The sequence below is a fragment of the Falco rusticolus genome, chromosome 10 (genome assembly GCF_015220075.1).
Source record: "Falco rusticolus isolate bFalRus1 chromosome 10, bFalRus1.pri, whole genome shotgun sequence".
Classification (NCBI taxonomy): domain Eukaryota; kingdom Metazoa; phylum Chordata; class Aves; order Falconiformes; family Falconidae; genus Falco; species Falco rusticolus.
The window spans coordinates 24262632-24405687 of record NC_051196.1 but is presented as its reverse complement, the minus strand read 5'-3'; the positions used below and the strand labels follow the sequence as shown (position 1 = coordinate 24405687).

Below are 143056 nucleotides of genomic sequence, written 5' to 3'. Positions count from 1 at the left end.
TTTTACTTAGTGCTCACTAAAATTATGCTGCATTGAAGCACTTCATTGAGAAGGGCTGTGGACTGCAGGACCAGACATCCTTCTTTAGAGCTCAGCCTTGCAGCAGATGAAGGCTACTGGTCAGAGGCTGAAGAGATGCAGAATAACTAGAGAGGTTGCTGCTATAAGAAAAATCCACAGGAACCAATAGTTACCCTCCTGCAGTAGCTGAGATGCTGCAGCTGCTGCTCAAGGTCTGGTTTAGTGAATCCCTGTTATCCTGTCCTCACAGAGAGCAAGCAGGATGATCAAGGTTTGCCCTGTTCCAAAAACCAGCATGGGATAACTGCGGGTACAGAAGTGCTCACTGAAAGTATCAGCAGCTCCTGTGCTGAAGGTGCTGATGAAGGTCACAAACAACTGAGCAAAGTGCTGATTTCTGCCTGTGGAGAAGCATTTAAGTGCCATTATTTTACCCGGGTTCCCTTGTAAAAGCTTCATTAGCCTCCTGTGTTTGCCCTGGCTCATTGCCTGCACCCTTTCCTTTGGGAACTGCTTTTTCCAGGCCAGTTTGTTGCCCCTGGTGCCACAGCCCTCCCCATGCCCACCAGCACGCACTCTTCCAGCAAGGACCATGACTTGAACAGGCTGCGGAATGCCGCACAGGTGGAGATTGCTTTCCCGAGAAAGCGCTGATGTTCAGGATTGGCCTGGGATGGGGAAAGGAAGTGAGAATTGCCAGTTACGTGCATCTGTAGCATCTCCAGCAGGAGAGAGTATGACCAGTTTTCAGCTCTCAGAAGCTAAAATAGATCTGGTGTATAACAGTCCACTTTTAGTTTCATTCTAATTTGTGTCTCTGTTGCCTTGCAAAATCCTTGGAGGCTTTTGTGTGATGGCAGCAGTGCTGGTGCCTCCTGGAGCAGGGGAAAAATGGGAGCTCCAGGCTCTCTCTGTAGGCTGCACTCAGAAATGGGAATGAAGGGAACTGCTCCTGTCTGGGCAGGGCTGGAGTGGGTGGGCAGTGCTGCCTGCAAGCATTGACTCCTGCTTGGCCTCCTCTGCTGGCATTTCACAGGTCTCTGGGCAATTGCCTTCTCACCCATCCTCCTGCCCCTCCTCACAGGCAGGAGCCTGGCAGAACTGACTGATGGGTGTTTGTACAGGCTTTTGAATTTATCCTGTTAAGTAGGTGTTAAATATTAGTATTATTTCCATCATAACCACAGTGATGAGCGTTCCCTTGTGCATGTATTTAAGCTACCTAATGTGGGCCACTTTGTTCTTCATTTTGATTATTTTAAGAAGTCCTTTAGCACATCAAACAGACTCCATAGATGAAGATTTATAAGAAGGTCTTGAGAGCTGTCAGAGTAATGTTTTTCCAGCGGCAAAAACTTAACACCCTCTTAGATCTTTATTTCTGCTTTGTCCCGGGTTTGACGAAGAGATGGTGTAGCTGTGGCAAGTGCTCGGTTACAGCTATCAGGATGAAGGAGATGTGTTGTCGGTTGTTTTATTTTTGATCCTATTTGAATGTGTCAGTCAACTGTCTCAAATCAAAGAAAGTGAGAAGGAGTCTTTAATAGTTGTGATTGGAAACTTCAAACTTACCCTTTTATTATTTTTTTTTAGACACTAAGTAAATGGTTGGCGGGCTCTTGTAAATCATAACATTTCTAAATATATCAGAGAGGATCTCTGCCAAGCTGCTGGCGAAGACTGCGTCTATTCCTATTGACTTCTTTTCCCCTTTCAGATTACTTTTGCACTGAATAGCTTCAAATCATAATGCAAAAAAATCAGGGACTCTTAATGAGACTAGCTAACGCTGTGATTAATGAAAGTGCAGTGCAAGCTACTGTACAGCCATTAGAAACCAGTTAGCTAATTAGTGTAATCACAGAGGTGGAAATAATTAAAAGACCATAAAATAGAGGTAGACTAATAACATCTTCCTCTGACCCAGAACTGGTGACAAGAGGATGGTTTGCTGGGTTAGGAGCAGAAAGAAGCGGAGGCTGAAGGGTCTGGGAGTAATCACCATCAACAAGGTCTCTGGGCTGGATCAGACAAGTAGAAATAGAGCAGATTTTACAGCAATGTAATCCAGATTGCAGCAGAGTCCTCTGGCAACAGCCCTTCACGTGATGGCACCCCTCTTCCATCTTTATCCATTGACACAAGTTTAGTGGCAAACTAATCAAAATATGGGTACTTGTGGTGGGGCAGGATGCGGCTGGCTCTTTTTCTAACTTTTTTGTTCCCTTTCTTCTTTCCCAGGTTATTAGCAAATACAGTAGTAAAACTTCACTCACCTTGCAGTCCCTGAACACTCCAGGTTTGGTTTCAGGAAAGGGAGAAATCAGTGTCTTAAGGTGCTTAAGAAGAAAATCCTGTTAGAGGATTCCCTACATTTATATAGCTTATCGTGTATCTATGCATGTTATTCACCGTAAGTTACACAGGATTCTAACAGCTGTTGAAGAACCTCTTACTAAGAGGCAAAAGTCCTTCTGGGTAGAGAAGAGGGGTGCAGTGACTGGCAAGAGTAGCAGTCATTGCCAGAGCTGCTCCGAGAGCTGGGTGCCAAGCAGACCTGCCACGCCACCCAGTCCTCACCCACAGCCTGTGCAAACAGCCCCCAGTCCTTTGGGCGATACCAGCATATTATGTGAATCCTAAACAGGCCGCAGAATGTGTGCCCGGTGCTTCTCCGAGGGGTCTCCCAAGCAGGACTGCTCAGATTCATCTTACTAATGAGAGACACAGGACGGTGTGATGAGCTGGATCTCACCCATGGCGATTAGGAGTGACCTACCTCTTGCTGCTAGATAAATAACTCCATGTAACAGGCCATAAAAAATCCAAACTGGTAATTTTCTAGTTGGGATGGGTCACCACTATGGCCATCTCCATCACGCCTTATCATTTCTGCCACGGTTTTGTGTGTGTTTCATTTGACCTGGGTATAATGAGCAAAGAAGACTAAAGCAGCTGCAGACACACAATCAACGATCATCTGCTGAAGCTGATGAATATGCCGAGACTGCTAAGTGGGTCTTCATTAGCTATTCACACGCTAAGAGCAGTCCTTATTTATTCTTCTTTCCTAGGTGAATCTATTTTTGAATCTCTTTTGTACTGATTTTGTCTGGGGGGGTGGGATATTGGATAGAAGGTGCCACCACTGCCAGATAACCAGATTATTTTCATGAAAAAATACTGTGACACCAAGTTGGCAGCAAGCTGCAAAGAAGAAACAATGTGATACCATTTAGAGAAGGAAGGAATAATTTTCCCCAGTGACACCTCTAGTGGGAGGCAGAACTTTATCTTCTCTTTGCAGCTCAAATGAAGCATCACAGCAGTAGCATTAACTGTGCTTCCACGTTTCCAGCTTGTCTTTTCATTAACCTTTTTTTTTATTGCTGTAGCAGGGAACAGTTTTCCAGGGAGGGTTTTTGGGGCCATCACTGGAGGTACAAGCCCAGGATATCCCACCCGGGTCCCCAGGCTGTGGCACATGTAATGCTATTGCAGCCGAATGGATGGGCCTGGTGGTCTGTGCTGCATGTAGATGGGCTTGCAGTGAAGAAGGGAAACCTGACATATATCTACAAGTCTGCTGGAGAGGGGATTTGGGAGCAACAGGTTGTGGTGAGCCTTGATCCCAGGGCCCCTTCATCCCACCAGCTTGGCTGTGTGAATCACATCCCAGGACATCCTCGAGGGTGCAGACAGGATAGTGCTCAACCCCTGGCAGCAGCAGTGTCTTCATGAGAGAAAGGTGCCTTTTTCATCACACAATCCCCTTTACCACACTGGGCATCACCTAAACTTTCTCACTTAAGCTTTCCTTAAAAGCCAGGGCTCCTGCTGTGCTGGGGCCGGTTGGTGACAGATGCCTCTCGCCCTCCTGGCCGCATCCGTCTGCGGTGAAGGCTGCCCTCTCCCGACACGTGGAATAGTGGAATACGTGAGGGTTACAGTGGCTGAGCTGGGGCCCAGCACCCTCAGCCAGCATCCAGCCTGGTCCCAGGTTCGCCGTGCACAGCCCACCGATGTCCCATCCCAGTGACCACAAACCAACAGGGCCTCATGCATCCCCCATGGTGGCCTGTCCCCATCACTGGCTGCTCTCAGTGCTGGATCCCAGCTGCATCCCCGCGCCGGCAGCCTGTGGGTGCTGCCTGAGAAACCACCTGGAGCACTGCGCGCCTTCTGCAGAGGATTGCCATTTTACCCGACGGATTCATGCCCCTCCCAGACCTGCCCAGCACCTTTTGTTTTTATAATCTGACAGTGTGGGAGGGAGTACCGTACCCATCTGAGCTGTTTTTTTCCAGCTGAGTCTATTCACCCCACAGACCACGTGTGTGACGTGTGTGACGCACGGGGACAGCCACAGTTAGCAGCATGTTGCTGCAGACAGGTGGTTTTGTATGAACAGCGATGCGAGCCAAGCACTTGCACCTCTGTAAACAGCTGATCTATGAGAGATTACTCCCCCGCCCCTTGTGCTTTTGACCTTATTTGCTGAAAATGAAATATCATCTAACCTTCCAGGAAATACCACCATTCTTTGATCTGACATGAGCACATAAATCTTCTGTAAGAGTGCATCCATTCTGCATCTCAGGTCTCTGGAACTGAGTTCTGGGCACTGGAGTAGGAATTGCAGCATCCTGAATCTGGGACAGCAGGACCTGAGCCCCCATCTCTCCAGACTGGGGAGCGACATCACCAGGGGACTAGTCACTGAGCTGTTTCTGCACCAGTGCCTCATGGAAAAATTGGGATTTCTTGGGTCTGAATCACTTTGAGCATCTTAAAGTTTTGTGGAAGAGGTGAAATCCTTCCCAACCAGCTTTGTGGGTCTGGCAGAAATAAAACACAGCTTTACAGCATAAAGCAACCCAGCTCGCCCTGCTGCAGCCTCCCCAGTCACGTCCTAGAAGAGATCTCAAAGGCTGTTGCATTGCTGAAATCTGGGGCTCTGCGTGTCATGCTCAGCCAGTGCCGCTCTCAGCTCGTTTCACGCCTGTGGGTACCTAATCTTGTCTGTACAATCAGCCTTCATGGGTTGTGTTTCCCCTGCTATTTCAGGGGACCGCAGAGACCTTTCCAGGAAGGCGGGGGGTGGGGGGTGGGGGGGTGGGGAGCTGGGGGGCTCACGGGAGGTGGCTAGGGGGAGCTGCAAAGCTGTGGCCATATCGGGGCCAGAAGAGCAGAAGGGGTTATTTGAAGGTAAGAGGTTATTTGTGGGAAGATGCGGTTCTCGTGCTGCTCTACAGCCTTCTGCCTCCCACCCAGTGCGGGTGGTTTAGAAGTCATTCTTTTCCTTGAGAAGTATGTGCTTCTAGATCCAGACTGCTTTACGTGGGGTGTATCTACCAGCGTGCAGATCCTTCTCCATCGTGGCTTATTCCCAGAGCAGGGCCCCCCCAAACCCTGCTGGACACGGGGAGGGATGCAAAGCCACCTTTGCGTTTTGCCTTGTTTTCCCTCTGGATCAGGTCGGTGGCACTCACAATCCACAGCATGCTGGGGAAGACAGGGTTAACTGAACCCACCATGATACCCCCTCCAAAAGCCCCAGAAAGCTAAAATTCCTTTTTTTGCCTGGACCACCTTTCCTTGTCTTACCACTAGATGGGAGAGTGAGACTGGGATAACTCAGCTGCTCACGGTAGGAATTCGGAGGGGAGATGAGAACCGAGAAATGCCCGCAGGTCATCCTGCAAATCCTCCCAGCTCGGGAAGGGAGTGGGTAACCCCCAAAATGCCCAGTTATCGCCTAACCCCAAAAGTGCATGGCTGAGGGGGGGCTAACGCTTGCCTGGTGCTTCCCCTCAACACCAGTATCCACTCTGCCCTCATGCAAGGGGAATTCACTTACACAAAGGTAAGATATATTCTTGGGGAGAAATACTTACTTTTTTTTTTTTGTATCCACCTGTCGTAGCAAAGAGGGAGGTGGGGGAAAGCACTTGCAACTCACTCCTCTCATCCACACCCCAATCCCGCTTCCCAGGAAGCTGGGTGACCCCAATAATTGCTTTTGGAGTTAAAGAATAAAGCAGTGTTTTCTCCTCCTTTCCTTCTACATCTTTCTCCTGTAGGATTCTTGTATAAAAATACCCCCAGAGATACCATGTTCCTGCACAGATCAAAAATGGGCTGGTGCCATGGCTGCACGTGTAGGAGGAGAATTTGTGCCCTGGCCTGACACCACATGTCTTGGGCGCTGCTGCAGGCATGGGAGAGGAGGGTGCCTGTTTCATTAATGTCTTAATAAATTTACTTTCACTGCAGCACTTCCCATCTCCCGAGACAATGCCCAAGGTTTTGCTGGGACTGGGTAGCTTCCTCAACCAAATCAGATCTGCCAGTTTGACTATTTTTATTATTATAAGTTTTGGGGCTTATAAAAATTAACATCTCTTCTTCCTGCCTGAGATTTCACAGGTTCTAGAAGATATCTCATAGTAGCCAAATTCTCCAACTGCCTGTGTGACTATGGCAGAATATGTATTCCCCAAAACTAGGAAATTAGCTTTTTGGGGGTTTTTTGCTGCCTGCCCAACCTTCCTAATTTGCAAGCTTTTTGGAGAAGTGACTCAAGTTATTTGTTTAATGCCTGGCACAGTTGGGCAATGAGATGAAATAATCCTAACAAATGCCTTAGCTGCAACAAATGCCCTTGTTGCCTCTGTTGGGGTCTCCTGGCTTTGCCTCCACCTGTAAGAAATATGTAACAGCTTCTTTGGAAGAGCTCGTGCACCTCACCAGGGAAGACCCAAAATCCCCTCCAAAGAAGAGACATCTTTCTTCAGTTGGTTATTACAGAAGAAAAAATGTTGCCTGGAAGCAATAAAAAAATAGACATTCCAGACTTGGCAGGTCCAGGGCATGTTTGTTTGTGCAAATGCAGCTTCCAGCTGCTGGGGACAGCCTGGGGTGACAGCAGCAAAGAGGACGGTTGTGGTGGGAGCATCTCCTGCTGCAGCAGGGGCCAGGGCTGGGGTTCACCCCACTCCATCCGTGGGCAGATCTGGGACATGTGGGGATGGAGGACAAAGCAGCCATAGGGTGCCTCTAATAGATGGTCCATGCCATGTCTGCTTCTGGCCATGGACACCTGTGGGACAAATTGCTGTCCTCAGCCAACAGCCTGCTGCTCCCTGTCCTCCTCAGATGTCAAACATTAGGTAAGCAAGTGGGAAAAAAATCCCAAATACTCAAGACCACTGCAGTAACTCTGATCTGCTTTGCTATGCTCCCTGTCTTTATATCCCTGTCTTATCTACTCTGCACCATCTTAGAAAAGCATTAAACACGAGAGAAAGCACTAACAGGGAGAGGAGCTACAAAGTGACCTGTGGCACAGTGCACCCTTGCAATGACACAGGACCAGAGGGATGAGGACATGACTTCTGGCCTCTTCTGACGGCAGGAGATGCTGCAGCTTGTCGCAGTCTTCAGCTTTCAGCACCCCAAATGCAAAGTCAGGCCTGCTTCAGCAAGGAGAAGCCGAGCTGATTGAGTTTTTCCTTATTAATAAACAAGGGGATGGCACATAAAAGTGTCACTTCAGATGAGAAACATGTGACAGTCACCAAGTTAAAGCTGTATCCTGCAAACATTTCCAGTATATGAGGCTGAGCCTTGAATTCCCGCTGCTGCAGGGCAGGGGGAAGGAGAGGCAAAAGGATCTGAGCGTGGCCCTAGCTGTGGTCCATGGGCTTGTTTAAGGAGAGCTCAGCCACCCATGAAATGTGAGTCCTGAGGAAAGGTTGGGGCAGAGTCTGGTGCAACGCGTGTGGACGCACAGCATTCGCTGCACTAGTGGGCAGCTCTGGCAGTGAGGTAGAGTGTGAAGTTTAAACTTAGGAAGCATCGATGCAGAGACCAGGACGGAGCAGCAGACTAGCAAAATGCAGCCTTGCTGGGAAACGTCTCGCTGCAGGTTGCAGCCAGAGCCCTTTGGTAGCTGGCTCACAGCATTGTTGCATCCATGCAGACCCTCGTGATGGTGATTAAAAGTAGCTCCATGAGTCTGGAAAGGGGGCAGAGGAGTCTGCCTCCTCCTCCTCCTCCTCAGGGGCATGTTGAGCTCTCAGCTGAGTGCGGAGGGGTGCATGTACTCATGAAGTACGTGGGATGTGCTCCACGGGGCTGTGACCTCTTCGGAGGGGCAAGAGGCAGTTGTGTGAGGGTAAGCACAGTGCACAAATTCAAACTATTAAAAGAGTGAACATCAGGCCTGACACACCGGGGCATCCTCGGATGGAAGGCTCTGTGCCACGGGGGATGGCTGATGCTTGCTCTGGTCCTGAACTCCACAGGCAGCTTCCAGCCAGGATGCAATCCAGCCTCACAGATGCAGAGTCCAATCTCTCCTGTAGAGTCTGACCTGCAAGAGGAACTATAGAGATGGATTTTCAAAATCAGCCAGAACAAGTGGGATTCAGGCCTTATCTGAGACAGCAACAGAGTTAGCCACATGATATTTTCTCCATGTTTACAGGGGCAATATTTTTCCAAAGTTCAAAGCCTTTCTCTGCAGGAAGCATGTGACGTGCTTCGCAGTCACACCATCATTTTGGTGCTATGAACAATTAAAAAAATCAATTTCTGGAGCAATATTTTCTATGTTTGTAATCTCTGAACTAATTACAGGACTGGAAAATCAATAGCTATCTGGAAATCTTTCCAATACCGCTAAGTATGCTACATATCATGCTGGAATATATTCTTCACAAACACGTGCTGCTTATGACCATCTCCCACATCATATGGGCAGATAATATCACTGCAAATAAGCACCTGTGCTTCATTACACTGCAATGGCAACATTCACCAAAAGCTTCAGGTGGGATTGGGCAGAGCAAGTAGCACAGTACCTGAGATCTGGAGCAACATTTGTGCCATCATCTTACGCCAACAATGAAAAGCATTGGAAGGCTCAGTTAGTTCAACAGGAATTTTCGAAAAGATTATGCAATAAAGTCATCAAAAGTTCACGCCTCAGTTGTAATGGTTTTTCATCAGGTTTTGTTAAGAAAAAAAAGTAATACCTTTGGTGAATGAAAATAACCTCTCTCTAGTCTCCTGGCCAGAGAGAAGGGGTGTTAAATGGGTGATTCAGTGGCATTTACACTTCAAAAACACACGTAAAGAGGAAGGGTGTTGCTCTGATGAATATGATCTCCTCTTGCTGTACAAACACGCTGTGTTGACCATGGCAACCCTGTTCCAGCCAAAGCCCGAACCTTTGTGCTGGTGCTACGCATCACTTCCTGCACACCACAGGCTCCACTGGGATCTAATTTGAGATGCTGCTGCTTCACTTGTGCCCTGCGAGAGCTCAGCATGCTTTTCCTTGGTATGATGGAGTCTGTGCTGCTGCTAAATCAAGAGTAAATATGCCCATCAGACACAGTGCCAAAAGCACAGCAAGCGGCTAAGAAGGAAAGACCACAGCACAGGTGATTTTCCCCATGCTCCCGTTTGCACAACCGCTTGGTAGAACACAGCGATGAACTCTGAGCTATCATGACACCACAAAAGATTTGCTCTCATCGGATATGTTTCTCTCTCATTATTTTTCATAGCTTTTTGACACCCACCCCCCCTCCCCCCAGTGAATCAAGCAGAGGAGAAGTGGGATTGGGGTACATCCCTGCCCTCGCTCCCTCCCCAAGCTGGGGGACTTCCACAGCTGCACCCACACCCACAGCTCTCCGAGGTGGTGATCCTTATCCCAGAGCAGAGCTTTGGGTCTAGCAACCATGAAGGTAAGGTGCAGTGTGCCTTGTTCTAGCCCTCATCTCAGGAGACCGGCCACGATTTATAGTTCCTCCTAAATAAAAACTTAGCAGATGAGTTATGCTCCAAGAATTTAAACTTTGGAGCTGGGCATAACCCATATAGCAATCTGGATTGTAATTATTGTTATTCCTAATTACTGTTTGCATTTCTGTAGGACTCCAGCATCCAGCTCAGGAGCTCCTGTGCCCAATACAGCACACGGCACAGAGAAAGGAGCCCCTTGTGCTGCTGAGAGCCTGCCTGGAGCAGCAGAGCCAACCCCGAGCGTGGCCAGGGGTGTGTATGGTGACACCCCTGCCTCGCCTGTACCAGAACATGCAGTCCCATGGCGTGGCTTTCCTAATCTGGGCCGCTTTCTGCCAAAAAGCAACAGTTACAAAAATACTGTGCTTCCCATTATCGCAGTCAAAATTTCCCTTTTAACTCCTAAGGCTGAAATGACCTTGATGCTAACTCTGAGTTGCCGGGTGCCACGTACTGTTTGGACTCTATGGGAACATACCTACAGCTGCTACACTGAGCTTCAGTATGTTTTCTCTTTGGACAATGCCATCTATGGACTTTCCCATCATTCTTGCCAATGTAATGTCATATTTTGTTCAAAGAAAACTCAACTAGAGTGCAAAAAATCACTTCTATCTTAGGAAAGAAAGGCTGCAGTGTCTGTGCATCACATAAGGGAAAAGACCTGAGGAAAAAGAGCTCAGACTCTTCAGAAATCTTTCAAAGAGAAGCTACATCTTTCCCTTACCTCTTTTAAAATTAACACATCATACTTTATACATGCTCAGCAGCAAAGTTCTTCACATTGGTTCCCAATACCCCCGAAGTACAGTACTGCCGTGCTGCTGCTGGCTGCTCTACGAAGACAGTGAGAGCTGGACAAGCAGCGAGGTATCACTGCCCCTCACAACTCTGTCTGCCAGCGACCAGCACCTCAGGGACATCCCAAACCAGAGGTCTGCATGGAGATTATTGGGTTTAACAGCCGCCAGAGCATGTGTCACCTGTGAACGTGTCTAATCCTTCCATGAACACAGTTACACTTCTGGCTCTGCAATGCCCTCTGGCAGCGGTTGCCACTGTTTCATCAGGAGCTGGGCATGAGTTTGCTTTAAACCTCCTGCCTCATACTTTCATTTACAGGATCCTTTGCTCTCATAATAATAAATGCAGCTCACAGTGCTGAGCAGGATGGATTCTGATGCTCCAGTTAGCAAAACCAATAGGGTCTTACAGAGGTAGGATAACACAAAGTCTGCTAAATATCCCAGGGGAGGATTTTCAGAAGTGCATTTCCCACCATAAGCCAGCACTAGCCACTGCTCTTGAAAAATCCCATCTTTATGTGTTATTTATTATGTGTTTCCTGTGAATGAATTTCTGGCTCAAATTAGAGTTATAATAAAACTCTAAAAAAAGATCTTCTTTTAGAAAAAAATCCAGCTCTGCACTTCCTTCCCGGAGATTTGTTGCTTGTTCTGCAACAGGAGTTGTGAATCATGGAAGTATTTATAACAGTGGTATCAGGAAATGATCATTCAGGCATGAGAAATCTGTATTAGACATTATGTCTTTAAATAAAATGTTTATTATTATGTTAACCTAATCTTGTAAATACATGCATACTTAACTATATTAAAAATGTGAATGTTCCCAGAACCAGACTTTACATGATGAATATACAACAATTTCCCTTCTTTACCAGTCAGCTGTGTGGATCTTGGAAAAATGAGGGTAGTTTCATTTGATGGGCACTAATAAGGTTCATGTCTGCACAGATTTAGCCCGAAGACTGTCAGATCATCTCAGGTCCCATGTGGCTCACAGGACCGAACTTGAAGAAACATCTTTCAACAGCCGCTGGTGACGGAGTGATTCCAGCTCTGTGAGCGCCTCCAGCCAACTGACTTCCCTTCTGTGGCACTAAATTTGCATTCATTAAAACCAGAGTTTTAATGATTTATGGAGATTTATAAAAAATGGCAGCCCAGAGCTCCTGACACTCCCAAAGCTTCTGACAGAGGTACAACACATCATAAATCCATCCCGGTGTGAAATACTGAATGAAAATCACTGCAGGTGTATCTGCAAGCATTAACATGACCCATAAAATCAGGGTTTCAGTCAAATTAAAATGATCAGAGCCTCCCAAACCCAAGGAGACAGTAACCCATATAATAACAATAATATAATTGCCATAATGTTAGTAATAATACTACTAATACAATTACCAGTCTCCTTGTCATTGTTTATTACCATCACTGCCCTGGTAATTCTCAGCTGTAACGATGGACAGGGGCAGAGATGGCCCCATCCTTTCAGAAGCAGCTTTTGTGCCCATCACCAAGCCCCAGCCAAGCAAAAAACTTGTCCCCTTCAATTTGAAAACAAAAGCCACCACCAGCAGCTGCCACTAGTAGAGCTCCATATCCAGTCCGGCTGAGCTTGACAGGCAAGGGAGCGAAAGGAGATGGTCCTGAGACAAGAGACTAGTGGAGGTGAGGAAGATTTAGGCCAGATGCTGCCAAGGAAAGCTGATGTGCTTCCCCAGCAGTGCAGGGGACAGGGCTGTGCCTCCCCATCGCCCTTCCCACCTCCCTTGCTGGAGGCGTCTGTGGCTTGCAGCAGGATGAGGACTACCCTCTGGTGAGTACTTTTCTAATTATTTTGCAAACCACCTTACCCTTTGCTCCCGTTGCACCCTCTCCCTTTGCAGATTTGCAGAGCCAGGAGAGAGGCACGCCCGAGTTCATGCCAAGCCCCCAGCACCCTCGCACGTGGGTCCCTGCCACGCTGCCTGTGCTCCACTCTGTGCTCATCTAGGCTCTGCAAACCTTGCCCATCCTTTCCACGCCCTGCTTCCTCCAGTTTTCATTGCATCACACACATTTCATGCTTTTCTATAGCTTTGAAAAGTGAATTCCAGCTTCTCCTATCCCTTAAAGCAGCCTCAAAGATCCTTAGGATAAGCCCAATCCTGGGAAGACTCCGGGCTGTGGAGGGGCCTTCTGCCACTCACATAGCAGATTGTACATACATTAGCTCATGCTGAGCCCTGGGGGCGTTAAAACTGGAGTTTAAAACAAAGTTGCCCCTGAGTCAGACTCATTTTCATTCACAAGCAAATCAGCAGAGATGGCAAGACTGATTTGCCATGCCACTGCCCAGCATCTTTTAAAGATTTTTGCAAGAGACAGATTTTTTCCAGGTGACCTCTGTCCTTGCCACATCTTCTCCCTTGGACACGTTATCATAGTTACTATTAGCTCATGCAAATCCGTAGAACAAGCTCCCTCTCTTTACCTCTCCCTCACCCAAGAGGTAATGTATTTTGACATGCTGTGCAGAAAATCATCAAAAATTAAAAGAATTACTCTGCACCTCTGAGGACAAGCTCACCAAAGGCAGGATGGACCAAAAGGTACATGGAAAAGTGAGCAGAGCTGAGGAACAGGGATGCATCACCCTGAAGCTGGAGCCAGCAATGAATGCAGCTTGGCATGGTTGAACAGGAAATGTTGGGGGTTTCCCCAGCTCGGATGCCTTTGACGCATTGCTTCACCTTTGCACATCTGTTGTCCTTTCCACCCTATTTATTTAAAATACAAACTGATTGAAACAGGGCCTTACTCATCAGCGATTGGATAGGATCAGCCAAAACAATGTTGTAGCTTCAGTGTGCAGGAAACGATTCATATATAATAAAGCAACAGTGTGCGGCCACGGAGCTAATGCTTCCTGGTTTTCTTGACCACAGCATGTCACAAACAGCAGGCTCACCCACATTCAATTTTGCTTTAAAAGCTTGCTTGGCAGCTCCCAATTTAGCCTAGGAATTGAAAGGAATATCTGCAAGAAGCCCATCCACTTCTAACAGCAAGGATGGGACAAAAAGCAGCACCTTCCAGCTCCATCCCAGAGCTGCTGCTTCAGAGGAGGAGGAGGCAGCGATGGTTGCCACAGCCCAGGATAAGCCTTGGCGAGCTGCAGGGGCTGCTTCTGCCTCGGCTCCTGCCCCAGCTCTCCGTTACCTGTGGGCGCTGAGCTCCGGCAGCAGCCGCAGGAAGGATACAGCACCGCTGCCCCTGCACCCAGCAGAGGTGGGTACCGCAGGGCTCAGTGTTGGGGCTGCATGTTGCACCTCTGGCCGTGTCTTTGGCCTCCTCGCTGCCTTGCACAGCGTTAGCTGGGGTTTTCCATTACCCAGGTTATCCGGTGCACTCTGGATAATGGAGAACTGATTGCACTTTATGGAGCTAAACATACTGTGCCTGAATTATTTATCTTGGAACATGCAGAAACAGGCCAAATTCCCAAGTGATGTGAGACAGCTCTTATAAGAAATGCAAGGGGGGCTGCAGAAGCTGCACTGGCAGGCACGCAAGAGCCGCACGGTTAGACCCTCACACATGCACATGTCACACGTGCTGAGATTCCTCCTGCCCAGGTGATTTATGTCCTGGAGGGTGTGGAGTGCTCAGGTGTGGGTGCTGGTCTGGAGCCTCATTTGTGTAACTGCACGAGGGCCCCTTCTGTGCCTATAAACCAAACCACTGTGACAGCACGTCCCCGAACGGCAGAGAAGGCAGCCCAAACTGACGGGTTAATGCAAATCAGGGGGTTCAGTGGGTTCCCACAGTTTTTCTCCTTCAGCTCTGGCCTCTGCAACCATCAACCCAGCTGTGCCCAGCCTGACAGCACCAGGCCTATATTGCACCAATAAAGCTGTGTCTATGCCCCAGATCAAATACACCCATGCATCTATCTGCTCTTGTACTTTTATTTTACGTGCAGCCACTTCGTTGCAATGGCTGGAGGTAAAGATTAAATTCCTGCCATTGCTTTCTTCCACCACAGCCACAGATGCAGCTCCTTCCAGCGCCGTTTCCCCCTCGGTCTGGTGCATGGATGTATCCCAGAATTTCTCCCTGAGCATTCCGGGGGTGCAGGGAGGCTGGGACACCCCGGGGATGATGGTGGTATTGGGGGGGGGGGGGGGGGGATAGCCCCAACCCTGACTGGGGGCCGCCAGGCCCCAGGTGCGCAGTGGGGGGGGAAATTGGGCGTTTTTCATAAGATGCACCTGCCGCTGCCCCTGCCCCTCCTTACCCCGTTGCTTCTCACTCCCCCATCCCTCTCCCCATCCCTCTCCCCATCCCTCTCCCCATCCCTCTCCCCATCCTCCCCTTGCCGCCCCTCTCTCCGTTTTCTTACCACCCCCCCACCCCCCCCAAAACGGGATGCGTTCCCTGCCCTTCCACTCCCACCTTCCCCCCCCCATCTCCCATCTCCCCCGTCCCTCGCCCCCCGCCCCCGGCCGTCCCTCTCCCCCCGCACCGCCTGCCTTACCCGCACTTTCGCTTTGCCCTCCGTTTCCCCGCCATTGGCCGGTTGCCCGCCGGCGTCCGCTGCCGATTGGAGGAAGCGCCCGTCCGTCAGGACAGGGTGCCCGCCCCGCGGCGCGGCGCGGGGAGCGCGGGGGCGGCGGCGAGCGGGCGGCGGCGGCGCGGGGCGCAGGTACCGCTACGGTGCGGGATGCGGGGGGCGCGGAGCGGGCACGCCGGGGGGAAGGGGGGGCTGCTCGGCCGAGCCCCCCCTCCCGCACACCCCCACGGCGGGACCTACCGGGCGGTGCCGCACGTGTCTGCGGGAGCGACGCGGGGAGCTCCGGGGAGGCGGGGATGGGCGCGGGGGGTGTTAAAGCCCCGGGATGGGGCTGGCGGCGAGGGTCGCGGCCGGGGTGAGCGGTGCGGGGCCCGGCGGCAGGCAGCGCTCCGGCCCCGGCGTGCGGGCTGTGGGGTGGGCTCGGGGGGCTGGTGGCAGGAGCGGGGGGTCCGTGCCGGGAAGAGCCCGTCTGGTGCCAAGTGGGGGAGGCGGGGAGAGGCACCAAAACAGTCACACTCCTTCAGATTTTCCATTTGCAAGACATCGCTGGTGATGCTTCACGACCGGTATTACTGTCTTGTAACTGAAATTGGTTAGGGCTGAATCACCGTGGTTTGGTTTTTTTTCCGGGTTTTTTTTTTTTTTTCCTTTTATCAAGACCTTGCCTTTCTATGGGGAATTAAAAAGATGCAGGGAAAAGGTGGGAAATAAGAAAAGCTAGTAAAGTGGCAGGGCAAAGTGATCCTTACAACAATTAGAAAGGATGCTGATGGTAAAATGGTCCCTGACTTGAGAGGGTGGGTAGGAACTGAAGTTGGAGAAGGAAGAGCTGGGATCACAGCACTTTCAGCACCTGACCTATATTCCTTTTACTAACCTATTTGTTCAGATGATACAAATCAAAACCAACGTTCTAATAAAAACGTGGTTTTTTGATTCTGAGAGCTCAAAAGGCACAAGCAGGCATTAATGACATGAGTTTCTTGTGTGAACATTTTATAGGCTGGTCGGTTTTACCAGGCAACACACTGCAAACATGAAGTTATCCCATTCTGGCACCTTTTTTTTTTTTTTTTTTTTTTGACTTCTGGGCTCCCACTTTCTGTCGTGCCACTTAGCTGTAAAAACACATATTAAATTAATATTTGAGGGGGGATGAACACAGAGGAGATCTTTAGAGAGGTATGCCGTGAGCGGTTGTAAACGTGAGAAAAAGAATGAAGAAATGATGAGACGGGGGGAGAGGGTTAGTCAAATAATGACAGGAAAAAAAATATTGTAGCTATTTATATGCAAAGAGGTCTAGTTTGCAGGCTACCGAAAATGATCGGAAGTGAAGCAGCAGCCCTGTGTAGCGGGCGAGTTGGGGGGACAGACCACAGCCACCTGCCCTGCTGTGACGTGCCAGAGCCACAATGGGCCACACCAGCCGGCCACAAGCCTGTCCAGGCGTGACAGTGTCCCCTGAAGCTCTGTGAAATAGCCACACCACTAATTCACCTTAACTTGCTCTACACGTGGGGAAAACCCACCAAGTGACAGTGGCGAAAAAGTTAAGCCTGACCCTGGGATGGTAAATGAGGTGGGAAGCAGCGATTCCTGCGAGGGCTAAATATCTTGGCCAGCAAAACCGGGAACTACCTGAGCAAGTGCTTACTAGGAATCCTTACGGAGATTAGAGATTTGCAGGCAAGTGGGAAGATGGGATCAGCCACTAACAAAAGAAATATCCACCGGCTTAGGGAGATCAGCATCCAGCTGCTCAGTGCCTCATGATTTCCAACCGTGAACTCCTCGAGGCAGCTTGAAGCTGGTTTTGAGTCTGTCTTTTGCAGCACGGACTGTGCTGGGGAGGATCCTGCTCTCCAGTTCGGGGCTTTATACCCCGCAGTAGCACAAAAAGGGAATCATGGCTCCGCTTTACTCTGCTTGTTTTGCTCAGTCCACCCCAAAAAGCATCACTGAGCACTTGTTTTGCTTTCCTTTATTTTAACTGAGCGTATCAAGCCCCACAACCTGCCTTTGCCTACGGGCTTGCTCCCAACCCACAGGAGAAGGTGCTCACGTGCCAAATTGCCAAATGTTCTGCTTTGCCATTTGGGTAAACCTCCCCTGGCCCCTTGAGCTGCTGCCTGTAAGTTGGTGACTCGGAGCCTGGGATATTCGCGTCTTGCAGAATCCCATTAATGCAACAGTGGACGGTGGAAAAGCTTTGCAAGACCCTGCAACTTCTTAGCAGAGCTGACAGCCTGTTGCTGGTGGGTTAGTGAGATGCTGAGCGGGATTTCAAGGGAAAGGCTGCCCCTTTGGATTTTATGCTTAATAACCCAAGGTCACTGTGTTAAAGCAGCGTGCAGGAGTTGTTCAGCGTGCGCAGGCTGTCTCGGCTGTGGGCTGCCCTGAAATGGGTCAGCGTTCTGGTCTTGGTTTCAATGGCTACCCTGAACTGTGTTGTGCTTCCCTTGCACGTTTGAAAAACATGTTATCTTGGCTGAGTGAGGGGCTGATCCTTGTGCAGAGAAGCAGAATCTGGGGGCGGTGACAGCCCAGAGCACGCTGGCAGGATCCGGGGCTGTGCCCGAAGGGTCGGTGGCAGCACGGCTCTCCCTGCCCCCAGGTTTCGGCAGGTTCCCCAGCTACCCCAACCCTCTCGAGATGCAAGAGCTGCTCCTACCCTGGAGCCACTCTCCTTTCCCTTTTCAAAACTGATTTATTGCTAGACCTCCCTACAATATAATTAGTTTTGTTCCGTCTTGGCCTTGAGTGACCTCCTGGTGCACGAGTGGTGATGCTGAACTGGAGGATTTGAGAACAAAGAGTTTCTGCAAACACTTTCTGGGAAAAATTCTCTGGGAGAGGTCAAGGACTTCATCTGGTTTATGAATCCCAGACAAAAGCATCCACCCTACTTTGGTAGCTGTGATGAGTGATTGTAGACAAGTGGGCCACTAACTTGAATAGATTTTGCATCAGACCCCTCATTGGTGCAGCAGAAAGCATGAGATGAGGCAGTGGAGTGTTTAATATTAATAGAGTAATGTTATTCTAACCTTAAATCTCTCTTCAGGCAGAAGTGCCCCTAAATCTAGGGTACTACTTACTGTGTTGCTGCTGTCAAAAATAATGTCATTCCACTTCTTAGACTGTAAATGAGCTTGAGCAATGGGAATATGTTAGTGGTGGGAAATACTCTATTGTTCGCCTCGTTTGGCAAAGTGCTGAGCCTTTCCAGAAGTTTTAGAAATTCTTGGAGCAGTGAAGGCACTAGTCCCATTTCTTCTCTTGTGCTGTTGCACTGACACGTGTATAGTTCCACTAAAACTGAATTTGATTGCTGTTGTTAATGGATAAAGTGTATTGCTGTATGGCATCAAAAATCTCTAGTCATTTGAATTCTCACAGCTTGGCTTGGTTGCTTCAAGAAGAAAATGCAATGCTGACAAGCTTTGTTTAACTGTCGTCCAGGGGTTTGAAGGAGTTAGGGACTCATTTTCATATTGAGAAAGCAAGACCAACCACTTTTCTCCATCCCCCCCCTCCCCCACCCCCCAAAAATACCTTGACTTTGCAATGTTCCTGGCTGGAAAAAATCCAAGAAAAAGTACTTTTTGGCACTTTTATAGCTATGGTTTCATATTTGTGAATTCAAGTGCCTTGGGTATGCTATGAGATAGGAGTTTGTTTTTCTAGATGGCATTAAGATATTAAAAAACAAAAAAGATTCTAGAGTTCCTAATAAATGATACCAACCCACAACACAAATAAAAAGTCCCCAAAACATCTGAAGGACATGGACTCTTTCAGATTTTCTGTTCTTTCATATCCTCTCCTTGGAAAACTGCATCAATCTTTGTAGCTTATCATATAAATCAGATTTGAAAATGTAATTCAAGATTTGTTTTGCTTTAAAAGCCCCGTAGAAAACAGAAGCTCAGCCCTTGTCCTGGCTGCAAGCTGGAGCAGCTGCAAGGCTGCTCTGCTTTGCCTTAGCTGGAAGGGCTTGCTAACGCCTTCCCCCATGACTGATCTGATCCTGCGCCACTTCAGCATAATCCAGGATGGGGAAGATGCCATGGAGCTTTATGTTAGCATAAGAATTCCCCCAGAAAAGGGATTTCCTCACAGTGCTTTCAAAGCAACTTTATGGTTGTCTTTGTATTGCTGGGTGGATTCAGTCTCGTGGAGGATTTAGATCCTTCGAGCCAGATGTGGGTCTTGTTTACAACTGAATTAGCCTTTTCTGGAGTCCGCCATAACCTTGCTTGACCTGTGATCCCTTTGGTGTTGCGTATTTTCCTCTTACTTGGCAGCAAACCTTTGAAAGAGTTTTTTAAGATGCTGAAGAAACTGGATTAGAAGTGAAAAGTGGGCATCCAGCCTGTGGTCTACACTGACTACGTCTCCCATCTTCTTGTTTTAAAATAATTTAAAATTTAAAATACTGCCTTTTTTCAATAAAAAAAAAAAAAAAAGATTTCTTCGCCTACCACCACAAGCCAGCTGATTTTTATTGCCTTGAATTACCTTTTACTTTCTGTGAGCAACCTCAAGAACCCCGCTTGAATGCCTTGTGTGAGCAAACCCTGCTCACGAGTAAGCTGCAGTGGGTGGGATCAGGCCCATCATTTCTTAGAGTACCTTGATCACAAATCCACCCTCAGTGACCACGTTCAAGCTGATAACCAAGAGGGAGGTTATCCTGCCGTGCCCGTTTCTCCTGGCACCTTGCTGGGGGCTGTGGGATGCAGGCAAGTCCTCACCAAGGACAATTAAAAAGTTTCTGAGGCAGAAATGGAAACCCCGCTGTGCTGGTGGGTGGAAGCAGGGATCCCTTGAAGGCAGTTTGCAGATTTTTCAGGTGAATCTATCCTCTAGTGGCAGCTGTCTAAGGCCATGATTCCTTGCATGCGGGAAAAGGGGAGGTGGGGGTGGGTACAGAGTAGAAGCCATCACCCCATCGCACATGGACAGCGATCCCCTCTGAGTCGCAGCAGATGTTCTGCGTTGGCAACGGGCACGTTATCAGCCTGTTTATTCGTTTATCTCAGGAAGAAACACCATTTGGCAGCAATTTGCTGCCTGGCAGTAAGAACGAATGGCTGGTGAGAGGCGTGCGCGGCTTGCAAACCATGCGGTGCCTGTGCGTGCCCCTTCTCCATGCGTTAGCCTGTGCGTTGATGTGTGCGTATGGGGCTGCTGTTTCACACCGAGCTGGGTTTCTTACAGGGGCCTGTTAATGCAGAACGGTATTGCTCTAGCGTGCCAGCATCTCTCAAAGGAGTCGGTGGAGTCTCACCTCTTTCGGTCAGGGGGGATTTTTATTTACTTGGGTGCAGCCAGCCCTGGAAGGAGCGGGCAGCCGAGGACAGCACAGCCGAGGTATACCTGCCCATTGGCAGCCGGTTGTGCCTTGAGATTTTCAGTCCTTTCTAGACGAGCTGTTTGCTGTAACCGCTGGAGGAACCTGCAGCACAAGGGCTCGCTGCTGAAATATATCTGAGGTTTCTAAGGAAGGTGTTGTTTCAGCTTGGCTTCTCCTGCCCATCCTTGGTGGCAGTGGTCAGCAGCCCTGCATACTGCCAGCGTGCTGATCTCATCCCTTCTGGGTTTGGGTTCCTACCCTTGCTGTCACTGTAGCTTGTGATTATGGTACTGGTTTGGGATTTTTGTGTTCAACAGTGAAGAGAAGTCACCCCTTTGAAAGCGCCCATCGTTTCCCCTTGATTACACAATAGGGACATGCCTTCTTCAAAGAAATCCCAAAATATACGATGATGTTTCAAGATCTAGGGTGTTGCGTGATCACATGCAAATTAACGGCAAGCTGATGTGTTTTTTCTAAGTGGATGAAATGCGATGAAGGATGGGGCTTTTGTTTAGCTCCTCTTTGCAGGGCAGGTGGGGGAGTACTTGGTGTTGGGAAACTTAGAGGCTGCAAGCACCATCAGACATCCTACAGCTGCATGAGCCGGGGCACTGATCTTGTCCGAACTCCCTTGTACCACGTCAGGTTTGTGCTGAAAGGGTTAATTTTTGCACCATCTGGCTTTGTGCTAGATCAAATAGTGTTTGTGTTGTGGTAGCCAATGTGAGGCCAGAATAAGCTCGGGGTAATATGCTTGGCTAATCCAACAGAAATATGATTATGTGCCTGTTCTTGCTACAGATCATATCTGCAGTAATGTGTGATTTAGTGACACACCAAATAGTGATTGTGGAGACATGGGAGAGGGCTTGAGGGCTGCAACACCTCCCCTGTGCAGACAGGCGGAGAGAGCTGGTGGGGCTCAGCCTGGAGAAGGCTCTGGGGAGACCTTACAGCACCTGCCAGTACCTAAAGGGGCTGACAAGAAGCTGGAGAGGGGCATCTACGAGGGCCTGTAGCGACAGGACAAGGGGGAACGGCATTAAACTGAAAGGGTAGGTTTGGATGAGGTATAAGGAAGAAATTCTTCCCTGTGAGGGCGGCGAGGCGCTGGCACAGGCTGCCCAGAGCAGCTGGGGGTGCCCCGTCCCTGGCAGGGTTCAGGGCCGGGCTGGACGGGGCTGGGGGCAACCTGGGCTGGTGGGAGGGGTCCCTGCTCAGGGCAGAGGGGTGGGACTGGATGGTCTTTACAATTCTTTCCGACCCAAACCATTCTAGGATTCTATGGCTTGAGGGCTGTAGATAACCTGAATGTGATGATCTCCTTGCAGCGGGCAACAGAGACACAATAGGAATGTCTAACTCAAATTAGGTACTTAACTTTAAACAAGTAATTAAGAGAGAGAAATCCCAGTCTTAATGCAGGATGACTTCCTAGGGAGTCACCTGTGACGTAGAAATCAGGGTCATTTAACTTTGCATTTTGCATGCTGTAGTGACTTCCTAGGTGCTAATCTGAGGTTAAGTGAAAATGAACAGCTGGAGTTGTACCGTATTTTGCAAAATGTCCTGTTTCAAGCAGCAAGTTCATTGAAGTGCTGTCTGGGAGGCTGCGCTGTTCCTGTGCTTGGCAGGAATCTCAAGACTAATACCTAAGAGGATTAGAGGGCATCGCTGAACGTTAAACAAGATCCAGGCTAAGCGGTCTGCACCATTGAGTTTGTGCTCCAGGGGCTGTGCAGGGAAGCTGTTACTTGCTGATCTGGAAAAAGAGTGGGCTTGTGTGGGAAACGCTCTTCCCTCAGCTGAATCCTTCCTGTAGTTTCTGTGTCCCTCAGGCCTGACGCAGTGTTTCCACCCTCTGCCCATCTCACGGGCTCATGTGCCCTTGTGCTCGCTGAGGATGCCAACTGTTGCAGGGGATGCTGATGATCAGCAAGTTTCTTCTTCTGTGATGCATTTAGCTCTTCTCATGTGCTCCCTTCAGCTCTGTGTTGTCTGGTTGGAGAGGGAAAGGGGTGGGCATCCAGCCCACCAACGTAGGGTTGAGCTGGAGAATTTGTCATAGAAACCTCAAGCTAAAGGCTGTTGTTGGCTGCTGGAGCAGTATGACCTTGTGGTACGTGATTTCCCCCTGAAAATCCACTTACTGTGCAGAAGAGGGGTTGGAAGGCAACCTTGTCTCAGGAAAAAGTGAAGTACTAGGTAATTTGGATGTTGATCTCCAACCCCCTTTGTGGAAAGGATACATGGAGGCTGTGCCCCCTGCAACATCCCTCCCTTTGCAGCATGGCAGCGTGCCCCAGGGTTTCGTATAGATTTCTTCCCATGCTATGGCAGGAATCAGGGTTTTAAGGTTTGTATTTCATCTCCAAATATTGATCTATTTGATTGATTTGAAAGGAAAAAGGCATTAAGACCCCCTGAGGGAATGGTGCCTCGCAGTCTGCACTAGCACAGGCATGGCAGGTGTTCTAAGGAAAAAGAATGAGTGTGGAAATGTGCGCGTTTCTTTAGGTGTGTGGAATGGTTGACAGTAGAAAGGAGGGTAGTGGTCCGAGTTAGGGTATAAATAGTCCTGACTCCAAGCACAATTGTGTTTCTGCTTTTGCTCTTATGATCAAGCCAAAAGTGGATTCCTGATACCCTGCAAGAGGAGTGCAGCTTGGTGTACTGCATGAATCGGTCATTCAGTGGAAGTTAAAAAAAAAAAAAAAAAAAAAAAGCCAGATGAAGGAGGTATCTCAATGAAAAGGCTGTTATCCAGCAGTGATGCAAGAGAAAAGCCTGTGAAAAGGCTTTGCTGCTCCAGCAATGACTGTTGCCCTCTGTTTAGGAGAAGGATGCAGAAATTTTATCAGCACACCACCTACAGTGGAAGGGCCTCATGTTATTTGTGCCAAATCCATCTTTTTGTGGTAAGGCTTCCACAGAGTTTCATGGTATCATTTCCTCTGGATTTCCCTTTTTTGTTTTTGCCTTCATAGTGATGAAACCAGGGGTATGAAAAAGACTAAGTTCTCTTTTGAGAAGAAATGATGAAGAGATAGAAAAAGTGAACCATGGTAGATGACAGCATTATTCTGTTATATTTACCCTGTAGTCAGCATCCTTGCATTGTGTAACACAGGATGTTGCATTTTTTGGCATTTTTATTGCTTCTATCTTTAGAAGCAGCAAAGAATTGTGTCTTGTATTCTTCATTTGGGTTTTGCTCACTTTGTTTTATATATCATAGAGGTTTTGCCTGAATCTGTATCTTCTGCATGGCAACAAAGAAGGGATAGCTATAGGAACTAACTGGTAATTGGGAAAAGCTGACTAATGGCTCATGCAGAAACGTTATCCTGAATATTGAATGCCCTTAAACAGGTTGTAAGAATCTAAATGATGGAAAATAACGCCATGCTGTGGGCAAGACTAGATGTTGGGAAAGTGCTGGTGGTGTGTCCGCGTTGGAAGAGGCACAGAGACACCAGCTCTGTGGGCAGTAACAGTGGCTGGAGAGCACGGTGCTGTGCCAGCGCGAAAGCCTTCTCACTGTTCATCAAACTTATGGGTAGGAAAAAGATGTTAAAGCAAGAGTGACATGAGGGAGAGGGAGCTGGGTATTATAGCATAAAAGAACCTTTTGTCTTGTTAATCTTTTGCTATGACAAAATATAGCAGTCCAGTTAAATCTGCTTTGTGCGTTGGAGCTGCAGGTTTTTAAAGATGGTCTAAGGCAGCTGCAGCCAATTGTATTTGCACAGATAAGCTGGAACAAATAAGTAAGCACAGAAAATCTGGGTAGATTTATCTTCAAAGCATTTTCAAACAGCTAATTGAAAATTATCCAAGCCACCTTCCTGATTTCTCGCATATTATTGCATTAATTTGCTGGCGAATGGGAAGTGCTTGGAAAACACAGAAAGGATTTGTGAGTGCTAAGCTTTACTACTTGGAATTTATTTAATTATAAATGTGTACTTGCTCATGTGATAATTTAAAGCCAATTTCTACTGCTGCCTTCCATGCTTCAGACTCCAGTGGGACTAAGCACACAAACCCACGTCTCCAACATGAGGGGTGGGCCAGGGCATTGCCGCTGCCCCCTGCACTTCAGCTGGCCCTGCAGCACTGCTGGCGAGCACAGGAGCACAGTGTTGGGTGCATGGCCAGCTGCCTGCTCCTTAGGTGTGTTTCTCATTCCTGAAACGTTTCCATGTGTGCAGGACAATGGCGTTCCTGTAGGAATTGCTTACAAAAGGCTCCAGGCTGGTCCCGAGGCTGCTCCTGGCAACAGCAGCATCCTCTGTATTGCTGAACCAAAGGGATGCTTTTTAAAAGCATGCTAAAAAATGCAAGGTTCACACTTTGTGTGAGATGGCTAAAGTTCCTCAGCTGCCAGGAAAACAACTCAATGTTGCACATGAACAACCTGATCACCCCATGCTTTATCTCCCTTTAACTGAACCAGCACCCTGAGGACAAGCCCTGTTCACAGGACTGGGACGTGGGTTTATCTCACTTCTGGGAGACTTCCTCACTCCTAAACCAGCAAGTGGATTACACTTGATCCATAGGGTGTTTATCAGCCATGACAGAAGTAATACTGATAATCCACTGATGCCAAACTACCCAAGAAAAATTTAGAATGAGAAATTAAATGTACAAACCTAGATGAATTTGTCCCTTTCTGGAGTAACATGATCTTGCTACTGGGATGTGGACTTTCCCAAATTCAACATTATTTGTTTGGCGAGGTTGGGCTGACTCACGTGTCAAGGAGAATAACTGAGGCTGCCCCGCGCAGCCACCAAGCATTGCCGGGGGCTGCTCCTCCCTGGTTTGCAGTACACTTTCTCATCATTTTTAATCCCTCATTCCTTTTCCTTAGCAAATATCTCCATGTGTGCCATAGAATTGAAAAAATGATTAAGTCTGCTCATAAACCGTAAACCGTGCTCAGCTATGGAAAGCAGAAGTTATGAATAGATGTTATTTGCCACAATAATGCCCTATAAAAGTCAAGAACCATAGAATAAAAGGGAAGATTAACTATTATTGGGCATGCTTCAGCAAATAGGATTATTTTGCATGTCAGTTATGAGTTAATTTGTAACATTAATCTAATCACAGTCCTTGGCGGAGACACTGTGACTGGTCCTGTGACTTTTTAAATGATCACCTGATGAAAAGCTTGTAAGTTTTACTATTGATTTAATGCTAAGTATTGGGGAGGGGGGTAGTCTACAGATTTCATCACGAAATACAAATCATACACTTCCATTGCCTTGCTACTTTTGTTGTGTTGACGTGGTGATGTTGGCAGTCTGGAAGCAGCTGCACAGTGAGAAAAAAAAAAGAGTTAAAATCTTGCAGCAAAATGAGTAAATCTATAGCTGTGAGATAATAGCATTGGGACTGATTCAATGTAAGCAAGAAATCACCAGCTGAGTCATTAAAAAGAGAGATGAATGGGAAGCAATAAATGGATGGCTTAGATGAATAAGAATGATTAGGAAATGCGTGAAGTTGGTTGGGTTTTTTTCCCTAAAGATTGTATTTTGTCCTCTGAAGTGCCATATGGCTCCTCTGAAAGTGAACATTCCCAGTGGATGTGTCACTGCCAGTTTATAAATACTTTGGGGTGAGAAGAGCCTGGTGGACAGCAGCGAGCAGGGGTGGGCTTCCAGCCCACAGCACATGGGCACAAGTCGTTAGCCCAGGGCCATCGGGGAGGTGGCCAGGACGTGGGCTCTGGGGGCAGAGAAGGCTTCTGTGTGTGGGGAAACATCTGCTGCTTGGGGGAGAGGCTGGCTGATTTCTTGGAAATGTTTCACCCTGTGTTTGCTGTTAAGTAGAGCTTGGAGGTGACCAAAGCTGAAGGGGAGGATGGTGTGACCACCTGGTTTTCAAGGAGTTTTCTTCTGCTTCAAGGAGAAAAAAACTTTAATGAAAAGATGTAGTCTCTTTCCTGACCCATGAAATAGCAAAATATCAATATATGTTCATGAAGTGTCAAGGGAGATATCCCAGTGCTGGTAAAGAGGCAGTAGGATTGTTTCCTCCAGGGTCAAGGTGTGCCACTTTGGGAGCCTTTGGCTCCTGCTCTCAGCAGCTAACTCACAGAGGTGGGCTTTTTCGGTCTGCAGAAATCCGTGATAGCAAACTCAGTCCCCAGCCAAGCAACCTTCTTTACAGGCTCAGTCAAATGTAATGTCAGGCTTATGTTTGATACGGAAAGCGTGCAGCTGAAGTCACCCAGCTGCTGTGCAGGAGGCACGGTTGATTTACACGAACGTGAACATTTCCACCCCTTAGAGCCTGATCCAGTACTTGATAATCACTTCTGACCTTAATAAAGTTGGAGTGCTAAACCAGTCTTATTTATTGTTTCCAATATTGCATCCAAAGACAAGGAAACAGATTTAAAGCTCTAAGAGTCATAAGAACATTGGAGGGACAAAAAAGTGGAAAAAATACAGCCTTGCTTCCAAGGCATTAACTTTTTTGTGCCAACACATTGCAACAGTCTGTCTCTGCAGCAAAATTTCAATCCCTGCAGTTAGTGTTTTGCATTTACACATCAAAGTTACCCTGTGCTGCATTCGGCCAGCTAAAGTAGAAGTTACCTGAAGGAGTCTAGGGTGGACCTGGCAAGCAGTGCCCCTCTGGCTGCCAGCTCCCCCTGCCCCTGCGCTGTCATCAAATTCCTACTAAAATCTGGACCCTGGAATATTCTGCACACTCCGTTCCCCAGACAGGGTAATTGAGATGGAATTATTTGCCAACAAAAGGTGGGTCCTATTTGTTTAACTTGCCTTAAGGACCAGACCTGGCTGTTTAAAATTTGCTTACGTGTGTGGTCAGCCCTCTGCCCTTCTGGGGTGGGAGCAGGACCTTAGTGCTGCTCTGAGCATCACGTTCTGCCAAGTCCTCCTGCCCTGGCACCAGCAAGAGCTGCCAGTACAGGGCAGCGCACTGGTGCTCGTGCACGTGATTACCTACCAGCCAAATGTCAGTAAGTTTTTCCAGAAACACACAGGTGAGTATTCACTTCTTCACCAAAGGCTGCAATATTCCCCGGTTACAACCATCTGAACACAGTTCACTTTATTGGGGAAACAAATGCCCTTTTGTCCTGTTCCCTGCTGATGAGGCTGATCGATCTCTCAAAAGTTTTTATAGGAACGTCTTGAACTGATAGTGGCAAAAAAATACTGGGAAATACAGGATGCTTTGAGGCTGCTCTCTAAGAAAACAGTGCTTGCCGCGCATTTGTTGTGAATTGAAGACCTCTGTTCAAGGGAGAACCTTACTGTTTTCATCATTTGTATTTCAGCCAAGGCATTTGAGAAAACATACCCTCGGTTGCTGGCACGATCAGGTGCTGCAGTACACCGGAGCCGGTTGGGAGAAGGCAGTCTGCATCAGTAATCAGGTTAGAGTCAGCTGCCTCTGCCCTCCAGCTCGCTCTGAAATGGCACGTAGTCTAATTAGTTGTAGAAAGGATTTTACTGAATAGCTGTAAACAGATCCGAGGGCTTGGAATAAAATCAATCTGACTGTGGAAACTTTTCAGGATAATTATAAACTATTATTGGCAGAGTGTGAAAGAGAGACCAAAGGACTTTTAGCAGTGGGAAACTTGTAGCTGTGCACGGTGTTCTCTGCGGGGGGAAGGAGAGGGACGGAGGTGAGGGTCTTGCTGTCGAACCAGGGGCTTCTTGAGAGGAGGGCTAAGGGGCTTCAGATGGCAGGGAGACTGCCTTTAGAGGTGGTTGTTTGGGGTTTTTTTTAGTGCTCTGGAATGTTTTGTTCTTTTCTATAATGTTCATGTTGCCCCGATAACCGAGGTACCAAGGTACCCCATGGTGGAGGGTATGCAGCCAGCTGAACTGCACAGCGGCGTGCTAATACTTCATGAAAAAAGCAAACAGAAAAAGAAAGGAGCAGGTTTTGAGCATGGTTCTATAAAAGGCACATGTGAAAATTCTCTCTTTACAGATCAGAGCGGTCCTGGCTCAGACCTTCACCATCTCCCTACGGATGTGAGCGCCGAAAATTGCATCTCCCGGATCAGCAGGTCCTCACCGCCCCACAAAGCCATCCTGGCCACCAGCCCCACCTCGACCTGCCAAGGCTCCGTGTTCCCCTTCATGGCAATGCCACAGAATTCAACTGCAGAGAATGGCTTTTGTTTTGCTCAGACACTCGACTTCTCCTGCCCATCCCCTCCTCCCTGCAAGCCCGGCCGGACCTTCGATGCCTCAAGCGGGCGGGAGCCCCGCGGCACTGCACTGAGCAACGGCACCGCATCCTCCGGCGCACGCAGCCCTGCCGACTCGTGCGCCGAGCCCCTCTGCTCCGCCACCCCAGGGGACGAGGAGACCCAGTTCAACGAAGGGATTAAATATGTGTCGGCCGAAGGGGAGGAACTGGCGTGTGGCTGGGGGGGGTTCACCCCCAGATGCTTGCAGCTCTGTAACACCTCTAAGGGCGTCTTGTTCTTCCTCTGTGTGGCCTCCTTCCTGCAAGGCATGACAGTGAACGGCTTCATCAACACGGTCATCACTTCCATCGAGCGACGCTTCGACCTCCGTAGCTACCAGAGCGGGCTGATCGCCAGCTCCTACGACATCGCGGCATGCGTCTGCTTGACCTTCGTCAGCTATTTTGGAGGAAACGGCCACAAACCGCGATGGCTGGGCTGGGGCGTGCTGGTCATGGGCTTGGGCTCCCTACTCTTCGCCTTGCCCCACTTCACCACGGGACAGTACGAGGCACATTCGGCGGCGGAGGTGGGCGTCTGTGGGGGAAACCAGAGCCTGCCCTGTGCCCAGGCTGCCTCCAGCCTCTCCAGCTACAGGTTCGTCTTCATGCTGGGGCAGTTCCTGCACGGGATGGGAGCCACGCCACTCTACACACTCGGCGTCACCTATTTAGATGAAAACGTCAAGACTAACTACTCCCCTGTGTACATTGGTGAGTTGAGCTGGAGGGGCAGCTGGAGCCCGTGAGCCGGGCGATGGGCAGGAGAGCTGCTCCGTCTGCCTCGGCACCGGACAGGGCACACTGAGCAGCTGTAGGAGAGGTGCTCCCAGTCTTTTGTTCCTGATAATGGACAAGGTGGTAATCAGAGGGAAGAGGCAGCTGTTGGGGAGGTTTTGATTATTTACAGGCAGGAGCTGTTAAGTGCAGCTGGGTGTTTTCCCCCCCCACAAGCCATGCCTCGCAGATCAGGGGGTGCCTCCGGCTCCCAGCACGGGGCCAGCTGGAGAGAGCCCCACAGCCTGCCCCAGTGCATGGCATTAGCATCTCTGGCAAACAGCCATGAGGCCATACTCAGTCCATGCAAGGGGGCATCACCCCTTAGTGCCACAGCACAGCAGGGACAGTCGCTGGGCTGCTCAGGTGCTGCTGGTGCAAAGCACAGCTAAGAGGCTGGGCTCGCTCCTCTGCTCTCTGTCGCTGATCGCTTAGCAATTGCCAAATGCTTGCAGTCCTATTTGGTGAAAATACTAAAAGGGACAACCTTTTAGCAATTCCAAAATTTAGCAGTCTGCCCATGCTGTTGGATCAGAAGGCTGGGCAAGGAGAGGAGGAGATCAGCAAGCGGATGATCTCTCCACAGCAGCAAACCAGAATAAGTGCCAGTGGTGCCATGATTAGCACAGACCCCTCTGCTGTCTATAATCCATTGCATATTGTCAGCGGGTCATGCCGGCGGTCAGGATGTGGCAGCGGGGCCAGCTACAACCCCGCTAAATATGGTTTTCCACTGAATCAATTTTGCCTGCCCTATGCTATAAAAGTTCCCAGGATGGATGCAGAAGTTTCCCTGGGACATAAATGGGAGATGAAACTTGTTAAAACTGTCTGGCTTTGTTTCTCAGTGGCTTAGGGAGAGGGGGACGGGGCGACAGGAGGCTGAGCATCCTGGATCCGGGAGGGAACTGGGCTGCTGCGGTGGGGCGGAGGATGCTGGGCACCAGCAGCTCTCCACAGCATCCCTGGCTGAAGCGCTGCTATTTGTCTCACACTGCTTGTTTTCCCTTTCAGCTGTTTTCTACACTGCTGCAATCCTTGGGCCTGCAGCGGGTTATCTGGTAGGAGGAATGTTTCTAAATATTTATACTGAAATTGGCAGAGAGTAAGTTGCTAAAAAATAATCTTGTTCCTTTTCCTTTATGCTATATGTTTCCTTTGGGCTAAAAAAAAAACAATCTGGAGAAATGACCCGGTGGCTGGGTGGAAACGTGCCCATGGCATTGAGCGGTGTTTCTGCGGGGGGGCTGAGGCTGGAAGGGTGGCTTGCATTAGCGCTGTTTCTAGAAGAAAATTGCTGACGAACCTGTCAGCTTAAATCCTTCCTCACGCTGCACTGCCTGTGCTAATGAGGCTATGAGCAGCAGGTGAATTGTTTGAATGAGTTCCCTGATGAGGCAACGCTACCAGCAGTGCTGCTCATCCTCCCGGTCGTCCAGCCAGGATGCTTAGTCCCTCCTCCCCTTTTAGTTTTTGTAATTTATCCTGAACTCCTTACAGGCTCTTTGGCAGATGGATGGGTTGAAAAGGGGGAGTGGGTTTCCAGGGGAAGGAGTGGGTTATGTCCACCAGTTTTCTGGCAAAGGGTGGCTCTGGGGTGAAACAAGGATTGTAGCAACCCCCAAAGCACAAATGAAATGGGGAGAAGCAAATACGCAAGATGGAGATTAAAGGGGAATTAAAGGATGTAATTTCCCAGGCTCGTTGAGTGCGGTGCTCTCTGGTAAGGCAGGCAGTGCTGCGGTGTGGCGGGGATGGTGGTGGATGTGGCATCCCCAGCAGATCACCATGGGAGAGGCCAGAGCTCAGTTTAATTCGCTGACGTCCCCCCCCATGTCCCCCGCCAGCTCAGTGAGAGGCATGCCGAGCTGTCCCGCTCCGTTCCAAACCGCCACCTCTCTCCCTTGTGTCCTTTGGCTGTTTCTTACAGGATCGACATCACCCCGGAGAACACGCTGTGGGTGGGAGCATGGTGGATCGGCTTCCTCGGGGCCGGAGCAGCCTCCCTCCTCATCTCCATCCCCATCCTGGGGTACCCCCACCGCCTCCCAGGTACACGCTGCGGGAATCGGGGCTGGGACTGCACGGTGCTGACACACGCCTTGGGGCTGGCATCCTTGCGCGTGTGTGTGGCTGGGGACGCAGGGTAGAGAAAGAGCTTCCAGGGCTTATATTTTAATTCCTACATGGATTTCACCCCTGCAGCTTTCCAGCTGCCTCCTTCCCTGCTCCTGCCTTGCAGCCATTGGCAGAGGGAGGATGTTGCGTTGCATTTTCACGCTGCAAATCCACCACTTGGGTGGCATCCGTATCTCATGTCTCACATGCTCCTCGTTCCCATTTGCCTCTCATTTTCAGGATCCCAGCGGTATATCGTTATGAGGGTGTCAGAGGCTCATCAGCTAAAGGATGGGAGCCACAAAAAAGCATCGGATCCAGACTTTGGGAAAACAGTTAAAGATCTGCCTCGGTGAGAAAACTGCCCCATGCCTGAGGTTCAGGGAGCCCTCCCCAGGGGCGGGAGCAGTGGGCCCAAACTGAGCTTGCTTTCTGTGATGCTAGCTAAAAGATTTTGCCCATCTTCAAAGATAGCAATGATGCTTCCTTGCAGGGGAAGTTGCAAAGTGCCTGGTCCTGTCAGTGGCTGGGAGCTCTCAGCAAATGGGCTGAACAAGAAATTGTGCTGGGGACCGCGTGGGAGAGCAGGGGACAAGTGGCTGGTCCTGTCCGTGTTTTTCAGAAGCTCACGTCCACGTGTGAAGATCCACCTGCAGTCATATGCAGCGTGTGGAGTTTCACAGAGTGGCTTGGTGCCAGCCTTCCAGTGGCAGGAGGTGCACAGGCAATGCCCCCCATGCCCTCTCCACAGCAGCATTAGTTCCTCCAGTCTGCTTGTGTCTGGCTTCACCTGGTCCAGTCAGGTGTTGTCCAGGGTCCTCTCCTCTCCTCCTCCATCTCCATCCCCGTCCCTTCAGGGCTTTGCTTCCTTTATTTTTCCTTTTGTTAGATCCCTGTTTTCTCCTTTTAATGAGAAGAGAGGAAACAAAACTCACAGCTCTTACAGCTCCATTCCAAATCCAGGGAACAAGATATCCTGCACTGTAGCTTTCAGTTCCCTTTGTCTTTTATTCTTAGTTTCCTTTTTTTTTTTTAATGTTGCCTTTGCATCTTCCAGCCACCTTTTATGTGTAACTATTTCTTATCTCTCCTGCAAAGCAGTGACAGAGCAGTGTGCTTCATCTCAGGGCTGCTGCTTGGCTGGGCTGTGGGCGAGCGTGCTGGCACCAGGGGCGGGTTGGTAGGAAATGGTTTAAAGGGATCCTGGGTAGGAACATGCGAGTGGCCAAAATAAAATGCGGTCTTTTAACCTGGAAATATTTGCTGTGGATCTTTGAAATCTTTTGTGTTTTGGTTTTTGGTTGTTTTTTTTTTGTGTGTGTTGAGTTTATATTTAAATGGAGGGCAGGGGGTGAGGTGCCGCTTTATTTGCAGCTTGTGTTTAGCTGGTGTGCAAGCTTTGGATGTTGCAGAGATACCTGGGTACCAATCCCTTTTGGAGCTCATAGTCAATAAGGGGATTTTTCTTTTTTGTATTTCTCCCAGGATCTTTTTGAGGAAGGAGTTTGCATCCATGTGTGATGGCTGCCCCATGCAAAGGCAAACATTCGGTGTTGCCAAACCCCGTGCTGCTGCCAGCAGTTACGTCTGAACTTGGGTTGGGGTATTTGCCTTTGTGCTGGCAGAGGGGGATTGAAGCAGGTGCTCGTTACGGGGCTTTTCAGCAGCAGTCAGCCTGTGTTGGGTCAATGCAACTACTCACACTGGTTTGAAATTCTTGGAGACTTTGTAGGAAGTTTACCAGGGGTTAAGGCAGCTTTACGAAGAATATTACGTTGAACAGATTTCAGTACTGTTATTAAATGGCATTCTTGACTGGGTGCCATCTTCCGAGGTCATGGCTTATTCTCCACACGGAAATTAAATTCAAAACCTGCATTTAAATAATGATAAGGTTATGACTAAAACCAACACAAACAGGGTAGCAGAGAGGGATGAAATCCAGTGGTTGGTGCTGTTCTTGCCTATCTGGAGCAAAGCTCCCACTGTTTCTCAGTGAGGACTGGCTGACTGCAGGTACGGAGGCAGTCCTCCTCCGGGAGCATCTTCTTTCACCCCTCATTCCTGAAGAACAAATACCTAAAGGTGGGCAACTCACATCAAACAGTTCAGATCAGTCCAGTCCTTAGTGTGCTTTTCGTTTGAAAGCAAAAACCTAACAGACTTTTGTGTTCCCTGGTTTTGATTATTAAAAGGGAAGTGCCTTAAAGGCTTGCTATTCTGGAAGCCTGCATTAAAAAGGAGATCACATCTGCGCGTGCAGCTCTTGGGGACACGTGGACCAGGCTGGGGAGCAAGGCCAGAGGACACTGTTGCTTTTGTTTTGGTAACAGCTGAGATGCTACACGTTTTCTCACAGTATGGACAGTAAGAATCTCCCAAAGATAAGCAGAAATACTGATGAAATAAAATACTGTTCTATGCCATCAGGTCCTTCCTAAGTGAGCTTGGTGAATAGCTGTATTCACAGTGCTGTCTAAGAGCAGGAGCTTACAGGAATGCAGCCTGCACAGCCTAATCCTCTGCCCTGAAGAGACTTCTGTCTTAATTCTTAGGTTGAAAAGGCCTGATAAAATAGCATTTGCCTTTCTCTGCTTCCATATGATAGTTCTCGTGAAATAGCCCCTCCTGGCAGTACAGAGGGATTCAAACAGAAGGCACACAGAGCTGTGCCAGGAGAGGAGGCTCGGTCCTAGCGAGCTACAAGATGGAGTTGGTGAACATCACTCACTGGTGTGTCAAGCCCTGATCCTCCTCATGAGAGGCTACGGTCAGGAATTCACTCATCCCCCTCGGGTTAGGTGGCAGGCTGGGGCTTTGGTTTATCTCATGCCTTTACTACAGCTTTCGTGCATTGTAAAGGGAGGTTGGTTTACATTCCTGTGGGACGTAGGTGCTGCCCTCTGTTCCCTTGGTGGTGGTGACAGTAGGTGTCATTTTGTGCTGGAAAAATCCCCATTCACATGCTCGAAGATTGCATTAAGTATCTGTCTGTCATTAATGACTCATTAGTTTGTGACTGTGCCCTTACAGCCTGGGGTGTCCTGGGCATGCATTTCTCAGAGGAGCTGCCTTGGGTTGTACAGGTGGTCCCAACCTACCCAGCAGGACCATTACTGAGGAAGGAGTACCTATATCTATACCTATATGCGCCCTTATCATTAAGGGCTTGCAGGATCAGGCTTTTACAAGTGGTGGGGTTCTTCTCTTGGTAGTGCTGAGCCTCCTGAAATGCCTTTAGCTGCAAGAACTGACAGTCAAGAGTACTCAAGAGTTAGGTGGTTTCTGGGTGTGTTTAGAGTCCTGCCAACAGCAGTGAAAAGGTCTGTGTTGACTTTGGTAAGGTTTCAGACGCTGTAACTCCTCACACCTATGTCTTCTGTCTACAAACGGATTAAATTATGTGAGTAAATCCTTACTCAGCACTGAAAGGAGTTCCTCTGAATTTTGCTACCTGCAGGTCTAACCTGTAAGCTTTAAGCAACAGGCACAAAGTCACGCTGGTACCAGGGGACAAATCCTCTCTTTTCTCGAACTGTAAAAAAGTGAAAACCTTGCGCTTTTTCTACATCAGCCACAGGGTCCACAAGTATTTTCTTGCTAAGAGGCTTTGTGCTTCGAAATAAAGCACAAGTGAAAAAATCATTCCTGGAAAATAGTTTAGTAAACTAATCCCAGTAGCTGGACAATAGTTAGTGTAAATCCCCTGTAATCAAGGTGTACGGATGTGTGATATTTCCGCCGTTCAGCTTCTTTTTTTTTTTTTTTATAATGAAATTCTCCACTTTATGTGGATAAAGCTGTATAAATCTGATAGTGAGCCTTGGCACGTCTCTTGGTTGTACTACAGTCGGTTTTATCTGATTTCACGTTTCCTGCAAAGCAGTAGGTGGTGACTGTGCCTTTCAGTTCAGTGAGCATCCCACAGCATCCCTGTTGTGCCATCACTGCGGGATGGTGGGGTTGTGCCCGTCTCAGAAATGGGATGGTCTGTGGGACTGGTCCGGGCCAGGCTTGGGGAAGGTCATGCAGCAGCATTTCAAGCCTGTTACAAAACACCCCCTGCAAAAGCAGTGTCGGCCCTCTTAGTCCAATATCCGAGAGAGTGAGAGATAATTGAGACCATCCCATGTGCCTGGGGGCCTTTCTGCGTCTCGGAGTTGGAATCATTGCTGGATCATCTTTCCGCATATAAATGACACTTGGCAATTTTTCAGGCATATCTATGGCGCTCTGCTAAATCCTGATGGGTCGAAGATAAAATGTATTTGCTCGACTTATACATTAAGCTTAAAGTAAACTGTGGTTAGATTGTGGGAGAAAGATTGCTTTCTGTTTTCCAGTGGGATATAAGGTGTCTTGGAGGTGTTTCCTCCATATAGAAAGGCCTGCTTGGTATTTCCCCTGAGCTGCAAAACGTCCATGGTTATCAGAGATTGTTATTCTCGTGGGGACATGGGTTCACATGAATAACACGTGTATATATGAGGATGTTACACAACCTTGTTCCCTGCTCTTAGTCAGGAGTCCCAAGATAACTGCCAGCAGGGACTAATAAAACCTTGAAAGGACTGAGATTTGTTGAGGAGTTGTATCCTTTCAGTATTGCCCCATTTAGGAATGGAAAATACTCAGGCTGACCCTAAATGTTGGAAAATTACTGCTGAAATCATCTGTCTAGAAGTCGTGGGCCTCCTGAGTGTGAATGATATCCCACACGTGCTACTGGTGTTCAGTCCCTGTTAGGAACATGCACATGAGATAAATAGACCCATCTGGTGCCCTTGTGTGATCCACAGAGAAGAGTCGAAGAGCCCCAGATTATTCCCTCGTGTTTTAGGTGTTTGGTTGACGTTCCTCAGATTCCCGTGGCGCTTGGCTGTAGCCAGTGGAGCTATAAAAGACAGCCAGGGTATGTGCCTCTGGTAGGTGCCTGAAGGTAGTCAGGACAACTCCCAGTAGGAACGAGAGCCAGAGCAGGTTGGCCCATGAGAGGCGTTATATATAAAGAGAGAGTTTGAGGGCAAAGTTGCTGATGGCCACCTGCAATGGAGACATCTCCACAAGCACCAACACCTGCTCTGCCAGTACAGCGGGAGAGGTGAGGGCATCTGCAGCATCCTTCCTTGGCTGGCAGGACTCAGTAAACCTAAGTGGAGGAGCTTACTGCTCTGTCAAACTCCAGTTAGCATCCTTTTGGGTTTGGTTGGGTTTGGTTTTTTCAAAGAGATGCAGCATGATGGGATGCTGCCTTGTCTTACATGTGGTCCTTCTGACTTAAAGGTAGGGGACAGACCTCAAATCAAAATGTGACACAGTGATTCAATTCCAGTATATTTGTCCTTCCTAGATCAGTACTGCTGCTTCTGAAGAATCCCACCTTCATCTTCCTCTGCTTAGCGGGAGCGACTGAAGCCACCCTCATTGCTGGGATGTCCACATTTGGACCCAAGTTCCTGGAGTCTCAGTTTAGTTTAAGTGCCTCTGAAGCTGCTACTTTTTTTGGTAAGGAAACCAGGTTTTTGCAATGTTTTCCCATTTTGCCTACAAATACGAGAGCACTGTCGCCCATTTAGAATGGAGACAAACATGCTTTGCAGTTCAGTTACAGAGTGGTTATTGTCTTCAGCTATTAGATAGGATTGTTTTCCATCAGCACTTCTGTAGCAAGTGCATTTTCAGAGCTGTATCTATTGAGATCAGGAGAAATGTGTCACTTCTGCAGCCATCTGTTACCCTCTAGAGGAAGGCAGAATAATTGTACACTGTTCCTTCTAGTGCATTGCCAGAAAACATTGACTAAATATTTCTTCTAATGGGGGATGTCTGAACTAGGGGGCATATTTTTGTCGGCATCCTGAAACTGGGAAGATCCTCACTTAGCTGCCTTACCGCAGACCAAGGATGTGGTGTCCAACACGTGTCGATACTCATCATGAGCTCCTCAAAGGGTGTGAAGATCTCTGGGTAGAAAAAGCTGCCTTACCAGGCTTGTGCCATGTTACCTGAGCTGTTACAGAGGTCCACCGACTGTAGAGAAGTCCACTGAACTCCCATCAAGAAGCCACGCAGCATCCAAGGGGTTATTCTCGTGCAGACACACTGCAGTTCATGTATTCAGGCTTGAAAACTCCTTGCTGACGTTTCTAAACTTGCTTGTGTTTTTATCCCTTTTTTTTTTTTTCAGGTTATTTGGTTGTACCAGCTGGAGGGGGAGGCACGTTCCTGGGAGGATTCCTTGTGAATAAATTTAAACTCCGCTGTTCAGGAATCATCAAATTATGTTTACTTTGCACAGTGTCAAGTCTGCTGGCTATATTCATTTTTTTTATTCACTGCCCTAACATGCCGATGGCAGGAGTAACCCAGACGTACAAGGGAAGGTAATAACAATCATCCCATCTGTCTTATGCTGTGTGGCCCTAGTCAGAATGGAAGGATAACTCCAAATACACAGTGCTGGTGGTGGTCGTGTGTGAATGTGTTGGTGGTGGAAGATGATGTCCAGTCATTCTCACAGGCAGATACTGAGGATGAGACCCAGAATACAAGTGTCCTAATTTTTGCATCTAGTTTATGGAAGAGGCTCCCTCTTTAGCGAGGGAGATCAGCAGCACCAGTGTGACGTACTCCACTCTTCAGTTGCCTTCATGTGGTCCCCCGTTTCTATCCACTGGGGTAAACTGGACTAGGAGTGGGAATCTCCCCTCCAAGTGGAGGTGTCTCCCTGTGAGCTGGTAGCTTAAACTCCCTCGGTAGTTGTGGGAAGGAGACAGCTCCAGGGCACAATTCCTATTCATGGTTAAAATGGGGTGAGGTGAAGCCCTTCCCAAGCCTGGCTTTATGCTGCCTGGGGATCCACCGCATCTCCTACTGTCCCCCATTCTCCTTCTCTTGCTCTACCCATTTCCTCCTGGAAAATGCTGTTCAGTGTCTCCCCACTTACCGCTCCTGTTTCCCTTAGTGTTTTGCCTGGTGGCCACCTCAACCTGACAGCAGCCTGCAACACCAACTGTGGCTGTCTACAGGAGACCTACAGCCCTGTCTGTGGGAGCGATGACATTATGTATTACTCTCCCTGCCATGCCGGGTGCAAAAAACTGTCTGAAAACCTCAGGAACGGCAAGAAGGTATGTCTTGAAGGCACGGTGTGTTAATAAGGTGGTGGCACGTCTTCTCTGGAGTGATTTGGCTGGCTCTGCAAAAGTGTCTACAGGTTTGAGCTTTGCTGCAAATCAGTGTAAAAGCCTGGTGTAGGATGGATGCTCTCAGGTACCACCTGGGATGAAGGCAGAAGGTACCCTGAGGTCACCCTGCTTTGCTTCTCTCGGTGTGTCCAACCTGTTTTGCCTCACTCTGCATCAAACTGCACTGAAATCTGTGGTAAATCCCTCAGGCAGGCAGGGAGCCTGGTAGGCACCAAATTCCTGTCCTGATGCTTATTTTGAGTCTTCAATGAACACGATGCACCTCATCATCCTCCCAGCATGTTGCTCATAGTCAGGCAAAGGCTTACGAAGGGCAATGACGTTCAGTGTTCAAGGGGTGCCTGGCAAAGTTAGTTTCTCTTATTTAATAATCTGTTTTGAAACAGAGGTGTGTCAAGAATGCAGCTTGATTTCTGCTTCACTCTGGGAGCGAAACCACTGGTTTCTGCCCTCCCTGAATTGCTTTGTAAAGCTTTGGCTATCAGCGTGCTCCCCTTGGCAACGTGCCCACCAGCCTTCCTTTCCCAGGTCTACCTGCATTGTAGCTGCATTGACAAAACCCTCCTGCCCGGCCCCGGCGACGCAGAGGCAGGGAAATGCACCTCCTCTTGTGCGAAAAAGCCCCTACTCCTGTTCTTCATGTTCATGGTGATCCTCTTCACCTTCCTGAGCAGTATTCCTGCCCTGACTGCCACTCTGCGGTAAGCACGGCATCATCTCATCCTCCACCAGCGCTGCCAGAAGTCCCAGTATCCACCTCTCCAGTCTATCCTGCTGGCTCAGGTTGTGGGGAGAGTGTGATGGGAACCACCTTGTTACTGGCCGCATGGAGACATCAGGGCTAATTCCCTTCCCTGTCTAGCTGGGAAAGCAAATTTAAGCATTGGCAGCTCTATCCTCTGACATGGGACACACGTGTGTCCCAGTTTACAGCCGGGGGGGGGGGAGGCGTGCATTGCACTGGGATGAACCTCGATGTCCGGAGGGGATGGAGGTCCTTGGGCGCGGGGAGGTCCGTGCAGCCTGGCAGCATGTTTAAACAATCCTCTTTTGTTCCCTAGGTGTGTCTCTGACAGGCAAAGGTCATTTGCACTTGGGATCCAGTGGATTGTAGTACGAACGCTAGGTATGGAACAGTGAATTTGTGCGTTGGTGTAGTCCGTTGGCTTTGTGGAGTGTGTGCCAAGCTGTTACCTAAGAACAAGGCACACTGGGTTGGAAAAGGAGGGGGTAGGATACGAGCTGTTGAAAGGAGGATGCTTTCCATTGTTTGGTGTCATTGAGAAAAACCCAATTCCCTTTGCACATGATTCGCAAACTGAATGAAGGGTTCCATAACGTGTTGCGGGGCGGGTAGAGGAGCAATGTCCTGGCGACGTGTCATCAAGTAAAGAGGAGCAAAGGCATTGAAGCTCCTGCATACGTCTTTTGGGTCCTGTGCAACATGTAGGTCAGGATGGTCAAAAGATCCATTGGACTCTCAGGTCTTGAAATTCAGCGTATTTTAGATACCTAATGGCCCCAGATGTTGCGGGATGAGTTTGCTTAATCGCAGTAGCAGCAGAGCCTGATACTTTTCTGTAAGCACCTTGTGCCTTGCGAGACTGGTGCGTAGGTGCTGCCCAAACTAAAGGTCCGCTCTCTCTTCCCACAGGAGGCATCCCTGGCCCCATCGCCTTTGGGTCCATGATCGATAAATCCTGCCTGCTCTGGCAGGACCAGTGTGGTGAGCAAGGTTCTTGTTACGTTTACCAGAACTCAGCCATGAGCCGGTACACCCTCATCGCTGGACTGGTCTACAAGGTGAAGCTGCCGGTTAACTTCACTCTCTGATAAAGCAAGCAGGTCTTTAGGAGGCAGCAGTTTACTCTGGGAGAGAATTTTACACAATTGGGTTGTCCTGATCTGCCCCCCCAGCCCAAATTAGACCTTCACACAAGAAATATTCTCGAGGAAGGCAAAAGCTCCAGTTGCTTCTTGCCAGGTAATGGTGCTCCAGGCACCATCATTCTCTTAAATTCCCATTACTTTCTAGGCTTACAGCTTCTGTTGCACCGTAAGAAATATCTCCTCTTCTCCCAGCAGTTACAGAAGTGATTTTTTGCTAGAAATGGAGTAAAGTATTTAACTGCTGAGAGTTAGTGAGAGTGAAGGATGGCATCATAGGCAGGCTGTAAATAACCGTCCCCTGATCACTGTGAGAAAATAGCTCTGTGTTCCTTATTTATTAGCTGAAAACCATCATTTTAACTGCTCCCAAACAAGCACTTGCCCTAGATAGCAGCGTTCAGCGGTTGCTGCGATAAAGAGGTTTTCGAAAGCCTTCCAGCAAATGGCTCAGATGGTGTTGGTCCACGCAGCACCACACTCCAGGTGTCTGTGTGGGGCTGAACAGCTTTCCAAATTCTCACTGTGCCATTGCTGTGGGCCTGGCTAAAATCAGATTTTTACCCCCTGCAGTTCTGTGCACAGGTCTGCTGCCCAGGCTGGCCTTCAGCATCATCTCCTCCCCAAAGCTTGGTCAGCAAATCTCCTTCCAAATGGGGGCTAAGTGCCTGGGTTTGGGGGAGCAGAGGGTAACGGGGTGTCTCCGTGGCTGCAGGTGCTTGGGACAACCTTCTTTATAGTTGCCTGTTTACTCTACAAACCTCCACCGCCAGAGTCGGCTCCAGGCAGCTCGGATGCCTCTGACAGTGGCAACGGTGACCTCCAGGAACACAAACCTTCGCTGCCGGCTGGGGAGGATATGTAGCACTCTACGCGTGCGAGTGACTTTCTCAGTCTCAAAGATACGACGAGAAGACGTTATGCAGTCCCTAGGGGGTTTTAAATTAATAGTAATATCACTTTTTTTAGTTCAAGATAATTAAATTAACCACTGGTGTGCTTCCTATTTTCTTAACAGCAGAAGCACATTTAAAATCGTGCGCTGATGCCATATGCAGTTATTTAATTTTCTTTAAAGGGCTACCGTAGCTTTATTCATGTCTGTGACAAGCAAGGACCGCGTTCTCCACTCGTGGAAATGAGCACCAGTAACTCCAATGGAGCATGTGAGGTTTAAACCACCAGAAGATCTGGGCCCTAATGTCTCAATCGAAAAGCCAACTGTAGCAAAACTTCTGTCGAGACTTCCTAAGGCTGAAAAGAGCCCTGCTGTCCTGCAGCCTGTGCGGCAAAGGGGACAGCTGGCCCTAAAACTACTGTATGCAAAGCAGACGGCCCTGACAGTGTCCTCCTCCTTCCTGTGACACAGCATCGCTCCTTTTGTTCAGGAGCAGATTATCTAATTATGCAAACTGATATTACTGTGCAATGGGAAGTAGATTTGAGGGGAGATTTGTCTAGCAAATCCATCAGTACACTACAGGCAGCCACCCCTGAGAGCTGCCGAGCACTGTATGTTCACTGCCTCGTTTCATTGCAGGGTTTACACCGTGGTGACACTTCATTTTTTAATTTTTTTTTTCTTGCATTGTCTTAAGGTGATGCCTTTTGTAATGTACTGTGCAAAACTTGAATTTCTTGCTGTTTGTTGGGTGTGGGAAGACATGATACAGATCTATGCAATGCTTCTCTTCAGTTGCTCTGTAAAGGCATTGGGTTGGGGTAGATGAGAAAAGTCAGAATGAATTTCGTTTGTCTCTAGACCTCTAGCTTAAGGGATAGCTTGTCCTCACAACAGACTGCCTCGTGGGAAGGGGATGCTGACTTGGAACTGGCCTGCTTGCAAGTAGAGAGGGCAGCATTCCCAAAATGACCTTTGAATGTGCACTTGCAATATTGACCAGGACCTTTCTGAGGGGGAAAAGTGGAATTTGGGCAGGCATATGTCTGGCTTCCCTCTCAACCCAGATCAGATTAGCGCTTAGTCTGCCTGTATTTGCACAGCCACATGATCCAGGTACAGCTCCGGGGAGGGCTGTGGCCAGGCCCTGGAGCCCAATACTGTATTAACTGCATTCACGGGGACGGGACCTACGTTACTGAGCTGCAAAACTGGCACTTCTTCTGTGCCAGCTGCTACTTAGAATTACTTTGTAGGTGTTTTTGTATATTTTGTGTATTTATGCTTTCATAAACGGAGACGGGATAGGCATTTGATTACTTTGTTAGCAAAGGACCACCTCAGAGCAGACAGGGATGACGGCACTGAGAGTGTGGTCCATCTTCAGGTCGATGGTGGTCAAGAAAGCAACTTCTTCCATTCACAGATCCCCTTCCACCAAAGCTAGGTAGTGACCTTGCCACTTCCAAAGCTCTTGCTTCCCAGCCTCTGTCGAGAACTGGGAGAGACTTGAGCATCTCCGGTAACTGCTGGAAAAACTGCAAGTGCTCAGGGTGAGATGGGGGGGGTTGGCTTTTGGCTGCTTGCACACGGGCCGCTGGTGCAGTGCAGCACAGCTTGGATGGCACACAGCCTGCAGGAGAGCCCTGTTTTTCCAGGGAGGCAGGATTAGACCCGCTGATGCAGGAGTTAACCCAAACAGCAAAGGCTTCTTCCCAACCTCCAGCTGGGTTTGGAGCTACCTGCAAACGTGAGCCTCTCTCCAGCCGTTGCCCAGTGATTGCCCTTCCCAGCTTACAGACGCGTTGGGTACGAGCAGGGATCTTCAATGGGGAAAATGCATGAATGTATTTTGGGAACATATTTTATGTATGACATATTTATGAAAGGTAGAAGTTTTTCTTAATATATTATGGATATTGCAATGCAATTCTAGTGTTTCTAAAATAAGCTTTATCTGAGTGTGGTGTTTTCAGAGTAAAAGAAAAGCTTGTGGGATTCTGGCATTTATTGTGTTGCTGTGGGACTGGTAAGTCATGGGCTTAAGTAAGCAGCAACAAGGCGTTCCTGTTCCATAAACAGGTTGTGTAGGTGTACAGGTAACGTAAAATATTTGAAAGTATGTTTCCCAGTCTCATATGAAGTATTATATTGCTATAAAAGCATAAGAAATATAATCAGTATTTCACAGGTACTTGTGTGCATGTTTTTCATCAGTTGTCAGTCACCCTTTTCCAGCTGCTGTTCTCAGCAGGGGTGGGCTGGGAGAGGGAAGCCTGTGTGACAGAACCTGCTGCTAATGGGGTCAGGGCCACCCCAGGGGAGTCCAGGCTTCGCTGCAGGTCATCACCATGCCTCCCAAGGAGGAGAGTTTGGATTCAGATTTGTGCTTAAATCATAGTGTTAATAAAGGAGCCAGGAGCTGCAGGCAGCTGCATCGTCTGACCGGTGGGACAGCAGGTGACACTGAGACCCTGTGGGTTGGTGTCTCCTGCTAACTTACCCTCTCCTCCTGAGGCAGAGCATAATTGGTTTTGAAGGCAAAATGAGGTTTGTGGTTGCTGAAGAAGAAGAAGGAAGAGGGAAGGTAATACCTTCGCTGTCCTCCTCCAGCTGCAGACCCACCCTGTTAAAGCTATGGAGTTTCTCCCAGCCCCACGGTACATGAATGAGGCCAAAGTCCTGTCACCTATGGTTTGCTGAAGGGGTGATTCATGCTGCTGACAAATACAACCAAACGGTGGTTGGTATTGAGGACACGCCACGGGGAAGTCAAACAAAGGAGCATCCAGAAGGGAGTCTGAGCAGGAGGAGCTGCGCGTTACTGACTGTAGGCAAAACCCCAGGTAGTCAATGAGCCGTTTTTCTCTAGTGCAGGGTTTGTTTGGAGGCTTCCTGGAGGCTTTCAAATGACAGCAAATGAAAGCTTTGAGTGTGATACACCGATGGTTTTGCAAAGCATCCTGCCCTTTTCCTGCTGCTACGGCCTCTTCTATGCCCGGGTGTGCAGAAGAGCCTGGATGCCTTCCCCATCTCGGGAGCTGCATCCCCTGGGATTCTGTGCGCCATGCCCTGCAGCCCAGCCGTCCTTCTGGCCATGGACAGGACCAGGAGCAAAGAGTGGTAATTCACTTTTTATATTTAGATTAATATAATTCAGGAAGGGGGGAGGGAAAAAGAAACCAAACCAAACCAAACCAACAAACTAAAAAAGAGGAAAAAACCCAACGCAAACCAACCAAAAAAAACAAAACCAAAAACAAAACACAAACAAACAAACAACCCAAAAAAACTACCCCAAAGCCCCCAAAAACTGATTGGCATGTTCTGAGTGCATGGAAAAAAAAAAAACCAAACAAAACAAACAAAAACAACTTTTGCGCGACTCCCAGCGCCGGCGCTGGCGGCAGCCGGTGGCCGTGGGCCAGGCGGGTGATGCCGCTAGATGGCGCTGGAGCCGCGGCGGGGGCGGCGGGGAGGGGGCGGCTGGTCCCGGCAGCGGCGGGCGGGGGGCAACGCGCCCCGGTAACCGGCGGGGGGCCCGTGGGCAGGGGGCAGCCCGTCCCGTTAACCAGCGGGCAAGGGGCAACCCGCCCCGGTAACCGGCGGAGTTGCGCTGCGTTCCAGGTTGGCCCCAGCAAAACCTCAGGTATATTCCGTAAGATCCAAATGAGGTCCAAGGTAAACGTTTAGCATCTAGGACAGGTCTTTCCAGGGAAAACGGGAATCATTTGGAATCAGAAAGTTACACAGCGGGGAGGGTGCGAGCAGAGCAGCTGTATTGTTTTTACAAAAGTTGGTAAATCCTTACTCGAAGCTTTCCCTTCGCGAGCAGGGATGGAGAGCTCTGAGCTCACTCAAAAGCCAGTTTTTCTCTTTACACTTCCCCTGCTTCATTTTCCTTCCCCAAACGCCACCGTTGCGATGGCTGTTGGCCTGAGCCTTTGGATAAAGATAAAACCCCCAACTGCCCATCCCGAAACAGCACCGTCCGGCTGCAGTGCCACCCAGACTTACCAGGGATTTAATCTCCCCAGACTCACCTCGGGGTTACCTGCTGTTTAAACCCATGCTCATCCCCCTTCACCTTCCCACGCCGCTCTTGCTGTGTCCTTGCTAAGCGGGGAACGAAGAGCAAGCATGGGGTTTGGGGTGAAGGGCCGGCTGTGGGGGTGCCAGCCCCCGCCGGGTGGGAGGCTGGAGCTGTGCAGCTCCTTCCCTTTGCTGGTACAGCTTGGGGTGGTGGGCTGCCGGCTCCTTGGAGAACCTGGCTTGCAAAGAGCTAGTAAGTGCCCACCAAGGGGGGTAAGGCTGATGGGGGGGCTCGCTCTGCCTCCCCACAAGCTGGCAGAGGGGTATGTGCAACACCAGAGCAATGGGGGGGATGCAAAGAGTGGTCCACGGTGAGTCCCTAGCTGCATCACCACACACAGATCTCCTCCTTGGCTAGCCAGGACCACACGGGGCTGTTCTGCCCATGCAGCGTTAGACTGCTCAGTCTGACTCTCCTCTTGCTTAGGACAGAAATTAAATTGACTGAAGTCAGCTAAGCAACAGAGTGAGAAACAGAAGTGAAACAATAATTAAACTGCAGGAAAATGCAATCTTTACATCCCTACAGGAGTTCCTTGTGCAGGAAACGAAAGACGCTTGTTTTGGAGCACAGCGATAACCCCAGGGGGTCTCCCTGGTCCAGCTGAACTCAGAGGAAAAACTTATTGAGCCCAGTGGGCTCTGGGTGAGGCTCATAATTAATAACTTCCCTGGTTTGCTTTAAAATCAAACAGCAATAAAGAAGAGTGGCAGATTAAAGGAAATGTGTGTTTTAACTAGCCAGCCCAGCAAAGGTGTTGGCCAGGGGGGATTTGGGGTGGCTGTGGCTCTGCTGCTGGAGTGGCACTGGATTTCTAGCAAACAGTTTGAGGGGATTCAAGGGAGCAGGGTGTGCTGGCATTTTCTGTAGCCAAAATAATTTCCTCTGGAACAGAATAAATGCTAAGATTTTCTTGTCTTCCCTCAAGTTTTCATATTGACCTGCAAGCAGCAATTTTAGAAGATGGAAATAAGACCATTCTGCTCCTTCTAAAGAGACAATGTATTCCTTCTCCATTGAGGGATCCACCGTTCAATTTTCTAGAGACACATAGAAGACTAAATCTCACATTAAATTAAAATTTTCAGTTGTGTTACATCTTGCCTGCTTTGTTACCAAGTAAAGCTCTGTCAGCTAACAGAAGGATCAGAGAAACCTCCTAAAAGTATATAAAATGGGATGAGTCCACCAAAAACTCTCATTACAAACCTACCCTTCTAGCAAGGGGGAAGCAGAGCTACTATAAAATTAATATTGCAGTAGTTCAGTGAAACACTAATGCACTAGTAACTATAGAAACTGTAGCTCTAGATGTGAATGTTCAACATACTAATGTGCCCTGGTTCAAACTAATATGAAATATGTGATCTCTTACTATTCCAGCTATCTGGTTTAAAAATACAAAATCTTTTCCAAAGGGGAGAAATGCTTTGAAAGTTGATGAAACCGCAGATAAAGCCTTCCACCTCAGCAGAGGTAAAAATTAAAAAGCACACACTCTCTGAGTGTTTACAGTACTAGAGATAAAATCTGCTCAATAGTTGTCACCTGAGCAGTAGCTATGAAAAATGCTCTTAATAGGAAAAGTTAAGTACCCGTCATTTTTGCATGCCTTCATTGCTAAGGATGGATTGGCAGGGGATTTGCCTTGGGTGATGCAGACACTAAGCAAGACTAAGTAAGGATGATGCAGGCACTAGACTCGGAGCAAAAGATTGCTGGGCACCATCAAGTTCGTGCTTTTTTACATCAGTCAGGATCTGTTAGGGGCTGTCCATCTATCTTGCTTTTTAAAGGCTTGCCCTGTGCAGGGAGGCAGCTTGTCCTGAGAAACAGCCCAAGCTGCTAAAGAACCCCCTGGGGCTATCTGATGTGTGGCTAATCTTTCTTTAACAATATTTCAGAACTTAATTGTCCTCATTTTTTACATAATAATCCACAATTCCCCACCAGCAAGATGGGAAGACTGGTTTTGTGCAATCTTTTTTCAATACTTCATTGAATCTAGGAATCTAGGAATATTCCCTCATTAAAACATTGCTGTGTGTTTCTTTCACATTGTCCCTGCGGGGTGGGGAGCTGGGCACTGAGCAGTGTGTTACCTGCACCTGGGTAAATCAGATAACCAGGAAGAAAACTGATGAAGAATCAAGAGAGTTTATCAATGTTTTTCAGGTTTCTCACAGTTCATAGGTCGGTATTATTCCAGACTTGTGAGCATTTCTGGCATCTTATCTGCCTCTTGTCGTGCTCTGAATCAAATGATGCTCTTCTCTTAGAGATAAGCCTTGTCTCACTTTTCCATAGCTCTGTCATTCCCCTTATCATGGAGATCTTGGTAGCTCTGTGTGGGGTGGCTCACGGCACTGCCCACCTGGGGTTTACTTTCCTTGTGAATCCTGCACGCTGGAGAAGCAGGAGAACATCTGGTCCTCTCCAAGATCCACCTGAAAACATGCTCCAGCTCTGTGGGTGCTGGGGCTTGCAGGGGGGTCCCTGCTGTGGCCCAGGACAGGTTGCTGAGCTGCTACACCTCTGCCTTCAGCCTCAAAACTTAAAAAGCTGTAGGAAGAACTAGAAATCTTCCCACATCACTCCAGCAGTGCTCTCCTGCCTGTCCCCAGGGTGGGCACAGGGGGCTGTGGTACAGGCGTGACCCAGCTGCTCTCTTCCCCAGGGGTGCCTGGGGAATACCTCCCTCTGGAGCATCCCGCATCCCAGAGCCAGATGGGTGGTGCTCCTTGGGAGGCACAAGCTGGAGAGCTGGAAGGGGGGGGAAAAAAAAAAGTGGCAGTGCTCATGTTTTGCTAATCTAATTAGGCAAAAGAACATCATTAATGCTCTGTGTGTCTAATTGATTAACATTCCCACTAAACACAAGGTTGCTCTCATTAGCAGAGCTTCGTAGCTGCAAATGCCTCTTTGCCTGAAGTTGCGAACATGTTGTGTACCTAGGAGGCGCATCTCGTTTCTGTCTTTGCAAAATACTCAACATTTTTGTATGGCTATTAGTGATGAAGGGAAAGGGAGGACACAGGAGAAAATTATGATCTTGAAGGCCTTTTCCAACCTAAAGGGTTCCATAATTCTAAATGATTCTGTGAAAAGCCCTAAGTACAGAATCAGCAGAGAGTCTTCGAAAGTGAGGGTGGGTTATTCTTTTGTGCCTCATTGAGGTGAAAGGGAGCAAGATTATTTTTTTTTTCCCTAACCCATAACAATAGTAAAGATTTTCCATTCTACATGGGGAAAAAATATTAATCTTTGGGGCTTCAGTGAGCTGAAAACCTGGAACTGCACAACTCATTTTCATCAAAATGAATCAAATTTTTAAATTTACATTTTGCATTTTTTTCCAATTTCATAAAAATCTAAATGAAAACATATTTTGTGCCTAGACCAGGAATTTGCATTTCATAGAAGGATGAATGTGAGATTTCTTTCTTTTGCAGAAGCCTAAGACACAGTGCCTGCAGCACCAGCCTGCCCCGCTGCGCGCTGGCAGAGCAGTGGGTATTCCTGGGCCGTGACTCATCTCAGGCAAAGGCTGGCATCAAAATTAATTTCTGCCACAGAATGAGATGACTGACATCCTAGGAATGCCCTTTTTTTTCACTGACTATGGAGGTAACTCATTTACATGTAGATTTCTACATCGCAGAGACCTAATTTCGATGTGAAATAATCCCAGCCATTTCACAGTCTCATCAGGTGTCTTTTCTACCTTGGAACAGAGAGCACCGGTGCTATCCCGTCCCATCCCATGGTTTATTCAGAGTCTGTGCCAGCAGGCAGCAGAAGCAGCAGCCGCAGCCATCCCTGTTTTGCACATCTTGTCCCCGACCACAGCTGAGCCCCTCTAGCTGGGCAGGCTGCTATCAGACAGCAGGTCAGTCAGGCTGAAACCATTGCTACCTGATCATAAACCCAGTTTTTCTTCCTTGATGTCTTTCCCACCATCGTTTTCATGGATGCCAAATGCACAGGCGGTAGGGCAAGCTGCAGCAGGTTTCCCCCACGCTCCTCACGACCACCACCAAGCTGTGCCCGACCACAGCTGAGCCCCTCTAGCTGGGCAGGCTGCTATCAGACAGCAGGTCAGTCAGGCTGAAACCATTGCTACCTGATCATAAACCCAGTTTTTCTTCCTTGATGTCTTTCCCACCATCGTTTTCATGGATGCCAAATGCACAGGCGGTAGGGCAAGCTGCAGCAGGTTTCCCCCACGCTCCTCACGACCACCACCAAGCTGTGCCCTGCCTGTCCCGGGGCTGTGTCACCCCCCGAAGCCTTTGCCACAGCCCCGCTGCCCCTGGCAGAGCCTGGCACACACCAGCCAGCGCCATTTCCCAGGCTACAGCAGCTGCTCTTGGTGTAGGAATAGAAATAAATTTAGGTCATCCAATTATTCCTTTTGCCAACAACAAAACACAAATTCCGGTCTCATTTTCCCTTTTTCTTGTCCTACCAGAGGGATGACAGAGGTGGTCAAAATATTAAGAGCTTCATATTTTCTTAGGGAGTTTACCTATACATAAACCTAATATGAGATGGGTCTAAACTTGCAGGTGGGCAGTGAGAGGCTGTTTTTGCTGGCCACCTTGCCCTGTTCCCCAGGGGACTGTAGCCGTATCTACCTGGCCCAGCGTTCTCCAGCAGCAGAAAACACTCTACAAGTCACACATGGCTCACCTGAACCCAGTCAGGGCAAATAAAAGCCCAGAGCAAGGCCAGCGATACAAAAACCTCCGTAATCGTGGACCGGGCATCGCCTTCCCTGGTCGTGCTCCGTCTCATCCCCGGGAGCGGTGACAAATCCCGTGTGAATCTGGGTCACGGCAGGACAGTGACAAATGAGTGGCACAGGCTGTGTGCGCCTCAGCTTTTGCTGGCAGCCAGCCCCTCTTCAGGGCTGTGAAAAATGGTTTTATTCTTCAGGAATGTACATTAAAAAAATTGCAAAGCGGAGTAATGCACCCAATTCAGTTTTATGCTCACTTCCTACATAATCACTGTTGAATTTTGTTTCTGTCTCTTTGAGGGGGAAAAAAAGTTGCTTCCAAGAAACATTTGCAAATAATTGTATTTACAGAATTATTTTGCATTCATGGGCTCTCAGGGGAAGCAGTGGGAAAGGCACCAGAACTGGGTACATTGTGATCTGACTCACAGATAAACTGCTCAATGGATCCACTTCCCAGGCTGCTGCTATTTTAATTTGGCATTTGTTTATAGTTTTCCTTTCATTTTGCACATTTCCTTTTCAACACCGCCTTCCTGGCAACACTCACGCTTTTCATCTTAGTGGGACAGAGGAACCAAAAGCTCAATAAGTTAAAGAAAGATCCCATTGCAAATGTTGCCCCATGTTATTAAAGTTTATTCTTTTTCTTCTCTGGCTCCTCATTCCCAAAGAGATGGAGCTCACTGCAGTGAAACCCAGAGCTGGGAACACAGTTTTTCTACCTGGATAAGGAGTGTAGTTAGCTTATTAGGAGATGGGGACAGACTAACTTCAAGCAGCAGCTTTGGGAGGTGATTTATTAACCCTCCTCTTCTGAACAGCTGCCCTGGGGGTCCTTCCCACCGCCTTCCCCTCCTGCCACCTTTCCATAGCTGCGAGGCTCAGCCTTCGATGGAGCAATCCCCAGTGCTGTAATAAAATGGGTAAATGCCCTTTATGTCTCTGCAACTCAGGAAAAAGCACCCATACGTGGAGTCCCAGTTCTTTTAAAACATTTTTTGTTTGTTTGTTTTCAGCCTAAAACAGAGCTTCTGTGGATTTGGGGATTCTTGCCTGCATCTGTGCCAGCTTTGGTTTTTAAAGAAATACCATTTTAGCTTATTCCGCCCAGGATCACAGCAAATCCTCTACCTCTTGAGAGCTTTAGTTACCAGCTTTCATGGCATTCTTATACAAATCCTGTCGGTAGATTAAAACTGGGTCTGAGCAGCTTATACCCACCAGGGCTGTGAGGCCAGTGCCCCTGGTCCCTGGGTATAGAGCATCCCCCTTGTACCCTGAGGCGGGAGAGGACCCTCCCCAGGCACCTGCCCCCTCACACCACAGAGGAGGCTGCTAGTCTTCACCTTTACCTTCCTGAAATCCATGAAAGAAATAAGACTGACAGGAGGTTTTCATCATCCCCTGGATCTCCTCAACATCAGGAATAATTGCCATGACAACGTGATTTCCTATGTGCTCTACTAAGCCAACCTTGGGGGCCACGGTCCCCGCGAGGACTTGGGTGTCCCAAAGGTTTTCTGTCACGTCTTCCAGCCCTTCTGGGGATGTCTCAGATACTGTGGGGTTTCCAAAGCAGCACACATTATATGTTCAGGCACCTGAATCCTTCCTCAAATGTCAGCCTGTTTTGGAAATTTCACACTGCACAAATCCACCTTGCTTTCCCTCTGGTGTTGGGTTTAAGCTTTATATCGTGTATTGCAAGAACCCCGAGCAGGAATATACATAGGCATGTACAGAGGAAGAAAGAAACACTTGAAATGAAAGATCAAGTTATGAATTAAAGATAAAGGAAATGTAATTACTGTAAAAACCAACTGAGAGCATGCAAATGCTGAAATGGATTAAGGAGGAAGCGCTCACCAAGCACGGCCACATTTGCTGTCGTAATATCCTGTTTATAAATCTAAAAACACAGTATGTTGTTTTAAAACATACATAACATACAATATGTATATAACATACAATATAACAATGTATGTTTTATAACATACAATATGTATGTTAGATAAATCTAAACACAATATGTCATTTTAAAAGCGCAACATTTAACCTCCCCCATGCTAAGTGTTTTGATTTAGGCTACACTTAATGTGCCAGATGTAATTAAAACTCCTAAACAGCTGTTAGAAGTGATGAAAATTTATCCTTTCCTACCTGCAGCGGATCGAAGGGTATAATTGAAAGCAGGCAATTAACAGGACACCAGAGAGAGATCATTCACGTTAACCTTTTCTCTGTGCACTGCTCTGACAACAGGAATGTGACAGGCTCTCCTTGCCTTCCTCTGCTCCGCAGCATTCCCCATTCCACTGCCTGGAGCTTTTTTCCATTACAGACGGAGGCACCAAGTTCAGGCGTGCACTCACGGGTGTGCACTCACGGGTGTGCACTCACGGTACCTCTGCGGGCAAATGCATTTGGCACAGCCCGACCTCAGCAGAACCGCTGACAAGATGAAAAGCCTAAAACTGCATCCTCCTGCTGGCCCACTGGCTAACGAGGTGTTAAAAACCTGGGTAACAACATTAACTGGACCCAGACTGGAAGTTACCTTGGAAAAGATCAAAGGGAGATCAGAGCTAAATTTTGACGCCATATAACATGAAGACGGGGTAGATTAAGTTAAAACTCTCTTCCAGTCCCAAATGCTGCCAAACTTTGACAGGCTCAGTTTTGAATTCAGATCGGATAAGGCAAATGTTTCTGCATTTGTTTAATTTTAGGAGCATTAGGTCTGAATTAAAACATGTGGAGGGGTAGACCTGCCATCTCACCGCTCAGCGCCTGAGCCATCTGGCTGGGTTCAATCCTGCCTGCTCTGCGGGGTCTGGGCTCAGTGCTGGGGTCCCTGACCCCCTCCTCAGCACCTGCGCAAACCTCCTGGGAACTGAAAGGTTTTACTTGTCTTTCTAACAGTTAACATGAGAGAGACAGGGTTGGCACAAGTCATTCCTCCAGGCCAGTAACACGTATTTGGAAAATGGGCTTCATTTCACTAACTTGGGGTTTTTAAGCACTATCCCTCTTGAAGAAGATGTCAGATACCACAAAACACATGGTGAAACCAGTAGCTGGGAGAGAAATGCTCTTGTCCCATTCTTACTCATTCATACCCTTCAGTTCCTATTGATCCATTTGTTCATCAGCTGCTTTTCTCCTAATTAATCCGCTTTGGTGGGTAAATCTGCCTCCCGCTGTCTTCCCTACGCATGGGCTCTTCAGCGGTGCTCCAAATTCTAAGCTGTGGTAAGATTGTGGTCTGCAAAGAATAAATAAAAAAAAGGATAGCATATTTTGGGGATCTCGTAACTGCAGGGAACAGAGGAGATTCCCCAAATCCCGTGTGTTTTGTCCTCCTGGCTGACAGCACCTTACCAGTTCCCGGTGGCACTCGTCTCGCTGCCATCACACCTGATCCTGCAAAGGGTTTTCCTGCGTTTCCCTGTGGTGTCATGAGCTGTGTCCTCAGCTGCTGATTCAGGTAGTATCATCGCTGTAAGTAGAAGGGGGGAAAACATACAGGAAGAAAAGAAGTCCTGGGGTGTGCAGAGAAAATTATACAGCTTGTTTGTGATTTCTTATTGCTTCCTTGATCTGATCAGTGCTTGCAGTAAATGAACACATACGTACATAAATTCGTATAGTCTAGCTCTTTCCAAAGCATACTCTCCCCAGACTGCATATAAAACCCATCATCATTTGATACTATAAGTGGCATAAAACTACTTGACATTTTTCATTGTGAATATCAAGATTGTTTTCTTGCCACTGCAAATCCCTGAGGATACATCATGCCTGGTTATCTCCGTTCAACACATTTCACAGGGGGACATGTTATAAGAGAAGCAAGATTGACAAAAATAAAAATTCACTTGAATGTAGAAGGCAAGTCTATTTCTTGTTTGGCAGGCTCTGGCAACAGATCCTCAAACAGCTCTTCATGCATATCAGATACATGCACGACACTTCAGCTGAGAAAATAGCTGCCTTCCACTCTGGGGGAGAAACAGGCACTTTGCATTACCCACCTGATCATGGATCATCGGAGCTGAAGTTGCACAAAAGCTCCTTTAAGTACATTTCAGGCTGGGGAATTCAGACCTGCCTTTGTGAACTGGCTATGCAGTTTGTTTCAAAGGGAACTGGTTCAAACACCAGCCCTATGCGGGGTGCAAGGGGGGCGAGCAGCGGCGGAGCTCCTGCTCACCCAGCCAGGCAAAGCCAAGGTACATTTTTTGCACCATTTCTGGGCAGAGTTGCCGTCTTCCTCCACTGGGCACGGGGCCTGGGAGAGCTAAAACCAGCTGCAGCACTCAAAATGCTTCCAATTATCTTGCCCAGCACTTCATTCTGGCGGGGATTTGCCTTAAGCTGAAAAGGAAAACCTAGTAAGAGCTGGCTGAGAAGAAATAGCTGGTGGGACAGGTGGGATGCTTCCAGGTGGGCTGGTGGGCTTCCATTTTTATATTCTCCCTGGGCATGTCACCAGTCACCTCATCTCCTGGGCTGACCACGATGCCCAGTGCTGTGGGAGCAGGGGTGATGCTCAGGGTCCCCTCACTCACAGCCGCAGGTAGCTTGAAGCCAGCTGTGAATGGCACTGGGGTGGCAGCTACAGATGCTCACCAACTGGTATCTGAATTTATGGAAAATGGGCAGTGGACCTGGCTGACTCCCCTGGGTCTGGTGGGCAGTAACCCCAACGCTTTGCACCGAGTGAATCACAGGAACAGAGCGTGCTTCATTAGAAGACCTCCTCATAAGTTATTAATTATTATTTAGGCTCAATACCAGACAGAAAAATTTAATCAGCCAGCATCGTGAAATAGCAGTGAGGGAAAACTCTAGCGAGCAGCTACAAATTACCAGCGGCATTATGAAATTGTCCCTGTGGCTTTAACTGCTCATTTTGCCGTATTCGTTAGCAGTGCTACTCTGCCTGGTTTATCTCTGCTAGGGAGAGGCTGTAAGCATCGCTCCTCTCCATCATCCCCCTGCTGCAGCGGGAAGGGCTCCTTGCTGTCCGGCTGCGCCTCCAGCCAGGACTTCATGGATGAGACCTCGTGGCTGGTAGCACACGGTGGGAAGAGTAACCAAGAGGTTTTGATGAAGGGTGTATGGACTACGTTGTGTTCGCCCACAAAGCCAGCTCATCTGGTCCTTGAACGTTTGAAGAGGGAGTGACTTTCCAAGTGACCTGCCCAAAACCACTGTTACATGGATTGTAACACAAAAATATTCTCAGTCCTTCCCCCTTTTGATCATGCCAGTTCAAACGGGCAGCAGAACCTCACTGCTCTGAAGAAGTAGCTTTCCCTTCTTTCCATTTTTTTTTCTGTTTGTGTTTCAAGTCTGTTAACTTGTCCTCAAGCCTTCATTGACTTGACAATAACACTGTTGTATTAAGATGGTCATTCACAGTTCCTCTGTTATTTTCTTTTCCTCACTGCTGCCATCCTGGGTGAACGAGCAAGTCCTATAAAGTGAAATGGTGATTAATCATGGTTTGGCAGATGTTGATGAATTTCTGAGAGATGCTGAATTTCCCAGTTGTGCCTTCGTGGCTAATTTGTGTCATGAGAACAGTAGTAAGGACCAACCAGGCTCCTCTCACTTGCGTTTGGAAGGTGACCTTTCAATTAAAGTTAAAGGCACCAGAAGAGGATGACGCCACCTGAGATGCCACCTCTGAAGGGTGCGTGCAGCAGGTGATCAGGCAGGGGGATAAACAGAAGATCTCTGCGATGCTGGCAGCAGAGACCACCGAGGGGTCTGCAGGAGGGAGATACCCAACCTGTGTGGCCAGGGAAAGCTGTGCAGCCAGGCATTGCTTGCTGCAATCCCTACTTGAGCAAAACTAGGAGAAATCATGGCATAACCTCAGCTTCTGGATCTCCCATGGAGCTCATGGGGGCTGCAATTGCCTAGGAAAAGCTTGTCCTTTCTAACATGTTCAGCAAAAGTGAAGCCCTGAGTGAGAACTGCGCTGCAACGCCCTGTGCCGTTAATGCAAATGGAAGTCACCACTGGTACTGCAAGGACTCGTCTGAATCCCCACCAAGTAGGAAAGGAAAATGTTCTAGTAATTGCTTTTTCTGGCTTGTGGCTATTCACAGCACCCTGTGAGGCAGCGCGCAGTGTCTGAGAGCTTTGTGATCCTTTATCTGAGTTCGCTTGTTGGTTCAAATTGGAGATATTCCTTTCACAGTTGGCTGATCTCCTGGGTAGACAGCAAAGTCATATACATTTTAATACCTCTTGGTAATCTTGATGACAGGAGTTCCAAGCCCCACCCCCCACCCCCCCTTCCCCCAGAAGTCTGTTATTTTTCTTTATCTTTTTAAAATGGAAGGACACATTAATTACTCCTAGGACTCGGGAGAAGCTTCTTGCGTACAGTCTTAGGGTTGGTTCTCAATATCCATGTTAAACCACATTGCATCTCTGTGATATGAGGAAAAGGAGGGTAGTAAATCCCCCTGAGCCTGAAAGGCTAACGCATTAGCTTATTGCCTCTCCTACCCTCGCTAATGCCATAATCTGATCGAATTAGGAGAGATGGTCCAAAAACCAGGAGACTGGAATTTTTTCCTCCAAAGCCATGGGTATCTGTGAACTGCTGCTGCACATCTCCACCTTTGCTGAGGATCTTGTGTGAGAACTGATGCTGCCATGTCTGAGCAGATGTATAGGAGCAGAGCCATATGTTTTAATGGGTTATGGTTCCCGGGGGGGTTACTGCAATCGCTGCCCTATGGGCAGCAGCCCTTGTTAGGAAAGATAATATTAAGGCTGAAGCAAAGCATGTGTCTTGACAGAAGATAGTTTCATGGTCTTGAGAAAGGAGTGTGCAAGGTCTCTGTGACTGCCTGGAAGAAATGCCAGGATTTCTCACCGGCTTGACCCCTCTTCCCTTCTCCTATCAGCACTTGGAGGGGCTCCATCCCACAGCTTCATCTGCTTGGCTTCCTCCAGCAAGAGCTCTGCTGTGCTAGCTCTCATTCACAGACAGCCTTCTGCTCTGCTTGCTGCTAATTAAGTAATACAGCTTCTTTGCCAGCCACCTGGTGCCTTTGTTAAAAGAGGAGTAAACCTCAAACTGTTCTCAATTCTAAGGATAAAAATCGGCAACTTTTCTTATGTGTAGAGTCATGAATATATAGGGAATTCAGAAACCCCATCAGATGCCTGATCCTAACTTAAACCTGACCCTCAAAGAAAGACATGTCTGCTCGGAAATCACTTGACCTGAACCTTGACTGTTGTGTGGTTCCTGCCCTCTCCCATCATCTTTACCATGTACTTCAGTTCTCACTAAACTAATGGAATCATGTCTGTTAATGCGAGCTGGGTAGGGCACCCTGCACCAAATGGAGGAGACGTTCTGTGAATATTTCCACACATCCTGGCTGAGGTCAAGTGAAGGAATAATGAAAAGTCACAAAGCAGGTGTTTCAAGCCCTGTTTCAATCAGGAGGTGATGGAAAGCAGGTATCAGAGGCTGTGCTGGTGGCTGGACTTGTGTTGCAGCACGGGAGTGCTGCAGCTCTGGGTACCATGATGGGCCATCTGCGATGCAACGGTCCTGGGGGGAAAGAATTGTGGAGAGCAGAGCTGAATCACCACCAGCTCTGCATCATCAGGATGTTTATATGTACCACGAGTCTCATGCATGCTCAGGTTTGTATCCCACACGTCTTGTATTATTCATGGCTTGAAGCTATAACTATTTGGCTGAGGAGAGGGCTGTGGATGGATCCTGATTTGGTTCACGCCCCACAGAGAGTGGTGTCGCTCTGCTGTCTTCACCTGAGTAAAAGAGATCTGAATGTGGTCGATGTGTTTTGCATGCTGGAATGACAACGTCCATATGCTTATGCAGACTGTCAAAGGACACATATTGAGGGAACTGGGAAATTATAAAGGTGCTGGAGAAACATTAGGTGCTATCATGTCCACAGGGTCATGGGGCTCTTAAAGCGCTACCCCAAGCCATGACAGTACTGATTGTGTTTTGTGATTGATCGGCTTTGGGGGAAAATGTTATGCTTAAAAACCCACAGAACCTCCTGAACAATAAGAACTTTAATTAAAACATGAAGGGGTTACAGCATTATTCTTATGTATATTCCTTCTTCTCCATTTCAGGAGCTTCTTCAGAGTCTAAGGTGATATTTGTAGGTCTAGTTGAAATTTGCAAACTGATGAATAAAGAAGAAACCAAAAGGAAATTAGTTATTAACCACATACATACATACACACAGGCTAGCCCTTTCAGCAAGCCATGGGTTGGTGCAGCTTAATTAGACTTGATCTTCTGCTTGCCTAAGAAATAGAAATTTGCCATGCCAGAAATTTGCCACTCTTTCTTCTTTTCTCTCCATTTTTATTTTCATTTGCCTTTAACAGAGTTTTAAATACAGATTCCAATGTAATATGCTTCCTAAGTAGCATTAGTGCGGAGTCTAAATCAAACATTATCTGATTAAATCTTGACCCAAATGAGTTTGTCTACTTTCTGTGCTTCTAAATACATATTTACCATATGTTGCCTCATATGCTACTTTTCTTTCTTACTGATACTTTAGTCTAAATGTTGTAGTAATCGTATGTTTCTTTTAGTCATGAGTCAAACAAAGTTTCAAGTTTGTAATCACTTTTACAAGTCTGAAAATGAAATGGCATCAACATCCTGGTCACATCTTCCCATCTCCAGAAAGAGGGGACAAAGCCTCGGTGGGCACATGCCTTTCCCTGTGCTGAGTCTGCCCGAGCACACAGCACTGCACAGTCACCCCAGCACTCCTTTTATGTCATGTATGGGTTAATTAATTCTCAAATGAGAAGCAATCCATGGCTCCAAGCAGTCCTTGCTGCCCGGCACTGGGTCTAGCTGATGCGCTCATCCTTTGCACATCACAAGCGTTCAGGTGGACCCGGTCCCTGGGCTAGGGGACGGTGCTGCCACCACGGCTCAGGACAGCTGGCTGTGGTGAGCCAGAGTCAGTCAAACCAGAGCACAAGTGCCCCTTAGCTTTCTTGGAGTTCTCTTGCTCATCTGCCCCAGGCTGGGGATGGTGGCCCTGCTATCTCCCCCTGAGGTTTCACCTCCTTCCAGACATGGGGAGGGTAGGGAAAAAGCCCAGCAGCTCCTGGGGGCTGCAGCCCACGGGTCAGGAGACCCCCATGGGCAGCTCTCAACATCCTCCAGCTCAGCAGTCACAACATCACAAGACTTTTAGCAGCTGCTGTCCCTCCAGCCCCGTGTCGCACATGAATTCTCAAAGGACTCAACACAGAAACGTGTCAGGTTGAGCAAGAGCTTCCTCTCCCCCAGCCTTCTGCAAGGAAAATGTGTCTCGTCTGCTGGGAAAGGCTGTGTTCTCCCATTGCTGCTCCATCCCAGGTGATACTCCCTGCACATCCCCATACAGCTTCTCATCACCACACAGCAAAATCAGCCTCTGCCTCTGTTGTTGTCCTCCTGCCTGTCTCCTTGTGATGCCCAGCAGCAAGAGGCTGCTGAGTTGGTGGCAGTGCAGAGCAGGGAAAGCCCAGCCAGATCCTGGAACAGAGCTGGAGAGGTCACAAACACGAAGCTGCAGTAGCTGCATGTCCACCAGTGCTAACTCCACTGGTCCCAGCCCCCTGGGCTGCCATGCAGATGGGCTAAAGCATCCCAGATGCTCCATCTGCCATCTTCCGTGGGCAGAAATGGGGAAGGAAAGTAAAGGCTACTCTTCCTCTCGTGGACTCGAATTCACACATGCTGGCCAAACCACAGTATGTATAGTATTTACATATATTATGCATACCACCCATAATTATATGCCTTATTGCACTGCTGGTGCTGAGCCTGATGAGGCAGCTGTGAGCAGCAATAGCAGGTTACCTCCAGGTTTGTTGCCAGCCTAGCCGCTAGCTTTCTCTCCTTGCTTTATTCCAAAGCAAAAGCATTGCTTTGCATATCATCACACAAAATTTATTTCACTCATCTGTGCCAAGGTAGAAATTGCACTCCAGAATGGACATTGCTATTGGACCCATGGGAAAAACCATCATAAAATCACTTAACACCATCTAAGCCGTACAGGACCAGCCATCACTGCCATGGTGTCAGCAGACCCAAGGGCTGCAGGAGCTGCGCCATTCCAGGGGAGGTTGTGTTTGAGGTGATTGCTCAAAGCCAAAACCAAGCATGAGTATTCACTGCTATTTTCTAGGTTGGCAAAAAACACATAAACACAAGCTGTAATAATTAGCTCACGATAGCAAGACACATGTACACTGAGTTAGGGGAAGGAGATGGGGTTTGGCCCTGCTGTTTCTCCACTCATTTTGGTTTAGGTGGTGGCATGGGAAGGTTGAAACACATTGGTGGTGTTAACTGAACCCAGACTGTTAGTTAGCTCCCAGTCAGCTGGAACGTGGTGAAAATCACAAATTTCTCATTTCTGGGGCAGGTCTGGGCAGCCCCTGCAGCATGGGGCTCACCTGTGGAGCCTCACCACTGATCTCGGATACACCAGAGACGAAGCGCTCAGTGAGGCTGTGTCTCCATCTCCTCTCCACGAATGGGCAACATTCAAACCTAATTTGCCTTGTAACGAGTCTCATATAATGTCTTTCGGAAACAGAAAAACTTGTGATTTCACAAAGAGAAAATCAAAGATGCTTACAGGGGGTTCCTGTTATCATCAGCACATTTTGGGCTCTGCCTGTGTGATCAAATACGATATGGGAGCGATGATGATTATTGTGGTCATTAGAAATCCCTCTCCAGCGCAATATAATGATGATCAATACCAGCGTTTCTGGACAACCGTCCTCCTGGTGAGGCCAGGCCAGCCCACCCACTGGGACAGGAGGACAAGGTGTGGCAGCAGGTCTGAGCTGCTCCTCCTTCCTCCTGCGGATGAGACATCACGCGGGTGAAACACTGCGCATGGCTGTGCTTTGATTTTGGTATAGAGTGGAGGACAGGAGTGCTGTATTCACTAGACACTGGAGGAAAGTCCTCATTTGGGGGCAATGCCCTCCTGCTGCAGCTGGAGCTGGCTAAGACAAGGGGGGACACTCCTGCTCATGGGGAAAACTTCACAACCCTGAACCACCAGTTCAGATCCCCCTGCATGTCCAGGACAGTGGATCTCCAGAAACTGAGGGGCACATTTCTTTGTTTCCAGCTTTTCAGCTCCTTGGAGCCAGCAGGACTGTTCCTCATGGCTCTCGGGTGTGGAAGCAGTTGAAACCCCATCCATGAAGATACCCTGACTACACCGGGGTCTGGGAGGGACATGTCATCTGTAGCTGCTGTTTGCCACAGATCTGAGCAGAGCAGCTCCCTACCAGGTAGGAGAGGAAGAAAAGGCTTGTCTTTGTGAAATAAGTGGTCCCTGGAGGAGTTCTAATGGTAGGCTATCACATGGTGAGGCTGGTGGGAAGGTGGGCAGAGGCTTGTCAGTGAAGAGTGATTCACTGGATAACTGTTTCACAGGAGAACTCGCAGCACTAATCACAACTTCTCAGTTGCTAATGGCTTAGGAGAGTTAAATGAAGAGCAAAAATAGCTTGCCTTCAGAGTCCTCCATGAGCATCACCTTGCAAAGAAGTCGGCAATTAGGCAAATTAAGAATCTATACAAAATCTTCCTTCAGCCTCTCTAGCTGACTAGAAGAAGAAACTCAACCCATCAGGAACTGAACATGAGACTACTGCACCTCTCCTGGATTAGGAGCATCCTTCCTCCCCAAACCCCTGTGATTAAATTCAGAAACCAGAACAGGATTAGGATCACCCATCAAACGAAAGCACCCACTTGGACTCCCTGTCTTCAGCTGTCTTCTTCTACCAGTCTCAGAGCTTTGACAAAGGCAAGATAAAGCTGCGAACTGCCACTGCAGAAGCTAAAGCAGAGCTATGTGCTAAACATCCTGGGTCAGTTCTCCTCGCGGGCAGCAGGAGGGAAGGGTCCTGCTGGGACAGAACCCTGCAGCTGGGTTGGGTGGTGGGCTGGCTGCTGGGTGAGGGTGGGATATGCACACCTGCTGTCTCTATCTGCTCTATGTCCAAAATCTGCTCTAAACCAGTTTGCTTAAACAGGTAAAGTTGCCTTTTCACATAATCCCTTTTAAATCTTGAAGTAAAAGTGCAGTTGATCAAAATGTTTCTTTTTATGCCGCTTGGGGCTCAGCCTGAGACATGTCATGCAGCTAACTCAATGCCTACAAATGCCCTTTTATTCCAATAAAAGATGAACAGATAAAGTGGTCTCCTCATATGGCAACAGGATGTGTATTTTATTTCTCGTAAGTCTGCCCTTTTTCAAGTATATTCTCAAATCTCTTTACATGGCAAATTATCAATGTCTTCTTCTATCTAGTATATTAGGCTGGTAATCAAATGTGTTTGCATTCTTATCAAGGAAAGCAGACAGTCTAACAGAGCAGGGACATATTTCTAAGGTCCTGGGTGGGGGGAGGCTTCTGGAAAGTGGAGATCTCCATTAAGGTATAGATACAAGCAAGTGGGAACTACAAGGCTTTCTAATGCATGCAGACGTAAGGCCTCGCAAGGATGCATTTAGGACTTGCTGCTGGCTCAGCTCATTTCCCTATCATTTCAGAGGCTCACCAGATGCTGTTAGCTTGTTATTCTCCCAGCTGTGATCCACCCCTGAAATATCTCTGGTGCCTCTGTTTCTCTAGCTAGACAGCCAAATGAGACAACCCTCAAGACAAGCTCTTTGGAGACAGCAGATGAAGAACTCCTAAAAATCTTTTCAAATACCTCCTGACATTTATGGTCAAAATCCCTACATTTTATTATATGCCACATATTATATACCCCAAACACTGGACAAGCATTTCCAAGCCTTGGCCTTGTTTCACAAAAATGGTAGAGGTGAAAGAAAGCGTCGCATGTGCTCTTCTGCCCTCTGAAATTACAACTTGTGCAAATGAAATGGGGACAGATTCTGCCATGCTGACTTCAGCTTGGCTGTTGGATTTCAATTCTTGAATTCCATAGGTTCTGCTTCTCCTTGTTCCTCACCGGCAGAGGAACATTTGTCCTTGCACTGAGGTGAAGCCCCTCATCTTGCAGCACACCCCAAGAAAGGCAAAGGCTGAGTGTCCCTCCGCACCACCACCTCACACAGCACCCGTGCCAAGCTGACCGGTGCATGCAAAACGTGTTGAAGGATTGGTTGAAAGATCAGAGCAAATTCTGGCGAATCAAATCATTTAAAGAAATCTTTTTTTGTTAATTGAACTCTGTTCAGATGTCTGCCAGTTCATCTCACAGCTGTTTTTGTGGCAGTTACCGTCATCATTACTTCTGTGCTTACCATGTAGTGAAATATGACTTTCTTTGATGAAATTATCATTACTGAGGGAGAAGGACTCCATCTAAATTTTCTAACCTATTTCACATCTTTGTCACCAGTGTGGCTTTGCTGATGTTCAGCAATTTCTTGTATGAATGCATCCTTCTACCCAAATAATTTTCTAAACTTTTTCCTCCAGCACTCAGACCGGGATTCAAGGCTGGGTGGGCAGCTTTTCCTATTTTGCTGTAAAGTCACGTACTGCACTAAAAGAGAACTGATTTTGGTTTCAACATCCAGCCATGCATGAGCTTTGTGAGCAAAAGAGAAAAACTGTTACATGAGCTGGGAATATGCCTTGCATATACATCTGCTGGGTGTCTCCAGCAATACTCAAGATTTCCTTGGTTATAACCCTACCCCTCCATAATACCCCCCTTTAAAATCCCTCCAGTATGTATGAGATCTCCATATTTCCATGTTTTTTAGAGGTACATAAACAGTAATTAATTACTGCTAGTGGAGTATGTTTTGGGATGAAATATGTTCATGCATTTCCCTTCCCTCCTGCCCCAAGTAAGCCTGCCCACCGCATTAAGCCTGACCCATCCCTATGGCTTTTCAGCGATATTAGACTGCACCAGACTGCGGCTGGGTAAGGCTCCTCGTGAAGGCTCTAAACGCTACAAAGTCTGAGCTAGAAACAAGCTGTTGTTTTACATGGCCTTTGCATCAGTGAAGGACTCTTGATTTCAAGACAAGAGGTAGACTGTCTTCTTCAGAAGTCATTCCAGAAAAACCTAAGGAAAAGCTTGGACCATATTTTCTTTGCACCATCTGGAAGAGCGTTCCACAAGAGAAGCCTTCCCTCATCACACAGCTACAGCAGCATGCCCTGAGGAGCAAATAATCAATTCCAGCAGATACCATAGGATCACCCTTTTGCTTTGGCATTATGTTTTGAAAAGACATTTGCAGTTTAGACAGAACAAGAAGTGCAGCGGGAAACTCTCTAGAAGCAAAACGAACACGCTGCAAAAGCAGGCATTGTTTGCTTTACAATGCAAAGAATCGCTTCTTTTTTAACAATGAAACAGCTAGAAATATTTGTCCTTGTAGTCAGAAGGTTTGTTTGTGATTTATGAGAAAGTTTAGCAAGATAGCTATTGTCCAGAGACTTCTTCTCAGTAAACATCTTTCCACTAAATCAACTGAAGATTTATTTCACACAAGCCGGGATTTTTTTTCCCAAGTTTCTTCAATACCTGCAGTTCCCCAGACAGCTCTGTTCAGATCTACAAAAAAAAAAAAAAAAATATCCCAGGCACTAAATGCAACTACAGTCAAGCCCCAGTATCATGCTGAAAGGCACCGAATGAGCTCCCTCTAATGCAGTCTGAACTGAATTAGCCTCCCTGACTGTTTTCTGTAATTATTTTGTTGTTGTTGTTTTCATTTTTCTCCTACTTCCTCCTTTGGCTGTTTTCATACAATTTAATTTAGAGCAGTCCCAGGGCTGCTCTAGGTTACAGCCTGGGGCCGGGGCTGTTGCCGCAGCGTGGGAGCCCTTTCCCTCAGGATGGCTGCAACAACCACCGAGCCATAACAGGAGAAGGAAAAGAAAATCCTTCCCCAGGGGCTCCCTGCACACTCTAATGGAGTTCAAACTGGTTTTGTCTTCTCTGGGCCAAGATGCTCCAACTGAGAAATCCTCTGGGTCAGCCTGGCAAAGGGAAGGACGACAATCAGCAAGGCTGGAGGTGTGAGATTGCAGTTTGGGGGTGTCCGGCTGTGCCTCTACAGATCCGCTGGGCTCTGCGGGACACGTCAGCAGAGGAAAGAAAGGTCCCCAGGCGAGCCCACGGAGGAGTGTTCCCGACTGTCCCCTGGCCACAGCAGTGAACAAACCCTTCTCCCAGGCTCACATTCACCATCGGGGCAGCAGGTCCTGCGGCCAGGTCACGGAGGGAGCAGCAGGACACAATGGGATTTCTCCGCGCTGGGGTCGGGCTGTGCCCAGGCGGCTGCACAGCACCCGTGTCCGCACTGGCAGTGATGGAGCTCAGGAGCCGCTGCAGCCACCGGTTCTTCCTCCTGGTGATGACCAGGACAGACCTTCTCATCACTCTCAGAGGCTGCAGACCAGTGTTAGCATCCTCTCCTCGCACAGTGCAAGGGGTGCCAGCATGGGCTCGGGAGCAGCCCAGGCTCAGGCAAACCCAGGGTGCCTGCGCTGCAAAAAATGGGAGGATATGGGCTCTTAAAGGGAAGAATAGCAGGAACCAGCCAGATTGCAGGACACATAATATGTATTTACAGCAGGTCACAATGTGCTTTGGAAGACATCAAAGTGCCAAATTTTCAAGTTTGCTGAAGCAGTGCGGAGTGACTCAAAGCCAGTGTAGGGTGTCCCAGGAAAATTTCCGCTGGGAACCTCCCTGGTGCTGACCCTGCTACACCCTGCAGCCCTGGTCTCCCCAGCGTAAGGAAAGGGCCTTTCTGGGTCTAAGGGACCAAGGCAGAGAGGGGTGTCTGAACTAATGTCATGTTGTTAGGTGACATAAGGGCAAGAAGAAAGCCCTACCAGCCCGTGGTATTTCCAGCATTTAATAAAAAGACTCACTAGGAAAGAGCACAAAGCATGTCCGGTGCTTTCTGTGTTTCCTGAAATCCAAGGCATTTAATAAGGACTTGGGAGCATTTCAAATGTATGGGAAGGTCACTGGGGAAAGGCAATGAAGAGTGTTTGGCTGCCAGGGATTTTTACTGCACTGCTTTTTCGTTTGCATTTCAAAATTGCCAGGCATGCTGAAGTTTTGAAAAACAACAGAAATTACTGGGAGTTGGTGAGGGGAAGTGAGAAAATTAGGTTAATCTGTGCCTCCTGAGATTTCCTGAGAAGTGTCGGTGCTGTGTATGGGGAGAAGGGACGATGCTGAGCTGGAGCTGGCGTGCTCCCCAGCAGCGAGGGCTGCGCTCCGAGCCAGCACCGCTGCGCGGAGCTGTTGGAAGCATCCCTGGCAGAGCCACTGAGGCTCCGGAGAGCCAGGGCTGCAAAAGCAAATGAAATCCTTTAGAAGTAGAGTAACTGCCCGTCTACATGTGCACTGAGAGTCTCCCAGCTGCAGCAGGCACAAACTCTCCCTTTGAACTCCTCTGTCCCTTCTCTTTTTGTTTGTTGCTGGAATAAAACAAGATTTACTAAGGGAAACCCTGTGTGCAGTGTGTGAGCACAGCTGCCTATGCGTTAAACACTTTATATTGCAGTTATGAAGATAAAGTACATTTTATTGCCATGAGGAATCCGATTTGGGCTTGTTGCAGTAACAACTCGGGGGACCCAAAACCTACTTTATCTCTAAAGCAGCTGATACCTCCTGTGCATGCCCAGCTGAGGTACCAGTCTCCTCTGTTTGAGGCAAATATTTCGGTATATTTGTTAACTTTAAAGGAGTTTTGCCAAAGCAAAGGACTGAATTTAACCATGCAGCACACAGAAGATGGGACCTGTAAGAGGTGTCTGGACATCTCGTTTCCCAGCTGTCTCTTCCCAGAGATTGATCCTTCTTCAGGGTAATTTTCTTATGAATATCATCATACACATCCCAGTGTGTTCTGCTTTTTGGGTTGCCTTTTTTAAAAAAAACAAACTGCCCAGGGACACAAATGGTGGGGGGTGTGATCATTGCTCTGCTCTGGGTATGGTCTGTGTGCTTTGCCAGCCCACACACTGATGTGCTCACACTGCAGAGTCTCAGCAGGTTACTTTGCTATGAACATCAGAGGCAATAAATATCCCATGTATCAACTGTTTCAATTTAAAATACTCTCCTGAAATCAGTTCAGCCAAAGGTAGTAAATAGCATGCAGCTGTCGGGAATCTTTTATTGCTCATCCAATCTAGCAATACTTTATTTTGTGGTATATTGAGTGTAGAAAGGGATGCACTTCCATGCCTGTAAGTAATGATACAGTCAATACTATCATTAACAAAGCTGATACATGTTCCTTTTTCTGTCAGCCCTTTCTCCTTTACTTCCTTGTTTTACAAATGTAGCATCCTTAAAAAAGCCCTGTACACCCCAGGACTTTACCTTCCCAGCCCACCTTAGACACTCCTGACTTTTAGGGAGTCTGTCTATAGTGAGTCCACTGGGAACTGATTTTAAAGGCTTGAACCAGTGCAGAATTACCTGACTCGAGAACCTGCTCTAATAGGTATTTGGGACTGGTGCTCGGACCTCAGTGGGAAGAAGGTTGATGCTGTCCCTTAGCACCCGCCTCTTGCAGAGCTTTCTCTCTGCTGCTTTCCATGCCCTTTTGAAAAATCCCACCTGGCAAAAATCAGATGGGAATAGTATTAATACGAAAAATTCCTACTGGTTCCCAGTTGTACCTGGAAAAAGCAAAGATGAAAAACACTTGGGTCAACATAGAAGGGAGTGAGACAACCTGTGGACCTCACATCTTGGGCACTGTGGGATGCTCAGCTCAAAGTCCAGGCAGTTTTAATAGATGAGGTCTTGGGGTGACATTTTCCTGCAATATTTTAAGTAAATGCCTTGCTGTAACATTTGAGATCAGGCATCTCCTGGTCTCCATGATTCTTTTCCTTTTTAAGCCACAGGCACACACATACAAAATATATTAAAACGAACCCAGCTTAGCTAAAAGGTCGGCTAGTTCGGAAACAAACAGCGGGGATTTAGGCTGGAGGCTTTGATGCACGAGAAGTGAGTAGTGCCTCTCTGGCTCTGCTGTTGGTTGAAGGGGAATGCGGATTAAAACCTTGCAGGGAGCAGAAGTGAAGGCAAGAAGAGATTCTTTTATCATTCATTTCATTATGCCACACCAGGAAAGGGACTTCACACCTCCCCCAGGCCACACGCTAGCGGTGGGGTGAGTAAAGGGGTGCTGGATAGATGTGCAAGGCAGGGATGGGGTCAATGTCTTCCTTTGGCAGGCTAAACCTCTCCCAGCTCCAAGACCAGGGTCTGCAGGGCTCAGGCGTAGACTGCCACAGCACTCTCCAGACTATCAAGCTGCAACAAAGTCTTTTACCACCTCATACCAGCATACTCTTCATACCAGTCCTTCTGCTGCCTTCTCCTCATCTTGCATCATCCAGGGCATATGTTCTCTCTCCTCTTGCTTCTTCCTTTCTCCACGTCTTCCTTGGCTCTTAACAGACCAGCCACAGCTGCACCTTATCTACATCGACCAACCCACCGCCCCTGAAGTCAACCCACAGCTGTATATTATCAATGCTAATTAACCCAGCTTCATTCTTCTACAATTTCCCCCTTTTTTTTTTTTCCTTAACATTTCATACCTTATGTTTTTAACAATCATTACAACCTTTCTACAAACAAATTTTTCATACAGTCCTCTATAATTCCTCTACAGTGGACCAGGAGTAGGTGTCCAGCTCTGTAAAAGTGATGTGAGGGCAGAAGGCAGAACCTGCCTGGACAAAAAGCTTTCTAAAAAAGAGGGGAGAGGTTGACATTTCATTATGAAGAGAGACAAGACTTACTTTTATTTTCCCCTTTACAGGAACTGTCCTGCACTTCTGCACGGGGAACGGCAAGGCTGCATCCCAGAAGCTGAGCCCTCTGCTCAAACGCAGCTCTGGGAGAAACAGGACAGAGTGGAGCTGTCTGCATGTGACAGCAAGAATGCTTCACACATGGCTGAGACAGACCTGCCATGGAACTAACGGAATTTATTAAATTAATTAGCTCCTAGCAGTATGCTAGAAGGGAGCACCCGGCCCATTTGCTGGGTGGTCAGTACCCTTGTAGTGCACTTTCATGCAAGCAGCGATAGTACAAACTGCACCAGCCTGTTAAAGCGTTGATCATAATTTGACAGCAACACTGTTCCCAGGTACCTGACATTTCAGTGTGCCATCAGAACTATTTTTGAACTATATCTCTTAATATTCCCTGCCAGTACTTGGCATGGAGGGAAAGTGGAGGAGGTGGCACATGGAGCACTCGGGAACAGCTGCCGGGACAGAGCAGGGCAATGCAACACTGTCCTTGTTAGCAGCTGTGCTGGTGTGTCACCTGTGTGCAGAAACACAAGGCAACAGAATCCAAACCAGAGCATTTCTAGGGACAGCTATTGATATAAACGTGCACATTCAGTTTGGAAAATTAGACCAGCAGATGGGTATCTTGCTTGTTGGGATATCAATTGCTTTCCGCAAGGCCAAAATGAAGTTACAGGACCAGGAAAGGACAATAACTCTTAATTATCCACAAAGATCCCAAAGGAACTTGCTGCCTCTGTGGCAGAAGTGCTTTAGTCCAGGAGCACGGGGTTTGTGCTCAGACCACCAAGCCATAAGCTCCCCCAGCTGGGGGTTTAGGAATAGGGCCACTGGGCACCCGGGAGAAGGCTTGCACCCCAGCTGCAGCTCTCCTCCAGACATTGGTACAACCCACCTCTTACTCCACATTCTGCTTGCTTTCTTTGGGATAAATACTCTTGATCCATCCTCAGTACTCATCCCAGGACCAGGAACAACAGGTGAGACCAGTTGGGAACACCAGCCCTGGCAACTCCTCTCAGCTAGTACAAATTTCCTAACAGAAGCTTTTAAATGAAAGGAACATGGGTGTTAAGAGATTATTAGTCATTCGTCAAACTAGTGTGGGATGAGTGCTGGAAAACATTTTTCTCTGAATTTGTATGAATAATATGACTAAATAAATCTGATTTTTGGTTAGTCTTCCATGGCAAGCCTATTGGATGGCTCTAAGAGGAGGGAAGCTTGGGGGAATATTGACTCTTGGCAGATTGCTGTGGAAAGTTCACTCTTTGCATGCAGAGATGATTTGATTGACTGCAGCGTTAGACATGTTGCATTGAGTGGCTAAGTAGTCTGCAGGACCTTGGTGAACACAGAGCCTACGGGCTGTGGGGAACCAGGTACCCAACATCTGCTAATGAATGGGACAAATTATGGCTGTCGTGGGATAAACCAGTGATTCCCTGAACGGGATCTTCTTAGATCTCCTCTATGCATTTGTAAGGATTTTACCATGAAGACAACCAAGTGGACAAGAGCATACTGGAGTTTTACACGGTGGGCCTGAAAGAATAACCCCACCACTGACCCTTCGCCCTTGGGGGCCCTTTCCTATGGGGGATCCCCTTGCCACCTTCAGCATCCCCATGGCACCCCCTGCCCCTGCAACAGGGCAGATCAGGCAGGTCCCCACAGCCCGAAATGTGAGGATCTGGGGATTAGGGAGAAGTCAGTGAAGGGGACGGACGCCAAGCAGCTTGCTGCTGTGCCAGGGTGCTGAGGGCGCCCGGGCACGGCAGGGGTAGGTATTCTTAGATGTTTTTTCCCCTCTTTTAAATGCGTTTCTCCTAGCAGCAGCAGCAGCAGCAGCAGACTGGGTATTTGGGAACGAGCGGAACAGAGGGATGTCCAAGGGTGATGGAGCAGCCCTGGTATCCCTCCTCTCCTCGGGGGTGGGGGGGTGGGGGGGGCTGTGCTCGTCCCCCCAGCACCCCTCAGCTGACAGCCATGACTGTGTCTGGCTGTGAGGGCTGGAGATGAGGGGGGGTCCCAACGGGGAGGGGCTGTGCAGCCCAGCCCGGGCCGTACTCCCTCCCTCCCACCCCGGGCCCCGCTTGGGCACCGAGCTGGGGGTGCGGAGCCCACCTGGGCGGCGGGGGGCGGGGAGGGGGCCGAGCCGAGGGGCCGCCCCCGGGCCCGGGGGAAGGCAGCGGCGGCGGCGGCGGCGGCAGCGGCGGGGCGGGCGGGGGTGCGCGGGGGCGGGGGTGTGCGCGGCTGTGGATGTGCGCGGTGTGTGCGCGGGGGCGGAGGTGTGCAGGTGTGCGCGAGGGGTGCGGGGGTGTGCGCGGGTGCGGAGGGGTGCGGAGGTGTGCGCGAGGGGTGCGGAGGTGTGCGCGGGTGCGGAGGGGTGCACGGGTGCGGGGCTGTGCGGAAGTGCGCTGAGTGTGCGCGGGTGCGGGGGTGTGCGGGGAGGCTCGGGCGCTGCCCGGGCACATCTGGGCGCCGGGGAGCCGCAGGCAGTAGCGAGCCGGGGCCGCTGCGGGCGGGGGGTGTGTGTCTCACACGCACACGCACACGCACACGCGCGGCCGCCCGGCAGCGGCAGGCGCCTCCTCCCCGCCGCATTAAAACGAGCCAAGTTTGCCGGCCGGGGGCAGCGGCACGTCGGGGCGCGGCGGCGGGTGCGGGCGCGGCGGCGGGTGCGGCGGCCCCGGTGGGGCCGGCCCGGCCCCGGGGATGCACCTAAACGCCACGGCCACGGCCGGGCCGGGGGAGGCCCTCCACCTGCACCCCGGCGGCCACGCCAACGCCTCCAACCGCTCCGACCTGCTGCCCAAAGGGCCGGACGAGGAGGACCTAGACGTCAACACCGACATCTACTCCAAAGTGATGGTGACCATCATCTACTTGGCTCTGTTCTTGGTGGGCACCGTGGGCAACTCCATCACGGCGTACACGCTGGTGCGCAAGAAATCGCTGCAGAACCTGCAGAGCACCGTGCACTACCACCTGGCCAGCCTCGCCTTCTCCGACCTCCTCATCTTCCTCCTCTGCATGCCCATCGAGCTGTACAACTTCATCTGGGTCCATCACCCCTGGGCTTTCGGGGGGGCCGTCTGCAAGGGCTACTACTTCCTCCGGGACGCCTGCACCTACGCCACGGCGCTCAACATCGCCAGCCTCAGCGTGGAGCGCTACATGGCCATCTGCCACCCCTTCAAAGCCAAGAGCATCATGTCCCGCAGCCGCACCAAGAAGTTCATCAGCTGCATCTGGATCGCCTCCTTCCTCCTCGCCGTCCCCATGATCTTCACCATGGGGGAGATCTACGGCAAGGACCAGGACCCCGACTCCCTCATCTGCACCACCATCGTGGACCCCTCCACGCTGAAGACGGTCATCCAGGTGAGGCTGCCGGCGGCGGGAGGGTGGGGGGGGCGGCGAGCAGCCGAGGCCGGGCAGCCGCCCCCTTCCCCGGGTGCGGGTGGGCAAACTTTGCGGAGACAGCGGGGGGGGGGGGGGGGGGGCGCAGGACGGGGAGGGGGGGACGGGCTCGGGAAGGGGGTGTCCCGGGTGGCCCTGATGGGGCGGACCGGCCCAGGGTGCGGGCTGGCGGGATCTGGGGGGGGGACGCGGGGGGGAGGGTGTCTCAGCTCCGCTGTGCCCACCCTGCACCCCCTCCTGCCCCCCAGCGCTGGGACCCTGCAGAGGGGTAAACCCCTCGGTGCGAGCCCCCTCCCCCAGCTCTCTCCCACGCCGTCCCGGAGTGGCCCCCCCGTGCGTAGCCCCCCGCTCCGCCTGCGGCCACCGGCTCGGAGCGGGGGTGCCCGGGTCCCCCCCAGGCGCGGCGGTTCATGGCCAGGCAGCCCGCACATCGCCACCCTTTCCCTGCTCTCCTGCATCTCCTTGCCCTCTGCTGGAAAGGGGTCGGCAAGATCGAGGGAAATAAAACCGTCTCCCCGCCCCACTACCAGTTTCTCGGGTTGATCCGGAGCCCGTTTCATCCGTGTAGTGACAAGATCTAATCCCAGAAAGTTTTGGGAACAAGGTGTAGCATAGGCATCCGGAAAGGAACTGCATCCTCCAAGCCAGAGGCTGGTATTTCTACTAGGTTGGGGGAAATCCGTAGCTGGTGTAACTAGCAGAGCCCTCCTCACTTCCGAAAGGCTTTGCTGGTCTCCGCACACTGCTCCATCTCACCCGCCCCAGCGAGGACAGGATTTCAGCATCAACACTTGCTGCGCTCCAGTGCTCTGAGGGGTCGAGGCATTTGTTTACTGGAGCATTAGGCTTGAAAAATGTAAGAGACAGAAAGAGCAAGACACCAATGCACAGTCCCCTTGCTGCCAGGCTTGCATGTGATAACTTCTTAATCTTTTATTTTCAACACGAATTTCAGGTGGTTTTAATCAGCGGCCAGCTAGAATTTCAAACTGGATGTGTACTAGAGCCTTTGAGGTGTTCCCACAGTTAAAGGGAGGGAACTCAAACTGAAACAAATCCGAACCGTTTCTCCCACTAAAAGCGGGCGAGGGCACATGCAGTCAGATTTAAGCCCAGAGCCTGCAGGTGTTTGGATGTGTCTCTCCAAGTTTCCCCCTGTAGCGCTCCAATAACCTAAAATCCAGCCCCCACAGAGGCTCTGGATTCCCTCTGGATTTTGTCTGGGTAACTAACTTTCATCTTGAGGTGGTGGGGCCTGTATTTCTCCTGTAGATGCTTGGTAGATGTTGTCAGTAGCAGCCCAGTGTACTTAACCCAAATTCTCTGCTCTCTAAGGAGATGTGAGACATCTGATTTGAGAACAGTGTGGCTGAAATCCATTATTTCCAGTCTTCTTCCTCTTACTATTAAACTGATGCTCATTGTTACCATGATAGGGCTAAAACCAGAGGATTATTTCCTAGCCATGTCTTTGGAGATTACAGTTTAAACAATTCTCAACACATTTTACAGTCTTGCTATTATTCAGGCTATACCTTATCCTGTTAGCCAAGGAAGAAGTAGGCAGATGTGAATGCACAGTATGTGAAGTTCACCTGTGGGCTTTTCCTCATTGATTTTTTTAATTATTATTATTTCACTTGTGAATTAATTTAAAAGTAAAAAGAAAGAGGCAGCTGTTGGGGGGGAAAAAAACAGCCAGCTCTACCATACGGTTCCTTCTCAGGGGATCTGTCTACAAAAGTAGATTTGCTAAGATAGGAAGGCTGTTTGATGGCTTTGCTCCGTTCCTCCAAGCACAGGGATGCAGCACACAACGTGATGCAGGGTCCTGGACCAGGGAAGGCTCCAGAGCGAATAAGCAAAGCAGCTGCAAGTCAGGTTTGAAGTGCGTTAATGGAAACCTTGCACAGCGTGTGAGCGGGCAGTCTCACATCGTAAGCTGTGCAGAGGTTTAAAAAAAGACAAATAATGGAAGACCTGTGAAAGAAAGGGCAGTGGTGATGTGGAGAGTGACGTGCAGAGGTCTTGCTGGTCGGAGATCTGGAGCCCTGGTCTTTCACAGTGGATTCAAGCTTGGTTTAGAGCAGGTTTTTGCATCTCTTTGCATTCATTTTCGGTCTTTAAATTAAGCAGAGCAATGATGCACTTGCTCGAGCTGGCAAATCACTTGTAATAAATCACTCAACATATTTCACTCCTCTTCCTGTTTGGCAAACAGTCTAAAGCAAATTGGGATTATTTTTTTTTGGAAGCCATTAGTTCTCCAAGAGGTTTTATTTGTTGAATGATTGAAAGCCAGTCCCAGAACAGAGCAATTGTAACCATTTATAGACTCAGAGCACAGTGCGAGCTATGGTTCTGCTGGGATCATTGCAGGAGAATGCTCCTCCTTGGACTGGAACAAGCTTCTCAGGATGAATATCTGAGTGTATTAATTTAACATCTCTGATTTTGAAATAGTTCCTTTGTATTTCCTTTGAATATTTAAGTTTTAATGGGCATTCCTGAGCGAAACTAGCCCATGTGTGAACAACCAGGTTTCCTTATTATAATAATAATAATAATAAAAAAGTTAACTGTTCAAACAACACTCAGCATATTTGATTCTCATTCGTATTACTTAGCTTGTACCCCTTAAGCTCCACAACAACTGTAAGAAGTAATTACTGATATTCTTCTAGTAATTACAGATTGCTCAGTGGCACATGCTGATAAGCAGGGATAGCAGTAAGTGAGATGTTCTGCAGCGTGTCACTGTGTGTCAGCATGCTCAGCACAGCCAGGCACTGCACATCTTGCTTCGTGCCACCAAGACATAAGCTCTGTGTGGCCTCTGATACTTAACTCCTTACAACAGGACTATTTCCCAGCTTTGTTTATCACTATCCTTGCAGCTGCTGAAATCAACCTGCGAATCTGTTGTATCTTCATTGCCAAGCTTGCCTGTTACTGCTGTCAGTTAGGGATGTCTGGTTTGAATATAGGCATCAGCATGGGATCTGGTAGCAGGATTAACTCCATTATAGCCACATTATTTAGGTCTAGTTGACACTTAAACTGGCAAACAGCCTCTAAAACACACTGCAGCCAGTTTTAGGATTTTTTTCCACATAAATTAAACACCTCTTAAAGCCATCCCCATAAAAGTGGATTTATATTTTTATGCCGCTTTGGAGGAGGTTTTAAAAGCTACTCCTTGTGGCAGCATCAGATAAGAGAGCTCCAAGGGAAGGCAGAATGTTTCCCCTCTTCACTTGTGAGTTGGTACCTGTGGGTTTGGCTACTTCACAGCCTTGCTGCTGGCTCTGGGGCCAGCTTCCCCCGAAACAGGAGCCCATGGAGTGTCCCATCCCACCGCCTGCAGCCCTGCATGCCGTTAGCATCATACACTCTCAACCTTGCTTTTCAAAAAGGTCTGAATTTAATTGTTATTTGCATGGCCAGATGGCTGCGCAAATCGATTTTTGTTCATTGCTTCCTACTGTCTTACCTTCATACCTTCCTTCTGGAGCGGTCCTTAGTGGACGTGGGGAAAGGGGGGAAGCTGAATGAAATACCTACAGTCCTGGTGCACCATCAGTCCCAGCACAGAGTCAGGCAACTCCTTTGAGCTAAAATCCCAGGATTTTAACTGAGCCTGGACCGGGCACACGTGCGAGGGGAGCCTGAGTGTGGGCAGCTCTCTGGCACCCCATAATTCATGGGAGAGAGAGAGAAATGTGTTTTCCCACTGGTATGACACAGTCTGTGCTTGGATGGCTCTGCTGAAAATGTCCCCTAAGTTATGGCAAGTGCCTGGGTAGATAGTGTCTGACACATGCTAATGTTTTATTTGCATGGACAGCTGGTGTGAACCCATTTATTAAAACACATGGCAGCAGGCCCTGCGCCTCCATAAACTATCACAGCTCCATCAGCTCCAAGTTGCTCATTTGGTAGGACAACTTCTTGGAAAGCACATTGGGAACTTCTCTGGACCTCCTCACGGATTTGGGTGGGCAGCTGCTGCAGCTCTGCTCTGCATCAGCCCACCCTCGCGTGGCAGCAGCTTGCCTCACCCTCCATCCCTCCCTTGTTTATTATGTTTTTGAAGCCTGCTCATAGTTCAGATGATTTGTAGAGTAAATAACCCTGCACATGAAACAACCGCTTGCCCAAAGAGGTCCTCTGCTTTATTTCTTCCTGCATTTCTTCTTGCGATGCCTTTGAAGGAATGTGCCGAGCAGCCTCAGGACTGAAGGGGATGGGAAGGAAGGACCAGGTGCTGGAGCTGGGAGGCACAAGGTGCAGCCTGGCCTCTCAGCATCCATTAACGCACTCTCTACACACTCTTCCAAGGACATCTACTCAATTCCCATTTGTCTGAGAGGCCCACGAAGTTATTAATTTCATGAACGATGTTGCAAATGCATTTTCCTCCAGCGAGGAGCACCTCGGCGGGGTGGAGTGATGAGCTCTCTGCCACAATGGCGCACGGTCAGTGAGGTGGGCAGCAGGGCTCTGCCTGCTGGCGGATCTGTGGTGCCATGTAAATAAGCATGACAAGCATTTCTCTGTAGTACGTGAAAACAGCAAGCCATAAAACCAAATGGCTGAATTCTCTCTGGGTTTGCTGGCAAATCATGTCCAGGATTAGGCAATGGCTTAAGCTAAGGAATCCTGCGCTGATACTGATGGTGACAAGAGGAATTGATGTTGGTTGCTTTTCCTTAGGTTGCAGCCAAATTCTTACTATGGCTTTTAATAACAGTACTGCTGTAAACCGCTCACAGCAGCTCCGTGCAGTGATAATCCCACCCATTGGGCCTGGATGGCAAAACTGTTCTGGCTACACGTGCAGGATCTGTGCCCACCAGAGAAGCCCACACCTGGGTGCCGCCAACTCCTCTGGCGGCACAACAGATGGGCACCTTCGTAGCAGGACTGTGTCCCATCCCGTCACAGTGCCACCAGCCCATCAGGTAGAGAAAAAAAAAATGAAGATATTGCTGCTTAAATTTTTCTGGATCCATCACCACAGTGATGGAGAGAGACACCCGCCCCAGTGGGGATGCCCATCTGTGGTGGTGTGAACATCCCTAAAAAGCTGCCTTTTTTCCATGGACTACACAGGGAACACAGGGCTCTAATTCAGCATATGCACAACAGCCCAGCCTGCCTAATCCCAGCCTGTTTACACTGTGGTCCATCTTGCAGCTTGCTCTAAATTAAATAAGCTCTTGTGTTCATTGGTTTACATAACCACTTGGCCTGCTGTGTTTTGCCAGTTCTTACATAATTTCTTCTTTTTTTTCCCCCCAATTGATTTTAATTCACTTGATTTCTTTTTCCCTCCCCCTTTCTGAGATGTCAGCTGGAGGAATAATAAAAGAATGAGGAAATGTGGCCGATCAATTTAGCTCTTAGGTTTTCCTCTTAATAGCAGTATGAAAAAGCAGAAGAGATGAAGGTAATCTAGCAGTTCCTCTTCCCAGAGAAAAAAAGAAAAAAAACCCAACAAAACCTGCAGCTGCCTTTAATCTTCTTCCAGATCATTTAAAACAGCTATTTAATTGTCTTCTCCCTACTTCCTCCCTCCTTTCCCTTAAAGGCTTTTACTATCGTCTCTGTGCAGCATCTGCTTGAGACTCACAGATGGCACTTCTGCTTCCTGACGTTTCGAAACACTTCTGTGCCCTGCCTGCGGCACGCGTGACAGGCAGCATCCCACCACAGGGCACATGGGTGCCCGGGCAGGGGGCACAGCAGGCTGTGGGCTTCGGCAGTGTCACCATCGTCTTTTCTCTCCTGTGAAATTACCCTTTGCTGAGGGGCAGAGACAGCGGGTGAGCAAAGGCACCCGGAGAGGCTGAGCGGTGTGGTAGGGTCCAGGGGCTGCCAGGGTGGGAAAGTCTGAGCGTTGTGGCCATCTAGCACTAAAGCAGATATTACCAGATGCCAAAAACAGCAGTGCTGGTGCTGACATCACTCCTGTCCCTCACATTAAGCAGATGAAGCTGGTTTATTACATTCCCAATCTGCTCTCTGGTATAAGCCACTCGTGCCACGTGAAGCTGCAGATGCTTCCAGGGCCCATCCTCCTCTTATCTCCATAGCCCACATCCCTCTCGCAGGTGTCAGCACCTTCAGTCTGCCACGGCAGAGAAAGGTGGACTGTAAATTCTGACTTTTCCCTACTTCTGTATGCACATGAGCACCCTGCAATCACTTTTCTGGTGTGACACCTGAGACCAGTCCAGTCTCAGCTGCTGGCCCCCATCACCCTCTGTAAGGACACGTCTGAGCAGGGTATGCGGCCAAGCCAGTCTCCTGGTTTCATGAAGAGCTGCCTTTCTGCAAGTGATAATGTTTTGCTGCCTTTGTTCTGGAGTTTGAGTTGATGTTTTTAAAATTCCCTTACCAAACGGTAAGTGTCCTCACTAGTCCCAGACCTCTTTGAAATGCAAGCCAAGAGCAATTTGCATCGTAATTAATGTTGGTCTGGCATCACATGGCGGGTGGTCCGGCAGCTCCCCTCCCCACGGAGGGCAGAGGGAGCATGGAGCTCCTCGAGCACAGCTGGGCATCACTTCCACCTCCCTTCCCAGGGTGCAGATGGCACCCAGCACAGGGGCTGCTCCTCAGCGGCGCGTTAGGGATGAATCCTGCAGAGCTTCAGCCTGGAGGGTGGCAGGACATGCCTTGGGGGACAAGGGAGTGAACAACCACCCTTGCATGAGCCCTGCCATGGAAAGCGACCTGAGCAAGACACAGGCACAAGGCTGTGGGCTGCTCACCTGCCTGGCTGCAGGCACCCAGCACCCGTGCCATCCCTGCCCAGGCTGGGAGAATAGCTCCCTTCTGTAATTTTGTGTGAGGGTGGGATCTCTTGGAAAGATGTAGGGTTTTTTTTCCTTAAATGAAACTCTCAGGGAGAGGGCCAGCTAACTCATCATGCTCCAGTAACATCAGCCCCCATATTTGCCATTTCTTCTATCCAATTTCAAAGCATCTTAGGTGTGGGATTAAAAATAAAAAGCTGATGATAAATCAGTTGAGCTGATGAGTTATTCAGGAAACAAGTGCTTGGGGCTGGTTTAGTGAAGATGGTGATAAGGGAGTACTAACCCTGACTGGGTAGCAACAATTTCTGAGCTGCCGGTTCATTGCCAGTATTTTTCTGCATTCAAAGTATCAATCATTAAGTTTTCCATGGATGGGAGGGAAACAACAGTGAGACAGTTTTATATCCCTATACCCAAGTGCCTTCCTGGCACATCGGTGTGTGGAGGTCCATCCTCTTCCTCCCTCCCTGGGGTACCAGAAACCTGTCATCACCCCTGCTCCTGCCGGGGCAGAGGGTGCTGTGGGAGCATTGCTTTTGGCCTTGGCATTTGGAGAAGATGTGTCCGGCAGGCTGGAGGAGCTGGTCACCCGCAGGTGGTTCAAGCATGTGAGATTCACTTCTCATCTCCTGCAGCTTCTTCACTTCAATAATTCTCCACGCAGTGAATGCACTGCCGGGCACTGCTTCATGGGGGCTTTTTTTCTCCCATGGAAAAAAAAAATAGAATGAGAAATGTCTTTTTAGCTGAATTTTTTTTTGAGAGAGAGAATGTTCAGTGAGGTTTCTTTGAAGCTTTTCAGTTCTCAGGAACTAGAGACAATTGCCAGCTGAAGACAGAAATCAGAGAGAAGATTTTCCTAGTGGAAATGAGAAAAAAAAAAAAAAAGAAGAAAAAACATAAACTTTCAGTCTTCAGTATCCAAAAGGGGGAAAAAAGCGTCTCTCTATGCAGAGCGCTCATGAAAAAGGTGGGAGTACCTCTAAAACCACGCACAGTGAAAAGCATATTCAATATCAGCAAATTGGAGGTGTCAGTGACAGCTAAGCTGGGGACATACCCTGGGTTTGGTGGCATTGCTCATGGCCTTGTTGCTGGCTCCGGCGGAGCAGCCCCTGGCCGTGTACACCTCCCCTGGCGCTGAACCCTCTGCAGTACATCGCCCTTTATAAAACCTGCCAGGTGTCTCTGCCAGGCGAATTCCTCAATACATAAAAGAGTGTCACGCAGCCTAGACAGGACTGGGTGTATGGCCTGATTTCAGCGTTTCCCCTTCTGTTTGAAGATGCCTTCTGGTACTTTCCTGCCAATTATTACCCACTCTGGATAATAAAGAATAAATTTAGCACCTCTGCTGTTACAGCCGACTTGTACTCTTGCAGCAAATGGTTTACCTTGCTTCAAGAGATTTGTTCCTTCTCCAGAGGAAATGAAGGAGATTAGCAAACACTCCCTTAGCACATGGTATGGCCATCAAGAGCCTCCTGGGATCCTGGAAGGTGTCTGAGGACCTTCATGTCAGGGACTCAGGGTGGATCCAGTCCAATCTTTCCATGCTTTCCCACTTGCTGAATGACCCCAGGAGAGATCACACATCAGTGCAACAAGCCCTGCCTCCTGGCAACAGTTGGTGTTTGGAACTGTCATATGGTAAAATATCATAAGATGTCCAGGTACTTTTTTTTGGGGGGGGGGGGCAATGCAAACCTGCTGCCGCTTTGCCTGGAGCACTTGCCTGACTTTTGGAGCCTGCAGGATGGTTTCCATTATGAGCTATGGGCTAACACAAGGTTGTCTTCTCTGATAGACTCTGGCTTACAGAGACAATGCACAGACCGCTGTTTTCTGAGCAGGCAGTGGGACTCCAGGAGAAAGTTACAGTCAGTTTGCTCAGGTTTCTGCCATGCAATGGATGTGCTGGTTGTCCTCCTGAGCAACTCAGCCCAGCTGACAGGTCCTGTCTTGCCCTTGCTGGCTCAGCCGGATGGATGCTCATGCACTGCCCTGGCTCTGCTGCTCAAGGCTTTGCGTGGTGTCCAGCAGCAGGAGGAGCAATCTCATCCCTTAACTACCTCATTCTCTTCCTCCTTTAACCATGAAGAAAGGGGCCTACCCACCCATCACCTTCTGCCAGACCTGTGGAGCAAAGACATGCTGTGTATCAGCTATGAATGTTTTGAAGCAGGATGGCTCAGCAGACCCCTATTTTTGATCAGGACTCCAAGCAGAAAATTAATACAGTCACTGCAATACGACATCCTATTAATTGCAACATAATCAAGAACAATGCAGGTCTGCAGTGCTGAACCAAATAAATATGATCTCAGTACTTAGTAGGACTGTCATATCACCTTGCTCCCTTGGAAGACGTTTTTAATTATTTGAGTATGTTCAATACCATATTAATGTTCTTTTTCCTCCTATTCTATGATTTTTTTTCAAAACCGTCTTATAGAAATGCAACTCTCACAGCCCCTAGGAAAGTTTAGCTCATTGCTTGCATTACTATTGATTCCTCCTGCAAACACCTTATATTTTATCCTCACAGGGACAAATTACACATTTTAATATACTCGTTTCATTCAGAGGAGAGACTCACAGGATTGAGTTCTCCTTCCCAAAGCCCACATTTCGTTTTTTATCACTGTCAGTCATGGATTTATGACCCTGTCATACTTAGTTGTTCCTTAACTCCGAGTGTGTGAAATGTGATAGTGCACTGTAGGAGGAAGAGGAAATATAGGTTCAGACTAATAAATAAATATTTGACCTCAAGTTACAATGATGGGGTGATGTATATGCCGCAAACTTCATAGGCTGCAGTCACTAAGCCGAGGGACAAACTCTACCCCACGCTTGGTTTCCTTCACTCCGCTTTGGCAGCTCGTGGGTGTTTCCTGGCCAGGAAAGCTGTGGGATGGAAAATCCCTTGAAAGGGAAAAAAAAATAGTATGCAGGAGTATGGTCAGAAAGCATATCACAGTGCAGCAGCCCAGCAGAGTGGGGCACGTGGCCAGCCTGGCAGACCTGGTCCAGCCTGGAGACCAAACCATGCCAGGAAACAAATCCTGTCATACCTGAGGCTCCAAGAGGCAGAGAGGAGCTGCGGCAGAGGAAAGACCCTGGGGAAAAGCAGCAATAAAGTAACCGAGAAGTTCACTGCCCCTTTGGGATATGCCTTTTTTTTCTCCCCTGAAAATCTAATTGAATTTTCTTTGCTCCCATCCTCAGCAGTACAGGAGGAGGTACAGGCACAGCCTCGTGCCTGCCCGGTTGTCCTGAAGAAAATCCCTAAGCAGAGTGTGGGGAGAGGCAGAGGAAAGCAAAGGACGGGGATCTGTGCTTTTATAGCAGGTTGCTTAAAAATGAGCTAGCAGGGTCTGAAAGCTGCTCAGGGGGTTAGACATGGATTAGTGGGCAGGAGGGCACAGGAGTGTGGTGTGCCGTTGCATCGATTGTGTGCCTTCCTCCAAGTGTTTGTGGTTTAATTTGTGTCCTGGTGTGGAAGGTCATTTCACAACCGTGCTGCCATGCTGCCCTCTGCCACAGGTACCACAACTGTTCCTGGCAGCTGTTACCGAGTCTGAAGCAAACCAGAACAACCCCAAACCCTTCTCTCATCTGTGCTGTGCTCGAGATGGTTGTTCCCACCTTGCCCTCCTCCAGCCCAGGGTCCAAATCAGGTGACATCCTCCTGCACCACGGAGCAAGGGGGCCAGCACAACTCCCATGTCTTAATAGTTTTCAAATTGTCTGACTCCAAAAATGACAGTGCTGGCAGCTGTGCTGCTGCAGCGAGGTTTGCAGGCAGCACGACATTTTGCAGGGCGATGGGTATGTGTTTCCCAGGACTGAAGCCCCAACTCCCATCACCCAGATCTCCTGAAATTGGGCTGCTGACTGCCGAGGGGTCAGGGGGAAAGCAGGTGTAGTTTGTGCTGCAGGAGCCAAGCCCCTGTCCCCATGCCACCAGCCGCACTGCCCTCGCTGCTCCTCGGAGCTCAGCTGCCCACAGCACGTACCGGGGAGAGCCCCAAAGTTCTTCCCCAAAGGGCTTCTGCTGCAGGAGTCACCGTGCTGCCGCTGGAACACTCCCGATTTACTCCAGGGATTTGAATTTTCATCATCAAAAGCTTCAGCTCTTGGACGTTTATGCAGTTGAACCCAGCTCTCACTTCATATACTCCGAGGCCAGGAGCAGTTTTCTTCAGTTATTTGCCTAAAATATGTTATGAATTCATCTCAGTGCAATTTAGCACAAACGTTTTCTTTCCTTACAGCCAGAAGAGCAAGGCTGACTGTGTTGCTATAATTAAGATGTTTATGTATCAAATGAAAAGACCGATGCACTTGAGGTATTTTGCTGAACATCATCTCCAGCAAACCTATACTTTATTCTGCCCAAGCCACAGTGTCCACAATACAGCCAGCAATGCTAGAGTTTGGGCTGACACTATAAACCCTGCTAAGGGGGTTCATTGCCCCCCAAAATGAGCTTCTCAGGGCACCGGTGACAGAACTTGTTACTACCATTTCCTCCAGCAGCTCAGGCAGCCGACCAACTCTCTGTGGTCCAGTGTTCACAGCTCTCATGCCTGAGCCTGCACTCAACAGCAGGACAGTGTTTGACTTAAATATGGCCTTTAATTTATTTATAGCTTCATATCCAGCACTCAGTATCATATTTAATGCAAATAACATTCAAGTGAAATCCCCACTGAGAGGCACGTTATGAAGATTAACAGCCTGGCTTTTCTATTACTCCAGTTTATATGGTGCTGATTTGTGCTTGGTGCTTTATAGGCAAGTGGTAAGGATGTTTGAATCAAGAGATCTGTATCTAAGACTGCCATTTCGCAAAAGTCCGTGCCTGAAAGCTTGCTTGTGGTTCCATGGCCAAGGGAAAAGGCTGGAGGCATAAAAACGTCAGGGAAATGCTGATGTGCAGGTAGATGAGAACCTCAAAAGGTAATCTCTTCTGGTCATGCATTAAGCCATCTGTGAGGGTTTTATTTCTTTTAATTATATAGCCCACTTTCCTTCCAATCAAGCTTTCAGGAAAATTAATCTCACCAAGTTTAAGAGGGCATTGAACATATTCTCATGCCCTGCAATTATCTGGAGCTGGTTTATTCCTTTGTATCGCCATGTGACAAGATTGTCAGGTGTGATGCTGTGGGCACAGCCCCTCCTTACGGGCTTTATTAACAAGTTTGTTTCTGATCATCTGTCTGGGTCCTTCTCTGTCCCTCCCTCCCTCTGGCAACTTGGATGCCCAGGTCACTGCCCGAGTTCACCTTTCACAGAGGAGAAATGTGACCCATTAGCTACCAGGACAGAAATCAGTTTTGGTTTTCTTTTCACCATGGATCAGGCTTCTACTCCAGCTCCGCAGGGAAGCTGCTTCAGGCTCCACCACACTGAATAATGCAAAAGGCCTTTTGCAGGACGTTGCCTCCATGACTTGTGTGGAGACTTGTCTTGGCATCTGCTCTGCAGGTTGCCATCAAGCTGCAGTTCTGAGATGCATAAAGGAAAGAGACAAAACTCAGGGTCTTACCTGCTCCTTGGCTACTGCAGCTGAACGGCTGGGTATATTTGGACCCCAGCTCTCTTACACTTGGTCTTGCACAAACAACATTAAAGGATGGTACATGGAGGTATTTAAAAGACATGTAGACGTGGTTCTCTTGTTGCAAAGGGGCAGGAAAACCTCTCCTCCCTTTTCTCTAAGGGGGAGTCATGCAGCAGTGAGACCCCCTAAGGGCATCTATTCATCAAGGGAAGCACTGAGGTATCAGAAGGGAATAACCAGCCCAGCTTTAACTGGAGACAGGTCAGCACGATGGCAGCATGGCCAGAAACACTGCCTGTTCTGCTGGTTGTTTTCCAAGAGCGTCCTGGAGCCAGGCAAATATTATTCATTCTTTAGCGTCTACTGAGAAAGGAGTTTTGTTTGAAGATATAGCACTAGCAGCTACAATAGCTGTTTTTCTGAGGTCAAAGAAAATGGCAGAAGCCTACTAGACCGTCTAGCTCACTGCTAAACACAGTCTACTCAGGAGCAGCAAAAAGCTCGGAGGATTTCAAATAGCTCCATAGGGATGCATTTTCCCTCGGTTTGTCACCAAGCCAGAGTACGAGGGTCTCACTGACAACATGTCTCAGGGCAGCACTGCCAGTGAAAGCAGAACCGTTGTTAGCCAAAGAAACTGACTTTTAAAGGGGGACAGGGCAGAAAGGTGGCAATAGTAACGAGCACAAAGAGGCTGTGGCTCCCAGCACCCAGCTGTCCAAGCTCAGCTCCCAGCCGCACACCCACCCCATCTGCCTGCACCCTTCCCACTCCTCCCAAATCCCATCGGGTCCTGGTGGCGCTTCCCATGGTCTTGCCCTGTTTTACCACAGTTTCAGCTTGGTGCAATCCCTTAGCAAGCTGCTCGTTAAATTCCCCCTCCAGTGCTGCTCCCCACTGCACTGGGGGAGGGCTGGGGGCTCAGGGGTGCTGGAGGCAAGAGGAGTATTGCAGCTTACAGGCACGGGTCGGGCTCCAGGGCAGAGCAGCTGAGCTGTGTCGGAGGGAGCCACCCTGCTCCCGTGTAAGAAAGAACAGTCATCTAGTTCACTAGAGATATTAATGCTAGGGGTCCTCGAGGAGAAGAGAAGGAAGATGAAGCATGGCAGGAGCTCTTTCCTTTGACACTGAGATGCCAGGTGCATTACTGCTTGCCAGCTCTGTCTCTTCCAGCAGATGAGGTCTCCCACCCCTGTCGCTCCCAGCCTAGCATGAGTTCCTGTAAAAAGGGTCACAGAGATGTGATCTGCAGGGAATGGCTGTATCACAGGGAGAAATACAGAAGGCCGCTTGCTTTCCTGAATGCTTTTTCCCCTTCCCCCCCCGCTTTTCTCAATGGAGATGGTTCAGGAAAGACTACCACATATATAAAGATGTTATTGCCAGAAATAAAGCTGGCTTGTGTCTTCATTACTTTGAAACAAGTGTGTTTGGGAAAGAGAAAATTGCAGGGCATACTCTAGAGGTTTTCCCATATTGTGTAGTGCTGTGCTAAATTTCATGCCTTAAATATTGCCCCAGAAAAAGTTGTTTTTAAGGGCCCTCAGGGGCTGCCCCCCTCATTGTGGGGTTATGTCTCCTTGCTCTTGCACAAAGCAAGTTCAAATAATGTTTCTGTTTTCTGCTCTGAAGGTCAATGCTTTCTCCCCCCAGAAATAACAGAAAAATTTGTTAAAGTCATCAACTATTTAGAGAAAAAGGTAATTTACTCAGTTTCAATTAAAAAAAGAAACCCTAAAGCAATAAAAAACCCACTGGCAGCCTCTAAAACCTCAAAGCAAAGAGAGAAGGGCAGAAACGGGGCAAGAAATGACAGTTTTGTATACCTCCTGCTGGATGCTGATAGAAGAGGTCTTTGTGCCTGTGAAACAAAAGCAGTTTTCTGTTAAAGCAACTATTGACTCGGATCCTACAACCGCAGCTGTAGCTGTAGCTTTGCACAGACCGACTGCCTCGCGTCTGCTCGCCCCCGTGCAGCCGCTGCCCCTGCCTCCCCGCTGGGTTCAGCTCCAAGGGACCACTATCCCTTGGTGCCATAAATCATAGCTGTGCCTTCAAATTTGGAGGAAAAAAAAAAAAACCCAAAAAACCCGTTTCAGGTGATTTTTCAGTAGAAGTTGGTTTGGGTTATTTGCATGGCTGTTCGTGTTTCCCATGACAGTGGCGTGTGGCTTTTGCTCAGGCTGTGTCTGGCAGGGTGCAATCCCTGATTTTTCATGCGGATTTGCACTAGCGCCTTTCCTGAGCCACCCTCCTGACAACAGAGAGCAGCTTGTTTTTAAGGCCATATTGATCCAGCTGTAGAGATTTGACTTGTGGTCTGTGGGGACGGTTGAGAGAAAATTGAAGCGCAGCTGAAAATCTTCTGGGCATTAATTCCTTTTCAGCAACGGGACTCTTTGGGAGGCTGGTCTGCATCCCAGTGCCTCACACTAAAGGAAAACCATAATAGCAGATTCCCCTCTCTTTCTGCCCTGCAAATCTCACCCCAGCACTTTTGCAAAACCTGCTTGTGCGTGGAGCCGTTGCCTCAACCTTGTCAGACCCAGCATCCCCGCAGGAGCGGTGCTGCTCTTCTGCTAAGAGCCAGCCCGTGTCTGGGGCCTTTCAGATCAGTGTCTCGGCAGCGGTGAAACCACTCAGGTGGAGAATGGGTCTTTCTGCCTGGCTGCCTCCACTTATGAACAGTCACCGGTCCCAAGCACAGGGTTGGTGGTGTGGTGGGGCAAAGCTGTTTTCCTTCCCTGCAGCTGGGTGAGCCCAATGCTTCCAGCATCAACCCTGTATCAGCTTGCCAAGCTGCTTTTATTGTGCACATTGTGCATATGTGTTACACCAACATACCTGTTGGCATAAATCATGGACAAGTGGGGAATCAAGGGAGAGATTCCTGGGAATTGCCCAGGAACGGGGTTGTCAATCAAAGACCTGTTCACCAGTAGTGATGGGCTGTGCTCAGTGTCCCAGGAGGCTGATGGGGAGAAAATACCCCAGCCCTTTCTGGGAATGAACCTGATGAAAATTATTACTAGCAAACATTAAGGAAGAAGCCATGAAAAGTGACTTTCCAGGCTGAGATAGTGGTTATTTTGTCAGAGTCTTTATATCTTCAATTTGATACTCCATTGAAGCTTTGCTGGAGATAAGCGACGTCATGGAAAACAGGGCTTTTGTGTCCAGTCACAAAGAATGGATTGCAAAGACTGCTGAGGAAAGCAGCGTTTATTATCCAGGGAGACAAGAAATTCAGCTGAAAATAAGCATGGCTTTTCCACTTATAATTCTAGCTGCAACTTGTCAGAAACCTGGCTCCAGCCAAGCTGATTGAGCTGGAAATGGGGCAAACCAGCAATGAGATGTGCACCGGTCACCCCTAAGCAACCAGCTTGTTCCAAGGCTTACAAAATGCTTCCAGCTTTTCCTTCTGCTCACAGCTTCGCATTCAACAAAAATGGGATGGTTTTTTAGGAGCACATGGCTATGGCAGTGCCGTGGGTATGGAGTGAGGCTGCTGCCCTGCCAGCTTCTCCCTGCTGGTGGGTAAAGTTTTGTGTTTAAATTGTTTTAAGGTGCATGAGACAAGCTTGCATGGAGCTCCAGCATCAATCCCAAAGCAAAACCGGACTGATTAAATAAACAGAGATTTCCCCATTTTTAGTGCTGTTTAGATAACTTTGAAATGCTTATTATTCAAAGCAAATGAATTACATAACCTTTCCCCCTATTTTTGGCTCAAGGAGTCAGTGAATTTCCTTTTTCAGAGCAGAACATTTGTGCTTTTGACCATGATTCAGGGAACAGTTCTGTACTTTAAAACCGGTGCGCGGCTGATTCACGGTGACACATTTTGTGATGGCAGCGGCCTCGTCTCGGGAGCCGGGATACACCGCGTGGTCCAGGCAGCACCTCTCCCAACGCGGGCGTGCAGCTGCCGTGCGCCTGGGCACCGCCGGGATGGGGCTGACCCCGGCACCGCTGGGGTGCAAGTCAGCATCAGAGCTGGCTGGGGCAGGCTTTTGTAGTTAAGAGTACATCCTTACATTTGTGAAAACTTTCATGGGTCACTTCCAGGTTTTCCTTCCTTCTTTTTATTTCTTTCTTTCTTCTTTCCTTTCTTTCTTCCTTCCTTCCTTCCTTCCTTTGTTTCTTTCTTTCTTTCTTCCTTTCTTTCTGTCTTCCTTTCTTCCTTCCTTTCTCTTTCTTTCTTTCTTCCTTCTTTCCTTTCTTTCTTTCCTTCTTTCTCTTTCCTTTCTTTTCTTTCTCTTTTCTTTTCTTTTCTTTTCTTTTCTTTTCTTTTCTTTTCTTTTCTTTTCTTTTCTTTTCTTTTCTTTTCTTTTCTTTTTCTTTTCTTTTTCCTTTCTTTTCTTTTCTTTTCTTTTCTTTTCTTTTCTTTTCTTTTCTTTTCTTTTCTTTTCTTTTCTTTTCTTTTCTTTTCTTTTCTTCTCTTCTCTTTTCTTCTCTTTCTCCTTTCCTTTCCTTTCCTCTTTCCTTTCATTTTCTCTTATTTTATTTTATTTAATTCTTTTTCTTTTTCTTTTCTTTTTCTTCTTTTTCCTGCTTCATACATGCAGTAACTTCATTGCTTTGCCCTGGGCAGTGATGAGGGTGACCATCTTTGAGCTGTGGCTGCCTGCTGTGGCTCTCTCTTCCTCCCCGTTCCCTAGCCAGGGACACGAGCCACACTGGTGGCAATATGACCCAGCTGTCATCCCCATGGCTCCTTGTCAGGTGTGTTCCTATACACCCAGATTTGCATCATGGTGTACATGGTCTCCCCCTTGGTTAACACTTTGTGGGCATCCTCCAGCTTGGAGCTGTGGGGCTTCCTTTTTCTTCTTCTCTAATGCAAGACAGGTGACATGGCAGGAGGGGTTGGCTTGTGGGCTGGCTCTGCTCCCCAGCAGCCTGCCCTTGCCGCACTGAAAGGAAAGTCATTTCCCACCCCAGCTGACCCTGGTTTCTGTCACTGTATGTGAGAAGAGACAGAGCGGTGCAAAAAGTGTTGTGGCAACTGTGCTGTTTAACTCTCCATTTAGTGTGTTATCTATCAAAGTAAGGGCATGTGGCTCGAGAACCTCAGACTGCTGCAACAGTATCATTCCCCTGCAGCTCCTCTAATCAAAACATTATTATTTTATCCATGTTAGTTTGCATTTTAAACAAGGAGATAGGGACAGAGCGGCTGATTGGTGACTTATTCTCTGCGTGGGTAAAGATTAGCATTAATCACCCTCTCATACTCCTGCTTTCTTTTTCCTTATGCACCTCAGACATCAAATTGTGAAAAAAGGGGGGAAGGAGCCTGGATCTCAGTGACACTTGATTTACTTCTTCCATTGGGTCTCATGGAGGGACAGTGCCATCCCCTTGCTGGCTGTTGTGGGGTGGTCGCTGGCTGCACATGAGCTGCATTTTGAGGAACAAGGAAACTTTCACCCCAAAACAAAACTGTGCTTTAATGTTTAATGGGCTTCCATCTCCTGTTGCCTTTAATTTTAATGTTATGTTTTATCGCTGCCACGTGCCTGCCTCTTTGGTGTGTCAAGGCAGGGGAGGGGGGAGAGCAAGACTGGGCGTGTATGCAAACATCCCTATTAGAAACATAGTCTGAATCTTCACCATAAATAATGTCGTGTGGCTCAGCAGCCCCTCAGAGCCACAATTTGCTCCTGAAACAGCCGGCATGCAGCAGGCACACATCCACACCACCCTTGGGAAGCTCCGCAGCCTCAGACTCCATCAGCTTTCCCCGTTCCTGGGACACAAGGCACATCAGCCACAGCAGAGGGTGGTCGGTGGAGATCTGGGCATGTTAACTGGGAGCAGGGGTGCAGTACTCAAGACAGCTGGGGTTTGAGGTGGGGAGCTGGAACCTGAGCATTTAAAATCTCCCCTGCTGCAAGTGTTTCTGTAGCCCTGGAGCACGTGTGCTTCTGTAGGGTATTTTTAGCAAACCTAAGTTTACCGAAGGTCACAGAGAAGTAGAGCATCAGCATCTGGAAGAGCTGTCATTCTGCTTCCAGTCTAGCAGGAGTAACACATTGACTTATTTATGAGAGCAGTCAGCTCCCTTCTCCCCGTGTGTAACAATCTGCTTTACCTCTCCCAGCACAGAGAAATAATTTTATTGTCAACAAATCTGTGTCCTTAATAAAACCTTAAAGCAAGTTAAGGAAGATTTGAGGGAAACGGAAATGTTCCTAGGTACTTTTTTTTTCTATGCTTTCCAAAATATCCCACTCTTTCACTGTCTAAACCTGCAAACAGCTATCACTGCTCTGGCCAAAAGGAGGGGGAGGAATTATTTTTCAAAGCATGAAGACTACTGGGTAAACCCTTTGCCCCAGCAGTTCCCAGTGGCTGTGCAAGCCTCTGGGTGTTAATGCCATGCTCACGTTCGTTGATTTTCTCCTGTTTTGGATCTAGCTCCATTTTCCACCTTGGGAGAGGGACTGAAAGCATCTCACCAACACCAGAAATTGGCAGTTAACTTGCATTCCGTCTCTTCTGAGCCACACCAACAGCCCTTCCTTGCAGGCATAAAGGAGCTTGAGTGCACAGCAAACTTCAAGCAATTAATTAAATCTTGCAGGGCAACCTCCAAATACTTTGCGCCCAGTAGGAGAAGCTTAATCTGTTAGCTGGATGATGCCCGTGTTAAGAATGACTAATCTGAGCCCAGATGCTACCTGGGAAATGAATATATTTGATGTTCCCTGCAGAGAAAGATCCATCAAAGTGGCAGGAGCTGCTCAACAAGCATGAAGAGGGAGAGTGCAAGGCATGACAGCACTGTCTGGCTTATTGATGTCACTGTGTTATGTCATTGTGTGTTGATGCTATTGGGAGAGATCTAGAAGAGGACATGAGGAGAAGTGTCCCTGGCCAGGCTGCCCTGGGAGCATCACAGGCTCCCACCTGCATCCTCCAGCCCTGCGGGACCTTCCCTGGAGCTGTGATTGTAGCAGCTCCACATGTTTTATTCCAGGCCCAAAACAGAGCTTGTGAGGCGAAGGATGAAAAATCAGAAGCAATGGGCAGGGGGAGGCTGAAAAAGAAGCTAATGAGAGAAGAAATCAGGGCTGCCCATGCTGCGGCTCCCTGTCCCCTGCAGCCACTGGGGTGATTCCTGCCTGGTGCTGATCTCCGCCCCGAGCAGATCCTAAGTCTGAGCAGACCTCAGTGTGGCCTTGCATAGCCAGTGAATGAGGGTTCACCAGAACCTCTTGAGGTCCCACGCAGCCTCTTAATTTTTACCTTTTCTCCTGACCGTCCTTGATGTGTTTTGGCCATCAGAGGTTTTTTTTCCAAGGCAAAACCAATATCCTTCCAATATCCTTCAGACCGGTATCCTCACATCTTCAGCAGCCAGAAGGGTTGGTTCTTGCATGACACAAATCAGAGACTGTGCCATGGCTACTGTGAGCCTTGCCTTCCCTCAGAGGAGGGAGAGCCTGATCTGTGTGGGACAGCAAGGTCATAAAATGATAAGCATCAGAGATGCTAATGACCAAGCATTCGTAAAGTTTTTCTAATAACCTTAATAATTTCCTAAGTCTTCTCTGATCCGGGTGGCAAGTGGCTGTGGCTGGAGAGATGCTAAGAAAGGAGGATTGCAGCAAAAGGTTGGGTCGATGCCTCTTCCCATCTTACAAGTGCGTTGAAATTGTAGGCACTGTGGTCTGGTCCTGGTCTTTTGCATGTGGCTGGTACAGTGTTTAGCATACTCAGCCAACATCAAGATGGATTATCGGCTTGAAAAAACCTGGTATTGCTGTGCTGAGATCAGTTCATGTGCCTGTGGTGCGGCACAGTCTGTACATGTTGGGGATCTATTCAAAATGCACCTCAGCTCAGAAATAATGAATCCTCCGTGCACGTATCACATCCTTCCCTGCCTTACAGACAAGGCAGCTGGTCCAGGGAGCTGGGAGGTGTTTGCTTGAGGCTGTGCCTTGCTCATGACAGAGCAAGCCCAGACCAGCCCGCTCTTCCATGTACCACGGGCTTGTGACTCCTGGCTGCCCTCGTGACTGCTTTCCTTACTCATCACCTCTGTTTTGAGGCTATTTCCTCAACTTTGGAAGCCAGGCAGTCATCTGCCAGAGGTAACTGGTGCTTTTCCAGCAGCTGGCTAGAAAGAAACCCTGTTTGCACACTAATCTTCCAATGGCCTTTACTTTTGGGGGGCTGCTGGTGAGTGTCAGTAACTCAGCAAAGAATAAAAATGCCTGAGTGAAGCTCCGTTGCTACTTCCTGGCATAAAGATGAGACATAATCTCCTCTGGTTTGATGAACTTGCTGTATCCTCACTTAAATAGGTCTCTGCTCTTTATTTCATGTTCTGATGTACCCACTTCACTTAGAAATTGGGGGTTCTCTGTGCTTTTATCATTCATGGTTTGGCAGTCTGCAAACTGCATGTTGCACCATTAATTACGAATTACAAATACTTTGTGTTAGATGAAGGGACTAAGGGGAAAGGGCAGCGAGTGAGTATGTTCGGAGGTACAGGGACTGTCCATCCAGGTACAGCACAGACCAGTCCTGAAAGCTGCTGTGAACTGTTTGTGTGCAGGTATCCTACTCTCACCTGCTCATTTCTCATCGGCACCAAATTAGATTAAATTCCCCAATAAATTATAATGTAGAAAATGTTTTGTAATGAGCTGTAAAATGTTAATAAATCATCAGGAAATGCTAAAGTAACATGTTATGAGATCTTTTAAAGTAGCATACAAATAATGTGTCAGCATAATGATCCTTAGTTTTATTGTGCATAAACTATGAGGCTACAGTCAAGGCTCTTTAGGGCCCCTCACCAAGACAAACTGTTTCCTCCTCCTTTGTTTCAGTCCAGATGAACTTTCTTCCTTCCAATACTAGATTTTTATTCTTTTTTTTGTGCGGTCAAAATATTCTGAAGACACTGTTGGTTCACGTTTGAAAACAAGGTTGTTTTCTTGTCGCAGCCTCTGCACCCAAATGCTGAGCCTCACAAAAATACAGATGTTTTGGGAGAAATCTTGACCTTCTGTATGATGTCAGGAGCCTGGAGAGATGTGGGATAAGCAGGCTCCAGAATGAGATCAGAGCAAGTGGATGACCGTCAATAGCATGTTGCATGGAAAGAAGGCACGAAAAGCTGGAGTGGGGTGAATGTACAGGGCCATGAAGAGCTGTGACATTTGCCCGCAACATCCAGTGAAGTTCTGAAGCCTGATGGTGGGGGTTCTGCCTGAGGTGGGCACTGTATTTGTGTTTATGGGGATGCCAGCCCATCAGTGCCATCGATTATATTTTGATGGTCCATCAAACAATGCTTGCCATGAGTATGAGTGGTCCAGAGCTGGTTACTCAGGGTACAGTAGTCAGGGCTGTCAACCGTCGAGATGAGCTTGGCTGAAAAGCCAGAGACTCTAAGCTAAAATGTCCTTGTGCTTCACCAGTATAATTATTTTCATGAAAAATGCCAGTTCTTATTAAACAATTGCCTGTCATAATTGTCTCTAAAGCTGTCATTATCAAGGAGTCAGCTGTCACTTGCATAGATGTGCTTCTGGAGATGTTTCTGCCTAATTCTAAAGAAATTGCCCAGCAGAGCACTGCTACAGAGCCCTGGGGTGCAGGGCAGGGTCGAGACCTTTGCCCTGATGCACACACGGGTGCTGGTGTGGTCTCTCTGGGCTGCAGTGGCAGGAGAAGCTGATCTTCCCCACTGATCTTACTAATTCCTTAGTGCTTGTCAGAGGAAAACTGGGGTTGAAGACTGTGGAGGTTCATCTGCCCATGGCAAGAGCTGCATTCCTGCTTCCAGTGCTCATGAGCTGGAGCCACTGCTTCTCCTTCGTCCTCTCTTTCCGCCAGAGACGTTCCTCCTGCACTTGGGAGAACAAGGGAGTTTGTAGTTTCCTCATGAAATAATTAATTTCAAAAGGAAAAAATATGTTTGGGTCAAACCAAGAAGAATGAATTAAGAAATTTGTCAGAGATGAGATAAACAAAGCAATTCATTTGGGGCTGACCTACAGCACTTTGCAAATAAAACATCTAGTTTGAGCTGCGGTAAATCGCCTTGCTTCATTTTTGGCTTATAATCATCTTTTTCTTCTTTCTTTTTTAGCTTAGGACAATTCTGAAATAAAACAGAAGTTCAATATGGTTTTTTATTTAGTGTTTTGAAATAAAATGTGTTAGTGTTTCCAGAGAGAAAACACGTATTTATTTGAAAACACTGAAATAGTTCAAGATTTCCCCCCGCTTTACGTTTTGTCAATACTCTTTATTGAATTATAACACGAATCTTCAAGTAGCTTTTGGTTTCCTTCCAAAACTTCATTTCTCATCAAATTGACCATTCTCAGAAAATTAGTTATCTATCACCGCTGTGTACTTAGGCAAGGGCAGGATCCCAGACCTCCAGGCTTGTAACCGCCCGTCCCACGGTGTCAGCCTTCACCTGGGTGACTCATGCGAGTTGCTGAAGCCTGAACCAGGGACCTCCAGAAGTAAGAGCACAGCGTGTCACCACTTGCTTTAGAGGCTTCCTTCTGTAGGACGTGTCCTAAACAACACCGCTTTTGCAGCACAGGTGCCTATAGCAGCTACTCACAGGTGGCAACACAGGGATAACAGGCTGCAAGGGGCACGAGATTTGCTCTTCACTCAGTCATGGCAATTAGTTAGGATTGCTCCAATTATTAGAAACTCCTTACAGGATGACAACATTTTTCAGTTGTTTTTATAACTTGTATTCTTCCTAGTACTCAGTCCCTGGACTTTTCATTACCTTATGACAGCGTGTCATATAACCTTAAATGCACAAAGCTTTGAAATTATCTGAACAGTTCTTCCCGGTTTTATTGCCTGTACAGCTTTCACTGTCTCACTGCAGTGACTCAAAGCCTGTCTGGTTTGGTTTCATCAAACCCTAAGCCAGGTTCCACTTCTTTTAAGAATTTTAATTAATGCATAATAAATAAGTAAACATATACATAAAGTGTCCTGTAAAAGTTAGGCATATTCTTGGCATTCTCTCTTGATTAATTTTGTTTAAAGTATCTGTCTTCCAGTGTGTCTTTTTTTTTAGTGTGCTTTTGCTCCTTCACTGCTAAAGATCAAATGTTTGTCCTTGTCTGTGCCAGGAATATGCTGGAGAGATCCTGGAGGAAGAGTTTTTAATAAGATCTGTAATAGTCTCTAAATACAATAATCCAAATAGCACTCAAATGGCTGGTGCCTCTCCCGCTTTATGTTTGCTTCAGGCTCTTTATTTTTTATTCTCAGGCTTAAGATGGACTGTATCATTAAAGATGAGACAAATTCCCTTTTTTTATCTATATGATCCCTGCTTTACCAACAGCTGTGCAGCAGAGCAGAACTTCTGAATGCCTTTTTGACAAGCCCCAGACAGGTCCTCTCACCTGTGAAACATTTTGATGCACTCAAATTAGGTTTGAACTCTGACTTTGGAATTAAAGCTGGTCCTGGGATCCCATCCATGCATTTATACAAAAAGCCATTTCTTCATGTAAAAAGAGGAAAGATCAGAGAAGACGGTTTCACAATTACCCTGAAAGAGCTTTTGCAAAGCCAATGGGCATGTCTGCTGGTAGCAGCTGCAGGGACCTGGATGTACCTGGCACCCCACGGGCTTGGGGTGAGCGAGTAGTGACCCACACTTCTCATCTCCCCCGTGTCAGCTGCAAACCCAATAAAGCGGTCAAAGTTGGCATAACCCTGTCGTTGTAACTATGCTTTTCCAAATTAAGCAGTGCAGGAAATAGAGGGTAAAACGAATAGGAGCGGTAAATAATGGAGAAAAGAGGTATTTCCAAAACCAGGCTGGGTACCCTCAGAGGGGGATTGCCATGCGATTGGGGCTGGGGATGGAAAGCTGCTGTATGAACAAATAAAAAAAAGAGAGTATCAAATAGAACTGGATCTGATGAGAGAGAAATAAAGGTAACTGGCAGCAAACCTCATAAGATTCAGATGGTCAAGGAAGACAATGAGAGAAGGCAGGAGAAACGCATCTTGGCGTGGAGCTGTCTGGATCTGAGCGGCCCAGCTGTGGCACCTTGGCTGTGTAAGCAAGGAGAAGCAGCACATCTAAAACATCCCCAAAGGAAAACATTGGCAGCAGTGATCAAGTGACGCACAGCAAATCCTCTGGGCTGGCTGAGATCTGGCTTTGGCAATTGTCTTCTTCTCAAGCGCTCACATGTTGATTGTAAACAACAGCCCAGCAGGGAGTTGAGCCTTGAGAATGTTTAATTTCTGTCTTAAAACAAAATCAAGTGATGCCTCCCTGAGCTGGTAATTCAATACAAGCTAAATGGAGGGAATGACTCACATCGGTGCTTCCCATTCCCACCAGCTTTACCTGCAGCGCTTTACCTTTACCAGCTCCATTTAACTGCATCAGACATGAAGGAAGCAACATTTGCATCCTTGCTTACACCTATTTTTGGAACCACTTAAAAGATAAGAGACAATCAGAAGGAAATGTGCTAGCACTTTTCTTGCTTTGCCCATGATGCTGCCCTTGCTGAGCCTCACATGCCCAAGACGTTATGACCCATTGCTTGATGAGAGACATCAGAGTCTGGTGTAAAACATGCACTTACTTTCGTTCTTGCACGCTGCTTTAATATTCCCCCTCCTCCTTCAGTGCTTTCAGTGCCAGTGGAATAATTGGGGACGTGGATATTTTCATTTCCATGACTTGGCCTCAGAGTTAGCAGCACATAGCAGTTGGAAGAGTCACTTCTCCAAGGTACCACAAATTCCTTTAAATCACCACAAACATTGCTAGCAGACCAGATTCTCTCTGCATTGGTGAAAAGGCATGCTTTTTTCCTGAAATCTAAATCTTGCATTATTCATTTGTAATATCTGTGTACTCAGTCTGCCAGCCTGGCATTTAATCTCCCCTGTGGATGTTTTTATTGCCTTTAGTCAAAGCAATATTACACAGGAGTTAGATGGAGGTATGGAAAGTCAGACTTCCCAGGGTCACTTGTAGGCTTCATTTAAAAATGTACCTTGCTAGAAAACAGAAAGTCATTGTGAGAACGCTTGCAAAGAAGATATTTAGATCAGATCTAGTTATTTTCTGCCTCCACTTATTTACCTGAAGAACAGGAATAATGAAATCTTTCTTGTACCCAGAAGGGAATGGACAGTTTTGCTTAATGAATCACTTAATGTCTTTGTCCATAAAATGCTGAATAAATTCAACATATTTCAGCATTTCAGCACTTTGTATGCTGTTCTGTCTCCATGAAAATTCAGTGCAGTACCTGAATACTGAGCACTAATGAGAATTCTCTGCACTTAAAGGACTGAAATTAAAATATCGCAATTGCCGATGTATCTTCCATTAGATGGAATTATCTATCAGAACTTGCCACTTAGAAGACTCTCATTTTTTACTGAATATGAAAACAAGAAGTTTCAGTCTGTTGGCATATTGGTTTTCTACCAGAGTGACACAGGAGCATCTCTTCCTACATTGCAATGTGTTATTTGGGAGAGCAGAGTCCAAGATTTCTTATGTGTCATCTCTAACCACTGAGGTTCAAGTGGAGTTTCTCAAAACAATTTAGAGCTGAAGAGCTGCATCTTCACCAGTTCTGGTGCTCATCCTTCTTATGACTGGTCTTTCATGGAAAGTGAATCTAGAAGGACTTCAATTTATTGTCCTGGCATTTGATTTAGTCCTAGGTGTTGACCTTAAGGAACATCAGCCCACCAAATAATTACATTTTTCAGTATTTTTGGCAGATACAGACCTGGAGTTGGCATCCCAGATCTTTTATGCCCCTTCTCACATCTTCAAAACTTGGAGAGTTCATTTTCTAGGGCCACAGTCCCATCGCAGCTGAATAGGCCACCCCTCTAATACTTTGGGGCTTCAGTGCAAGCAGTCTCTTTTACCTGGAAGAGGTAGATAATACTAGAAGTTCATCTGTCATCCATTGTGAGGCGTGCTGTTGTAGGCAGAGAAAATACCTTTTATTGAAATAGTGAACTGAACTGAAAAACAAGTAAGCAAACAAAAGATCTGGGTGAGTTCCTGGGCAAGCAGGTCCTCCTTTGATCTCACCTAGGTGCAGCCACCACAGTCACGCATCCAAAAATCGATCTGCATGTAACTTGCCTGTTAACAGGCTAGCAAGCGGGGGTCACCTTGGTCCCTGTGGTGCAAAGATGCTGACACAAGAAGGTAAAGACAGTAAGGATACTGACACCCATGGGTGCCTGGCGGCAGGAGAGGTGCATATAGTCCCTGGGTGGGGGTGAGCCGGGGGTGCCCTAGTGTGCCATAAAAGCAGTGTGCGGTGCATTGCGTCTCGTGTCAGTTAAAGCATCGGCAGTGGCTCGTCTCAGAAGTAGGTGCTTATGCTTAAAATACATTCCTTGGTTTAAGGGTAGGAGGGGGCACTGTGAATCTTGGGGGTTCATTAGCCTTTTGCAAATAGAAATGTTTTCTGAGAAATGAATAGTAATACTGCTGGTTCTCTGTCCCTGCCTTATTGTTGAAAGGAGAAAAAAGATTGGAGAAGTTAATTGCATTTGAAAGGTATCAGACATAAAAAAAATTGAAGTCGTCAGTCACTGAAGTGAGGAGGATGTTTCATTAGGAAGCCAAATTGCCCTTTATTGAGACTGACATCTGCAGGTACTTGCCTGGCAGTATCCATCAGCATTCAGCTGCGAGGCTCTGAGTAGAGCCAGCCCTCTCCTCGACGTATGGCCTGATCCTGTCCCTCTTCCCGTTCCACACCAACCCATTGTCTCACAAAATTCTGGAGACAAATGGAGTATCTTTAAATATTTGGAGACAGAAATCAGCCACCAGAGAGACCCTCACCAGCAAGGGCAGGGGTCGGAGCACCTCACCTCTGCTGATTCTCGCCTGGGTTTCTGCCAGCAGCCGAACCTCTGCACAGGGAAGATGAGTGGGGTTTGGCGCATCACCCCTGGGGGGCTGCCAGTCCCCCCGGGAAGGAAGGCAGCTTTCTCCTTGGTCACCGAAATGGTGCCAAAGAGACTGAATGAATGGGGTGGCTGGAGAAGAGCAGCAAGAACACACCGTGCCTGCCGGTACTGCCGGGGGGCACAGGGATGCTCCCTCAGCCGCAGCCTGCCGGGGTATCTGTGGGCAGTGTGCTCAGGCTGACACACACCCTGGGCAGGGAAGGGTCGGTACATACAAGTGATCTTGCAGGGTAAAAGCCAGGAAGCACCAAAAAAGCCCTTTTTCACGAATCCCTGGGCATCTCTTTTCAGCAGGCATCTCGCCCGTGCCAAGCTGGGGGTTGTGCTCACAGGGACAGCATTCAGGGCAAGTCAGGCATCTTCTATTTGTGTAACTGTGAAAGCCTAAATGCTCTGCCTGCCCGAGAGGAGAGCCCAGGCACAGCGATGCTGGATGCTGGCTATGGCACGTGGCAGCGGTCCGTGCCAGCAGCTGCCAACTGCCTGGAGACCTGCTTTTGCGGTTTGTACTGACCTCTCCTCGTTTCATGCAGTAGTGGACGTGGCACATGCTAAGACAATGGCAACACTGTCCAATAACTTCTATGTAAAAGTAGCTTTTGGCAAACAGGCTTCAGGAAAGCAAACGAAGGATGATTTCACCATCAAATTCTGTTCAACAGCATGCACCAAACAGAAACGTAATGTGTCAGTTCACTGTTGGGTAGCAAAGCCAGATGCTCCCTGTGCTCTGAATAAAAGGTGCTTCAATTTCTGTCTGCTTGTTCTGAAACCAGGTTTTAGTAGGGATTTAAACATTTAAAAAAAAAATAATTAAAGGCTAAATACTCGATTCTTGGCTATGAATATTTATGACAATATTGGACTTGCAAATCTAAGGTAATTTAAATGTCAAAACTGGTGTAAAGTCTTTCCTTTGCGGGATAAGTCAGAGAAAATTAATCTTGATTACAAATCATAACATTGGGAAATTAACATCTTAGGGCATCAATGATAAACACTTTTGTACATCCTCTTTTTAAGTCATGTATTTTACAAAGATGAGAATTAATTTTAATAAAAAAATAGCCCCTTAATTAACCAGTTAGGTAATTAACAGGGAAATCCTGGTTGCATTCATGACACTGTGATTATTTCATGTTGTTAAATCACCTGCTTTTCTGCAAGGACTCTTGCCTCTGTAACTCTTTGGAGAGGAACGGTTTCTGCCTGAGACTGAGTCTTGTGTCTGCAAAGCCTGCCTTAGGGATAAAAGCAATTTTCCAACTGAAATTCTTGCGCTTAAAAAGGAAATTTTAGTTAATCCCTAGCAAAGGCCAGTGTGCCAGCAACATCAGCTGCAAATGTCTCTGTGAGCAGAAGCTGATGTTGCCTTGAACAGGACCAGGAGTTACTGGGTACCTGCAGAGATTTAGCTCCTGACTCCTGCGTTGCAGAACTCAGGGTGTTGGAAGCTGATTTCTGCTCCGGCTTTTAGGTCAACACTTTCAGCCATTCATTCCTCCATGGACCCTTATGGTTTTGAGAAAGGTAAATCTGAAAAACAACTCTAGTGTTAACAGGCTGCAAATTTGAACTGCCACGGGGAAACAGCGGTTTTTCTAAACCTGCAATCAGAATCTTAATTTAAGGAACAGCAATTTATATCTTTGCAGGCAGCCGTGGTTCCATATAGAATCCAAGGAGTTAATTAACTCAGCACCTCAAGACTTGCCTCATCCATCAGACTTTTAGCCAATCTCAAATGCTGGCCAGATTCTTTGGGGTAAGGTCCAAAGGAAATTATAACAAAAGAAGCCCCACCACAGGCAAAACATCTTCCTCCTGCCAGTCATCTGGTGGCTGGATTATGCCTTACAGCAAAGTAGGTTACATAAAGACTGTATTCGGTAATGACTCCTCAGCAGCTACACCAGAAACAAATCTGACATTTGGCCTATTAGTCTCATTTTCAGTCTTATCCAATAGCATTAGTCCCGCATGTTCATTTTGCACTTTACCAAAAAAAAAAAAAAAAAAAGAAAAGAAAATCAGTTAGTTTTGAGAAATGGAAATGCAATCAGGACTAGCCTTTGGCAGTAAAGCCCCATGACCTTGTATGTTTTGCCTTGGGATCATGCTCTGGCAGATAGTGCAGATTTGCGGTGAGGGTGGTCTTCTAGCCGCCCAGGTAGGCTTGGGACCTGCTGCTCAGTGGGACTTGAGCTGCTCAATGAATGCAGCAGCGCTTAATTAGCTGACAGAGACATTGTCACCATGGAAGGTGGGCTCTGATACCTGCTTCCCTCTCTACATCTACACTAGGATTTCTCTCTGCTATCAACTTTCCTTGCTCATCCCTTGAGCCAGCGTGTACTTCCACACTGTCCCTGCTATATGTGTAACTCACCTGCTGATTTACCTTCATGGCTTTGTGAGGCAGCAGGTCAGCAGCCTGAAACCGGTAGATCCTCTGAGCTCCCTGGAGATGCCAGGTCTCTCTGCAGCCCCTCTGTTTGTCCATCTCCCTGGCAAAATAGCTTTTCTCCAAAAAGTGCCCCCACACACACACACACCCCTGCCACACACACCCCCCTCCTCAGGTTGACACCTGTAATTCTACAGTAAGAGCAGCAGAGTGCATAGTATTACTGTAAAAATATTGAATAGTCCTTTTTAAGTAGTCTGGAAGTCTGTGCATGAATAATCACCCTGGTTCCTCTTAGGGAGCTCATGGTTTCCCACACAGTAGTGTTTCAAGACCCAAGGTGATGTCTCCACAGCAGCCCTGAGTGCCCACTGCAGCACAGGTAGAGCCATCTCTGCCAGCTTTAATACCCCTGCTTCTGAAGGTGGTATTGGCTGTGGATGGAGATGTCCAAGACGACTGTGTCTACCTGGGAACCTCTTGCAGCAGCTACTGTTTTCTTTGGAAGCCCCACTAGCTCACCAATGGTCCCTCATGCCCTGCTGCAGCTCCAGTTCCCGGCTGGGCCAAGCCTGGTGTCCACCTTGCATGAAGAGAGTGACCTGTCTCAAAGCTGCAGGCGTGGAGATTGCTCACTCAAATGCAAATGCACAATTGCACCCAGTTCTCAAGCTCTTGAAAAAAATAGCTCCGAGCATCTCTAGTTATCATGCTTTCATTTTTGTCCCTTTCTGCGTTTATCTGAGCCATTTGTATTTCATCCTTACAACACAGAAAGGAAATACACACGTTGACTGATAATGAATGGGCTTTTTTTTCCACCCTCTGGAGAGATTTATTCCCTTTCCTCCTCCAGCTCTTCACATACTCAGCTTTCCACCTCTCCCTTGCTGTACACACCCTTAGCAATGGATTGAGTCAGCGAATGTACCGAGGAGCATGCAGTGCTGTGGAGAAACCAACAGCCACCCTCAGATCACATAGGCTGGGCTAAGAAAGCACCTAAAAATTATGGAGATTATTAAAGGTCCTTCCCGGAACGAGAGGCTGGTGAGGATGGAGGCTGTTCCACATGCAGCCAAGACTCCTTTGCAGCTGAGGATGCTGGGGATGCTGGGGCCAGGAGCAGGACCACACAGCAGCCACCATCCTGAGTAGGAGCCCTGAGAGGTCAAGGGGACACAGCTTCCTTCTGACCCCAGGAACGGTCCCTGGATTTGAGCACGGTGGCTGTGATGCACACAAATTCTCTGCTGGTCTATTTTTTTTCGATAATAGCCACTGAAGGTACCCTACAGGAAAATTATGTTATTCCAGCAGGAAGAGACCTGAAAAACCAGACTGTAATATAACAATATAATGAGAGGTTTGGTGATTAAAGCTGCCCGACATGGGCAGACATACCGATGCACTCCCGTTCATGCTGGGAACACGAGAGGACAAAGTTGTTCCCAGTTCACACTGTATTCCTACTTTTGTCCCGCTGGCATTCAGCTTGCAAACCGGGCGATGAAATGTGATTAATGGGGGCCCACAGCTCTTGTGGGAGGAAGGAAGGAAGACAAATCTGGGTTTGTGTTAGATTTATATCTTGCCCACAGCAAGAGTGAAAAAAGAACAGGATCTGGCCAGTGTAGAAGAGGTGCTTCATGAAATACAAATGTGCTTTCCTCCTTCAAAAATAGTAAACTGCAGGGAAGTGACTAAAATTTCTCAGGTTTAGTAAGATCATAAAGAACCTGAGACCTCCATGAATAGTCCCCTGATGATAAATCAGTAAAACAAGTCTATAAACAAAAATGTGCTGCTTGATTTGCCTTGGTCACGCTGCTGAAGCGCAGCAGAGGGAGATAATTTTAGTCTTCCTCATGACACTACCTAGTCAACGCTTCTCCTTGGTAGCTCATCCAATCATCCTGATTAAGAGATGTGCAGTTGGGTTTCTCAGAGTAGCAGGAGAGTGATTCAGAAGAGGTGAGCACACACTCGGCACTACTTGACCTTGCTTGTTTTTGAGAGGTCAGCTACATTTCCGAAGCAGAACATCTCGAAGGAGAGATGGAGATCTCTCCAGCCCACTTCAAAGCCTGATGAGAAGAGGGACAGGTACTACCTCCTGGGAAGGACTGCCTTGGAAATAGGGACTTCGAGAGGGTCTTACAACATTGACTTACTTGAGAGAAAGCTAAAACTTCACACGGCTAAACGTCACCGCTGTACCAAGGGGTTGATGTCCATCAGTTGTTAGACATAGGGTAGGTGCTGGGTGCTGCCCCTGGCTGTGGGGCATTGCTTTAGGCTGCAATTAATTTGTGTAAACTGGAAAAAAATAAAGACAAAAGATCTGCACTGCTACAGCTTGATAACGCGACTTGGGGAGGAACTGTAGTGTTTTCTCTGTAAGTTGAGGAATGTTCCAAACTTAAGCTTTAAAGTTCAGACCCCCAGAGAGATTGTTAGATTTTAATTGCTACCTTAATCAACACTTATTAGTGCTAACCAAAGCTCCTCATGGAATTAAAATTCAACCCATTTGTCAACTATTAATTATTTTAAGCAGACAAGCTGTTATTTTACCAGCTATATTAATGTGACTTTTCAGCATATGTGAAATATTACAAATAACTTCAGAAAATTTGAAACATAATTCAACAGATAAATCATTCTTTGACGTGATCTCACCTGTCTCTCAGACACCTATAGCACCTCTTACCCACATCTGCCTCCACCTCATTTGGCAGAATGTGGAAAACAAGAATAGGGTCCAATGTTTTTTTATTCAATAAGAGAATAATTTGCTCTTTCCATATTTTATTTTTTTTAAATTAACTCTCCTTTGAATCCTTCTGTAGCGTGTGTGCCTCATGCATCAGGCTGAAGGCTCAGTTTATAGCAAAGTGTCTATCTTAAATCTTCAGTTTTATCCTGGGGGGATGGAGCTGATTTATTAATTACCCTGCACTCTCGCTCAAATGAGCATGTGCTTGCCTGCCACCCAGCTGCTGGTTGCATGCCCATTTTTTCCCCATGAAGAGCAGGAGAGGGGAGTCACTGCAGCTTTGCACACCCACTCTCTGGCCGCAGCCTGGGACTCCCCGTGCCTGGACCGAGCTCGGTTGCCAGCAGAAGACGGGAGCCCAGCACCCCTCTCCCGCTCAGCCCCCCTTGCCTGTGGTATTGCCACATGCCGAGTGTAAAACTGAATTTTGGTAGGCACCAGGTGAGCAGAGCAGACCCACATTTTTCTCTGTGGTGAGCCATCTACCAAGAGTGTGGGAAGCAAGCCGGCAAGCACCACTTGATTTAACTGTTTACTGCACTTTGCAGTTAGAAATCTTTGCTTGTTATACTCCCATGCTTGTGCTTCTGTTTTATTTTACTCCTGAAACATTGACTAGAAATCCCCACGCTGGCCTGCTGCTTGTGACTTCATACCCATGCAGGCAGAACCTATCCATTTCAATTATCAAGGGTTAAATGACTCGGTATTACCAGAACAAGAAAAGCTGGGGTGTAACTGACTGTCACCGTGCTTTGATTCTTTTTTGATATCGTCTGCAAGAGAATATCCAAGTATAACAACCTCATTCATTACAACCACCATCCCAAACACGAACCAATGAAGTATGGAATAACAGGCAGATGTTAGAGAAGCAAGGATCCAGGGACTGGCTTGTAAAATCAGCTGCTGTGGTTTATTCGCATGATGACACAGCCCTAAGACACACGTGTAGCCTGCGCTGTCACCAAGGCTGCGGTGGCTGCTGCTCTTGCCCCCATCCCAGGCTGCAAAACCTGCACCATGGGAGGAGCATCACGTGTGCCCAGCACTTGCAGCTGTGGCTAAGTGCACAGGGAAGAGGATGATTTTCTCAGTTTTGACAAGGACTTCATTAGCTACCCTTAACAGAGAGTGTCAGCCGCCATCAGGGGAAGCACCAAGCCATGGGGACACTTTCTCTGGATGAATGTGCACCGCCTGAGCCCCCACGGCTTGTGCAATGCCCATTGGAAAAGAAGAGAGGCAAAAGGATAGACACCAAAAAACTGCAAAATCTGGATTAGGATTACTCAGATGTCAGGAGCATTAGGCATTGTATGAACATTTATTAAATTATTTAGAGGACTGACAAGCAGCAGAACCGGGGAAAGCTAAATATATTGTGATAGGCGATGGGCAACATCCCTCTGGCGAAAACAAGTAGGAACCAAAATACCAGCAGATAGTGAGAACTGAAATCCAACTGCACTGGTAAATTATTTAAAGCATATTTCCAACCTGTCATTTGAAGCTGAAGTATTATTTCTTCTTCAGTAGAATACAGCTGCTGGGGAGGGCGAGGGGAAAATAGTAACAAAGACCTGCATGTTCAAAGGGAAAATCAGGAACATTATTCACTGAGTTTTTGTTCAACCAAAAATATTGCCCTAAATAGTGCTGTGGGTAACTAGATCTGAGGAACAAAGCTGAGGCCAGTAAACTGACAGCATACAAATTGACTTCATCCTTGTTTGCAAGCAAAATTAGGTAAATTTAATCAATTTACCTTGTAGCTCAATGTACCCAATCGCAGGAAGCTAAGAAGGAGGATTTCCTGAAGGAGGAAGGGGGAAAGATTTGAAGCTTTCAGGTTAATGATGACGTGATGGAGGATCATCCCTGTCGCTCTGTCGCTTCTTCCCTCTCCCTCAGCGGGTACGGGCAGGCAGCAATCCTCCCAGGCCAAACCCCTTCCATTTCGGCTTCCACACATCCCTCTTGAATCAGTGGCAGGAGGCCCTGGATTAGCTGAAGTGAGATGTACAAGACTCCAAATCCATCATTTTCATCAAGTGCAATCCTAGTGAGGATATCGGGGGGAGGTGTGGTGGTGGAGGTGTGGGGGGGTGTGGGGGGGCAGGGGTGGGGGTTTTTTGGCAGTTTATTTACTCTTCTGTTTTTCTAAATAAACATTCTTTTATCCTTCAGTTTTATCAAGTGATAAAGCTGAATATCCATGACATACAAGGAATTCTGCTACACACAGTGGTGAACCTTAAACCCTTCCCATTTGCCCATTCTCCAGTCCATTATTTCCAGGATTTCTTGCATTTCACAGCTTTTCTTTCCTTTTGGGAGCTGGAATCAGAAAAAGTATTTAGGTTAGAGACTGATGTCCAAAGATCAGGAAAAGAGGACATTTTATCTTGTGAATTGTTACAATGAAGAAGGTTCTCTGGCATTTAGCAAGGTAATGAGGAGGCTCTGAGGTCCCCAGGGAGTTTGATTCTTAGGTATTACCTTGTGTACAATTAGGAATTATAAGCTTTATATCAAATACTTATGGATGAATCATACCTTTTTGCTACTACTTACGATAAATCTGAAAATACTTCAGGCCACGGGATTGTAACTATGCATAGAAATGAGGTGAAATTATTTCTTCAGGTATCCAGTCAGGCTCAGAAATGCCACCATTATTCAGTGCCCTGACATCTTTGCCAATGCATCATGAGCAAGAGACCCATTTGAGGTGTTCTGCATCAGATGTTCTTTTTTATGAACAAATGTTTTCTCCATGGAGGGAGATTTATGAATGGCAAAGTTGGTGGAATGTTTTTACCATAGAGATATGATGGATTTTTTTGTCAGTACGCAATTTATTTCCATCTGTTCTGTACATGATTAACTCCTGCAGAGATGTGATTAACTTAACTTCTTGAGATCATTAGCTGCTCTGCATTCCCATTATAGTTCATCAGTGTGGGACCACACACAGGCTTGAAAATGTTACACACTGGTTGCTCTTACTATCTTAATCTACACTGACCAGTCATTCTCTCATGATGGCCATGGATCTGAAGAGAGAAGGCATGTTACCAGGAAAACATAACTACTCTGGAGCAAATGCAAAATGCTAATGAAAACAGAGTTGAAGCAGATCCTCCTTCTGATCTCAACATTAGAGCTAAATTAAGCCTTTTGGAAGAGTTCATGCCTGGTGTTATCCAGCTGGACACAACATCAGACGCATCCAGCCAGCACAGAGAGGAGCACCGCTGGCCTGTGAGTGGGTCCTGTGCATTACCCTGTTGTACTGAACAAGTCCTGTTTTGCAGTAGGTTGCAGGTACTTGCACCTTGTAGATCTCGAAGTGCAGCACAGCCTGCAAACAGCGCATGCTGTCACCGTATGCGCTGTAGTAACATGAATTTTCTTCTGATATAAATATCTACCAACACAAACCCTGAAGCATCTTAATAGAAGTAAGCAGCCAGAGCTCATGCACAAGTCTTTTGCATTGTCCTCTGAGTTGTCTTTCCAGGGATTTTCCTTTAGCAAATAAGGCCAGTAAATGGATGTGTCGGTAAGAGATGCTCACATGCCCCTTGCCATATAATTAATTAAGTACCAGTCTCACTGACATCAATGGCTGCAGGGCAGTAGCATCATGGGGACAGGACCTAGTCTGGGCGCTTGGGACCAACCATCAGCTCCATCTGATAGCTTATATTTAGACTTGTCTGCTCTCTTTCTTCACCTAAGCAGCAGTACATGCTGTCCCCTATTCCCAGACCCCATCCAAAACAAGAAAACTGGGATTCCTGCAGAGGTCTGAGATACTCAGGTTTGACCAAGTGAAGCTCCTGTGGCTGATGCCAGCTGAGGTCAGCAAAACCTGCTGAGTTATTTTATCAGAGATGGGTTGGGCAGGCTGTGCTTGCATTTGAGGCTTTTCTTTGTTCTCTTTCCCCCCAAATGACATGCATTTGATGTCCTGCTCATCTCTGTGTTTAGATCAGGCTCGCACCCACATCACCGCCCCAACTCCCAGGGTTTCGCCAGCCCCATCCCCCCCCAGCTGTGTCCTGGCTTCAGGGTTCGCCTCCATAATTCATAGCTGATCGTAACATGTTGGCGTCAGATACGTGTGCCTGTGAGCAATATTTCACATCATTGTAACCTTTATTTGAAATATCTGGGTTTGATATTTAACACTTTTGAAAGGGCCTCGCTGGGGCAGAGTGAAGGGGCTCCTCAATCTCTTGGTCTGCACGTGGAGCTCCCAGAGCTGAGCAGGGGAGCTCTTTGGGGGGATCAGAGCAACTCACATGATCACACACTGTTACCTTGGATAAGATGTATGGAATCCATACTCACCTATAGGTGGGTAGAAGAGGTACAGGTGTGATAAAAACCAGAGGCTTTTGTGACTATTTCTCAGAATTTTATAAAGAGGAAAGTAGTTGGGTTTTGATAGCTTTGATTATCCGTTAAGCTAATGATGGGATGTAATCTCCCATCACCTGGATCTACATCAGATATTTACATACTGTTCATGGTTGCAAGGCAGGGGGAGGGTCACCCCTCTGAATGGGAAGGCAGTGTGGTTTGTGTCGTGCTGCCTGGTGGTGCAAGGGGACCCTGCAGGGATGCAGAATCCGACCGTACCCACATGCAGCCACCAAATGAGCCTGCACAGGGCACCCAGTGCTACCCACCCACGTCACCAGACAGCCTCCATCCAAGGGTGACAGCTGTGTCACACCCTGCCACACTTGTCATGGTAGCTTGAGGCAGCAGCCACCAGAAATAAAACGTGGCAGGCAAACCTGCGTGAGTGAAAACTGGCGATACATAAAGATCAAACTCCTGCTCAAGTGTGCTGTTAGACCTCCAGATCTACATACAGGCTTCAGCACTCGTCCCTATTCATATTGATCCAGGATTTGTGTTCCCACACCAGGATGCCCTTATCCAAGGTAAGGACGGGTACCTATATCCTGCAGTACAGGTTCCCACTAGTTTTGGGTACCCACTCACATGTTTCAGAACCCGTAGTTTATTCTCCCACTTCCATGCTCTTCTACACTTCGTCCTTGAATCTGCAGACTTAATTTAGATATCTATTAAATGAATGATCAGAGAAAGGAAAGATTGGAAAGAATTTCTACTAAAATCTAGTGTTAATACACTCTGAAATAAATAGAATTCCTCAAAAATTTCCTGAAGGACTGAGTTCCCTCCCTAGGTTGCAGTTTTTCAGCATCCACACTCTTCCCTGTACCAGGTACTGGCTACAAAAGCAGTTGTTATTTTCTTCCATGACTCACAAATGCAGACCTCTCTTGTCCTGCTGTATCTAAGGAATGGCATTTAGCTGATAACGGTGAGATACTTGGCATGGCAATCTGGAATGCAATGCAAAGACAGGGCTTAATTAGATGGTGATTTATTTACTAGGGGGAAAAAATACCCTTTGGATTTTTGATCAGATACATCCTGTGAGCATCAAACGTGGGTGCCATTGCCAAATGCTGCCCTTGGCATGCCAGCGCCGTGTGCCTTTCCCTTTCCTGCTTTGTCTTCCACAGATTGCTGTATCCAGGAGCGTGGCACTGTGCTTATTAAAGGCTGAAAATGATCCACCAAGTGGTTAAAAAAATGCTAATTCTGGACGCTGAATGAGATAACTGGTAATTTTGTAAAGTACATTTAGTCAAATAAGATTTTTTGGCAGCCGAATGTTGATGTAGCAGAATGTGTGCTTTTCTGATTGACATATGCTAACAATACTGCCTCCACAGTCAGGGGGAGGATAATTTACTTTTCATTTCCATTGGAAATGAGGTGAACCAGAATGTGGTAGATAGTTAAATCCCAGCTATGTGATTTAATTGATTTGCTTAAAACCACAAATCAAACGATGCCCTGCATCCTCAGTCCTCTCCATCATCAGTTCCAGGAAACCAGCAAAGACAAATCTCTGAAGGTAGTTTTTGGGTTTCTCAACCATTTCCCCAGGCACGTCCTCAAGGAGTGGCTGCACCAGAGGAGAATCTCTGCACTGGGAATCCTCCCCAGCAGAAAAGGGAAAGGCTGACAGCCATTTCGTAGCATTTCCTAGCCGGCAAGCAGGTGTGCTGGTGGGAAATGAAGTATGAGAAAAGCTTAGTCAGTCCAGGTGAGGTTTTACCAGCTCACCATCGTCCACACATCTGTTTCAATTGTCACATCCTTGAAGAAGAAGGAGGAAAAATTGCTGTGAGCATCCCAGCTCACTGCTGGAAGGCGCCATGTCTCCGGAGACATGGCGCTGAGGGAGACCAAGAAATCAGCTCTGCTGTCACCTCGTTTATCAGGCAACAGGGAACATCTCCAGTCTCTGCCACAAAATTGCTGTCATAACTCAGGGCTAAAATTATCCCAAAATCTTAGCTGCCCTCCATGTCTGCTCTGGGGGTCTTGCTCCTGCTGGCAGGGGATCCTGGCTGCTGCTTGGCGGGATGCACCCGTGGGTGCACCACATGCTGCTGCTGCTGTGACCGGCATTTCACACTTCATGGGCTTTGTGGGACTTTTATTTACTTATTCAGAAAAAATGCCTGAGGGAAAACACAATGAGGGAAAACACAAGATGCATGTTCAAAAATCATTTACTATCTCAGTAACGGAATTTTTTCTCATCAAAACTCTTTCAACAAAAATATTATGAGTAGTTCTGGTCTTGGCTTTTTTTTATTATAAATACTTCAGTGAAGATGTTTGACTTGCTACTGTATCTCCAGGAAGAGCCTTTAGCTTAATTTTTCACTTTTAACCACTTAAGTGCTCCAAGACCTCATAAAGCATCTACAAACACTCGTTAGCAGTTCTGTACCCCTTCAAAGCCATGTGCTGATGGACCATGAGGACAGCCAGCTGTAGGTGGCTCAGGTGACAGAGCTTTGCTGGGAGCCAAGGTGACCTGTAAACGCCTGTGACAGATGTAGCATTTCCCCTCCTCCTCTTCAGACACATACAAGACAAAAGTCTGGGCTTGTAGGAGGGATGGAAAAAACATCTTCTTCCAAAGTGGCCTTTGAATCTGTGTTCCTCCAGAGCACAAAAGAATAAACCTTTGTAAAACTTCTGATTTATAGGACTCATGTAAACACTCTGGGGAGTCCCTACGTGAAGTTACGTGCTCGTCTGCTCCATCCCCGTTGCAAGCAAGCTGATGTCTGCTTGCGGTGGGAACCCAGGGAACCCACGGGAGCCAAATAATTTGGGGGACAACTTGGCGTCAGCATGAAGCTCAACAGAGCCAGGGCAGCAGTTTTCCATGCAAAAGATGTAGGAAGAGTCACAAACCCAAGAACTGGCTTCTGCTTTTGTGTCACTTGATTTTTCTGGTCCCTTCCCCCGTGTCTCTCCCACGCTTCTGTTTGGAAGGAAGCAAACTCACAGCGTGCTGAATTCTCTAGTCTCGCGCAAAGTCTGATTTTTGTTGAGCTGACTGAGAGGCTGATAGCTGCATTTTTTTTCCCTTCCAGAAGTGTGATTTCATTTCCATAAATTTCCATTTGCTTTTTCAGGAGCTTATGAAGCCCCATCCCCAGGTTTGCTCTGTCTTCTGTGTCTTGCAAAACCCTGTGTAATTCTAATGCTTCATGTTTTGGCTGGAATTAAAGTCACCTTTGACAATAGAGGGCTAAGAAAATACCGGAATGAAAAATACATCATCGTTAGAGAGCCAGGGAGGCTCAGCGCCTGGACAAGGCAGGACCCCCCGACCACCAAGATGGGGCTGTGAAGGTCAGTGTCACCACCCTGGGGGCCGTGAAGGTGGTGTACCTCCGAGGACAGGGTGTCACGATGGGTGTCTCTGCATGTCTTTGCATCCACCAAGTGCCCAGATAACTCCAGCATGTCTTCATGGGCACAGGGTCTAGGCAGAGCCAGGAGCTCACCCTCAGGTGGCATCCAGGTCGTCACCATCCTGCGCAGTGCAGCTGGAGAAGGGCGATCTGTGTCTCTGAGTGCCACTGCTCAGGCGGTGCTGGAAGGGCAGGTTGTTGTTCTGTATGAGGCAAAACAGGATTTGGTCCTGAGGACTAATCCCATCCCACAGATGCTGCCAGCCTGGTGCTTGGATGGCGTTTAGGACTGCAGTGATTACAGGAGCAGCGAGCAGCACATGGAAGTGGGTTAGTGTTTCATTCTCTCGTACCAGTGACAAACATTGTAGTATTGGATTTTCCTTTTTTTTTTGATGAGGATTTAGCACACAGGCACAGGATTTGTGGTGTTGGGTTTTTTTTACACTAGAGAGCAGGCAGTGCTAAGCCTTTCCATGCACAGCTTTGTGGCCCTGCACCGTGCTCATTCTGCACGTCTTTGTCCACCGTGGTGCTGAGCAGAGACCTCGCATCTGGTGGGTTTACACTGATGCAAACACATCAGTTTTAAAGGAGAGGAGAATCAGACTGAACTGTGCTTGGTGACAGCAGAGCTGAGGCCAAACCACTCCGCTCATGCATCCAAACAACCCTGAATACAGAATTAGTTTAGATCTGCTGTCACACAAGCTGTCCTGTCCGTGGTGAGCCAACATAAAGCCTGAGGCTTTCAGGTCAGAAATGAACCTGGACACTGTCTAAATCCTCCTTCCCAGGGCCAGCATGATCTGTAAAGGTGTATAAGGACCTAAAGGCTCCCATAGATGTTCACTGACAGCCGGAGCCACTTTAGTCCCACTGCTATTAGGAGTTGCAGTGCTGTAAAAAAATCCCATTAAACACTTCTACAAGTCTTCCTGTTCCTGAAGACCTTTGAATATGTAGTCCTGGGATCCCTGGGATCCTGGGATCCCAGACCAGCTCCTCTTGAAGCTGGTGGGAAACTTTCCACCGGCTCTGAAGAGGTGTTTGAGGCATCAGCTCCAGCAGTGTGTAAAGTCACCTGGAAATGAAGTGTTACTGCCCTGAGGTGCAGTGTGCTGGGCTGCAGAGCCAGCAAGCAGCTTGCCAGGAGAAACACTGAGTACAGGGGGGCTTGCAGCAGGGGGGAATAGCTTTTCTAGCCTTTATGGTTCTTGAGAGTTTGTGTTTGCAAATAATTCTTGCCACAAATTAAAAGCTTCTGCTTCTGGGGAAAATATTGATTTTTATTTTTTTTTAAACTATATGAGAGTTTCAGTATAAATCAAGACATGGAAAAAAATCTTTAAATATAGCCTTTCACAGAAAGCATGCAATTTTTGCACTCTTACCATAACTATTCATAAAAAGGAAAATCAATGCTATTCTAGACAATTTCCAAAGCTCTTTAAAGACTTTACTATACAATTATGGAATGAATCAAGGCTTTAAAGAAAGCTCAGAAAATACTTTTTGAGTTCTGCGTCATTATATTAGGCAAGACTGATTTATAGCTAGGGCAAAGGTTTTGAATGAAAGCAAATAAACTCTGAAGCTCAGGTGACAGTGTGAAGCATTTCCAGAGTTAAGTGTTTCTGATGTTGTGCAAGCATCGTTCAGCAGTGGGAAAGCAGCGCAGTCAGCCCTAAAGCCACAGAAATGGGGGTGGGGGGTGGGTGAGGATCTACAGGGCTGGTTTCTTAATCTGACCTGGTAAATCTGAGCAAGTCATTTCACCCCTGTGTCTGTAGGTTCAGCCCAGCTGCATCGTGAGGTTAAATAAATGAAGTAGGTTCTTTACAAACACAGATTAGTCTCTCAGTGAAACTGTGTCATTTTGTACTAGCTGAGAATTTGGTCCCTGCTGCTTAATGATCTTTCTTAGCATCTGGAGGAAACTTCAAAAGATAACTCTTCTTTACGTGAAGGAGGCTGTGAGATCCTTTAGAAGCTTAGAAAACTGCTAAGTATTTAACAAAATGGCTTGTAATGGCAGGATATATCTAGGAATTTCCTCAGTCCACGGAGGAGCTCTATTATTATTATTACCAGCATCAACCAGAGATGATGTTCTCACCATGTGGATTGCGAGAGACGAAACCCAGCTGGTACTTTAGCTAAACACATTGAGCTCTGAAGTGCAAAGCTGTATTGAGACTTGATCCATCTAAAGAAAACTTTGGCAACACCACCACTGCCTGTCTTCACCAAAAGAGGAGTTGCATCTTCCTCAATTTTATGAACAAAGAAACTTAAGTGCTTCTGATTGCCAGTGCACCTGCTCCCTATATGCTTATGGGCTTCTTATTTCTTTCTTTTATGGATCCCCTGTAGCATCTTGGGGGTGTGGGTGGATTCTTTCTCCGCCTTTCCATTCATCTCTGGCATTTCTGACCCCTCCCAGAGCAAAAAGAGCACACGTACTGGGTGTACAGCAAAGGCTTGGACACTGAGGCGATGGTCCTGCGTGGGGGGTGGGGGGAGAGGGGATGTCTCCATCCGAGCAGACGCAGCACCCATTTGTCAGCGAGGCTTCCCTGGTTTTGCAGCCTGCAGAGGGACGTGGGGTTGGCTTCTGTGTTTTAGAGCACTGAGGTGCAAGACATCTGGCTGTCTGGGGAAGAAGTTAGAAGTACACCACAGGGCAAAGTTCCCTACTGGGTTTAGTAATTTAATCTTTTCAGCATTTTATCGCTTTTAAAAAAACTGCTTCCGCAGTGATTTGCTGTGCACAGTTTAATCCTTGTTAATATTTTGAAATTTGAAAAACGTAAGGGGCTTTTGATTTGTCCCACGCTCATCAGAGTGATGTGCTGAGCCACCTCCTCAGCTGCAGAGCGGAGGGGACAAGCCCCACAGGCACCCAGCCCCTCCGTGCTAGCATGGCAGCTCACCATCCCACCTTTTTCTAGCAGCCTTGCTGCAGACATGCAGGAAAATCCCACACATGCCTCTATTTCCCTGGGCTGCTGTTTGTTAAGCTCAGCTCCGGCGGGGTTTCTAGACAGCCCATAAAGCTCTCACAAAGCCTTCCTGCATTTATTTGACACAAACAGTGACTTCCACTTGATTCAATCACTGCTTAATTTGATCCTCCATTTAATTTTATCAAAACTGTAGTAATCAAATAATTTGGACTAAAAACGTTACAACTTCCACTTGTTTATTCCGATCAATTTTAATCCTTTAAGGCACAGGGTTTATTGGATAATTTCGTTATGAGATAACAAAACGCTGTCATTAAATCTGCAAGGAAAGGACAGAATACAAAAAAGAAAGTTAAAAAGATCCCAAGGAGTGCTCATAGTAATGAAAGAAATACAATAACATACTGTTACTTAGAAGTTACGCTATGCACAACGAAAGCTAAGAAGCATCCTGCTGTTTGCGAGATGGAAAGATCAATGGCATGTTTCAGTCGAGACATTTCTGGCAATGAATTGCACTGAAAGGGGGAAGATAACATAACTGGATGTGTATTCATTTTCTGTTTTTGAGTGTTGACCACATGAAGGAATGTATGCCAGTGGTGGCTGAGTTTTCCCTCTGTGCAATAAGCCTTCAAAAGCCAAAGCCAGCAGAGTAAGAGGAGGGGAAAGCTTTCCACTGCAGGCTGTTTCTCTGTTGCTTTGAGAAATAAAACACAATCTCCTGCTCCACTGATTGTTCTCACCCCTTGACTGTGCCGCGTCTCTCCCCTGCAGGCCAACACTTTCATCTCCTTCGTGTTCCCCATGGTCGTCATTTCTGTGCTCAACACCATCATCGCCAACCAGCTGATGGTGATGTTCAAGCAAGCTGCCCAGGAAAACCAGGTCTGCACCATCGGCGGGCAGCAGACGATGCTCAGCATGTCCATGGAGCCCAGCCGCGTGCAAGCCTTGAAGCACGGCGTCAGGGTCCTACGTAAGTACTGACATACTTTGGCGTGGAACTGGCTAGAGGTGTCTAAGTAAATGTTATTTGAAGAGTAATAGGTTGAAACTGGTAAATATTTTCACCCAAAACATATTTTAAATGAAAATTAGGTCTTTTTACAAATCCAGATTGCCCCTAAACACTTTGATGTTTATCAAAAGTCCCCAGTTCTTGTCTCAAAGCCCCAGACTGCAGAAAATAAATGTGTTTGTTCTCTCAGTCTCTTTCATTCTTCATCTTTTTCTGGCTGAGTTATGAAGAGTTTTCTAGGGAATTCTATCCTCTATTTTCCACTATTTTCTTTTTCTCCCAGAGTCACTTTTCTGAGTCCTAACCTCCCCTTAAAGGATTTTTTGTAAAAACCATATAGAGAAAGGAAGCTAGAATTATTATTTAATTAATTGTGCTCAATGAGGGAGAAGTTGAGAAAAAAAATAAAATTTAAATATATTTCATGTTCTGTGAAACAGAAACAACTTGATAACATCTACCTTTCCTGTTTCTTCTGTTCCTGGCCAGCTCCAGCCTGAACACCTCTCTTTCAGCTGCGGTGGGATTTAGGCTTGATGTAGTTTTAAACCCAAACTTATCTGATGGGTTGAAGAGGTCAGCTAGAGTGAGCACAGAGCACAAGGTCTGCAGCCCCACTGGCATTGCCCATGGTAAATCAGATGTGCAAATTCCTCTCAGATGTTAGAGACTTTGGAAACCATGGTGGTGCTTTCCTTCCCCTGCTCCCATGGCAGAAGCAGGAGCTGCTCTGAAGGTGCTCTCTGCTCTATCAGAGCTGTGTGGAAAATCAGTTTTCCTCTAAAGATACACATATAGGAGAAAAGTTTGTCACTATCAATCACAGCTTTAATTCAGATTTCAATTTTCCTCCCTCTCTTAAAAAAAAAAAAAAGCAACAGCCGAATGACTCAGATGAAAAAAATACCTATTTCTTGTAAATTCAGACTCTTCCTAGTGTATCCTCAGCAAAACTGAGTTGATAGCAAACCCTTCCTCACGTAGTCCCATACACCCGATGCTCTATATCTCGCTGCACAGGTGAAAGGCTGAAGCGAAAGTTGCAGGGCGGCCGCCGTGCTGCCTGCAGGAACCAGTGCCCTCGGCTCTGGGCAAGGGGGCTCCAGTCTCTTGCCTTTCCTGGGGGCCAGGTACCTCACGATGAGCTCAGCATCGCTCCCAAGGACCGTGCATCCTTCCATGACTTGCACTTTACCTTGTCCCACCAGCTATTGCACCCCATGTTTTGCAGACTGTGACCCACCTAATCACAATATCCAAAGAGACGTTTGTCCCAAACCAAATAAGTATGCAGCAGAATTTTTTTAAAAAAATACGCTGCTTATTATATGATATTTAACCAAGTTCTGCAGCCCTTTGCAGGCTGGCTATCTAAACATATTTCAGATAAATTCCCAAGCCCTGTTCTGGAAAATACCATCATCTATATTTCACACACATTCGCTCATGCAGTGTCTCAAACAACTTTGATAGCTGGGAGCACAACTGGCCATTTATGAACTGCTCAGGATAAATATTTGTAACTTCATGGAGAAACTAGACAGAACTGTGATCTCCGTGGATGAAGACAGAGGCGCATTTTTTTATTATTCTTCCAAACAATCACAGTCAGAGTAATCACAAATAATCCTTTCCCTTTGCCTTAGCTTGTTGAGATGTAAAGCTAAAGAACAGACCTGCTCACACACAGAGACTCACTGAAAAAGCAAAACTAGCCCAGCATTTTAATGATTTAGTCAACAGCAAGTTAAGCCTTGCATATATTGTTTTATTCCTTTTCTTTTTCTGCAAAGCTTTAGTTCAGACAAAGGTTGAATAAAAGATCCTGCACCCAGGCATTGAGCTGTACTGCAAAATACTGGATGGCTTAATTAAATAAGCTGAGGAAAAGACCAAAGAATCTGGTAGCTTAAACTGACAGATGATAAAGCAAAAGGTCTTCAAAAATAGTACCCAGAATAATCTAACAAAGGCTGCTGGTGCTGATTTTAAACTGTGAGGGTCCTTGTGCACATTAGATGGTGAGAATTTGTTAGCAGAAAGCTTTCTGACCGGTGCTTTTCATGGCAAAGCTTAGCTGATGGCTGAAGGGCTTTGGCCAAGGCCACATTTTCAATAGGAACAGAAATCCCTAGAGAAGGCACCAAGAACCTCCGTGAGATTTTTCCAGCTGTTTTCCACGCGGGATACATCCCGGCAGCACGTTATGCCCACGCCATAGCCAAGCTGCCACGTGTACCCCAGCTTGGAACACCACGCTGGGAAATGCCTACTGAGGGAAAGGAGAGAAAAACCCAGAAGACATGAAATTCCCTGTAAGATCTTGTTGGGCCGTGTCTGTGTGCTGTGCCTGCACCCCGAATAGCCATCACCCACAGGGGGGTGAGCGAGCGTTGCTCCCGCGCCGAGCCTGCGAGGACCTGTGCCAGTCACTCGGTTCCTTGCTGTCCTTCTGTTTCTTAACGCTTCTGCCTTCTGCCATGAAGTGAGAAGCACCTTTTCTCACTTGTGCTACAACATCTCACACCTCTCTCTCTCCTTTTAGTATTAGATTCTCTTTTAACATCAAGAAGAAGGAACCCTCCTTGAATAATAAGAGACCTAAATTTCCACCTGCCATTCCACGGGCACTGCTTGGTGGCAGTGGGAGAGCACCCCTCACCCACAGGTCCATCTTTCTTCCCAGGCACTGAGAAGCAGCCCCTCTTCCTCTGAACAATAAGCTTAATTTTCTTCTTCTTCTCCAGCAAATTTTTGCTTTTGTTATGTACTGCAAAAGCTGAGAAAAAGTTAGCAAAAGTGAGGGCTTCAGTCTGGAGCCTGCAGTGGTGCAGGAGGGGATCAGACGTGGCGCCCCACAGGCAGCGATGCACAGATATTACAGCTCAGGCTGAAAGCACTGCTTGGCCGAAATATCTTCTCAAAAGGGGACGGTTTTGTGACATGGACTAGCCGTCCCCATCAATACACCAGCCTGCAGCCCGTTATTAGCGCACCTCTCCGGTGCCACCCCAGCAGCAGGACTGAGCTCCCTTCCCTGCTGGGAAGGCAATGAGAGAGCGGCCGCTTGCTCCTTTTCTGGACTGGGGAAGACCCAGCAAATAAGAAATCCACCATCAGTATTGGCTGTGATTCACCACATCATACAGAAAGGCTTTTTTTTTCTGGCAAGTGTGTGAAATCCTGCTTCTTTTCATTTTTTTCAGATGCACTTGATTACTGGAGGTGCTTGACTCGCATTTACTTTTGTCACCTGTTCCTCACAACTTTTTTTTTTTAATAACCCAGGCCTCTGAGCTGTCTGGAAAGTAGTAAAAATACACAAGGATGCACATGATTTATCCTGGAATCCATGGCGGCCAAAACCATGTGCACAGTCTAGACTAGTTTATGGAGGAGGATGGGGAAAGAAAAATGATGCTTGTCCACGCTAATAAAACTGTTGGCACAAAATCCGAGCTTCATGGGGGTCAAAGTATTTTCCATTTCCAAAAATGAACTTCAGCCCGTGCAGAAGTGCAGAGAGCTTGATTTTTTTTTAAGGGTGAAATGTTTCAGAATTTGTAAAACTAGTGCTCAGAAAAAACATTTTTGCAGTTCACGGTGTGCAGAGCTGTTGGATGAGATCGGAGCAGCAGATACCTTCCTTCCTTCCTCCAGATCTGCTGAGATTACAGATTTGTTTACACTGAAATAGGAGCTAAAAGTGGTCAGGCTAACAGCTTCATTCAAAACATCCACAAGATCATTTACCTCCTCTTTAGTATCATATACGTGTTTTCCTGGCTCTCTCTGACTTTGGTCATGTACAGAATAATTAGGGAGATGAGGATCAAGGAACGTGTCAGCCCTGCTGCCTGGGAGACACCTTGTTAATTCATTAAGCATGTAATTGCTGATTGTAATTCCCTTTCTGCTGTCAGCGTTCACCAGGTGTGAGGATCCAAACTGAGAGAGCTCGAGCCGCTGGCAGCTTCCCAGCTCTTTTGTGAGGAAAATGTCTGCACCAGTGCTGCTGCTAAAAATACCTCCTGCCAAGAGGTTTCGTACCCTCTTTCATCCATCCAGTATTCCTTCCATTTCTCCAATTACGAACCACTTCCAGTTTTTGTTGTTACTCCTTGGCTGTGTTGTGCTGGGAAGCTGAGTCTTGGGTGCCATGTGATGCTTCACGGAAGGGTGAATATTCTCCAGTCGCATTGCCTGATACACCAAACATTTGATGGCATCCTAAGGAAGTCTGAGACACACACGTGCACACACGCACCCTTCAGAATAAGCAGTTTTCAGCAGGTCAGACCTGCCAGACACTGCACAGACCACTGCGCACAGCATCCAGGCATGGAGCGGCTGTATAAATCCTCCCCATCTCAGTCTCACATTCCCAAAGAGCTGCTCAAAAATCGAGGTGTATTTGACCTTGGCTCAGGCTGAAAGCACTGTTTGGCCAAAATTTCTTCTCGAAAGGGGACGTTTTTGTGACATGGACTAATTGTCCCCATCAGTACACCAGCCTGCAGCCCGTTCTCCCCCCAGCAGCCCCCAACAGCTCCCGGCTGCCTGTCAGATCGGCTCCACCGTGGGTGGAAGGAAGGAGTTACTGAATGGCACAGCTGAGCTCTGGTAGCAATGGTGAGGCAAATTGATGGACATCAAGAGGAGGCTTTGCACGTCCCTGGGTGGACGTTGCCTAAGCCTATTAAAATGTAATCAGTTCCAGGTAGCATTTGCTCCATTACAGAAGCTGCTTAGTGAAAGCAATTATAAAGCACTTAGAGAGGTTTAACCAATTAAAAGAATATCCTTCGGTCTCCCACAGCTGGCTGGGTGATGCCTCGCTATGATGCTTTTTAGGAGATGAAGTCAAACCATATTTTTTAGTGAACATCTAAGAATTTGTAGATTATGATTTTGGGGTCTCTGCATTTCTTCAAGTGATACAAGACAAAGGCCAACTATTCATGAAGTATCCATGCGGCGTGTATTTCATTGATTTGTGTATTAATAATTCCCCTTCTGAACAAATCTTTTGATGAGTTCATTCGTTTCTCCTCACCAGTGTTCCACATCTGAGCTTTCCTTTTCAGGAGGAGAATATTGCTGTGAGATTTAGTGTAACTGTCCCGCAAACAGGAATAACAAATAGCTAATACTTTGCAGCTGCAATACACAGAAGAGCACCAGCTTGAAAGTCTGCTCCTTAAACAGTTGTATTTCATAATTCCTCTGTTTTAAGGAAAACAGATTTGTCCATGTATCGTTTCTTTTGCAAGAAAGGAACTAAATTTATGGCAGATTGTATCCCTAATAAAAAATCTGAGTGACTCCAAGTGGACTTCACCAAAACCCCTATGACATTAAGCGTGAGTGGAAGCCGAGTTTAACAGCTGAAGTGTCACACTGCAATTCAGAAGGATAAATTAGCTATATAACAGTTGTATACATTTCCCAGAGATGTTTGTACATGGAGGTTTACTTTACAGCAGGCCAAGTGACATGAAGCGAGCGGTGTCGAAGCCCTCTGTAAACACCATCCGAGGAGCAGAGGGACAACGGCTGCACCTCTGGGGACAGGGAGGCTCTTTTTTCTCCTCTCCCAAGACGTGTTCCTTTGCTGGCACTGCAGCTCAGGCTGGCGAGACGTTCCTACTGAGATTCAGGCTCTTGTGGCTGCATCTCCGAAGACAACTCTAGGGCTGCTCATGACCAGCAAGCAGATTTTCCAGGTGTTAAACCCTGTCAATATGAGTGTTTAAAAAGCTAACTGATCAGGTTTTAAACATAAAGTCTGGCCAGAGCCTTCGTCACGGCAGAAGTATGCAGTAAATACAGCCCCAGGGTCCCCTCGTGAGGAAAAGCTGTTCTGGGAGGAACAAAGAGCAAGTGAAACTCAAAAGTGGAGGGGAAAGAGGAAAGGGGCTGCAGAGGATGCCAGTTTGGGTTATACCTGACCTTGCCAAACAGAAAGAGCCTTGAACCTGGTGAAGAAAAGACAGGAGCCCTTATCTATCCTTCAAAAGGGCAGTTTTCTTTCTTTCTTCTTCTTCCTTCTCCTCCAAATACCCAGACATCCCTGGGCGGAATGGCAGAAATGAAGTTTAAATGGAGTCAAGCAACTACTTCTTTAATTCCAAAAAAAAAAAAAATTACCTTAGAAGGAAACTGGGGAAGACACGCCAGTTTTCACTGGGTCAGCAGTGACGTGCTGCTTGTTGGAGCCTGTTCTCGGATTAGATTTAACCTTGGTTTTCTGCCTTGCTCCATATAGATGAAACTGGTGTCAGTGGACAATTTAATCACCAACATGAGCAGGGGCAGGAATTCACATCTATTTTCAAATCTGCTAGCTGAAGCCATTGAAAATCAGGACTGGAGAATACAGCCTGAGTAAAATATGTTGGTTTTGCATGCCAAAAGGCTTTTCTATTCTCTCTGCTGTCTTGCTGCTGCTAACAAAGAAGTATTTAGGGGAACATGGCTCCTTTCAAGCACAACAGCATCTTCTACCCCTTAATCCAAAAAAGAGACCATCCTCCTTGCAGTAGGGAAAAAAGAAGGAAAATTATACAGAAAGATAAAAAGCAGATCTCTGGCTGCTGGGAATGGAAATTAAGGAGTCAAATCTAATGTTTACACTGCTCAGTAATATGTGCAAGAGCACAGGGGGATTGTATCCAGCAAATGCTGTGTGTTTTCAGTGGTGTCTAAAGCAGCTGAGTGCTCCCCAGACCCATTGTTATTCCCAGTTTCTTCTTTGCTCTCCAGAGTACTACTGGTGCATACTGGTGGCCCACAATCTCCCTTGGCTGTTACTGACTTTTATGGCAATCCTTTCTTCTGCAGCCTTGTGACCCAAATACCAGCATAAGCAGTTTTAACTTTACTAGGCTCATACCCACCCTTGCAGCTCCCGCAATCCCTAGTTTGGGGCCCGCTGGTATAAATATTGCCTATGACCTGTCAGGTAGTGAATCATGTTAATATAAACAGTGCCTGGAGGTTTAACTAGGCAGTGCCAGCTACATCTACGCTTGGCCCAGCTTTTACCATCTCTCATATCAAACGGCACGGTGACACTTGCTCCCCTTCGTGAGAGATTCTCTTGTAATGGCATCAACTAAAGAAGTGTATAAAACCTAGGAGCTCTGAATACATAAGGACTGCTTCTCCAGCCATCCCCATTAATATGAATCCCTGACATGAGCCCCACATCACTGTCAGATACATTATTAGTACAGCTGGAGCGTGCGTTCCTTGGGCAGCGTTGGAGGCACACGGCCACCAATGAGCTGAAATGAGGCTTGGGGGTGTTGTTTGGTTGGCTCAGTACGTACCCGAACAGCTCCTGCCTTTGCTCAGAAATTACAACACGCTGTTCCCCAGCCATATGTGTTTCAGCTCCCCTTGAAATGCAGAGAAAAAGAAATAAATTGGCCAAAATAATCTGAACAAAACTATCAAGGAAGGATGGATCTGAGCTTGTCTGGAGGCCTTAGCAACAGCAGAGGTGGTTTAAAGAGGGAGCAGCGTTTCTCTTCTCCATCTCCTGGAAGGAAAGGAGAAGGAGACAGGGGGATACCCTCACCGAGGGCCACCCCAGAGCCACAGGGCTGTGACTCAGCATGACCCTGGAGGGGATGGAGGAGCTAAAGCAAGGAGGAAAACACCAGCCAAGTGCTTTGTGCTGCAGCAGATCCCTGGGGTCCCATGTGAGTCGGCAGCAGTGGCGTGTTTCCCATCACTGTGCCAGTGCTCTGAGTCACACCGAGCCTCAGGTGGTCCCAGAAGAGGGAAGAAGGGCTGAAAATCCCTCCTGAGCATGGCTCCTGTGCTCAGCCAAACCAGTCACCGCACACTCACCGTGGTCTTTTTACGTGTGATACATTGCTCCACACCCATCTAACTCAACGTGAGTTTTTCAAGACGTTGGCCCTGGGCAAAGGCTGTCTCCCAGACTCAGCCACAGGATACACACAAGGTAAAATAAAATACTCAGTGTGACCTAATATAATTTAACTTCCAGGATTGCTTCCACATCCAGTTTAGTCTGAAAATCAAGACTGGCACTGTTTAAATCTTCTTTTGCACAATGAAAAAGATGTCACTCAAAATTTATGTTTCCCTCCGCAGGATTTCCTGCGTGATAAACAAACAAGGGCTCATCCTCCGCGCTCCTCCTTCCCTGGGATGAGGTTCAAATAGGCAGAGAATGGAGCCCTTGTGAGACAAAATAGAAAGCCACAGGATGCAATAATTCAGGTTTTAATACTCATTTAAATTGGTGGTTTGATTTAGAAGGGACATAAAGATGCAGCTTGGGGGAAGGATCATTCCCCAGCACCCTTGGCACCCCAGGGCCAGCTCGCTCCAGTCCCCTTTCCACTCCCCAGCCGTGGGCTGATCCACAGGTTGGCACCTCAAGTGATATGGGAAATATCAGAAGTTCACGAAGCAGCCTTGCTTCTATTAAAATTTCATTGAATGAATTAGAAATGAGGGATGGGTCTTGTTTATTTTTGGTTCAAAAAATAGAGGCCAGAAATCTCCAGCCTCACAAGCACCATCCTGGACAGTCACCCCACCACACACGCTGGGTCACATCCTTCCACTGCTCAGCTCCAGCTGGCTGACCTGTTCCATCTTACTACTCCAAAGAAACCCGTGTGTCAAACCTTTGATGATGGAGAACATGTCCTAGGAGCTGATAACAATAAGAAAAAAACATTTTGGCAGCCACTTTGCCCAGCTTTTGTTTTGATAAGCATGTGCTCAGGGAGGCACAAGGCAGCAGCAAAAGGGACCAGGTATCTGGGAGAGAAGGATACTTCCATTTTGCATTAGACAAAAGTTAACGCATTCCCATGCTTCATATTCATCCCTGGGGAGGGGACCCAACAGGGCAGGATTGCCTCCCTAAATCTGCTTGATCCCTTGTATGATAAAATTGAAACCTATGGATTAAGGGTGATAAATACAGGTCACCATCTCCTAATCTGCGTGGCAGAGGCTGGTGGCACAGAACCGCACAGCATGCTACCCAGCTGGGATTTCCAAATCAGACCATAAGTGTCTCCAATGCACTTAGCTATGTGTTTAATAGAGTTTTAATTGCAGAGTGATTGCATGTGATATTACAGAATTACCACAGATTACTTAATTGACTATTTGTTTGCTGAGGTTAAGCAGATATTTTTCTCAATGTGTATTTTTGCTGCTATAGATCCCTGCCTTCATATTATTTGGCACAGCATTGTCTGAGCAACAGAAACAGAGATCCTTCATGAGGAGAAAACCACTTTCGTTTAACATGTTGGTAACAGGCAGATGCGTGAGACTCAAAATTGGCTGTAGAAACAGTCCAGGTCCTGCTGTTCTTAAAGAGCAGCGTGCAGGGGTAAGCAGCTGGGAAGTGCTGGCACATGGAGGTTTCTGCAAAAATTATGATGTGCGTGAACAAATTTGTGTTGGGAGCCATTTGGGAAGCTGCTTTCACAGCCTGAAAATCCAGGTAATCCTGCCCAGGCACTGGGAAAGCAGAAGGACTGGAGCTGTGATGTTGGCTTGTTCCCGCTGGCCTGAGGCTGATGGATAGAAGGGGAGAGGCTGGACTACACTGCTTCTCCTGGGCAGTCACAGGTGGATTGCTCCATCCAGGGCAAACCAAAGGTCCATCCGACAGAGAAATTAATTTCTGAAGGTGGCCAAATGCAGGTGCTCAGAAATGTGAAAGAGCAAAGCAGGCAGCCAGCACTCCCTCTGAGCTTCCCAGTGGATGTCCCCACTTTTGTGCCACATGTCATCTAGGAGCTGTCCGCATCAAAGTCCCACCAAAGCTCCTCAGAGCAGGAGCAGATGCAGGTCAGGTTCATTCACCTGATGGCGTTTGAAGAGCTGCAGGCCATCTAGAGATGAATTACATCTGTGATCACAATGACCATATAGCAGCCAAAAATATTCAGATTGAAATAATGAATTCACTTAGACAAGAGAATAAAACCAGACCCTCCAGCCTTCTTTCCAAAATGTGTCCCTTCACATGCCTAAAACTTTACTGAATAAATGGCTTTTCCAGTATTCCTGGAAGATGCTCTCGTATGTACATGGCCAACAGCCAGCAGAACATGAGCCAGCAGAACATGAGCCCCCAGTGTGCCCAGGTGGCCAAGGCGGCCAGCAGCAGCCCGGCTCGTGTCCCAGACGGTGCGGCCAGCAGGGCCAGGGCGGCGACCGTCCCCCTGGGCTCGGCCCTGCTGAGGCCACTCGAACCCTGTGCCCAGCTCGGGCCCCTCCTGCAGGACAGACCCTGAGGGGCTGGAGCGTGTCCAGGGCCGGGAACGGGGCTGGGGAAGGGGCTGGGGCACAAGGCTGGTGGGGAGCGGCTGGGGGCACTGGGGGGCTCAGCCTGGGCAGCAGGAGGCTGAGCGGGGCTGAGGGCTCTCTCCAGCTGCCTGACAGCAGGGGGTGGGCAGGGGGGGTCGGTCTCTCCCCCAGGTAACAAGCGGCAGGACGAGAGCAAACGGCCTCCAGTTGCGCCAGGGGAGGTTTAGGTTGGATATTAGGGAAAATTCCTTCCCCAGAGGGTGGCCCAGCACTGGGACAGGCTGCCCAGGGACGTGGTGGAGTCACCAGCCCTGGGGGGGTTAAAGGACACGTAGATGTGGCGCTCAGGGACGTGGATTAGTGGTGGGCTTGGCAGCGTTGGGTAAATGGCTGGGCTCGGTGATCTTAAAGGTCTTTTCCCACCTAAAGGATTCTGTGATTCTAGGCTAGGATTCTGGGATTTAGCAGGCTGATGCTAAAAGCATGTGTTTAATAAGAGAGATAGTACATGGAGTTGAAGTAAGGCTGTGAGTATGGAGCTGGACACCAGGAATTATTTAATTTCTGTACAAATTAGGCAGTGACTCTGCTAGTGATGACACCCACAAAAATAGGGCACAGATGCTTCCCTCCCCATTCTGCTACTGAAGCCTTCCCTGTGCCTCTTGGCTGAGTAATGGTGATGGGGAGATGCAACCACAGCCAGACTTGCTCCTCCTGGACAGCATTTTTCAAGGGAAACACATCTGCATATCTCCTGTATGAGCTGTGGTAAAGTCCTTGTGGGGACAGCGTCTGGGTTTGGGACATATCCACATAAATATTTTCAATCCCAAAGCAGAAGGAACAGCAGTCTTTGCCTCCACGTGCCAAATCTGCATTGCACTGGTGGTGCACAGCTCTGTAAGAGAGCTTTGCTGCTTCCTAGCACTTTACATACAGGTCACATAAAGGACAAGAGTGATGTGGTCCTTATTCTCTGTAGAGCAAATTTGGGATAAAAAATTAACATAATTATTTTATTTAGCCTTGATTTTCTTCTTGTCTTTTATTGTGTTATGTTTTAACTGAGATTTCTTTATTTCCTGCTAGGATCCTGCCAGAATCCTGTCATTTCATACAGAGGTTGAAATGCACATTACAAAAGGAAACAAATCTTTCCCTTGCTTGCTTGATACATCTGCATTTTAATCTGGATTGACAAATGCACTCTAATCAACAGTACTTCTACCCTTCAGAGTTGTTGCATTTTATTTTCCATTTTTCTGATGTCCTTGGCTAGAATCTGGAAAGTAAAAAAAAAAAAAACCATTATCTTTATCCGCTTACCCTTTAATTAGTCTTTTTTATTATGGCAATGTCCAGACCCAAATATCTTGTAATCACTGTCTCAGGTATTGCACAAACGTAGAACAAAAGGACGAGCCTTGCCACCAGAAAGGAGCTCCCGATGCTGTTTAATGATCCCCAGCACCGTGGGGACGGCGGCCAGTGGCTCCACGTAACAAACTAATGGGATTACAGTGTCCCTGGCTCCCTGTCTACCTGGATGAAAAACATACACTAACTGTCTCTGCATGTACTTTCTACAAAATACCCGGTGCCACAAGGGCATGAAACACAAGGACAGATGCAAATGCAGTTTCATTTAAGCCAATGTCTGAACTAGGCACCAGCAGTCGTTTATCTGTACCTTCCTTTGTTCATAACGGCACTGCCCCCGTGCTTACTGCTATTTTCTATTATTTCTGTTATGCTTGTTTTTGCAGACATTTACGGGCTGGCTGTCCCTCCGGGTTATTAATTCTTTGCACAACAGCACTAGAAGAACAAAGTGGGGCTTTAGGAAAACTGTTTGCAGTGATAAACAGCACAGAGGCAGGTCTCTTTTTCACCCACGATGAAGAACTGCTCACAAAAAGTAATGGGCTTTTTCCCTGCCTTGCAGGTGCTGTGGTGATTGCCTTTGTGGTCTGTTGGCTCCCGTATCACATACGGCGTCTCATGTTTTGCTATGTCCCCTCCAGTCACTGGACAGAGTGAGTCACAACACAGGGGACAAGCTCCCCCCATGCCAGGATGGGGTGTGGGGTCAGGGAGAACTGGGGCTCCTGGGGCACCAGTAGGCTTGGGGTGGAGGGGGGGGATCTGGGAGCAAAGGCATTTCTAAAGCAAGGGCTTTAATGCCTCAACCTCCTAGTTGGTTTGGGGTTTGTTTATTGGTTTTTTTTCTTTTGGATTTCTTACTAGGTTTGCCAGCCAAATTAAGAGTCATAGTTTAATTATCTGTCACCCAGATGTGGGTGAATGAAGCATTAGCTTGAGCTGAAATGCATTCTCAGCCCCTCCTTCTTCCATGGCTGCGACCACAGACGCGCCCCCATTAACAACGGCGATGGATGTTCACCTCTGACAGTCCTTGATGAAATGACATTTGGACAGGGGGGTTATATATTCGAAGTGGATTGCTGTCTCCATGGTGGAGATATCGATCACTGGCCTAAGATGGAGCAGCTCCTGTCAACACACAATTTAGCTTCAGAATGCCACATTTCCTTAGTGACAGGAAAGATTGCACAGGCGGGGAAACAACTGTGCTGCCGGCTGAGTCTGGAATGGGTTATTTACTGGGGTTTGTAGTGAGTGGATCAAAATTAAATACTAGCAGTTGCCACTGATTAGTAAATGCCCAGATTCTCAGAGAATTTAGGATGATTGCATGCCTGTGCTGCACTCGTGTGCACTGTTCGCAGGTGTGCAAGGGCATACAGGCAGCTTCGTGCAGCCTTTCTGCTGCGTCAGACCCGGTTCCTCAGCAAAGCACCCACAGAACTGATTATTCATTTTAAATATCCAATTAAGCGCTAATGCTGTCTGGGTTTACACTCCCAGGTAGCCTGAGAGATGCTATGAGATGCACTCAGTGAAACGTGTCTTTCCTCCCATTGGTGTTACACCTCTGTTCCCCCTGGGACCAGAAAAAAAAAAAAATCTAATACCAAAAAGCAGAGCAACTATGAGACATTAAAATTTCATAAACTCCAAACACAACAAAAAAAAGTAATTTATGATATAGCAGTCTACTGAATGGAATTGTACATCCATCCGTAGTAAAAACAAAAACCTATCTTCAATCATGAAAACAGCTTTAGGCACGCACTGGCACAAACTGTTGTTTCTTGTTTGCTTTCCTATATGAAAAGCACTTAAAGCAGCAATCAATTATGTAATGACTGCATTTTCTTTGAACAAGAGGGGTAGAGAAGTCTGTCTGCAGTTAGTGTGAATTTATGCAGTGTGGTTGCATTCCCTTTTTTTTTTTCCTTCTTCTTCTTCTTTTAAAAGCCATGAGCGATTTTAGGAAAACATTGCATTTTACAGGCATATTATGAATGGCGAACTATCAGTCTGGAAGCTGATCAAAAGCTTGCAGCAGCTTGACATGTTCATTTATAAACGTATGTGCCCACCCCTGAGGAAGAGACATTTTTGCTATATATATTCTTCACAACTACATAGAGAAACTCTGCTTGTAAGAGCTGGATGGGCCACGCAGTACTTGGCAGTGCTGAGGGGGTGTGGAGGGACTGGTGATGTACTCCAGCACGCATCTATTCATCTTTTGTTAGACGGTGCTCAGACTAACAAAAAGGTCTGCAATTTTCACTGAGATAAATGATCCTGGGGAACATCTTCCTGAAAATGAGACCCGCGTTGTTTATAAATGCTTTACCAGCTCCAAGCTGCTGATCTTGGTTGTCCCAAGGAACAATATTTCCAAAAGAAAAAAAACACAAAAAACCCCAAGCTAAGCATTCTCAACAAACTCTAGTTGAAAACATTATATTGTGGTGGTCAGGATATGTTTCAAAAGTGTGCTATCATCAACTTGCCCCAGAACAGAGGATGCTATCCCAGATTACAGCCCAGGGACCTGCTGAATGAGCTGTGGGGGGAGGACAGCGCTGCATCTGTTCCAGGATCTTGGCTCTTCTGCAGGCTCTGTAGACCAGAACTGCAGCCAGAAAAGTCAGCCTAATGTATATGTATGACAGAGGAACAAATTTCCATCTGGCTCCTCAGTTTCCAGAATATCTATTTTCAAAGACAAAATGAACACAAGGTAAATACCACATCCAAACCCAGGGCATAAATAAGTTTCTAACTGCTAGTAAGACCTTTGTAGAGGCATTTGACCTACGTTTGGCCAGTACCAGTTGAAAATACATATGTTTTCCTGGTGGATCATGCACCATTGGAAAGCTTCCGTCTCCAACCAAGAAAGGTTAGATGAAAAATCAGCTCATGTGTTTCTCACTCTTGTGACTGAATTATTTCAGTTCTCCACACTCTACTTAGATTTTTATCTTTCATCTGTTCTTCCAGTTTCCTTTTCAACTTCTACCACTACTTCTACATGCTGACAAACGTCCTCTTCTACGTCAGTTCGGCAATCAACCCCATCCTCTACAACCTGGTGTCTGCGAACTTCCGACAGATCTTCCTCTCTACACTCACACTCGTGTGCCTGCCGTGGAGGAAGAAGAAGAAACGACTGGCCTTCACCAGGAAATCCAACAGCATCTCCAGCAACCACACATTTTCCAGCCAGGTCACAAGGGAAACTACATACTGAAGCCAAAGGAGGAAGGGAAATGCATTTCATCATGGAGTCAAAACTTGAGAGAGGCCTCTGTGAGTTTCGTGCATGGTCTCCAAATTCACGTAACACAAATGTGTTTAGAAAAGTCATTTTTGTTGGAAAAATAGGCTTCATCCTGCCAATAACTTTGAAGTTATTTTAAAGCATTGGCCTTGCCTCTTTGTGAGTAATGTCTACACGTTTTGTAACTTCAGTCTGGCATAAATCCAGATGCGGTGTTAACTGGGAAGCCAAAATATGTTAAACTTAGGCAAATTGTTACTGCATTCCATCCTTTTCTCAATGCAGGGATGCCATGTTCACATCCAAGGGTTTGAGATCATGTCTCCTGGTGGCACCAAGCAGAGAGTCTGATGAGGAGAAAGCCATTTTGAACAGAAAGGGATGTTTTTGGAGAACGAACATGCTCATCTATGGGATGTTCAATGAACAACAAGTGAAAACTCAGGGAGCCAGGTGGTTATTTTAGAAATATATCTACATTATGACATAATACTATGACCTAGGTGCTCAAGGGACCTGTTCTGGCTCCTTGAAATCAAGTAACAACAGATGATGCCTTACCTAGGTTGGGGTGGCTGTGGCCAGGGGGAGTGGGGGCCATCTCTCAATTTAGGGCATATATAATGCCTGGCACAGTGAACCCCCTGGTATTGGTACTGCAACACCAATAAATAACAAAGTGTCTGGCAAAGTCAAGGATGCAGAAACTGTGCCCAGATGGAGCGCTGAAAATGAACAGAAATGGAAAACCTTACTTTTGCCATACAGCCAAATCCCATTTTTTACTAGGGAGAACAGTTAGCTGGCCTGCATTAAGAGGTGAGAAAACTCCAGGCTCATGAGGGCTCCAGGCTGCTGAGATAAGAGCAACCTGCCCCCATTCTGTGGGACCTTCAGATTTTTCCCATTCTTATTCCAGTTTTACTTGTTTCCTCACCATTTTCAGAAGGCTGGTGTTTCATAGGTTATATCAGTTGTAGGCAGCAGGGCCTCTTGTTCTACCTTTTATTTCTTTTTGCTGCCAGAGCTGTTGGCACACTGGTCTGCGCACATAAATCTTCAGGTAGTGCAAATGGAGAACATAAGAAGGTCTAAACTGGGGAGTCTTAGCTCTAAAAGAACTTTCTTTTAACAAGCCAGAGGAATGGAAACAGGACCTGAAAATTCCCTTTGAAATTTCTCAGCTGGTCAGGATAGGTGGCATGGGCTTTTCTCCCACATGGTTCCACCTCTAACAGCCCACTATGTGATACAGCAAATTGCTCCAGAGCCTTTAACACCAGAAATCACAGGGCTATGGGACAAGCTACAGGGCTTTCCCCAATGTCACACCTCCGGATGGTGACCTGCATGAGCCTGGAACCAACCAATCATCCTGGGCAACCCCTGCTGTGATTTTGCTGGTGGTGACCTTGTGTCCCTGTCCACACCACACTTCATTAGGAGAGAAGGGCTTGCCTCTTTACAATGACAAACTAGAAGAGTCACTTGGCTCAATTCTGCTTTCTGGGCTTTGTCCATGCCATGTCACTCCAACGAACAAGCACCTTTAGTACATAACAGAAGTCTCAGTGCTGGAGATGTCGATCTGGCCTCAGTGAACCATCACACAATGATGGAGACCAGTTACTGATCCACTGGGTACCAGTGACTTCTCCTGCTACAGATGTGGTATCACAGAACCGTAGAATATCTCAAGTTGGAAGGGACTCATAAAGATGATCAAGTGCAGCTCCCTGGACTTGTGGATTAGGACTCCGGACATAGAGAAAACACCCGTGGGGCATTTGCTGTGAGTTGTTAGTGATGACTATCTACTTCTGAGGCGTTCATAACCTGGTGGATGTACAGAGCTAGCTACCATGGTAGACCTGGCTACCATCAGCCAGGACTTCCAACCACACCTACCAGGGATGGGAGAATATTTTAATGCCTGGCACAGAACCACTCAAAAAGAAAGGGCTCAAAATAGACATCAGTAGGGCTTTAGTTTCTTCTGATTCAGCCAAACCGCAAGCTCTGTTTTGTCATGCCTTCTTGTAATTTCTTGCCCTGGTTGTACCAAACAGAGGGCAGAGATTATACCTGACAAAGCACTTTTGTTGCTCATGCACAGTTGACTCCTCTTTGGTGAGAAAACCAGGTAATGGCACACACAGAAAAAGAAAGAAAAAAAAGGAGACTGGTCTCTTTAGAAGGAAATATGTGATAAAACAGCAAATGTTATCTCTGTGTGTGTTAGAAATACTTGGGCAGGTTGGAAGAAGAAGCTCTAGAAGACCTGTACATATGGCCTTGTGGGAAAGTCCAGGCACGATGAACAGAGGAAGAGGAGTCTTAATGTCACACACTTAACATTGGCCTTCGAGGCAAGACACTTCCAATGTTTCTGGAGAGGACCCAAATTTTTTTAACGTCACCTCTAAATAGAGTCAACAGCTGGGAGATGGTTTCTGAAACCTCCCAGAGAAGCTGTAACTGTGTGTTGCTTTGACTTTCATTAGGATTTAACATCCTGCATGTCTCAGTTGCTTTTGAAATGTTAAACATTGTTAATATACTTATTCAACACCAACCTGCTGAAACGTGCTTGATTATCTTAGAAGACACTGTACAAGAATTGTTGTTTCACATAAAATGCTTGGCTTAGATTTTCACTACTGAGATACACTGGCAGCTTACAGAACATATGATCACAGCTTAGAGAAACCAGTAGGTTTATTTTTGGTTTGACGTAAAAATGAGAACAAGATGGAGTCAAAGTGAACTTACCATAAACCCTTTCCACAATGTTTGTTGGGCCACTCGAGTCCTGAAGAGCTCACTGTTTGGAGGGGTTTATCCAAGCAGTTTGCTGGCTTCCACAGCAATGTTCCTGCAGTTTAACACAGGAGCAGACCTGAGCCTATGGCCTTAATCAGAGATTGCAGCTCAAAGCTACCTCTTTCACTGGCCAAATCTGACAACCTTGAGCCAAGAAGTGTAAGTTACAGCTGATTTCATCCCGTCTCCCCTCCTCATCTGGTTTTGCTATAATCAACCTAGAGAATTACTTCACTTGAGCAAAAAGAAGTGAGGATAACTCACTACAAGACCACAAGGTTTTGTAAAGGGAAGCATGATACCGTGGAGAAGAAAAAGGTACAAACTGCCCAGAAAAATGGTTCTTTCCATGCCTTTTAACAATGGTTGAATTCCCAACCCAACAAGGTTTAGCTTTAAACCTAATCGAATATAAGTGGCTTTTGCCATTAGACAAAACATGTGCTCCCATCCTTTGTATTCCTGTCTTGTCTGAACTCTCTGCTGGGGCAGAGGTGAGCCTTGGTGCAGCATGCTGTTAATCTATGCAAATTCCCTCTAAGTGTTTTGAACTGTTTGTTTCGACTAAAATAAAAATCTGTTGAACCCACAGATGTGAAGTGCTGCCAGATGGATTCTGAGAAATTCCCATCTGAAGAGAGTCTATCAAGTGACCTCTTCAAATATTATTTTGAGGTTTTGTTTCTCTTCGCAGCGTTCTTGTCGGGGCCATCCATTTGGCAGAGTGTGAAATCAGATTTACAAAGTCATTACGCTGTTCAGAAATTTCCCCCAGACAGGACGTTCTCACCAAAGGCCCAGCACACATCACTGCCTGAGCGCTCTGCTGAGCCTGTTTTGTGATGTGCATGAGATCTTGCTTCAGGGGCTGCACCGGTACGGGAGAAAATTAAATGGGAAAGTCAGTGAGGAGGGTTAGCAGGACACATGCTGTAAGCATGATGATAGCAGGACCTTTGCCCTTATAGCATCAAACGTTGAGTGAAATACAACCCCAGGTGTGTGGTTGGTGCAGGCAGCTCATGTGGCAGGATGGAACCTGTCACCTGCCACTGCTGCCTGCCCTGAGGCAGGGACAGACATCCACGGGCATGAGAGCGCTGGAGCTTTCCTGTGCAACGCCTTGAGTGTCACTCTGGTGTATTCCTGGTCGTGCTGTCTGGTAGCTGTTTAAACAAAGCTGTATCTGCTCGAGATCTGTCTGGTTCTTCACGTTGCAGCTCAAGTTCTTCTGTTCTCAGTCTGGATTCGTTTAGGACAAAACCAGAAATTGCTAAGCCAAAATTCCATCATGCTGTGTCCTGGCTTTGTGATCAAGTCCCTCTCCAGCCATGCCACCTGATAGTCCTGCACATACTGTATTTATGGCAAATATTTTTTAAAGTGCAACTTCTTTTTTTTTTTTTCCTGAAATACAAACTGTTGATGTGCTTTATTTTCTGTGGCCTGTAGAGCGATGGGAAAAAAAATGAATGTTAAAAGTGTGTCAGCGTCTCCCTTGTAATATTTTCTGTGACCAAGGGAAGGAAGAGGGTGTGAAATCCTTTTGTGTAGCAATGGGAAACACTCTTCCAGTGTAACATGTTGTTATTGATACTGTATTTACTGATCAAACTGTAATGGAATGGTTATTTCCTGATAAAGCCTTTGTACTGTATGGTATTTTATTTTATTTTGTCATTTATTGATCCTAAGAAATAAATATCCAGAGTTAAGGCTTGGGCTGGTTATGCTTGAAATGGCAGCTGTGCCTTTATCATACAGCCCACTTACCAGCACAGGCTATCTGGTTATGGTCTGGACTGGTGAAACCCCATCAACCTTGAACTGACCTTTGCACCTCTTGCAGAAGGGCCCCCGAGTGCTCCTCTCCCACAGCCTGCAAGCAGCGGCTGTTTGCCCCAAACACAGCATCTAAACATCAGCTGCTGCTTCTGGCTGCAAGTCAGCAAACAAATAGGGGAAAAGGCTAGCTGGGTTTGAAGGAGACCCCCATCAGTGAAATCTGCCCTGAGAAACCCCTCCCGAGACCTGGGAAAGCCAGAGAGGGTCTGTGCTGGTTTACAGTCCCGCTGTGCTGTTGGGAGCAGCCAGGAGAGCATCCAGCTGCCTTTGGCTGAATCCCTGGGCTTTGAGCCCGCACAAGCCTCAAGTATAGGAGTGGGGATCTGGGAGTCGGGGAAGACCTGTGCTGCACGGAGGGCAGCTGCTGTGCTGAGATCCAGGTGGCACTACGGGAGGCTGGCTGTTTCCCCGGCTCCTGCCTTGCCTGCCTGCTTTCCCCTGGTTGCAGGGCAAATGTTAAAGACGTTGCACCTTGGCCATGATTTCTGCAGCAGCTTTGCCCAGAAAATGGAGCGGGTCAGGGCTTTATTGCACTAGGATCTGTAGGTGCACAGTGGCAGAGGCAGCCCTCACCCCGGAGAATTTGTTGCTGAAAAACAGTGCAGGATTTTTGTGCCTTAACAGTAAGACTTCCCTTCCTACCTTCCCCTCTTTCCTCCTGGCATCCATTTTTCTAACACAGATGTAATTTTGTGGGAACAGAATACTTGGGTATCCCCCACTACATTGAAGTGTCCTTACACTTAATGAGCAAAAATCGGTCACCTCCATTCTCCCTGCAGCTCCCAGTTAACGTTCTGTTGTGAAACAGCTCATCTGAGCACCAGGAAAATCTGCAAAACCTTCATAGTTTTTGCCCACTCAAGCCTATTGTTTTGACTTCTGATCGAGGAAAAGGTTGCTTGGAAAGCAACAAAATAGAGTTTAAATATCTGGAATCATTCATGCCTGGAAATTCATCTTCTAAAACCTAGCTAAAAGGCACCACTCTCCAAAAGCATTTTGGTGCTGCTTCCAGATGAGAACAGCAGGAGCCTCTGTTGCCCCTACACCATAAATTACTAAAGAACCAAATCATTTATTTTGTGGATTCTTTTATTTTGTACTCAGCCCTGCTCTGCTAAAAGGTGTATTTTCAGCCCACTGCCTAAGGAGCTGCAGTTCATATCTTCAGCGGTGAAAATCCACAACACGCAGCAGCATCCTTGTTCTCTGGCTGCAGGAGATCTTTGCGCAGGGCACAGTGCTCCCAGCGGAGCCTTCATGGCTTACCCAGATAGCCAGACCACCTTCAAGCCAGAGTGAAAAATGTTGCCCTCTTGCTCCTCACTTTTCTGTAGCTCAGGTCTGGCTTCTTGGAAAAGCCAAACTCCTGGGAAGCAGAGCTCCAAGCTCCCCCCATGCCGCCCTCCCACCCAGTGTCATGCAATTCGGCATCACACCACAACTCACCGATGCCAAGGAAAGCAAAAGGCTGCGGAGAGTCAACAAATTTCTCTTTTCTTTTGGAAAGGGACAAGGACTGGGCCTGGAGCAATAAGGAATGCTTTTAATTTGGCCCCTATTTCTCATTTCAATTATAAAAGTAATTTCCATAGTTCACAAGAGAAAAATTTCAGGCATCTTTTGAAACAAATGTTACATTTTAGTAAATGACTTCATAAAACTTAATAAACATCCACCCAGAAGTTAATTTATTGAAAATGCCTTTAAAACCTCCTCTGCCTTATTGGATTTGTTTGAACTGCGGATCAGGTTGGGGTATGTTCATGAGGGTGTCTAAGCAATAAGGCAGTGCGTCCTGGTTGTTGTTACAGCTCTCGGGTGGGCTGAGGTACGAAGCAGAGAATTGTACTGGGTGTGCAGGGCAGGGGGATGCTCGCAGAGGGCTGCGGCCCCATGGGGAGAGTGGGCCCTGGGCTGGGGGCGGGTTACGGGCAGGACTGGGGACGCAACGGGGACCCCCCTGGGGCCAGGGGTGCCTGAGGGATGGCACCTGTGGGAGGGACCCATGCTGGGGCAGTCCATGAAAAACTGCAGCCCCTGGGAAGGGCTGACACGGCAGCAGCTCCTGGAGGGTGGTCTCCAATGGGAGAGACCCCAGGCTGGGGCAGGGGAAGGGTGTGAGGTGGAAGGAGCGGCAGAGACAATGTGCGATGGACTGACCATAACCCCATTCCCCTGCACCATTCGAGGGGAGGAGGGAGAGAAAATGGAGAGTGAAGCTGAGCCTGGGAAGAAGGGACGGTTTGGGGGAGGTGTTTTAAGATTTGGTTTTATTTCTCATTATCCTGCTGTGATTTGATTGGTAATAAATTAAACTAATTTGACCAAGTTGAGTCTGGTTTGCCCATGATGGCAATTGCTGGGCGATCTCTCCCTGCCCATACCTTGACCCAGGAGCATTTTGTCCCATGTCCTCCCCCCTGCCCAGCTGGGCGGGCAGTGACAGAGCGGCTGGGTGGGCACGCAGCAGCCAGCCAGGGCCAGTCCACCACAAGCATGAAGCGACTTTGGGCACTCAGGTACCAAACCCCTCCAGAAGTACATGAGCAGAGACATGGCCCCAAGCGTTGCAAGTGGCCAAACCACAGGGCTGGGGTTGTTTCCACAGGGCTGGGGTTGTTTCCCCAGAGCAAAGCCGTGCAGGGCGAGCACACAGCAGCCAGCCCAGCCTCCACCAGCCGCCAGCACAGCCCTGGGTTCCCTCAGCCAAACGCATGGGGAAAGGATGGCGGTAGGAAGGTTAGGACACACCAACTGAGCCCACCAGGGACTGTAGCTACCAAAGAGAAAGAAAACACAATTGTTTCATGCTTGAAGACAGGCTTACTGAAAGCAAAGTGGGAAGAGTCACAAAGACTTAAACGAAACTTCAACATCTCAGGGATGGCCCGAATATCGTCACAGGTGTGAATACAACAGCCACAGGCTCACGTGTACATATACTCACTATAAATTTTTGGTCTTCCCAGTAGGGACCTCTTCCTCTTTCTTGAAAGTACTGGCTGGCTCGGCTGGTTTGTATCACCAGTGACATGATATTTAATTACACTTGGCTGCTTCTCTGTGAAATCCTGAAGAAACGGGAAGCAAAATCCTTCACCCTTTTAATGCAAAAATGTAAAATCACCTTGTGAACCAGGAGCAGTCCACTCTGCTTTCACACTGCTGCTGCTTGCTGTTCACGACTGAGGTGTCTCGACTTTCTTGTAAACTGAAGTTACATAAAGGAATGATTATGAACACATAGCTGGGACGATCTCCTTCAGGACCTGCAAAGGTACAGAGGGAACAAAGAACTCCTCTCATGTGAGTAACGTCAGTATCTTGGATGGACCGTTTCATCCTCCCTCGTCCTGATGATATGCAGCACGAAGATGAAAGGACAGACACACCGTATTTTGGCACTGCATTAGCTTCAGTTGCATTAAGGGCTGAACCAGACAGTCTGGGGATTTCTTTGTTCCTTCCTTCTGCTTCTCCTTTCTGTTACCTTTGGAAGCTGCTCAGTAGGTATGTCCAACACTTCTGCAATGCAGCTTTCAACCCCAGGCACTACTATTATGATTAATCAGGAAGTCTAACCAACCTGTAACTCATCAGTACTCCTTAGCTATGTAATCTCCAATGAAAACATTTCACATACCATTTTTTCTTCGTAAGTGTCTCAGGGCTGAGCAGGTATCAACGCTAGGGCACACAGGTCTGTGGTTTGTCTCCCTGCCAAAGACAAACACGCAAGGGAAGAGTCCTAGGGCCAGAGAGGTTTGTAAAACTCATGTTTTTCCAGAAACGGATGAAGGGAAAGCTGCATCACAGCCAAGCTGGTGTGAATGGTACTCTGAATAACTGGGGTACAGGTTGCACAACAGGATACTCACTCCTCTGAAATCACGTTTGCTGTGAAGTAGTGCACACACACACACACACACACACACACACACACACACCAGGGCTAAGCTGGAGATCAAATGCTCGGCCACCTCTGCCATCCCATACCTGCACACTGTACACAGGGACTCAGCAGCCCCCCAACATTTCATGAGCCTAATCGAGATGTAACAGCCATCGTTACCAAGATTTAGTAGTGTTAGCACACTGCTAACAACCCAGCACACTCTGTACCTTCGCCACTGCAAGGGCACTCTTGTTTTATGGTACGGATTTCAGGCACAGAGAACTTAAGGGATCAACTCAAGGACTGTAACAAAATCTTCTTGTGGACCAGAGATTCAAACCCTGATGTTTCTAGCACGGTCAACTCTGATTCATCTTTCCCTTCATTCAGCATAAGCAGGTAATCCATGAGCTATTTCAAGCCTCCATTCCAAGACATATATTAGAAAAACATGCCAACATTCAGACACTTAAAAGCAGCTTCTTGCTGGTTGTCAGCAACAGCAACAACCTTGGCATAGCACTTGGCAGCTTTCAAAGTGTTCTTGACAGTGCTGTTATCCTTGGTGTCTGCTTCATACAGATGGCAGGAGAAGGTAAAGCATTGTGTACTGAATTTAAAAGATACTCAAACAGGAACAACCTCCATTAAATGGGAATGACCTTAGCGGTGCCATGGAGAACTGTAACGAAATCTGTGACACCTGACATTTTCAATGTTCTGCTTCTTCTGTCCACTTGAAAAGTAGCTACGACTATCAACAGCATTTTCAGTACGGCTCCCACACAGAGTATGCATCCTTACAAAGTCCCATATTGCTGCAATAAATCATTTTTTGTCTTCCTTCAGGCTGGCAATAGGGATAAGATTAGTTTCTCTTTACCATCATCACAAGCATGAAATTACATTTTTCATGACCATCCCAGAAAAATGCCTTATGTAGCCAATGGTGTTTCCTCACTCAGAACTCAAGACTTACCCCTCTCCTTCCTCTGGGCTTGATCTGGATTGGGGAAGCAAGAGGTGCGGGGATTTTAAAGCTGGTCACCAATGCCAGCACACCAAGGCAGCCTGAATGGTTAGTTTTCTTGCCCAGAGAAGAGAGCATCCTTCCTGAGGAGGCTGATCTAGCAAGACGTGTAAACACAAGCCTATAGGCTTTTGAAAGGAAAGGAAATACAAAATTGTGGAGCATTCGTGAGCCTAGATGGGGGTCTACACGCACAACTGATATAAATCGGTTTCCATCTGCAAAGAAACCCATTTAGCGTTTGTGAAGTGACCCAGTCTCATTTTGTTTGTTTCTCTTTTCTGAGGCTTTTTTTTAAAACATATCATTTAGCAGGGGAAAAATGAAGCAGTTCATTATGTTCACAGCTCCGCAGCCGATCTTAAATGCCAGAGGCGCTGATCAGATTAAAACAGAAATCACAGTTCGTTGGTTGTGTCTGGAAGGAACAAAGACTCTGGTCCTGATTTTGATTGAATACAGGATGATATCTCCTGCTTATTGTATATATTACAACAGCAAGGAGGGAGAGTGTTTATCACAGTATGCCTCGGTGCTTTTTAATATACTGTTTATCATATGGAGCTCACTGGCATTCGCAAAACACTCTTGCAGCTTGCACTTTGTATCTTAATAGGTTTTCATGGACTTTGGGAGACAGAAAAAAATACATGCCCGCATGCTGCCAGTCTCACTCCATTTATACACCATTAAAACCAGCTCCTCATCCAGAGCAACGTCCTTGGCTTAGTAACCCCTCTCCCCCTCACCCTAGGGTGAGATGATCTCTGTGAGATCAGCCACGTTGTTATAATCTGATTCCTGGGGAAGAAATGCTGTTTTCTGCCAGGCAAACATTCCATCAGGAAGCTTGAGGAATAACAGGTATAAGCGTGAGTGGCAGCTTTATACCTGTGGTGACCAGGAAAGCCAAAGCTACCTGTAGAAGAACATTAAAAGGGAAATTGTGGAGGGCCATCTCTGCTCCACTCCTCAGTCTGGAAGGCAAATGCAAAATTAATGAACCTCTCTACAGCCAGAGAGAGGCAGGAAAGGTTTCTGCACAGATCTCACCTTGTTTGGCCCCCCGTTGAAACGCATGCCAACCCCAAAGCTACTGACTTTTCAATACTCAGCTTTGAGGAATAGCGTGCTGTATCAGCTTAAGATGTAGGATAAAAGGTACAAAGAACTCCAA

The 143056-nt window shown here is 47.5% G+C and overlaps 2 protein-coding genes across 3 annotated transcripts; both read left to right on the top strand.

Annotated features, from left to right (window-relative positions):
• Positions 1-15303: 15303 nt before the first annotated feature.
• On the top strand, positions 15304-43910 carry SLCO4A1 (solute carrier organic anion transporter family member 4A1). Of its 2 annotated transcripts, none has more exons than XM_037403193.1 (12): positions 15304-15336; positions 28562-29539; positions 30617-30707; positions 31533-31654; positions 31961-32072; positions 37071-37225; positions 37908-38103; positions 38685-38850; positions 39457-39629; positions 39990-40054; positions 40583-40731; positions 41531-43910. In XM_037403193.1, exons 2-12 carry the CDS (start codon positions 28714-28716, stop codon positions 41678-41680), a joined length of 2205 nt encoding a protein of 734 aa, XP_037259090.1. In that variant the 5' UTR covers positions 15304-15336; positions 28562-28713; the 3' UTR covers positions 41681-43910. The 2 variants fall into 2 exon arrangements, with proteins under 2 accessions (XP_037259090.1, XP_037259089.1); XM_037403192.1 differs by lacking the exon at positions 15304-15336 and adding an exon at positions 28200-28250.
• Positions 43911-71975: 28065 nt separating this feature from the next.
• NTSR1 (neurotensin receptor 1) lies at positions 71976-134200 on the top strand. Its single transcript, XM_037403348.1, has 4 exons — positions 71976-72830; positions 117051-117252; positions 129563-129653; positions 132001-134200. The coding sequence occupies exons 1-4, from the start codon at positions 72162-72164 to the stop codon at positions 132248-132250; spliced, it is 1212 nt and encodes a 403-aa protein (XP_037259245.1). The 5' UTR covers positions 71976-72161; the 3' UTR covers positions 132251-134200.
• Positions 134201-143056: the final 8856 nt, after the last annotated feature.

Bases quoted from the DNA above. Each gene is read 5' to 3' on its own strand.
- SLCO4A1 (XM_037403193.1), top strand. From the start codon at position 28,714: ATGGCAATGCCACAGAATTCAACTGCAGAGAATGGCTTTTGTTTTGCT. The intron at 37,226-37,907 runs GTAAGGAAACCA...TTTTTTTTTCAG, and splicing joins TGAAGCTGCTACTTTTTTTG to GTTATTTGGTTGTACCAGCT. The intron at 38,104-38,684 runs GTAATAACAATC...TGTTTCCCTTAG, and splicing joins ACCCAGACGTACAAGGGAAG to TGTTTTGCCTGGTGGCCACC.
- NTSR1 (XM_037403348.1), top strand. From the start codon at position 72,162: ATGCACCTAAACGCCACGGCCACGGCCGGGCCGGGGGAGGCCCTCCAC. The intron at 72,831-117,050 runs GTGAGGCTGCCG...TCTCCCCTGCAG, and splicing joins CGCTGAAGACGGTCATCCAG to GCCAACACTTTCATCTCCTT. The intron at 117,253-129,562 runs GTAAGTACTGAC...CCTGCCTTGCAG, and splicing joins GCACGGCGTCAGGGTCCTAC to GTGCTGTGGTGATTGCCTTT.